Raw genomic sequence first — 123,697 nt, 5'->3', positions numbered from 1 at the left:
TATTATCGGCGATCAAAAGCAGGAAAGGACTTCGTGAGAGGCCTGCGCGCGAGGTGCAGCTGTGCACTGCCGCAATTGCCGTCGCTGTTTGACATTCATGGTGTATTGACATCTCTCACATTTCACATCATCAGGCCGATCATAGTATTCGCGATTCCGGTGCTGCCAAGTTATAGCACGGCCTATAGCGAATAGAGTGTATAGTTCCACCCGTGTACCGCCCCTGATACACGGGTGTGAATATACACCAATGGTAAACGAAACCGGAACCTACTCCAGACCTACACCGCGGTATAAACAGAGTAAAACATTTAATCCAAATTATGCATGCAACTATGAACATAGGAAGGTATGAACGTAGGTTCGTAGGATTCATGACCGCGATGTAATACACCGCTTATGCGGATCAGATGGCGATGGTCGGAGATGCCTATAGCTAGATTTATTATTATTAATAATAATGTGGAGTTTTAAGTGGCGCGTGGCGCCGTTTCCGGCCTTGTGCACCGCGGACAAGATATGTTGTCAAGGATAGAATTTTCGTGCTCTGGGACATAGGTTTATAATAACTTTCAAACTATATATACAAGCTACATGAAATAATAAACTCGGCAACCGGGGTAAATAATTGCGGCATAGTAAGTAAATTGGATAAAGTAAGCGGTACATTGAGCGTGGTACATGCGTCGGCAAGAAATATTCTGTGAAAGTCATATTTTTCGCAATGCAACAGTGTGTGGTCAACCGTGTCGGGGACGAAACACACATTACAAAGGGGGGAGTCGACGCAACCTATTTTGAACAGGTGTGCCGCCAGGCGACAGTGACCGGTTTGGAGGCGAAACAGAAGTCTTTCAAATAGGCGATTTGGGCAGGAATCTGGCGCCACTGTTGATATAGATGGTCGCAACATCCGATAGTCACATTCTCCTCACTCCTCTGCAGTAAACTCGGCCTGCCATTGGTCTATGCAGAGCTGACGGGTGACCGCTTTTGCCTCTGATAATGTTACGGTGGGGATATCGACACCGGGTTCCAGCGATTGATTTGATGCAGCCCGAGCTAGTTGGTCAGCCTTCTCGTTGCCGTCTATTCCGGTGTGACCTGGCATCCAGGCAAATGTTACCATGCCACCCGTGGTCTTTATCCGTGAAAGAATTCTGCATCAGTTCGACTCCCAGCCGAAGTGTTGGGAACAAGTCATTGCCTTTGCGTCACAAGTCATATCGAGTCACTGCACATTTTGACTAGAGTCAAGTCAAGTCAAGTCACTTGATCTTTGAAAGGGACTTCATGTCAAGTCAAGTCATATTTTCCAAGTAAAAAACCTGTTAAAAATAATGAAACCGGCGAATGTTATTCGAGTCATTACATTTTGAAAGTTTATCAAAGTATGCAGATTCAGTTGCTATCTATTGTGAATCGCGTAACGTTTAGCTTATGATTTGAAAAGGGCGTTATATGGCTCACACATACATTTAACTGCTGAACTAACTTGGCCACTGACCTCCAAAAGTCTATACCAGGGGTGATCAACCTTTTTGCCATTCACGACCGCATTTCGACTACTCATCCAGCCTACGGCCGCATTCCAGGGCGTAGTTGTAATAAACTAGCTGGATGCCAAATACCCATGTTAGAGTGTCTAGTCCAGTGGTTCTTAACCTTTTTTCCTCCAGCGCCCCCTTTCAAAGATTATCGTGCTCCAGCGCCCACCAACCTCATATTGTAAGGAATGTAACAAATACAATGAGTAAGAGGAAAGGCCGTAACAGCACTTCGCCCGTCAACTCCCCTAAAAACGATTGCCTTGCGCACCCATAGCGTGATAAACCAAACTTCTGAGGGCTTCGCCCTCAAGAACCCCGTAGCGTGATTTCGATGGTCAGCAAAGTTTGTGTGGCCTGGTCGCCCTAGGTGCCAAAATTTTCTCTAATGCATGAATGAATAGGTGGTAATTACATGTATATGTCGCTATAAACTTTTTATCCTCTCAGCCCACGTAATCAGATTTACCAGTAGCGCTGAGTGAGCTGTTGTATTGGAAAATAAAGGGCACGTAATTAATAATTAAACATATTCAGGCGTGCCCGTAGGTACAATTAATTCGTTAGCAGGGCCGTGACAGCACTTCGTCAGCCCTCCATAAAACGTTGGTCTTGGGCCCCCCGTAGGGTGATAAACCAAACTTTCAGGGGGCTTCGCCCCAGACCCCCCTTCGGCTATCCGCTATTTGCTGATACTGGTCATCTACATAGGGTGTCCATTTACTGAGCCAGCTATTCTCACCTAGACGCGCGAAGCGCGAAAAATTTCAATAATTATTGATTGAATTGGTCAATATGATCGGGAACTGCATATATATTGATATCAATTTTTATCCTCTCTCTGCTCACGTAAACAGATTTACCGGTAGAGCTGAGTGATGTGTGATTGAAAAGGTAGGACTCCTCAACAACAATTATACATCTTCGAGCGTATACCCGTTGGCAGGAACGAAACGACACTTCTTTAGGCCCGCCGAAAAGACTTGGGTCTTGGGCTCCCATAGGGTGATAAACCGACCGCCCCCATCACGTTGTTCGCTTTTGCCACGAAATCAGCTGTACTGTTTAGCGAGCCAGTGCGAAGCGCGAAAATGTTCGACAATTCATGATAAAATCGGTCAATAAGATCGGGAATTGCATATATATTGCTATCAATTTCTTGTCCTCTCTGCTCACGTTACCAGATTTACCGGTAGAGCTGAGTGAGGTGCAATATTCCCTCTAAGCTGCGCACGTGCGCCGTGCTGACACGGTCTCTGCACACAGAAAATCTACGTTGCGCACAACAAATCCGAAGTTATGACCTATTTTTAGTCGTTACGCACTGTTGTCCAAGGGTCTGCGCAGTGAGTTTGTGAGTGTGCGCACACTCGTCAAAACGTAGAGGGAACATTGTGAGGGATCTTGGAAACTGTAGGGCCCGTAACTAATAATTAAACATAGTCGGGCTGGCGGAACTGTTGGTATGACTTCGTTGCATAATGTTATTTCGTGACCTCCTGTCTGCTATATCAAAAAATATAGAATCGCCCAACAGGGATATCTAGTTCTATATATCCCTGTCGCCCAATCGTACTAAACTAAAAGACGCACACGATTTCAAATTGGTATTTCTTCACTGGCATATAATTTTTCCCTGCCAGATGGAATTCGTCTTCTGAGGTTCAGATTGCCAAGACAGGAACATTCGGTGACAGTCATTTAGGCGCCTATGGACAATTAAACCTATATGTCTTTTGTAGGCTATATATAACGGAGTTTTCGGTGTTAATTCGCTCTGAATACTCATTAAGAATATGTCCTACTACCACATCATCTACTGCGAAGCCATTTTTCTCCAGCGCCCCCCATACCGCCCCCCTGAGCCCAGCGCCCCCCATACCGCCCCCCTGAGCCCAGCGCCCCCCAAATCGCCCCCTGAGCGTTTCTGCCCCCTTCAAAATCAATCAATCAATCAAAATCAAGGCTAAGAACCACTGGTCTAGTCTATGTTCATTTCTGGTGAACTCTGGACTAATCTATGGAATCATATAGGCTTGGTTTACGCACCTAAATCGCGAGTGGTAACTGGTCATGTTCTGGGACTGGACATTGTCGCGCTAAATGCGAAAATGTTTTCAGATTTACTGATGAATTAATTTCGTGATTAATATTAGTTTTCCATAATACTATCAAACATTTATCCTTTCTCAGCCCATGGATGTGATCAGAGTAGATTCACCGGTGGAGTTGATGGAGGGAATGTTTTCGACAATTTAGGCCATGCTCTAAATGATGATGCATCTTCGGGTGGGTCAATTATTATAAGTCGCTGTTATTTTTGACCTGCCATCAGGATTGTCGGTATAGTGAGGAGTACACGATTACGAGTTGGTATTCCTATATAGGGTGCATCATTTTCCTCTGCTGTTCGAATATGTAATGTGGGGCTCCAATTGCAAAGGGCCCTACTATATTAAAATCGAAAAATGAAGTCAAATTGAATCGCGTACAGCGCGAACAAAATTTCAAGATTCAATAAAATCTATCAAAAAATCGGGAGACAACTCGTAAATTCAAGCCAACACATACTAATTGAATTACATGTCCACGGCCGCACCCTTCTACGGTCGCAGGTTGGCCACCCCTGGTCTCTACAGTCCATAACTATCAGCCAGATATAGTATAGATAGAATATGAAACCAACCAACAAAAAATGACATGATGCAATACACAAACCACTTACACACAATAGATACAATTTAAACATGTTCCAATTGTTGACGAGCAATACATTCGTTGAAGAACGACAGCTTTTATCGCTTCTTTTGTGGTCAATTTATTTGTGATAAAACCAATGGAAGCTCAGTAAAACCAGACTTCACAATCGGTGAATGACTATCGGTTATTCTCACAGGTCGCACCAGCGTATAATTTGTATAACTTTGTATAAATTGCACCTGGACATTGCGCTGCTCAGGTACAGTGATTTAGTCGACATCGATTAGTCATATGAACTTCAAATTTGCCTCGAATATTTCGCTTCGAGTGACTAGTCGATCCACATTTGTAAAACGCCAAGTCAAGTCAAGCCATGACTCCATGGTCATCCTAACTATGCTCGAGAGTTGCACGTTTCGAAGTGCCGAAGGTTTGTCTTGGTTCCTCCGCCCTTACGTCTCAGTTCCCACGGAGTCTTCAAAAAGAATAAAGATCCGGTGAATGGCGAATGAAAACAGCAAGGAAAATCGTCTGTAAAGAAAAGGCACAGCGCATTGTGTCTTATGAATCTCATTGTACACTGTGTATCTTGAGAAGATACAAACATAGTGGTTCCCAAAACTTTTTAGCTCGTTGTAGGCCTACACCAGAAAAAAATAAAATGCCCATGACACATTTGCAAGGAAAGAAAAGTTGATAGATTTGAAATGAATATTTTGAAATGATAATGCGATAAATATATTTGTTTACTTTATACGAACGTTGAACATGTATTACCGAAGAGAGGTTGCATTGACAAACATAGATCTATCCGCATTTCGTCGGTAATATACCAAGCATCACCGCCTATTCGTTACAGTGAAACATAAAAGCCTGTTGAAATAGCGATGAAGATGCAGGGGGCGATATAATTTCGATTGCTTTTGCATCGATTGATATGGACGGACAATTTTCTTATTACAAAAATCTAGATACTGGTGCTTACGGATATCAATGATCCGTTCATTTACTTCTGTAGTTGCTCCCAAACGGAATAACCATCGATCTGAATTTCCAATTTCCAAAAGATTCGCGGTACATCTAAAACCTATAGCGACGCATGAGTATGACTGAAAGACAATAACAGAATCGCCACACTTCCAAGCAGTCCAAGACTCGATCGCGGTCGGACTCGAACCCGCGACCTAATGGCGTTGCAACGATTGAACTTACCGCTACGCTACTTGTCACCATTTTATCGTGAATGTTTGCACTTTAAAATCCCTCATTAACACTCGGGGAACCCGTGTGTACTTTTATCGAATATCGAGTTCACTCCTTTATGTAGTAACTTGTAAATTTATCGAGTATAGTATTTCAGCAGAAAGTAATTTATTTATAGCTTTACGAATTCGTGAAAAACATTTCGTTCATATTTGTCGCTATGATCATATTCATCCTGTACACGAGCCTACGGCATTAAAACCGCTGCTCTCGACAAGATACGATCAGTCGTCTAACGGCCCGCAACGCCGCCCGGTAGCTTTCAACTAGATTCGTCGCGATAAAAGACCTCGCTTGTCATCGATTCGTCGAGCGGCCGAATTCGTAATATTGTAAACTGCGATGATGTTTACGCGATACAGACGGATTAGGCCGCTAATGAGATGCGATAAATGCGCGAATGTCTTTTTACGACATGCGTTCGGAAATTAGTAGCAAACATCCGCCGAGTATGGTTGTGATAGAGACATGTCTAATGGACCAGAAATTCACAAAATCGGAAGAGCTGGAGTAATATCAAAGTTGATACTCGTATTGTCTCCGATGACTCATAAGTCAATTACCTTTGTCGCAAGAAATACATCAACAAAATCGCGGTTGGATAACGCAAGACGATCCCATCTCAGTCTGTGTATATTGAGTCCCTCCAAACAGCTGTTTTACTGATCCGTGCATATTATGCGGCGAAACACAATACCTACAAACGCCGAATAGTGCAATTGCGAAATTCTTCTCGACCAATTTGATCTTATCCGTCTTAATAATTCGAGATTCGAATCTGGATAAAGTTATGATTGTAAACTGTAATAATGAATGCCGATGACATCTTCTTAAACTACTCATTTTTTGTGATATACGTCAAGTCATTTTTATATTTATAGTAATATTTGCTACCGACTCATGTAGAATGTGGTCGAAAGGAGGAAATGTAGGCTACGCCAAAACCTACAGCACAAATGATAACCTATACACCTAAACACTTGTAAAATTTGTAGCTCCCATTTGTAATGCAAAATGATTGTTGCAGATTGCCCAGCCCACGCACATGCTGCGTAAAGATCGATTCATGTTTATATTGGGAACAGCGATAAATTTGAGACTTTCATGTTCGTAATACCTATAGTATATTCAACTTAACTTCTGCAGTTTCGAGATGATGGACGAAGTTCGAAACCCCCTGTTTTGAAGTACAGAAACTATAGTCTTGAATTCACATGACAAACAATACAAATCGACTGAATAATTTAGTTCCAGTACCTGAAATAACATACCTTAATGCTCGAGGTAATTTACGCTTTTGTTCAGTTCGTACACAATCTTTGCAGCTGCAATATTTATTAGAGTTTTAAGGGGCGCTTTGCAAAAAAAAATGGCAGCGCCCGATTCAATATTGATGCCATTCCTGCGCCTGCAGTAATCATGTAATATCGTTTAAAAGCGAAATCGACACTTCGCATGTTCTTAATTTACTGTTGTCCATTATGCAAGTGAGATGTAACATAAATAAAGCTTGCATATTTTGCATATTAAGCGCTTCTTCCCAGGTCATCAAGAGAATGCCGACACTAGATCTCAGAAAAATAATGCAATGGATATACCCTCGATATTATATTACATAATGGTAATACTACAATATTGCACCCAAGCTACACAAGCGTCATGTAGCCGAATGCATCAATACATTAATTTTACATCGATTTGCATGAACATGACAAAATAGTTGATGACGACACTAATACGTTTGCAACAATCAAGTGAAAAATCGTGACGGAAATGGTCGCAACGTGTAGTCTGAAAATATATTTTCGTGTGGGGTTGAAGTTAGAGTATTGGCACGATTCTGTACACCTAAATATTGTGACACGAAATTGTTACATTCAAGTTCATACATGCGCAATTGACACCTTCAAATTTCTACATAGATTAATGGATGTTGCCGTAAAAAAGCTAAATAAATCTCGAGACATTGTAACTACAGCAAGTTCATACGCGCTGGGTACACGGCAGTTAGGACTACATTCCGCGCAATTGTAATATACCTGGGCCAGCACATTGGAATCTTCGTACACCCGAATGAGTTATCTCCCATAAAATATTCTACCTTATACTGCATTGGTGCATACCAATCTGTATAGCAGTGACTCTTCATAACCGACGGGATTTTTTTTAAACATATGAAATGATTGAAGAGTTTAGTAGACTGCATCTGATTATTCCAGCAAAAATATATTTATTTGGCGAAATATATTCTATAGCTCGAGATTTTGTCGGATTTTCATCAGAAGGGTGCGTCAATATAAATGTGAAAAGTTGTTCGAAATGTTAAAAGAATATAGTCGTTGCGACGTAATGATAGAAATACCAACTCGCGAATGGCATGAATGGCGACTGCTCGCTTGTTATTTGAGGTATTTACAAATATTGAAGGAATTTTCGAATAACTTTGGAAATTCGCCATACAATACCTCGAAACCGTCAGAACAGTAGCCCTATATAATATTCCAAGCGACATGCTCATATGTCTCGTATGTCGCTTAATTGCCTCTATATCATTGACAAAATGTTTGTGCTTAATATACAGAACTATTAAATAAATCAGGATACAGTATACGGTACTATACTGTCATAAGAGTCGTAATAGGTACATTGCGACGAAGTCATTTAATATGACATGACTTTACCGAGATCCAAAATAGGAACGACAGGAGCAGGAACAACGAGCATGAGCAATGGCCACCTTTCGCCGTTCTGATATAACGACGAAAGTACAACTGTTGGAATATCTCGCGTTGGAGTTAATTTCATTGACATTGGGTTTTGCCGCTTGAAAAAATGTCGGGCTATGAGTAATATTCGTCCAGTGCGCAAAATCTACTCGATATATTCCCTAGCTTTTTAAGTTCCAGCATTCGCAACTTAAGATATGTAGCCTACATATAGCATTGTGCTTTTTATACATTGCCTAGTTTTATTAATTTGGCTGCGCACAATGATTTGAGTACTTCCGAATCGAGTATTAATCGTTATGATTCAAATCAAGCGATGAGAGACGATTTTACAGTTTCGAAGTTTTTTCCTAATGTTGAAGCCGTGAAACCTCAACAACTGATAGCCGTATCACAGCTCCCAAATCATATAGTACAAAGCGACAATGTTGCGTAGTGGTGAACAATTTACAGCATTGTCACAAACTGCAATGAAATAGGTGTGGTTGAAAAAATACTTTAAGTATCTGTGGCATAGAACTGGCATTATATTATTTGTGGTCACATAAAAGGTAGGCTACATATTTGAACTTTCCACATCATCCGTACTCACAATGAGTTATCCTCGATTGCTTGACGACTCGAAACCTAGTATTCATGTCGGAACCGAATCACTGACGTACACGATTTCGTTTTTCCCTAGTTATTAGGATCCATACCCAGTCGTACTTAATATTTATATATCGATCAAAGAGTAGCGTTAATGTGCGCTTCTTTCAAATCGCCCAATATGGAAGTGCGTACCCAATCAAACAATTATATTTTCTATCACTAGAAATCATGATTGAATCATAGACTGACTTGAAATACGACTGACATCATTATCTATTAGAATGTTCCAATGAAATTTTAAGTATACAAGGTTTGTCAAAAGTAAATATCATCAGATCCAATTAGGCGTAATACAATACCCTGTTTTCTATTCGAGCTGTTCAATCGCCAACTGCCCTTTGCGCCATACGTCACCCACGAAATTACACTTGATCCCACGCCGCGCGTGCTAACCAGACCTTGGTCATTGATGTCGTTTCTTTTGAGAGGCGAATGTTTCGAGAAATTTAATTTGGAATAAAACATCAATTTCACGCCATTAGTTGATCTTATCGCTGAATACAATTGCTACAAATGGCATCAAATTGTTACAAACGTAACTGATATAGCCAATTTGTTTTGATCAAAGGTAAGGGTCATCCATTGCCAACGAAATTTAGGATTCAATGACTTTGCGATTTCGATCGCATCAAATATTTAACCAGTCATCAATTCATAGAAAATATTCGAATTTAGACCGTGCGTATCAGTGACTTTTGCCTTAACTTTGAAGATATTGAGGTCCTGTCTAAAGTACGGTAATAGGACCTTGCGAAAAACGGTGTTTTACCAATTTGTATCATTTCCATGTTGTAATGTGATATCGCTATTGCTAAGATACAGAGAAAAATTGATTCAAAGATTGCACGTTTCGCGCGGAAATTGTCTTGAACGCCGGTGGAGCGAAAGTAGTTGCTTTAATCATGGATAAACTCATGATAAAAATGAAGATCTGATCTACAAGGACGGATGCGGCGGTCTCTGGCCAAGCAGAGGTCTAAACGGGTCGTATATATTGTGGTGAAAACTCGACCGAACCCGACAGGTTTGAGCTCAAACCCGAAGGCTACAATGACAGTCTGATTGTAGTCCGAAAACGATAGCACAAATTTTATATCATTGATTAAGTGGCGCAATATAAGCTTGGAATATTTTACAAAGTAAAGGGACTAACCCTTCCTAGTCCGACAACGAAGAGCACTGGCCCGACTACAAAGTTTGCTAACTCTGCAAATTTCAAAAGTCTGCTGTTACATTTTGAACCTCAATCTTCTATCGTGGTTCCTTAACGAACAAGTGAATACCCTATTCAAGGAATATTGATTCAGCGACAATGTTGCTTGAAATAACATAACGGTCTATAAATTGTACAGTACAGGCGGTCATAGCATTGTATGGGGCATGTGCGAAGTGATTTAAAACTGAATTAAACGTTCAGCTTGAAAATTCTGCATTCAACAAGATTGCTGGCATGTGCGATAGCGTCAAATTTACAACATAACTAACCATTTCATACCATCGCATCAGATAGCAACTAGAAAACCAGTGACAAACCAGTGACAAATATCACACACTGCGATAGCCTCGTGGCGATATCTAGCGGAATATAAAGATGACAGCTGCGAGGGCATGTAGTTTGCTATATAGACCACTTTTCCAATTGCCGACACCAGTTCACGCAAATGTAGGCTACGTTGCGATACATTGAGTTATTGCTGTCAATCAATCAAGTATCAGTGTTATTAGTATGTAGGAATACAGGACAAATCACCACATGCGGCAAGAAACGAAGTATTGTGTAATTTATCGGGGAGCCTGCTCAAGAAAGTTTTTCCTACTTTCACTAGGAATGGGAATGGGAAGTTGTATATCGTCCTTGATGTTTTTGCGGAATATACACCGACTCATAATATACAGACACACGATCTGTGCACTGCATATATGCACACCATGACTGCATGATGTGCAATTGTGTATATGCCGGTGGACAACGAAGGTGTAGAAATTGCCTTGTACGGCCTTTTAAGTCTTGCACCACCTCTCCATACTATCCTGATAATGCTGAGCGCCAAGCGGAGAAGCCAAATATACCTGTATTTCTAATCAGTATAGGACGATTTTTTGTGACTTGAAAATCGGAAGATTTTGACCAAAAAAAATTAATTTTGACATGTTTTGACCTGAAAAAAATTAAATTTGACCATATTTTGACCTCATGTGTATAAATTAGGTGTTTTCGCACATAATGTCAGAATTGTACTATTTATCTTCATTTCTGGTTGGAAATGGCGGCCAACTTCTCCAGTCGGCGGGCCGAATATGGGTAAATGAATAGAAGACTTGACGGGCCGGACTCCTGAATCGATACAATAATCGCGTATTTATCCACCTATATATAAGAATGGGATGATCGTATTTATTGCTAATTTTAAGCATAAAGCATATAGAGACCCAAAACAGTATCTCATTTACTTATGCCTACACCGTATTGAAGTTATAGTTGCTATGCATTGTAATATCCGCTCACCCCATTTATCTCCTGTTTTGATTGTATTTATTTCTTCTGGTTCTTAATTAATTTGCCTGTTAATCTGTTGATGTTCCAACACACCACTGTTCAGCCTGTTTTCATTTTTTTTCAAATTTGTTCATGACGCGAGACTCGAACTGAAAAATGCTCAATTAGTACTCCATCAAATGCAGCTGAATGGATGATCCGCGGGAACCCCTACGGATCGCATCGTTGCAACATGTATTTTATTTTTATTCCAATTTCGTCTAATAAAACTTTCTCTCTAGTCCAGTGGTTCTCAACCGGGAGTCCGCGAAGCATTTTCAGGGGGTCCGCGACGCCTCTAAATTTGCAATATGATATTATTACCTAATTTTCTAAGCTAGAGAGATCATAGGGCAGTTTGGCTTCATAACTGCTAAAACGTCAGGACTTAGGCTACATGAACAGAATGGCCGTCTTAGATGAAATCCCATACCAGTGGTTCTTAACCGGGGGTCTGCGAGACTTCTAAATTTGCAAAATGACTGGTTACCAATTTGTAACTTTTTTGTTGTATGAGGGAAATCACGAGGCAGTTTCGCTTCAAAACTGCTAAAGCTTCAGGGCTTACATCAATAGAATGGCCGTATGAAATGAAATATCCGATCATGCAAACTAGGCCTAACTTTATTTGCCAATAGCATACTAATACAAACATATTGCTGTTTAGAGATCTTTTGTTGAGGTTTGTTGAACATTGTTTTTTCCAAAAAAGGTATTAAACCAACGTCACGGAATCCATTTCCTCCTGTGATATACATGTGGCAGCCTTGCTCTATATTACTGTCCCTTTATAATACATCAGTTGTATTATAGTTGCGTCGTGCTTTCCCTTGCTTTTTTTTGTATCCAGCCGCTTCGGCGCTCGGATACTTGATAAAGTTTCTGCAGCAGTTGCTGAATCGTGAGTGATCATATCCACTATATTCCATAATATCTTGAAAATGAGCTGCTAGACAAAAGCGACTAGTCTGGACGTGATAACTTCATTGAAATCTGTTTCTCAATTTTGGTGGCAAATATGTTTCCATTACACACAAAAGGGTCGTCAGAAACGCCAGGCGGTAATGTTACATTCGCCGCCACCTATACCATTTTGGAAATGGATTCTCGGCACTCGTTCATATCAAAACGAAATGCGTGAATTTTCAAGACACGACCACACCATTTTAGAACTGCAACTGCAGAATTCGCTTCAAATATATAAAAGTCCGGTCACTTTGTCGCAGTTTATCACATGCGTATAGTTGATATTTGCACAAGACAGATGCCGGCGGTTGCACGATAATTGAGTCAAATTTGAAATAAAATTCGGGGGGGGGGTCCGCGATGGTTCAAAAGGGGTTCACGAAGACAAAAAGTTCGAGAACCACTGCTCTAGTCAATGAATTTATTAAGGTAATGTACTTCAATAGCTGTTGAAGTCAATGAGACATCTGTGGTCGATCAAAGTTGTCAACAAGTTGTTCGAACTCTGACTGCATGTTGGATGTACAAACCCTCATCAAATACCGCATGTGAACATAAGTTAGATTGGAACGTCGCATTGTCTTGTTGATGTTTATGGTCGAAAACGTTTGCACGCAAGTGCATGTAGATTAGGGCCGCTGGTCACATCATCTTGTAAAATTTGAAGCAGTCTGCGGGCCGCTCACAATCCCGTCACGGGCCGTATGTTGTCCGCCCCTGGTGTAGGCCAAGGTTGGTGTCTGATTAAAAGACTACTGGAAGTCGTTTCGGCACCCTCCTATCTTTTCATTATATCGCAATCTTGCGGTGGATGAAAATTTAATAAAATGATGATGATGTAGCAATCAAGTAGTGTGCTCTACTAATTTTTGTCTACTTAATATTATCAAGTGAAAGATGAACGTATTCAGGAACAAGTTGAATTCGCGTAATAAACACAACATAACATGGTTGGGTTATATTTTTATCTGAACAAGTCACACACAATGTACAATGCGATAAGACACAATGCGATGTCATGAACAGATAGGAGGATGTAGAACGACACGCATCAGTAGCGATCCTTTACTCTAACATCATAGTGTCCTATATGGTGTCGACACAAGCAAATCGCACGGTTCAATGAAATTGTATCACGTCACAGTTTCCATTTGGCTACAGGCAATTTGACGGTGATTTTTGACCGGCTTGCCGAGCATTAAATTTGATGAATCGGGTATCAATCGAAAGCTGACTCTGCACTGATTACGAAAATATAAATTTTATTCCGCTCGCGGCCCTGGAACCCCCACAATCAGCCCCCAATTATTCATTGTCGAGTAGATTGGCAGTGTGACGCAACAATGATGTCTGGCGAAACGAGAGACTCGCTCAAGAGCAAGGATGCGGCCGAGCGGCGAGAGTGGGATCAGCTGACGTCGCGGCAATAGCGATGTGCAAACGCGCCACAGAGAAACGCTGCGCTGTTGATACTTTTTCTATGCGTTTCGGTACAAGCGAGCACACACCAGCCTTTCCTTGACTTGTAAGGGTAGAACTGGGTCCACAGAATGTATCAGGGCCCTACCAATTTTCGCGCAATATCCTTCAGCTGATAAAGATATGTAGGCTACGTCTAAGTAGTCTACATTGGATATGTCAGATTATTATGATATCGATTGCCTTAGCCCGCTTGTTGCGTAGGGCTCCAGAGACACGTCGCGCTGTTGATGGCGGGTGTCGATACTTTCTATAGTCGCTTTTATGGTTAAGTGTGAGCAGGGAGCATTGAGCATGAGCATACATTACAAGCTTTTATTTGATCCGTATGGGTAGGACTTGGTCCGCAAATGCAGCAGGTAAAATGTTAATTGTTGAATATAGTTTAACAGCAGGAGTGTCGAATTAAACTGGTATCTCTGTCCGGATTCAATCCGTTACTAGAAAGCTTGCGGGCCATACCTGCCAAATGATTCCAAAATGTTACCACCAAATTCATACCTTTGTTTTTCACTGGAATATATCTGATATCACTATAAACGTTGACGTTGGAAGTTGGTTTAGCATTTTTCAATCACCAAATAGTTTTTTTGAATGCCGGGGACCTTTTGCGTCAAAAGTAATACAGTGGTATCATATATATTTGAATTATATTCATTCTGTAGCCTGTATGTATATTCCTAATGTAACTTACGTAATACGGATTTGCAGTATTTTTTTCGCATCTGTGAATAACTGAATGTCCATTGTCCATTCGGCCCTACAGAGTTTGCACTTTTTTGCCTTCTCGGAATTTGGCAAGGTCACCGACGTGGTGCTTATGGGGACTAGAGTGAAAACTCAACACTGTAGTTGTATTACTACAATATGATATATTTACATTATCTAAATTTGCCGTCTTGAGTGAATCTTATTACTTGAAAGTATATTTTTCTTACTAGAAATATCTCTAACAGCTGAAGGATTGCGCGAAAATTGGTAGGGACCAAATACATTCTGTGGACCCAGTTCTACCATTACAAGTCAAGGAAAGGCTGGTGTGTGCTCGCTTTTAGCGAAGCGCATAGAAAAAGTATCAACAGCGCCACGCATCTCTGGAGCCCTACGCAACAAGCGGGCTAAAGCAATCGATATCATAATAATCTGACATATCCAATGTAGACTACTTAGACGTAGCCTACATATCTCTATCAGCTGAAGGATATTGCGCGAAAATTGGTAGGGCCCTAATACATTCCGTGGACCCAGTTCTACCCTTACAAGTCAAGGAAAGGCTGGTGTGTGCTCGCTTGTACCGAAACGCATAGAAAAAGTATCAACAGCGCAGCGTTTCTCTGTGGCGCGTTTGCACATCGCTATTGCCGCGACGTCAGCTGATCCCACTCTCGCCGCTCGGCCGCATCCTTGCTCTTGAGCGAGTCTCTCGTTTCGCCAGACATCATTGTTGCGTCACACTGCCAATCTACTCGACAATGAATAATTGGGGGCTGATTGTGGGGGTTCCAGGGCCGCGAGCGGAATAAAATTTATATTTTCGTAATCAGTGCAGAGTCAGCTTTCGATTGATACCCGATTCATCAAATTTAATGCTCGGCAAGCCGGTCAAAAATCACCGTCAAATTGCCTGTAGCCAAATGGAAACTGTGACGTGATACAATTTCATTGAACCGTGCGATTTGCTTGTGTCGACACCATATAGGACACTATGCTAACATCCACCTCGACCTAGAGTGCCCGATGTCACAGTTCTTTTTCGATGTTGATCTCTTTGAAGCCGCGGCCCTTTCTACTAGTTCTTTTCCATTCATTGTGAGTGCTTTCTTTCGTCGGGTCTTTTTCTGGGCTTTTTTTGTCGCCGTAAGAGCGGCAACGGCAGGGGAAGAGGAGCCCAGATAAACCTCCGACGGGAATCGAACGCGGGTCGCCTGCGTGCTGGGCGCTTATCGTAACCACTACACTAGATAGTTGGCCCAACTTCGGATCTCAAATTTCTTGTTCACAGAGAGTAATATTGATAGTCAGCTACACCAAACAACAAATTCTATTCGGTCGGTGTGGCCTATTGCTCAAACTTTTTTCATCAAGCTACTCAAGTACAATTACAGTAGTGGTGAGAGGTCAGACATTTCTTTTAGCTAAAATTCTAAGCTAAGCTAAGCTAAGATACGATATTCTCTCAGAATTATGGCTACTTGTCAAATATCATATATACGATACTCAAAATACCGAATACAGCTAACTTTTGCACTGGAACTCAGGATACCCCATGGGGATATTTAACAGCTATTGTGGCGGTCTCTGGGGTTTAGGATGACTAGATCTAGCAGTATTTATTGAACATAATTTACGCTCAAAATATCATCATTTTGACACTGAAAAAATGCAAACACTGCACATCAATTTCACAGTCGGCTTCAGAATTTCAACGTACGGGCAAGCTTTTGCAACAGATCACTGTATAAAGTTTTGGTAAAATTGCAATATAAGTCAATAGAAAAGTAACATTTCACTGAATTGACTCAGATGAATAGATAGAGAAATATGGATAAAAATAGTCATGGTATACTGAGGAATACTTCATTTCTGACACATAACACTTTTCAAAGGATGTGTAGGATACCACGATCGTTGGTGTTTTAGACAACTGCATGAGACAGTTGATCAATTAGACACGTCAGGAAGAGGTATCGTGTCGGTAAAATACTTGATAGTTTTGTTTCGAGTGAAACTTTCAATGCTCTCGATATTTTTGTAGCCCGCCATTTTCATCAACGATTCGCACACGCTCTCAACCAGTCGCACTGCCGAAAAAGGCAAGTCCCGGACCCATCTTTGAACGGTCTTTGACGAATCGCGAGAAGTGCCTAGAAACAAAATGAGATAACCACTTGAAATTATTTTGAAAGGTTTCTTGGAGGTACAGAACTTCAATATAAAATTTAATTTGGATTGAAATCAACCAGAATATTTTCAGCTGACACTTGTGAGGGTTAATCGTCAGCTACTAGAAGAAATTTCAAAAGAATTTCATATATCAACAGTGGCATCACCAGATATGACGTCAACAGCACAAAATATTCCAATAATCGAGGCGAACAGTTGCCGGTGACGTTATACTTGGCAATATACTGCAGTTGGGGTAGTTACTACTTACCATAGGGATCTTCACGGCCTCTGTGGAGTCTGAAATACAAGGAAAAAAACATCATCGAATCTGAATTTACACACTGCGCGACACAAAAAGTAACTCCACGGGGATCAGTAGATTAAAAGATTACAAAATCATTGCCCAAATTCGCGTAGGTATAAACGCACCATATGTTCTCTTCGAAGTCAATTGCATTGCAAATTTCACAACAAATCATTACCCGACATAAAGTGAATTAGCATCCAGTCAAAACCTAATATGTTATGATTAGGGCAAGTTTTTGTTGCAGCGAAATCGGCGGAAAGTTGCGCTTATTTTTCACGAAAGTTGCACTGAAAAGTTGCATTTATGGACAAGTTCCTTGAAATTATTATGGTACGAGATCCTCGAATCGATCCGTATGCAAGCACTGTAGCAAAACTCAGTGTTGGCGACTTCAACAAAATCAATAGCCTTGAAAAATTTACCCAGTGAAAATATAATTTTCGGCGGTCTAGCCTGAATGTACGTCAAATCAAACCATTGAAAAGTTAGTTGCATGGAAAATCGAAAAAACTTGCATAAAACATGGAGAAAAGTTGCAATATAAGATTCCTCCAAATAGCTTAACAAAAAACATACTACATAACTTCTGAGTATTTAGGAAGCTGCATTACAAAGATACAAAAACTTGCCCTAGCGATGATCCACAGTATTTAAGCAACTCTGGTGAATTCCAACAACAGGATATTGGATGAAATCGGAATCATCGCTATCAGGGATGAGTAACCAACTCGCCGCCACGGCCTGCTTTTTTTAGGCAGATATTCCACATCCCACTTCTGCCCCAAACATTTTCCTGGCATCTTTGCGATGCAAGATTGAGTGTCAGAAAGACCCAAGAATGCCCCACGAAATATGAATCAGGGATATGGGCATCTTCACCAACTGGTTTACGATTGCATTGTATCCGAATCGGTACACCTTACTGTTAACAGTTTGTCATCGTATCCAGTTCTCGAGACATGACTGCAGTCATTGTCAACGACAAAAATATTTTGTTCTATTACAAACATGGTTTATCGCAGTTACTCTCGAAGACGCAGTGAAATAAATTAGAATGCCACTAACGAATGGAGAAGTGTAGGCCTACAATTTTCAAGATAGTGTCTTGCTCAAAATGCTCCTTTGGCGCACCAGTGGGCTGTGACCGTACTCCGTCTAAGTCAGGATTCTAACCTGACACTCAAACATTAGGACCATACTAAATCCATCCATTCGGCAAAAGGCCTTGTTGGGATGGAAACGGGAATATATATTGTCATTGATGTCATATCAATATCATCACTATCTTCATTGAGTCATAGAAACAACAGAAAACACACCTTGCCATGTTTTCTTTCTGTGCCAACGAATGAAGAACACTGTCCGTTTCAAGACTTTGTGAATCAAACGTATCATTGGTTTCAGTGACGCTTGAATCCGTTTTGCTGTGGAACAATCCAAATTAAATACTTTTCTACAAATACTGAAGTAATATATTCAAAATAAACCTCAAGCGGAGGCAGAAACTAGTAGTTCCAGTCCAGAATATGTATATTTTAATTAGGAAAACCAGAATTTTTAGTGTTTTAACCCAGAAGTGAACTCCTATGTTCATCCTAAATCAATTCAACAGTTGTAAGAGTGATGATGTCATTAAACAGGTTGACAAATACCAACCGGAATTGGACCAATACCTATATTTCGATACAGAAAGATAATAGTCGATCTCTATACAAAAGATAACCGCCGATAAACGACCAAGTTCACGGGTTTACATGCCAATTCAGAATGCCAAACGTCAAACGCCACTGAAATCATGTAAAATTTTACGGTACATATAGATATGCGAATCTCACATTTCCTCTGGCAATGGAATAGGAATCTGGGTGTTGTTATAAATCCATTGCTTCATCATGACGGGAAAGTCCAATCCGACAAATTTGTACACGTCATGCGCCACCCGGTACGGATGCAGTGCAGTATCTTCATAACGAACCGCCTGATGAATAAAAAATATCAATATCAGTCTGTCTAAAACGTGTACTGATCCCCATTGATACATCTCTAACTTAATATCGTCTGGCATCGTGGTGTGGTAGGCTATGGCATATGCTACCATGCGATATTACAATGTGATGCAACAAACCTGACTCTCGGGTCAAGGCAAGCTGATACTTCGTTAAATTACAATCCAGCAGGGTTGTAATGACTCAATTCATCAGTTGACACGAGTCCTACTCGAGTCGCGATTTTTAGGATACGGAAATGACTCGATTTGACTAGAGTCTGCGTATTGACTCGACCACACTATTGGTATATCTTCTACTAGTACTGGTACTTGAAAATGCGACCAGAAACTGTTAAAAGTGAGGAAACTTATTATATCATGAATGTGAGGCATTCGACAATATCGACATCACCAAGCAGAGTTGTAAAAATTATATTTAACAAGACTGAAACTGAACAGTCAACACAGTGACTTGGACTCGGGCTGGAGTCATAACACTATGATTCGAACTCGACCCTCTGCTCGAAGACTTGGACGCGGGCTTGACTTGAAAATGACTCGACTTAACTCGAGTCAAAACCATAAAAGTCACATTGACTTGTGACTTGGTTACAACCCTGCAATTCAGTTTTGGAGAAACATTTTCCCTAGACAACGATAGCGTTTGACATAGATGGAGACGTATGTGTCGCTTTACCTAACTTGATCCTTGGATTATTCAAGTTTCAATCGAAACTACCAAAATGAAGTCAGCACTGTTGGACCAACAAGCAAACTGAATGATTTCAATACTTCCTCCTACTACCATTGATATGGGGCCAAACATTATTTGAGTTTGGGAGTTATTCCGCTGTGATTTTTAAGGGAAAATCTTCATTCCATTTATTTGTATTGGAGTCAACGATCATTAATTTAAGCCGTACAGAGTTATCTCAACAACAGTTTTAAAATATTTCATTGATATGTAGGCCTACTGCTATACATCTGTTAAATGTCTCTAGTTGTGTTGTATATTTTTATTTCTCACTTGAGTTTCTTGTTATGACTGTCATATAGTTGCCGGTACAGATGACTTCGTCTAGCGTTACTTTAAAAATTACATTGGTAAGTCATACTTTGTCAAATTGGTTTTCATTTGAATCTGTTTATATCCTTGTCATTGCGCCGTTAACTCTTGATAAGGGGCACACGAACAGTAGGGCTGTTCAAAAATAACTTTTTTTCCCAGATTCCAGCCATTCACTGATTAAATTGTCAGGTTACACGAAAAAGCGCTGCACACCAAATTTGGTTCGATTCTAACAAGTATCGGACTCCTCAGATCCAATTAAAATTTTTAATTTATTATGGAAATTTGAAAAAAAAAAATTTCAAAATTTTTCTGCCAACCCCATGAAATTGTTGAGCTGTCTTCAAAGACGTTGCAAAACAAATTTGAGTCAATTCCGACCAGTAGAAGCGGAGTTATGTGGGTTTTTCGATGATAAATCGCGGATTATCCACCAATCAAGGATAATCCGAGGATTATCATCGAAAAACCCACATAACTCCGCTTCTACTGGTCGGAATTGACTCAAATTTGTTTTGCAACGTCTTTGAAGACAGCTCAACAATTTCATGGGGTTGGCAGAAAAATTTGAAAAATTATTTTTTTCAATTTTCCATAATAAATTAAAAATTTTAATTGGATCTGCGGAGTCGTATACTTGATAGAATCGAACCAAATTTGGTGTGCAGCGCTTTTTAGGGTAACCTGACAATTTAATCAGTGAATGGCTGGAATCCGGGAAAAAAAGTTATTTTTGAACAGCCCTAACGAACAGTCTTCGAGTAAATAAATTATAACGAACACAAAGGCACATATCAAAACTACCATGTATCTCTCCTTCATCCACACCGGCCTGTTGAAGGTGCCTGTCATGAAGTTATTTGCCTGTCTCCGGCAAGTGCCGAGTAGGGATTCCCGCAAGTCGACTTTTCCCGTAAGACGTCTCCGAGAAGCTGCAATGCCTCGAGGATCGCGCAATAGATGCAAAACCTAAAAAATAGCGATATTTATATGGTCGCATAGCCGGGGTCAACCCTGATTTTGAAGTGCAAGCCCAAACAGGGTGAGTGGGGTAACATGAAATGTACCAGAAAGGCAAAAAAAGGCCAATAGTAATATTGTGTAGTAGTAGTATCATGATAATTAAAATGTCAGATACACAACGACCAGCTTGGTCAGGATGACTAAATAACTGATCGTGACTAGAATTTCGAAATCATCATTAAGGCAACTTAGCCAACTCCTTTTTACAGCTTCCCGGCTGCTTCCTAAATACTCAGAAGTTATGTAGTATAGTGTTTAAAGCTGTTTGGAGAAATCGTATATCGAAACTTTTTGTAACTTTTCTCCATATTTTCATGCAACTTTTTGCAACTTTTTCAATTTTTCACGAAATTTTTTGCAACTTTTTTCGATTTCTCATACATCTTTATGCAATTTTTTTTCGATTTTCTATGCAAGTAACTTTTTACTGGAAATATTTGGCACTATATGTAAATAGATCGCTTGATTATTTCACTATCGTTTAAATTTGAGATCCATTCTGATTCGACGTACATTCAGGCCAGACCGCCGAAAAATTATATTTTCACCGGGTCGATTTTTTCAGGCTATTGATTTTGTTGAAGTCACAAACACTGAGTTCTGCTACAGTGCCTTGGATGCGGATTGATTCCAGTATCTCATACCCTAATAATTTCAAGGAAATGCAAGTTTTTGGTGCAACTTTTGTGAAAACTAAATGCAACTTTTGTGTAAAATAAGGTGCAACTTTTCACGGATTCGACTGCAATAAAAACTTGCCCTAATCATCATTATCGGTGGTTCGTGAGCATTATTAAGATGATGGTATGGCATCGCGATGTCTGCTTCAAAGCGAATAGCCCGATTAGCACAAGAAAATTTTATCGATATGATAGCAATATCTTAAAAGATATGCTAGTTAAACCATTTATAAGGCTTACGATACCACACATCGACACCAGTCAGTGCCAAGTAAGCATACACACGTATCTAGTACACTACCCAATTCTTGACCAGAAGTAGCCTACTTCATTTTTCTTGTGGACGGAAATAATAATCAATCCAAGAAAATGCACAGTAAACTCATTCCAGTTCAACAACTGCAATGATGCCATTGGATTCCAGATGATATTGCAATGCAAACTAACCAAAGTATGGCTGAATTTGGTTTGTCTCAAATTCAAAATTATCCATTCAGTATGAACACTGCACAGACATCAGTGATTTTATAACAGAATATGAGACGCCATTTTGTGCACTCAGCCCCCCACATAGACCAATTCCCAAACATGATCTCGAAAAATTAATTAGGCTACCTCATAAGAAAGGAAAACGATGACGCCACGCTCGCCATGAGAAATACAGATAAAAAGTGCCTGGTGGTTAAAAATCTCGTATTTGTGTGGAATATATATGTGTTGTTCCGGAATACTACCCAAATTAGAAATTACAATAGGTCGACGAGGTCTTGGGGAGGGTAAACAACAAAGTCAGTGTGGGTCCGTGTCTATATTTACGAGACGGGCCATTCTAACCCCGTCAATTGAGGAAAATACGCAGCAGCATACACCAGCAACCTTCTGGAGTCCGATCACATAAGAAAAACAATCTTAAAAAACCTTTGTGCCGTGCTATAGATTGTGAGAGTGACTTGTCATCCCATGTTTTTATTACACAAGTCCTACACAAACCATTGACGAGCTCATGGCGGATATGAATACATAAATATCACCTTGATATCGACAGGCAATTCCCAGGTAATCGTCTCGATATCGTTGACGTCACATAGCCTTATGATTTTCAGCGCGACCAACGATTTTCTCCGACAAACGTTCTCAACAAGCATCCGATTTATAGTCCCGCAATCCTCGTAACAAGACTTGATACTTGAATAAAAAAGCAACAAATGTACTCTACAATCAAAGAAATGATAACAATTATCGAACACTATGTTTTCACTGTATTTCAAGAGTAGTATTGAGTCGTTGCAGCCAATGGGCTATATATATATACATGATGAAGTCATGAGTTAAGCATGAGTGATACTAATGAATTACTAGGCAGGTGTCTGAGAAATACAATTTTACAAAACTACAAAATGATTTCACTAAATTCTTGCGTCCCAAGCCTGTTGTGAGCAAATAATTTCATGGAAATGCCATGTATGCTATTCAATTTTCAATGATAAACATTAGTGTTTTTTGAAGAGTAGAAAAGGTTGCCGGCCCGTTGACATCAGATAAGTGTTCGTGATCTCGTATTTGTTTGAAATATACATGCACCATTCTAAAATAATGCAGATAACTTGGAATTTGCAATTCGTTCAATAAACGCATCAAGTCGAGGGGACAGATACATCGATTAGTATTCCAGTTTACCAGACCGTTCACGTACGTCAAGACTGGTCAATCTAGGAAGCCCGCAGCAGCGTACACAAAAGCAAAGCAACCTTCTGGAATTAGATCATATAAAGAAGATAATACACATAAAAAAAACTTTGCGGTGCAATAAAGCCTATCCTCTGCTGTAAAAGCATTATGGAAGTACCTGGAATCTGAGGATCGAGGACAATGTATGTCTTCGCACAATTCCTTTGTGTTCATCCGGAAACAAATTCCTTTAGTGATACACTTCCTCATGTTGTGATTCCCGGTTATCTGCTCCTTGGCGGGGATCCCTGAAATTCCGGTGGCATATTAAGGTCTGAATACCGACGGTTGCCATCAATAGGCCTACACTCCAAGACTCACGAAGTCAGCGGCAAAAAGCTCTTTACCCCCTCCCTTTTAACATCGACATTGTACCATAAGAGGTATTCACTATGTAACGGCTATAAGTGACGTCACCCCGTTTTAATTTTTTTGTTTCAAGAAGTTTCAACGGACAAATTTCCACCTTGGCTATGCCTATGGACACTTCTTGGGTCGGGTCAAATAAGCTATCGCTTAAAGAAGGATCAGTGGTGAAATCTGACCCTTTCTGTTGGAACGAGTTGAGAAATACAATATCTTAGAATTGAAAATTAGATGTGCATAATTTTAAATCAAAATATGTGGCATAGCACTCGGATACACAGACAGAGGCAGAAACTGAGTGGGAACATCAACTGGATGGAGAGAGAACATCAGCCCACATATATATAGTTAATAAATTAGGCTGAGCAGTAGATCCAAGTATGCTATCATAGTATCGTGTAGAAAGAGGATGGCTATTATTATAGCTTCAACAGTGAATATTTTAATAATAAGGTGGAAGCGCTCAAGTAGTCAATTGTAGCATGCTTGATGTAACATCAGGTATACATGCAGATATACAGTGTGCCAGATATTCCCCCCTTTTTTCAGAAGTCTGGAAACATCAAGCTCCGTTGCAGAAACAATACAGAATCAAACTCAGGGCATGACAGAGGCTCATGTTTGCTATTCAATTTTGTTGAGGTTAAGTAGAGAATTTGCTATAGATCTTGGGACTTTTAACAGGAATAAACCAATGACGTCCAACGTCCACAAAAGATGATAAACAATTGAAATTGAAATCTAGAATACATTTTGCATGATAATCTAAAACAATTTATTACGGTGTAGTGCAATTGACAGCTACAGCTACATTATTCATGCACGCTAATTGATCACTTAAAAATCACAACCAAATTAGTGGCAATTTTTCACACGCTACGTTCTTTTTTTACTCACCCCGCTGTACCAGCAAAGGAACTTCTTTGCAATACCAAAATGATGGAATTTTCTGTTTCAAAAACACAACCGTGGTATGACGGATGGCAAATGTCATTTTGAAATATTATAGAAATTGCAATAGCGACATAGAATATTAATTTTACGATACCAAACTTCGACAGGCTTGATAAACTGGATCATACCGCAAAATATATTCATTTCCAGACTACACATATTCGCTAATTAGTAGGATATCAGGCAATATATAGGTTTGTATAAGAAATGCTATTGTCGCTTTCTGCTATGCATCCACTAACAAGCATCAATGCAATGGGAGGTAGCGCAATATTACCTTCATACACCTTCAACCAATCCGGCAAAGTGCACTGAACGAGGCTCTTCAGCGTCCGGATTTTCAATTCTCTATGCAGCGCGCAATGCGACGAATTCGACAGAGGAAATAGGGGTTCGAACATGTAAAACGCGTCTGGATGTTGGTTGAACAACTCTCCGAAAAACGACGAGCCTAGCAGATAATTTGAATTAAAAAGATATTGGAATACAAGTATAAATAATGAGAAAATTAAACTAAACACAAAAACGACATGGTACTCCATTATGTTCACTGATCACATCCTGAGTTAATATATAAATCAGGGACAGGTAAGATATGGCCTGCGACGTGATTTTGAGCAGCCCGCAGACAGTGTACGGTCTAACATGATAATATCGCCTGCGGTCACAGTATGCCGCAATTTTTCACTACTTGCTTACTACGTCAAATTATATATCCTTACGTTTTTTCGGACACATATAGTCTATTAGTGATTTTCAATTATTCTTTTGTTTGTACAGCTTCTTGGAGGTACATAATTCCAATATACAATTGAATAGTATATTCACATTGAAATAAACCCGAATATTTTCAGCTGACACTCGTCAGGGGTAATCGTCAGCAACTAGTTTGTTTGTTTCTTTTGAATTCTCCACTAGTTGCTGACGATTACCCCTGACGAGTGTCAGTCGAAAATAATTGGGTTCATTTTAATATGAATATAACATTCGATTCTGTTGTTTGTGTCCGTCATGCAGCCAAAGTTCAAAGAACCTGTACACAACTATGATCGACCACAGATGTCTCATTGACATGAACACTGTTCATTGAACAGCTATTGAAGTACGTTACGTTAATAAATTCATTGACTACTGCTTTGGTATCAATGCTTCAAACTCAAAGTTTACATTAAATACGATTAATTCTTGTATAGGTGGATAAAAAATCGTTTGAATGTATATATTCAGGAATCCGGCCCGCTAAGTGCTTCATTTTTCAATATCCGGCCCGCCGACCGGAGAAGTTGCCCACCCCTGATTTAAATGAACGTGTGCATAAAGATAGGCTTCAACTTGCTTCCTGATAAGAACCTATATAGAAGACTATGTCTGATGGGACTCGTCTAAAATAAAACTAGGATAACATATACCGGATCTAATCTATGCTACAGGCCAATTGGATCATTACTCAAATAACAGTAATCACAGTATTGCTGTAAACCGTATTGCTGCTTTGTGCATAAAGTTTGTAGTGCAATATCTACACAGTTAGGATTTTTACATCCTGCTATATGTCATATCCTGTCACGAACATAACACAACCATAACGTATACCGACAGAATTAAAATACAGCACTCACTAGCTACCCAACGTGTACTGATTCAAAGTTTTCACACATTCATACTTAGCTGCCTGCTAGTGCTATCCAATGTTTAAATTTGCGATCGGAAGAAGCATTATTCCTTACCTGATCTATGATTCGTTAATATAATCACGGCGCGTCTCTGCTTTGGCAAAGGTGCTTCTGTCTTCGCAAAATATTCCATATACCTTGCATAACCATGTGGGTCATTTTCGTACCACTTGGGTATGTGAGATGGGGTCCGTTTTAACTGTGAAATAGGTAATGGACTAATGTTCGACAGCAATGATGGATACTTCATATGAAAATTTCTCCTTACCTTGGTTACATCAGGAGTTGATTTCGTAGACGAGCTACGGTCAATGCCAGAGGTGTTGCCGATGTGTACTTTGTTACTAAGTGCTTCAAGATGACTATCAGCCAAAGTTAGTGATCGAGGAACATTCTGTGATACACAAGTTCATATATTTACGACTTCATAAAATCTAAGATTTACTATAGGCCTAATGGAGGAGGCTCTAATCCAGAGGTCTCAAACACGCGGCCCGTGAGAGCATTTTGTGCGGCCCGCGACGGCATTTGGGAATTTCAAGTATTTGACAATATATTCCAGTGCCACATATCTACTTTAGATATAAGAACTTGAAGTTCACCCTAAAACTACTATAAAAACACTGAAATCTCAACAAACTACACCATCACATCATTTTTAAAAGCTACCATGCAGTAGAAGATCAGCTATTACGTCACATTTCTAGTTCATGATGATAAAACATGACCCGTTGATGATTCGTGAATGAAAATTGTGAATTGGTTTTGTGCGATCTTTCGTAAAATTACTCGATTTCGGATTGACTAGGTGATCAATAAAAATGACTCGAGTTAAGTCGAGTCAAACGTTAAAATCAGAGAAGGACTTGCGACTCGGAACGGTGACTTGGCAATCCTACGGATGCAACAATCCATGAAACTGTCATGGAGAATAGTAATACCGGTATATCTAAAGGTCGTAGCTTGCGTTGAGTAGGGTATATATAGCTATCTAATCGAGTCAGTATGGGCCATACTGTATGGCAACCATCGGCATTACCCCCGTGACCAATGTTTCCTCTAAGCTGCGAACGTACGCAAATGCGCAGTGCTGACACGGTCTCTGCGCACAGAAAATCGAAGCTGCGGACAAAATATCCGAAGCGATGACCTTTTTTTTGTCGTCACGCACTGTTTTCCAAGGGTCTGCGCATTGAGTTCGTGAGTGTGCGCAGTCTCGTCAAAAATTACAGGGAACATTGCCCGTGACGTATAATTGGTTACATGATAGGTGTTGTCTGATCTCTTTATCCATGTTATTATCGGTGGGGAGTAAGGTAGTAGTACGCTCAACAGCTGTAACACCAATGAATTCATCGGCGACTGGACATTTCTATTCCAGGGGTTCTTAACCAGGGCCCGTAGAACCCTTCGGGGTACGGAGCCCCACATCATGGGGTACGAGATGCATTGTGGAATTAGGCCTATATGCTGTGGAATATTTTCTTGACCAATTTATTCATCTGAAAAATGGTCTGCACGCCGCGCGCGATTTTACGTGTATGGGCTTTCTATAATTTAAATATAGGTACAATAAGAAATTGTGTTGAAAATGAACAGGGACTACGAGAAATCTTATTGGTAGCACGGGGGATACGATCGCCAAGGTTAAGAAACAAATGCTATTACTATGGCTCAATAATGATTATATTCAAGTTGTTATTAACATGTTCCAATAATATTCGAAGGCAAAATCTGACGCTGATTTAATTTTACTTTGGCAATGACATAGTAACAATAGCCTACTTATCACGACTATATCATAACCCGGATTAGGCTACACCGCTCAAATGCTCTGATATCAGATCAATCTTCAGTAGATTTTAAAATATTCTACATAAAATTATGGCAGTCAAAGGTCCACTAGCTGCAATAATATAACCCGACAGTTTGACGATGTCATGACTCATGATGTATCCTCTCGCATGATGTCTATAACTCATTATTTGAAAAAATATTGCCCGACATAAAAACAATTTTATTAAAATATTTGGAAATATGATTTTTTCAGTGTCAAGCGTGAATAGTACAATAGTAAATTACATTTTCATGATGTTTTTGGAATGCCTGTCTTACAGCTTCCGTCAAATAAGGTCTACTTGGAATTTCTGCTTTGAACATCCCATATTATTGGTGGTGCGGCCCGCGGCGTAATCAAAACTAAGAAATTGGCCCGCGAGCACATTTGAGTTTGAGACCTCTGCTCTAATCCATGAAAAATTTGATTCCAATGCACCGTTGCCTCATAGGATACCAGACTCTTCCGCCCAAGACGTCTCAGACGACAAATTGTATTTTAATAATTCACTTATACACATACAAAGAGCGAATACTATCTAACACACTCGCGAATCAATTTTTCTAAGTACAGCATTACTAATATACTTGCTCGTGTTGCCAATCTAAAATCACACTAGGGGTCTGAATTAAGACATTCAAGTTTCCCTTTTTTTGTGATGTTTACCACTTGAAACCTTTCAAAATGCATGGGTCGGGCTATCGCGCCATCAATAAAATACTATCGTAAGAAGATAGCTTATCATTATTATGTTAAAATATATTAGGAAAAAGTGTAATCAAGCAGTCACACTAATTTGATTTTTAGTACCGGAACGCATTTTATAAATATTTTTACGTTTCTTGAGGCTTTCGCGGGCCGCACAAAACGGTGTTGCTGGCCGCATGCAACCCACGGGCTGTAGTTTACCCGCCCCTGAGTGTTTCCAATGACACAGTATTATGCAGCATATATAACCTACGATTGGCAAGTTGCAGCTCGCCCTCACAGGCTGCATGTATTTTTTAAGTAGGCCTAATGAATTTCCTATATAACTGTAGACTCTGAAAACTTACCTTCACAGTTGCTGCAAGACTTTTAGCAGCGGCGACTGGCTGATCGTGATGATTGTTGACGAGATTTTTCGATAAAGACAAGCTGTTATGCGGATACGTTGAAAAATGGCTAACGCTCCAAATGAAACAGCCAAACGCTGAGAGTAGAACTATGGCACTGACGGCTCGCACTTTTTTGCGTGCATACGTTAAGAAACGCATTGCACTTGGCCATTTGAGCGGAGACAACGCCGACACCAACTGTTTTCAGCAAACTGCAGCTGAGAGCATTAGTAAAGGGACTAGCAATAATAATACTCCGAACGATCTCGCACCGACACTCCGACAGACGTAAATAAATAACAAATTGATGGGATAAAACACTGTGTGGCCTGTCAATCATTCACAGTTGAGTAACAACAGATGGAAGTTAGTCGCGGGATGGCGCAAAATTTAGCTAGTTATTCGGAAAGTTTCGGTTGTTCTATAGATAACTAACCTACGGAGATTAGTTATCAATAGTTGTTCCAATGGGCTGTTCTCTGCGATGGTCCGGCTGTTATCCGACCTGTTGCTGTGATACTTTCGCCGTAATGTCACTAACGAAAGTCGAAAATAATTTCGATTGTGTAATAACTGGAAGTAATTCGGCAGGGTCATTTATGTCGTATGCCGTTCAAAACGGTGAGCAGTATTTGAAGTAGATTTAAGTTACGTCGGTCATATTATTGTAACAAAAAATAGCCATAATTGCAATTTCTTGTGGATTATCATCTTCCTGTGAAACTGGAAGTAGGCTATACGGCACCATCGCAAGGAATCGTAATGGATTGAGGCATTAGCGCAGCGCATTAATCTTTCGAGTTGGTCTAAAAATACCCTGCGTTGAAATCAGTCTACGTATGTAAGAGTCGCATGAATTGATTGTATCACTGGATTGAATGTTCCGATATCGCAACTTGAGTAGTTACAAAGACATACGCACAGCTTGCATAATAGAAGTTCTTTCTGCACTTCTATGTAGTATTTTCATTCAATAGGGTCCATCAAACACTAGGTGTCGCCAGACTTTGGGTGTTAACCGCCGTTGTTCCGAAGTTTTAATTCATCCTTCAACGAGCTCACGGTCCAAGTAGAGCACGTTGTAGCCATTATTTACATTCGGGAAAGCAGCCTACAGGTTTCTGACAACGGTATCGCGTACGTAACAACTGCGGTTACCACCCAAAGTCTGGCGACACCTAGGGGTTTGATGGACCCTATTGAATAGCATGTTCATTGTTCATATTGAAATGAATCCGAATATTTTCGGCTGACACTCGTCAGGGGTAATCGTCAGCAACTAGTAGACTAAGTATAGAATTCAAATGAACATCGTATATCAACAATCGTAGCACAAAATATGACGTCACCAGCATGAAATGTCGAATACGAGAGCGTTCGTTCAATGTACTATTTTTAGATGATGCACGAACTCTTTTTGTTGGCACAGCCTTGGCTGGAGTATTTTGATAAAAGTCGACTCCAAGGCACACAAATGAAAGTGTGAACGACCCTTTCCGACCATGCGAAATCTGTCGTCTCGATACTTTTTCGCACAGGCGGGATTATCCAACAAGTGTTTGCCCATTGCAGAATTTATGGCTTTTGATTGTTCCGCATCAATCTTGAGCGGATGAGTTCAGCGAAATCAAGTTCGTGGATGCGGGAATTAGGCTAGATCATTCTTTCGCGGCGTGCGTGGAACAGCGGGCGGACATAATGTAGGCTATGTGTTGGGATCAAGTCATTACCTTCGAGTCACGAGTCATTTCGAGTCATTGCACATTTTGACTCGAGTCAAGTCAAGTCAACCGATTTTCAAAGGTGACTCGAGTCAAGTCAAGTCACTCGATTTTTGGAGATGACTCGAGTCAAGTCGAGTCAAGTCAAGTCAAGTCAAGTCAAGTCAAGTCAAGTCAAGTCAAGTCAAGTCAAGTCACTAGTCAAGTCACATTTCAAGTCAAGTTGCCTTTTCGAAGTAGGCTATGTATATGAGGCATGATTACGTCATTGCAGTTTGCTAGCTGTCTGAAATACAGTTTGAGTGGTCATTGATTCCGAACCGATGATCGAATATAGAGGTAAATATACACGCAAGAAGGCGCTGTATCGCTCACATATAGGCTATACGTAGAACTGTTAAACGACGTAGTTGCATAGCCTCAGTTTATAGTTACCAGCCAAAATAGAGAATAGAGAAACGAACTGATAAGATGCAATATATTACCCGTATACAAATAGATATGATACCATTCGAGCCTGCGCCAATGGTCGAGGACAATATAAACTACATTCGACTTTAATTTCAATAAAACAAGAGATTTGGTTAAGGTAAGAACAGAGAACAGAAATAGACATTTTGCTATTCTATTACTTTACTACTAGGTCAATTTATTTGTGAGAGAACAATCGAGGCTCAGTGAAACGCACGGTAAATGAATGATTGGTCGCTCTCACGGGTTACACCAGCGTTTCGCGAACAATCCGAACATATGCAAGGTACAGTGTTTTTATCGAAACCGATTTCTTGATGACTGGAAATTGACTCGTGAATTTTGCTCCGAGTCACGAGTCAATCCACATTTCTGATACGCCGAGTCAAGTCAAGTCAAGTCATTTTAGCAAAGTGACTCGAGTCAAGTCAAGTCATGCGAAAAAGGTGACTCGAGTCTGACTCGAGTCAAGTCATGACTCGAGTCATCCCAACACTGGGCTATACAAGACTTACACGGGCTTTTGAGAGTGAGAGCCCTTTGTGCAAGATGCTTTGAAACTTTTTGGTCAAATGAGTATAACTAAATATATTTGAGAGCTACAAAATTAAATCTTCAGAATATTTCTTCATCGTATCATAGAGGATAATACCGTTTAGTGTTTTGAGCCGCAACCTCGCATGAACGTTATGTAGCCTACTATATGACTTTGCTTAAGCAAATTTGTTTGGAATAGGCTACATTCATGTTAAAGTTAACAACTGGGTACTAAATTCAATGTGAGAAAATATCTCTACCACTAAGACAGTTGATTTACTAGTCACAGAAAGCAATAAAACTATATATCCAATATAATTAAAATCCCCGTATTGACGGTCGCAGAGGTGAATTCGGGATATGTACACCGGGATCGCCCAGATCGTATGAGCCCGTACCCGATGGTTAACAACCCTAATTTGATCCTATATAGCACATGTAATTAGGCCTATCATAGCGCTAATTAGTCGAGTGGTCCTCGGGTGTGATTCAAGCTATTTCCAATAGTGAAGTCCCAACCTATTTATTTTCGACCGGACTTTGAGTTCTTACCCCTTGTTTTTACTACCGTCCTTAAAATGTGGTGTATGGTAGGCGCCAGATCTAGGCAATTTTCGAACAGGGGCGTTGCAGGAAAAAAGGTTGAGAACCAATGGGTCATGGCCAAAAAAGGTTGAAAACCTCTAGCCTAGCCCCAGGCCCAGGTGGGTGTCTGCTTTTAAATACTTCAAGTCGTTTCGACACGTTCCCAGCTTTCATTTTATCGCAGTGTTGCGGTATTTTGATATTAATAATAAAATTTATAATGTGACTCATTTTTCTCACTTTTAAGAATTTTAATCAAACAGGTAAAAGAGCGTACATTCAAATATATCAGTTAAATCAGCGGTCATACCAACACGCGGACCGCGAGGTCATATTTTGCGGACGGCGACCGGAAATTTCGAAAGAACGCTTAGTAAAGCATTTTATAATGCTGAAATTGATTTTGATATTATTGTTGTTGTTCAAAGTAAGCTATTCTCTTGTGCCCAATATAACTATTCCTCACTAGCTGATATGCCTTCGGCGATGGTAATATCATTGCATGGAGGCAGAATTTTCTGATATAAATGGGCATATTGTCTTGACGTGCAATGACCCAACACTGCCAAGACCGAGACGCTTAGAAAACGACTTCGGGCTCCCCGAAAGACCAAGCTTTACGAGGAGATAGTTTTCCAGCAAGTAACGTGTCTAGCTAACCCAAATGTCGATTCTTTAGTCCAGGGGCGGCCAATCTGCGGCAGTTGTTGTTGTTTTTATTAACTCATATAATTGGCGCTTGCAACTCGTGGTTATTTGCGCCCACACAGTAAATTTCATACATTTCATAATGGCATGTCTTCTTGAACTTGAGTCTTTTTTTGCTGCCTCCTTTCAAGAGTTCGGCTCTCTCTTCTTCTGAGCTTTTCAACGCGCTGTATTTACAGCGGGTTCAGCGATGAGGAGCCCAGATAAACCTCCGACACATAGAAACATGGCAGAGCCGAGACTCGAACCACCAACCATTGGTGTCGTGGCTGCAGTGTTTAACCAACTGCGCCACTCGCTTCCCCAATCTGCGGCAGTAGAATAAAAATTATGCGGCCGTTGACACTTATTTCGATTAGGATGTGTTGGCAGCCGTCAATATGCAAATTGCATTTACGAATTAACTCCTTAAATAATTAGAGGTTTGCAATATTCTTGAAGTTTTCTTCGCGCATCGCGCGGTTCAATGGGAGTTGGTTTTCGACTACAATATAGTAGTGTCCTTTGTAATCTGAGCCCCACAGTACAGATACGAACAGCAGAGGAAAATGATGCGATCCATAAAGAAATACCAATTTGCAATCGTGTTCTTCTCACCACGAAGGAAATTTGTTTCTGGTAGGTCTACGATTGCGCGAATCCAATATCTTTCCACTATACCGACAATTCTTATGGGGTGTCAAGAAGTAACGGCGTGCAACAAAGGGGATTATAACAATTGGCCCACCCAAAGATGCAGCACAGCATTAATAACTTTCCTAAATTTTCGAAGAAACCCCCTGCATCAACAATTCCTGTGAATGTGATCACATGGGTCGAGATCGAATCAAATGTCTCGAGTCATATGACTTGATTGGGTCATTCGTAATGACTCGAGCTGGAGTACAAGTCGAAAAGTCGAGCCAATTAACAAAGCAGCTCAAGTTCAGTCGAGTTATTTTTCATGAAAATGACACTTATTTTATCAAGTCGAGTCACCAAAATATTGCGACTTAGTCATTACAACCCTGATCGCCGGTATTTGAAAATTGCACGATGCAGTGTTGGGATGACTCGAGTCATGACTTGACTCAAGTCAGACTCGAGTCACGTTTTTCGTATGACTTGACTTGACTCGAGTCACTTTGCTAAAATGACTTGACTTGACTTGAATCGGCACATCAGAAATGTGGGTTGACTCGGAGTAAAATTCACCAGTCAATTTCAAGTCATCAAGTGATCGGTGTCGATAAAAATCTCTGTATTTTGCATATGTGTGGATTGTTCGCGAAACGCTGGTGTAACCCGTGAGAGCGACCAATCATTCAATGATTGTGCGTTTGACCAAGCCTCCATTGTTCTCTCACAAATAAATTGACCATAAACGAAGTGATCGAAGCTTGCAGCTTACGTTGTCGTAAACTAGTAGTAAAGTAATTTAATAGCAAAATATCTATTTCTGTTATATGTTGTTAACTTTACCAACCTCTTGTTTTATTGAAATTGAATATAGTTTATATTCTCGTCAACCATTGGCGCAGGCTCGAATTGTATAACATCAATATGTATAAATGGGTAATGTATTGCATCTTACCAATTCGTTTGTGTATTCTCTATTTCGGGTGGTAACTATTAACTGAAGCTATGCAATTACTTACGTAGTTTAACAACGAATATGTGAGCGATACAGCGCCTTCTTGCGTGTATATTTAACTCTATATTCGTTCATAGGTTCAGAATCAATGACCATTCAATCTGTATTTCAGACAGCTGGAAAAATACAATGACGTAATCATGGCTCCTACTTCGAAAAGGATACTTGACTTGAATTGTAACTTGACTCGTGACTTGACTTGACTTGACTCGACTTGACTCGAGTCACCTCCAAAAATCGAGTGACTTGACTTGACTCGAGTCCCATTCGAAAATCGATTGACTTGACTTGACTCGAGTCAAAATGTGCAATGACTCGAAATGATTCGTGACTCGAAGGTAGTGACTTGATACCAACACTGGTACGATGCCGAAATACATCTGTCGGTTTTATATCCACGAGCGAATTGGTGGTCAAGATCAGCATGCCGTGCCCTTGGCCACAAAGAGAGAAAGACAGCATTTAGCTTAGGGTTGCCATACGTCCGGAATTTCCCGGACATGTCCGGAATTTCACTGTCCAGACTAGCGTCCGGGAGGAATTTCCAAAATATGCCAAATGTGCGGAATTTTGACGTAGGCTGATAATTTTTTTCTTAAATCAGCATAAAAACAATATTGTTTGGGAATATTTATGTTGATGTATTATATTTTTCTTCGCGCTGCGCGCGATTTACTATCACATTTATTGATTTTATTATAGAGACTACCACCCTCGCAAAAACTGCCATAAAATATAAACAAAAACGACCTTCATTTACATTTACTGGAATAAGCCAAATTTTAATCGCAATTATAGGAGAACGGTATATTTCTAGGGATCGTTAAGGCCTTTTAAATGCTTTATTCAAAGATAGGGGTTCCAAACGGGTGAGGGGTCGTCGTTTGCCTTTATTCTGGGGTTTGCAAATATGTTTAACGTAATCAACTTCCAAAATAGCCCGTGAGTAAGTCTGGGCAAAGGCGCTGACTTCTTTTAGTGATCAGCTAGTAAAATTTTAATCCGGGCCACGGAAATTTTAAAATTGGAGATAGAGTCGCGACCATAAAAGGATGGAAACCACTGGATGTGGGGTGTTTATAAAGCTCCGTCGTGCGCACCGGCATAAGGCTGATTAACAAGCTTATCGGTAGGACATGAACATAACTTAACGATGTGCAATTACGCTTCCAGTATTTTCGAACTCATCATCCTCCGCCAGCACTACCGCTAACTCTGATCATGTGGGCGGAGAGTAGCATCTATATAGTAATACATGGAACGACAAATATTATTGACGAAATTCATTCAAATAATTTAACGACCAGATGCTTATATACACCAGATTCATATATAGCAAGCACCCCACTTAAGAAGTTGCATCGAATACCGTATAGTGTGGGCTCAAAATCATTGTTTATTTGGGGGAAAGGGGGCTGAAAACATGTGCTTTCGGTCCCGGTTACACAACACACAGTCACATACTCCTGAACCGGACCGTGACCACCTCTGGTCTATGAGCAAAGCTTTGCTGGTGTGACGTCATAACTCATTTTGAAATCCACCAGTGGGCGCTAAAGAGTGTCCGGAATTTGGGTTGCTGAAATATGGTAACCCTAATTTAGCTGCATTTTATAACTTTCAATTCACCGTAAACCAGTTGCAACCGAGTAAAATGTGGACTGCTGGGCTTCGTCTCCTAAACCTCTGGTCCAGCTTAGCGAAAAGTAACTGAGCATATGTATGTAATTATGTATGTGTGTATATGTTAGTAGGCTATGTACTTGCTGAAGGCAGTAATACAAATGCTAGCTGTTAGGTTGGTGTGGACGTGAGGTTAACGTTCGCGTTCTGTATGTGAACCTCAGAAACTTAGAGGTTCACGTTCACAAATGAAGCTTGGTCTAGGTTCTGCACTGTGAACCTTTTTCATATATAACAATTTTCCACGTCATTAGAACATCTTTGGTTGAGATTCTTTGCATTTCAGCTTCGAACCACTCTAAACATGGCGCTGGCAGCATAAAAAAATCAAAACTCGAAACTTGCCTAAGTTTGTAACAAAAGTTTGCTCGAAATATTCGGCTTTCTGTTTGTGAATATTTAGTGACTCTATTCAGTGAGCTTGACCCGCAACCACACAACATCAAGAACGAAATACACTACATTTACGTATAGTCAACGAATGGTGCTTATTCAATAAATCAATGAAATTGACATAAAGAATACATCGTTATCTAATGTGAAATCTAGCAGGCGTAAGGAATCCATCTTGATTTGATAATTCTATGGGAATATTATAGCATTTGATTGCTATACCCCACATTTGGCTACATTTAAAAAGAAAGCATGTAACGTCAGGATTGTGGCATACAGTGGCCTGAGTCGTCACTATGTATCGCGTACATTCATATATCACTTCACTGAAATGAAGGGTTAGAATTAGTAATATGACATCACGTGACGTGATAGGTTCACGTTCGGGTTCACAGTCTTCACACAGAATCTTTCAAAAAGGTTCGCGTTCACACGAACCTGAAACTTTCAGGGGTTCGCACCATCCCGACACGCGGGCATGTGGAATATATAACCGAGATATAATTCTGTGTTACTTCCTGTTTTTATGCACCACCTTTTGGGCGTGAATACACTCTTTCGCTGTGATTTTTGGTTGATGCTTTCCGCAAGTAGCAATTGGTAATCCGCCTCTCTACGCGACGAACAGATGTTCTATCATGGTAGACTGACTTTTCTTATACTGATATTGCTCTATACTACTCTAACTGAAATGCCCCTCGTAAGCTGTGTTCTTGCATTGGAACACTTCATTCCTTGCAAACTGATAAACCCATGCATATATGCAGACACACTTGTTTAATCTTATGCTGACATTTAACAAGTATATCTATCCATTGTCATCTTGTAACATTGATTCCAGCATAGAACTTTGAATCACATCCCTTTACTTTCCCCCTTGCACCTGATAGCAATCCCACAGACTTGACTGACGCGGTTGACGTGACTGTAATGGAGTGAGAATGAGAAATATTTTCAGTTGTGATGACGCCCACTTCCGTTATGTAGTAAAAGGTTAGAAATAGGCCAGACACCGACAGCCACGTCGTATCACTGATAATATATGTTAGTCTAATACAGTTCAATATATTTCCAGGCAAGAATGGATAAAAAAATCATTTTAAAATGATTGGACCGGAAACTGATTCTACCGCTTATCAGTTTTCAGACCATTCAAGTTATAACCGCGGTGGTATCATACGGTGATATCATATTGTCGAAGATGTAGGTCTCTATTATGTAACAAATTATTTCGTATCATTAATACATGTAACATATACTCACAATATCGGATGCCATGCAATAAGATACAGAACCCAAGTTTTTGCTCTTGAAGGAACAGCAATAGTTTGGTGCGACACAGTCGATCCGTCGTCCTGTTCTGTCATCAACGTAGTTGCAGGTCTGCTCGTAGAAGCTGCCGGTAATAGCGGCGCCGGCGCTGTCGGCACTAGAAAATAGCAGAGCCCTTGTAATACATCATGGTAGATTGTGCTATATGGTATAGTTGTTGTTTTTCTTAGTTTTCATGATTGGTCTAGAACTCTAGATCTACAGCTCTGGTCATTAACACTAAGGCCGATATTCACATATGATCCCTGAACTACCAATTTGTTGCACGGCGCACTTTCAATAGTCTATTTGCAAGACACCGCTTTAGTGAATCAGATAGCGATGCTATATGCTCTTTTCACTAACCCGTGACTGTCAGCGCGGGATAGTTTATTAGGTACGATCGTCCGATCGATTGTTTCAATGAAATTATCAATCTCGATCAGCGCTTCCCAACCGGTATAGGTCATATAGTCAGTTGATGGGTCACGGGATCATCGTGATGTTGCCCACAGAGCCATTTTGAAAAATAATATTGTTACAGAAAAGTGTGTAGCTTGTTTCGTGTGATTATTGCAGCAAAAATACATCCATCGTTCCAAATTTATTCTATACTTCAAGGCATTCAATGGCCCGCAGGTTAGGAAAGCGTGACATAGACGTTCTAAAATTCGCCTATGAAACAATGGATAACCCGAAACCAACACAACAGCAATGAAATAGTCCATGAGGTATGTTTAATCATCCATATTACGTCACGATTACAATAATATTTCCATATTACAACGAGGACTTTGATAGGTGGGCCTTGGGATAATTTCAAAACAGAAAGTATGCCACTGCTGCAGAAAGATGAAAACCACTGATCTATAGATAAATACGGGCCCATTAATAAAGCCTTGATGGTGAGCTTTTTACCGGAAGGTCACGGTCAGCTATGATGTCGTTTGGAAACAATAACATACATTCAAACAGCTTAACGTCGTAGTCGATTTGCAAGTGGAATATTACGCCTAAAACACTCACCATGAAATGACCGCAATGATGGCGAGGGTAGCGATGATGAAAGTCTTCATGTTGTAGCTTTATTCGATATCTGATAGCTGGATAATGCTGAGATCAGAAACGAACAAGTCCGTTTTATATACGGAAATACGGACAACAACGTGATCTCATAGTGCGTGTTGTATATTCAGGAGTAAGACTTTCCATATTGTTATACACACAACCGAGTCCGCGTTTCCGACCTATTGATAATCACAAAACAACCGTGCGAGTTTTTGAGATTTACAAAACCTTCTGATATGCGTGTCCCATCCGAATTCACATGACAAGCAGTGGCCAGTGGTACTTCACCTTTTTAACAAGTGCCGCTTGGCCACGGTAAAAAATCGCGCCCCTTATCGCCACATCAAAATGCATTGAAATGAGTAAAGGAGGTATTCGTAATAAAACGTATTATGTGTCAAAAGTAAAGATCGAGTCTGTAGCCAATGACGCGCAGCCCAGACACGATGTGGATATGTGCTTGATTTACAAACGGCCATTATTAATTATAATTGTTACGTGAAGTCGTACATAGAACGTAATTGAAAAGTCCCGCCCTTGCAACTACTAGAAAGTTAACTTAATAATTATGTGTGACCCGTGGTGAAAATACGTTACTGCAATATGATCCTGAGTCAACAAGGCTACATTGCACACTCCACAGTGCACAGGGCCTGACAGGGCAGCTCTTTGTCATGCCCTCTATGAAATTATGGTCTTAGGTGACCAATCAAACTTCAGGGGAGCTTCGCTCCCAGACTCTATTTTCTACTACGGGTAATTTCATCGATACTCTTATACCAAAAAATGTCACACGCCTAGTCCGTAAAGAACTAATTACAATATATAATTACGCAATTCACGAACGAGTCGAAATAGGAAACAGTGAACAACTAGACCTACCTATCGATTTCTCTCGCCTTTTACTACGCACCAAAATCACGAGTACTAATGTTCTGAAAAGTTAGTGTGCAATTGTGCATTTTATCCACAGTAGTTTGGTATAGTCGAATATATCATTAATAAAATATAATAAAAATAACAATTATTACTATAATTACAAGAAATTTAATATAATATAATACAGTACAATACATTGGTTCTTGACCTTTTCCCTTCAGGGCCCTTTTTCAAAATTCGCTTTGGTCTGACGCCCCCCACATCTTAAGGGTTGCGGTAAAAACAATGGCTAAGAGGTCGAATTCTGGTCGGTCTTCTCGGGTTGGGACTTTACTAATGGAATCGCGCGCGAGGACCATTCGTCCAATCAACGATATAATAACCAGATATCCCGAATTCCCCTGCGCGATTGGCAATACGGGTAAGTTCATTGTATTGGCCTTGCTTTGTGTGACTATATAGTAAATCATCTGAGAATGGCAGATATCTTTGTTCACATTGAATTTACTACTGCACCCTGTTATTAACATTAACATTAATGTATACTCCAGACAAAGTAACCCATAATATATATAACGTTCAAGTGAGGTTGTGGGTCACAACACTAAACAGTATCATCGTTTATGATATAACGAAGAAATATTCTGACAATTTAATTTTGTAGCTCTCAAACACAAGTGTATTTAATTAATCATTTTGGCCAATTAAAGCATCTTTAATCAACGGGCTCGCACACTCAAAAGTGCGGTATCGCGCCTCTTTCGTCGATGTTGACACGCTGTTTGCTGCAGGATATAATACCTATAGTTGAAAATATTTTGAGGAAAATACCCCGAGCTAGCGTGACGGGTGTGTTGTAACGGGAAATTGGCGATCTAAAAGTACTCGCAATTCATTTTACATTAATTAAAATAAACCACTGCATTTATGGGAACATGTCACAAACATCATCGGTATATATTTCGCGCGAAGCCCAACGAAACATTTCGAGATTTGACAGCTTTTGTCGAATGTTAATTTGAAATTAGAACTCAGGGATATATAGAACTCTTGGTCTACTATATGATCATATGTCGCTACTACACCATGCATCTACCGCGACGCCATTTTTCTTCTGCGCCCCCATATCGACCCCTGAGCGTTTCCGCCCCCTGGGGGCGCTGAAGCCAAGGTTAAGAACCACTGGCGTAAAATATTGTAAAATGTAAGATAACATATCAGAATTATAATTATAATTATAGAAATAATACGGTTTGATCCACGTTCCACCCACGTGATCAGATTTACCGGTAGGCGTGGTTCAGGGGCACCTATACAAAACGAAGAGATCTAGCTACGCGAGGCGCTAAAAATACTCAAGTTGAATAAATATGTTCAAAATACTCTTCTCTGTGTTTTTTTTACGAAATAACTTGGTGTCACTAAATCGTAAATATTGCAACACTAGGTTATTACACTACATTTCACCACCAATAGGCGGACCAGACCTATGTTCTTCCATTAAAATGTGAGCTTGCAGCTCAGTGCTAGAAATGTTAGCGCGGACTTACACCAAATTACAAAATCGGGTGGTCGAATGACATGTGAGTAAATCTTTGCTGGCTCGATGAACGTCAATGAATATGAATTTGATTCAGCCCCTCCCATGTTCAGGCAGGTCATATCTTGTCGAATTATATTTTACTAGGCCGGAGGTCTCCAACTCAAATGTGCTCGCGGGCCAGTTTCCTAGTTTTTGATGATGCCGCTGGCCGCAGCATCAATAATAGGGGTATTCAATGTATTTTAAAGTATGCCTTATCTGACGGGACCTTCTATAGACTGCTGGCATTCAACAGTCTACAGCACTATCGTAATATTGACGCCTGACACGAAAAAAAATCACATTTATAAATATTTGAATAAAATTGTTGTTGTACTTGGCATAACTTGAGATACAGACATAATACAAGGGGACAAATGCATCATGACATCGTGAAAGCTATCGCGTTACAATTTTGAAGCTAGTGGATAGCAGTTAAATAACAACATAAAATTATTGTGTCATAGTAAACAGGGCTTTGGAGCAGCCGTAAATTCGCATTGCTCCAGCTCCGGCTCCGGAGCTTTCTTCTATCATACATTAGCTCCGGCTCCAGCTCCGGAGGCGCATTATTTTCACTGCTCCGGCTCCAGCTCCGGCTCTGAAAACTATCGAAGGTGTCTGTCTATATCATTGGTGGGCAACCCGCGGCCTGCGGGCCATATGTGGCCCGCGAGAAGGTTTTGATTAGCCCGCGAGCTAATTTCCCGTTATATTATCGAAATTCTGTTATATTATCGAAATTGAATCGCTCAGACTGTGAACTTGCAAGGCCAACCAAATATATGATTAGTCTGGCAGCGACACTTGGGATGCTGATGACTAAAATATCAGTTCCGACGCATTGACGGATCCTGGATCCAGTCACATTTCTAGTAAATCGTCGTACATTACAATAAACTAAAAAAGTAGTATAATTTTTCTTCACGCTTCGCGTGTTTAATTGTCACGCGATTTCTTGCTTTGTAGCCTACCCCCACCTGAAAATGAAAAAACGCCTGATTTAGCTGATTTAGTCTAACTAAATTCGCAATTACGAGAGAAAGTCTTTTCGTGTTTGCGCGCGCAGAAAGATCGTCGGCGATGAAATGTAGGCACAAAATGATTGTCGTATATTAGCGGAAACCTTCGATATCGATATGTCCAGATGCCGAATAGTCCTGTCCTTGCAAACTGAGCCCAGCGGGCGGTATACAGTCGACCCGCAATATACCCAAGTAATAGTAATATCAACTTTGAAAATTGTACGCGCCTGATGCGGCTAGTGGGCAGCGCCCTCGTTCGTCAATTTCATGTGGCCATTTAGCCGAGAAGGTTGGCCACCCCTGGTCTCTATAGATTACTAATTTACCCGTAGGCTGCTTATCTATAGTAATCTAGAGTCTGTCAGACGTCAGTAACATCGGATGCAGCAATGAAGACATAGGTGCCGCCGTACCGGTTTGTGACGTCATAATGAATACTTGTCAATTGTCGATAACATCATAGTTGCACTAGAACGCACTTTACTCCGTGCAATTGCTGTGTACAGCATTAAAATTCTGATGCCGCGTTTTAACACTGGCACTATAGTCGTCAACATTAAGCCATACAGCTCAATTCAATCTTGAATGTGTGATTATTATTCAACTGTAACTGTAGTAAGAGCAATATGGGCGGATATCACGACGTTATCAATAGAAATTCGATTTGTAGCCTACCAAATGGCCAATGATTTGACGTTCGATATTGGTACACTCGTTTCCAGTCCATCCGGTGTCGATCAAGTTTATCGGAATATAATATTTTCCCGTTGAAACGAATCGAATAATCGAATTGAACACTGTGCCATGCACATTGCGCCATGCGCATAACGAATTAAACTATGCAGTATGCATATTGCACATTTACAAGTCCCAGTGCATGAAAATCCGGAAATACTAGAGTATCAAGCAGACATCAAGAATGAATTTACGAAACAGATGATTACAAATTGGAAATCGCGTATCAAATCAGTAATTTGTCTCCAGCAAAAAATACCATGGGGTCCTGTCATCGCATTGAGTAGCTCGCACCGCGACAATTGTTTGCTGAGTGTAACGGCGTTTTGGGCTACTCTTTTGCCTTCCCCTAATTGCACTCGAAAATCCTTACTGGAGTGAATGACGATCATGCGCAGTAATGAATTCCAATTAGCATGAATAATTGCATACTCAATAACACTGTCTAATTTCGCGGCCCGAATAATGAACTATCACGAAAGAACGAGTATTTGCTCATCCGATTCATAGCAACGATGAGATGGAATTTCTCGGACCGTGCTCGTCATATCGACATGTGCAACGAAATCATGTTTTTATCCTCTCTCCCATTTCGCGTAATACATCGTGATCATCATTTTCGAACCGTACAATTGGCCAACAAGGTTGTGGTGATGGTGAAATTGCGGGTGGCCGAATACCCACAATATTCACATGCGCATTTTGCATACCGAGGTTTGGCACTCCATGTATGAAATTTGAACATTGAACATATGACTGCTCTGCTGTTAAATCCCCAGGAATATGGTTAGTCGGAAATGGTAGCGCCAAAGAGGAAAAGATTCTTAATTTCGCGAATGCCTGCTGTTGAATTATGTGAACTCATCAGATATGGTTGCTGCATATATAATAGCATATTATGAAATACGTCGGAGCCGGAGCTACCCCTTGAATAACTGGCTCCAGCTCCGGCTCCGGCTCCGACTGAATTTTATGTAGAGCTCCGGCTCCGGCTCCAGCTTCAGTAAAAATGCTCGGCTCCGGGGCTCCGGCTCCGGGCTCCGGCTCCGGCTCCAAAGCCCTGACAGTAAAGAATTGTCCTATCGCCTAACAATCCATTGGTGTTACAGCTGTCGAACATACTGCTTTGTTAATCCCCACATTTAATTGGCGATATTAACATGGATAGAGATCCAAGATGTAACTTACTATATATCAAGGAGACAACATAATGTCAATGTGGTTGTCATACCGACTTGCGTAGGGTTGCCACACGTCCGATATTTCCCGGACATGTCCGGAATTTCACTGTAAAAATTGCGTCCGGGAGGAAATTCCAAAATATGCCTAAATGTCTGGAATTATTTCCGACTCAACTCATGTCATTCTCGTCTTATATACCCCATATAGTCAGTCCGAGTACATGCAATTCTACGGAAGATCGCGGATTGGTTGAAATCACAATTTTCCGTCACAAATCATCAACGGGTTGTGTTTTATCATCATAAACAGGTAATGTGACATAATAGCTGGTCTGCCACTGCACGATGGCCTTTGAAAGGGTTGCAATATTGAAGTTTGACGAGTAGTTTAGGGTTTTTGGTCAGTTTGGAGTGACTTTCAAGCTCTCAAATCTAAAAAATATGTGTGGCGGTTAAATAATGTCGAATACTTGAAAATTCAAAATGCCCGCGCGGGCCTCACAAAATGGACTCGCGGGCCGCGTGCCGCGTGTTTGAGACCTCCGCACTAGGCTATATATGCCAGGGGTCTTAAAGTACGGGAGATCAATATTGAGAGATGAGTGATTTACGAAATGAAATCACTACGTCACTTACACACAGCGTCGTAACAAAGCGTCGAGGTAATGTCCCCTTTTTATGCCGGCCGGTCACTGGCCGTCACTGTTTTTCTTCTTAGAAATAAATACTACGAATTATATAATAAAGTACTATTATCAACCGAATGAAATGCGACATATTTTACCTAAATTAAACGAGTTCTGGTGCGCAATTAAGATCTACCATTTGAAATGGGCGAATCCGTAGTGTGAAAACTAATGACTTAAAGTAGCCACAGTTGAAGTATATTTTGTTGATGGACTCAAACGTTTTTGACCTGCAATTTCCAATGAACTGTGACGATGTGCTGTTACGGTCCTGATTGGAATCAAGTTGGAGAAATGAACTTTTTTGTAGTCAACTCACGAAAATTTAGCAGCAAAAGTGTATTTCCAGGTCGAGCCGACAGGTTGACCTTTTTTATTAGTCAACTCGTCGGTGATCCCAGTTTGTATAGGCCTACCCATTTTTCGGTACCCAATGTTTGGGGGGCGATGATCGGTGTGGAGCTTCAAAAAGGGGCGATGAGTCGAAAAAGGTTGGGAACCACTGGATTAGATGAAACGTAGATCACATATCCAGGGCGAAATTGATACTAATGCTTGGCGTCCAGTTCAAATAATCTCAGATGCGCGTGTTTTCTCGGCCACAACGCCATTATGACTTGAAAATAACACAAAGCAGGATTTATAAAAATGCTTAACCGCGAATCGTCAACCGTCTTGACAGCAAAGTAACTAAGAGAGAGGTACGCTTGCAAGTGAATATACACTGAGAACGAAAAATGCCGATTAATAATGATTTGATGGAGCTTTGCATTAAATGAAATTGGAAGACACAAAACAAGGAGATGCCGACGCAGTCGCTAACAAACATGGTGAAACAAGGAGTGGGGTCGCGGGACATTTGTAACGAAAATATGTTGTAGGAGTGGTCCCCGATCAGAAAAAAAGGATGGGAAACGCTGGTTTAGAGTAAAGTGTTATTTTGTGCTGGCGTGCATGGTTACGGGTAATAATCAATCATGCAATCGACGAGCGCATCATTCCACAACTAGGGAGTTTCACGCTATGAAACCTGTTGACACGATTAACTGTAGTTGTTGTGTGTTCATTTCCGTTGCCAGAACAGTAAATTACGTGTAGGTCCTGTTTATCAGAATGTTAGTATATGCGCTAATATACGGCTATATAGTGGTACAGTTGATGAAGGGTTGTCGATTGTTGATATACGATGTTCTTTCCGATTCTCTACTGGTTGCCGACGAGTACCCCTGACGAGTGTCAGCCGAAAATATTCGGGTTCATTTCAATATAGATATACTATTCAACAGTATATTTTGCGATTATGTTGTTTAGTCAGCTGTTTGGCATGTCAAGGTAGCTCAGACATACATTTCCGCAAGGTTAGTGAATTCTGAAAAATGCGCTGTCTTGTGATTCCGCATACGCACGACTGCATGATGGTAGATTTTCCGGATTAAAACTTCCCACTGTGGCGTAAACAAAACAAACATGCGTTTCATCTGAAATGTACGCTTGTTTGTGTGTATAAATATGGCGGGTGTTTAGTTCGAAATATATATATGTAAAACAATGATACGCACGCAGTCTGGCAATTGTTGTTACCCTTCATCCTGTAGAATTGTATAAAAATGATCGGTGCGTTGCTTAGCCCCGCATTCTCCAACTATCAGAAATCAAGTAAACTACAACATGAAGATTTTCATCATCGCTGCCCTCGCTATCATTGCTGCAATCTCTTGGTGAGTGTTCTAGGTGTAAAATTCTACTCGCAAGTTGATCAATTTAAATGTTTCTTCTAGTTTCCATACCACATCATTCTGCCATCAATGGTTTTATCGACGGTTCACATGATAGAGATTAGTAATCTTCATTGATGCAATTGATTGGACGCTCGTACTGATAAACTATCCCGTCCTGACAGTTACAGATTAATGAACATGACCCATCATAACCATCTGATACCAGAAATCGATGTCCTACAACAGACTTATCTCGTCAGATGCATTACAACAGTTCTTTCATTTCCCAGTGTTGATAGTACCGGCAGCGTCACCGGCGTTCTATACGACCAAGCCTGCGACTACGTTGACGACAAAACAGGAAAACGGATCGAATGTGTCGCACCAAACTATTGCTGTTCTACCAGGAGTAAATACTTAGGCGCTGTATCCTACTGCATGACCTCCGACATTGTGAGTATGCTTATCTGTATAAATGATGCGAAATCACTTCATTACCATAACATATATAAACTTACGTTTACGAATAGAACCGCTCCATTTATTGATTTAGCGCGCGGTGCTTCGTCTTCGTAAATGTGTTTTCGCAATATCATACCAGCGCGGTTATATTATGTGCGTGATTGAAAAGTTGTATACTCCCATGTTCTAATGTTTTAAACAACACTTTAAATTAAATGTCTCGTCTCACTTTCTAATCAGAACGCAGCCTTGTATTGTACATAAATTGATATGATGTCTGTTAGGTAAGGAAGTCATCACCAAGATAGATATCGTATGCTGACGTAAGGTTTTATGTGCTTGCACTGTGTGTGTCTGAGGATACCATCAGGGCAGGTTGTTGCAGTGCTAGGACTATAGTTACATGTGTATGGTTCCCGAAATGCTAAAAATAACACGGCCTGTACGTACAAGTCGTACCACGTACATAGATCATGACATTCGGTTTTGGATGGCCTTAACATTAGCTTTGTATGTCTCATCCACGTGACCCAACCGTCGATATACTGCGACATCGATACGGGGTAGGTTTATATTAGAGGCTACCGAATGAGCAATCAATTATTGTACAATAATATACATTCATGTCTGTACATACGAATATATTCACGCGGCTAACACGTATTACCAGCATCATGATAGGCTGTAGCTGTAGGCCTACTTCTGCAATTTTATTACGTAACCGAAGTGCGTGACAATTGACAAGATTTCTCATATAACCTCCTTTACAGTCTGGACAGTCGGGTGCATGGGATTGCTCTCAGGTGCAAGGAAAGAAATAGCAAAACGACGACTCAATTCAAATGCTGGGATCAGTACCACGTGACAAGAATAAAATATTATGCATATATATACTTGTTAAATGTCTGCCTAAAATTGAACAAGTGTGTGGAAAGGTATGTGCATGAGTTTCTGGTGCAGGAAAGCTCCAGAGCAGGAACACATATCCCGAGTTAGAACAGCCGTCATATCTCTAATTAGAACAGCCGTCACAGTCAGTTGAGTGACCCAGTACTTGAACAATCAAATGTTTTTGGTAGCTGCTCTATGGCGGCCCTATAATTGCTCGAAGACCGAGCAGAAAAAGGCACATGACTCTCTTATCAGCTCCTTTTTTGAAATTAAGCATTACATTGAAAACAAAAATAAATTTTAAACTAACACATAAAACACGGCCCTATTGTTTACGAAATGTTTTTGTGTACTTCAGCCATGACTTCCTAGAGAGGAAATACGGCTTCACTTGTTCATTTGTTGTCCATATGTAGTCTTTCTATTTATCTTCTAATCATTGATGAAACCGAATGAATTCACACTTCTCTCACACCCAGCGAAGTCCGAATTTTACAACGAATCTTTCCGTTACCGGCTATCATTCAGTTACCTCCTGCGTTGCTTGCGATTCCCAGATTTTCACGATTACTTTTCACGCAGTGGAACATGTCAAGCCGTCCGATACACATGTGATTATGGTTATTGAAGCCATCGTCTTACAGTCAAATCAAACGGTGAAATCAGTATCTTCTTATAGTAAGAAAACGTAAACAGGATACATACTGCATGGGTGATCAGCAGAATATCGTAGATCACCATGAATACCGGTACAGGAAGAAATTGCGGTATTCCAATACTCAGCGTAATAGTTAAGGCGGAGTCCGCAGCCACAGCCATGGTGTTGCGATAATCGATCATTTGATCAAGTCGTGTATGGCAAAATTCTTTCTCCTCGATCTATTTTCCGCAGTCAAATAATGGGGCATTTCCACTTCATTTTGAACACTAGGGGCGATAAAGATAACTCGACCCAAATCTGTTTTGTTGCTATATGCTTTACTATGGGACTGGACTAAACATGGACCTAATTTCGTCTCTTGAAGTGCAATGAGGATGGTGAAAGTATCCATCTCAATATAAATCATCCATGTGGGTATCCAATAGCTGTTAGCGACGAAAATAATGTTGTTTCGTGTCGTCTTGTCCTCGTGATGGAAGTGCTGAAATCATTATTCTATCCTTATCAGTTATCACCAACTGTAATGGTTTATATTCCCCATTCAGAACCCAAAACTACACCAGATGGACTGGATTCAACACAAACCCTTTCTAGATGTATTATGTCATTGGCCAAATAGCTGTCTGATTGAAAGACTTCATTTCATTTCAATATCTTTCTATCCTTTAATCTCATCACTATCTGTTGGTGTTCTCAAATGATAAAATACGAACAATACCAATTATATCTCATTCTCTCCGATGATTGACAATTGAAGGATGTACTAGTTGTATTGTTGCAGCTTGCAGTTATAATACTAATTAATACCAACTAGATCTCATCATCTCTGATTATTGACCATTAAACGATGTACCAGTTGTATTGTTGCAGTTATCTTGTTGAATAAAATGGAACGGTTATAGTCTATAAAGCAGAGGTTATCGAATATTTTTTAGCCCGACACAGGAAATAAATCGTATGATACGCACTTAAACTTTGGACTAAAAATTCGAAGCAACGTATTATTCAAGGTCATATTATTACACGGTTACATAATAATTCATAACTTTAATAAATGTTAACCCGCTATTTGAGAAACCCATGTATGGGGCTGCCCTAAGACATGGAGCAAAATACTACAGTGGAAACATAATTGATAGAAATAGCATCACCATATCCAAGAATAATCAACAAGAATGCTAATGTGAAACTTGCAGATTGTAAACCACAAAAATGAGCTCGCAAGCATTGGTCATTCTTGATCATCTAGTTTGTACTTGAAAATCCTAAAGGTTTTAGGAAAGTTTGTTGCGCTACCAACACAATGTGTAAGGTAGCATGTATCCGATACATATAATAAGAATCCGGGTATACCCAGCAAACCGACAATAATCAATAATCGTCAGATTATAGGCTACATACATCTGAACAAGACACACACAATGTACAATGCTATGCAATGAACTGATAGGAGGATACCACCTCGGCCTAGTGCCGGATGTCACATAGCTCCTTTTTTCGATGTTAGTCTCTATTCCGCAGCTCTTTTTTGCTCTTTACATTCTTGTGAGTGCGCTCTTTCCCGGGTCTCCTGTTTTGTCGATTTTATATGTGATGATCATTTGCTTCATCGTCTTACAGGTAAGCATAGTTTCGAAGTTTTTCAGTTTGCAGTACAAAAATGACACCATGCTTTCAATGTTGAAGTTTCATCAGCTTCATTGTAATACAAACGCATGATTTTTACAAGTTGTAGGACCTGGCAGCAGCAACTACACATTACACGATATTCCATAACGAACAGCACTCACGGGGGCACTGATTTACTGCAGAGGAAGCAGGATAATCCATATTGGTGAAATGATATTCTGCAGACTGCAGACAACTTTTCCAGGACAAGGCATCCATACCTCTTCTTTGTAAACGGAACCATCTTCCCGATAACTTTCTGTTTCTAATTGATGCTTCTCTTGAGATCAAATGACCGTCATCCTTACACAATGAGGAATATAACAACTACGATTCTAAAAAATTAACATCAATGTAAGCTGCCAGAGTGTCTATGTACATCACGAGACAAGACGCGAAGAAATAGCATCATTTTCGTCTCTAACAGCTATTTGATATCCATATGGATGATTTATATCAGTGGTTCTTAACCTTGCCTCCAGCGCCCCCCAGGGGGCGCTGGCGATTTTGAAAGGGGGCGAAAACGCTCAGGGGGCGATATGGGGGGCGCTGGGCTCAGGGGGGCGGTATGGGGGGCGCTGGAGAAAAATGGCTTCGCAGTAGATGATGTGGTGGTAGGACATATCCTTAATGAGCATTCAGAGAAAATGAACACCGAAAACTTCGTTATATATAGCCTACAAAAGACATATAGGTTTAATTGTCCATGGGCGCCTATATGACTGGCACCGAATATTCCTGTGTTGGCAATCTGAACCCCAGAAGACGAATTCCATCCGGCCGGGAAAAATTATATGCCAGTGAAGAAATACCAATTTGAAATCGTGTTCGTCTTTCAGTTTAGTACGATTGGGCAACAGGGATATCTAAAACTATAGATATTATTGTTGGGCGATATCCCTGTTGGGCGATTCTATATTTTTGATATAGCCGACAGGAGGTCACGAAATAACATCATGCAACGAAGTCATACCAACCGGTTCGCCCGCCCGAATATGTTTAATTGTTAGTTACGGGCCCTACAGTTTCCAAGACACCTCACATTGTTCGCTCCACGTTTTGATGAGTCTGCGCACACTCAATAAACTCACTGCGCAGACCCTTGGACAACAGTGCGTAACGACTAAAAAAGGGTCAAAACTTCGGATTAGTTGTGCGCAACGTAGATTTTCTGTGCACAGATAACATGTCAGCACTGCGCACGTGAGCAGCTTAGACGGAACATTGCACCTCACTCAGCTCTACCGATTAATCTGGTAACGTGAGCAGAGAGGACAAGAAATTAATAGCAATATATATGCAATTCCCGATCTTACTGACCGATTTTATCATGATTTATCGAAAGTTTTCGCACTTCGCACTGGCTCGCTAAACAGTACAGCTGATTTCGTGGCAAAACGAACAACGTGATAGGGGCGGTCGGTTTATCACCCTATGGGACCCCAAGACCCAAGTTTTTTCGGGGGGCCTGACGAAGTGCCGTTTCATTCCTGCCAACGGGTATACGCCCGAAGATGTGTAATTATTATTGAGGGGTCCTACCTTTTCAATCACACATCACTCAGCTCTACCGGTAAATTTGCTTACGTGAGCAGAGAGAGGATAAAATTTGATATGAATATACCTGCAATTCCCGATCATATTTACCAATTCAATCATTAATTAATGAAATTTTTAGCGCTTCGCGCGTCTAGGCGGGAATACCTGGCTCAGTAAATGGACACCCAATGTAGATGACTAGTATCAGCAAATAGTGGATAGCCGAAAGGGGGTCTGTGGGCGAAGCCCCCCGGAAGTTTGGTTTATCACCCGATGGGGGGGGGGTTAAGACCAACGTTTTGGGGGGGGGGCTGACGAAGTGCTGTTACGGCCCTGGTAACGAATTAATTGTACCTACGGGCACGCCCGAATATGTTTAATTATTAATTACGTGCCCTCCATCTTCCCATACAACAGCTCAATCAGCGCTACTGGTAACTCTGATTATACGTGGGCTGAGAGGATAAAAAGTTTATAGCGACTTATATATGTAATTACCACCTATTCATTCATGCATTATAGAAAATTTTGTCACCTAGGGCGACCATGCCACACAAATTTGCTGACCATCGAAATCACGCTACGGGGTTCTTGGGGGCGAAGCCCTCGGAAGTTTGGTTTATCACGCTATGGGTGCGCAAGGCAATCATTTTTAGGGTGGATGACGAAGTGCTGTTACGGCCCTCCCTCTTACTCATTGTCTTTATTACATTCCTTACAATATGCGGTTGGGGGGCGCTGGAGCACGATAATTTTTGAAAGGGGGCGCTGGAGGAAAAAAGGTTAAGAACCACTGATTTATATTGATATGGATACTTTCACCATCCTCGTTGTACTTCAAGAGACGAAATTAGGTCCATGTTTAGTCCAGTCCCATAGTAAAGCATATAGCAACAAGACAGTTTTGGGTCGAGTTATCTTTATCGCCTCTAGTGTTCAAAATGAAGTGGAAATGCCCCATTGATCGACACGCTAAGCTTTATTTCAACGGATTCGCTCCTCATACTGTCGTCTGGCAATCTTCTTGATTGAGAATTCCTCTTCAATTTACTTTTATAAATCGGTTATAAAAAGAGCGTAAGCAGCAAAAGATCGGTCATAATCATACCGAAACCGAAAATACTGTCCCGGAACCCCCTACTATACTCTTCCGCAAAGTTTGAAACATTTCCAAGATGTATATAAACACATCCAGCGGGCGTACCAATGCTGGATTCTGGACTTACGAATAAATAAACCATAAATGGGGTTGCCACAATGTATGCGACAAGAATAAAGTAACTACAACTCTTTGAATATTGTCCAGCACAACCCTGCACCGCAGGATGGGAGTTGATGGTATGTTGCCTGTACCATAAAAAATAGTAATTCGATATACTGCCGAGGACGTAAACTACTTTTGTTGTATCTACCAATTCCTCGCAGTGCTGCAGTCCGCCATGGATATTCTTGACTTCGAAAACGATTTGAGTCATGATAAATCTTGGCATGTCGGTAATAATGGCAATCACGCATCCCCAGTATATCTTTCTGCCATTTAGTTCATTGACTTAACTTCCTTTATGCGTTTGCAGCTTCCATATCCGATTGGCACCGGCTGCCATTTTCGAAAAATTTAACTTCATTTTTCAAAATCGAAAAATGGTACCGTTTTAGTGATGTTTATTCAAATATGTACATAAAATATCAAAAATTTCATAACTAGAAAATCCTTCCCCATCATCGGGCCATCTCGTCTAAGCCGTTGCCGAAGTCGGATTCGTATTCGCGGTCGTAGTAGACGCCGTCGTAAGCTGGCGCTCGTAGTCGCTCGGCTCATCTCATCGCAGCAGTCGATGACGATTCAAGGTCGCGGTCGTACTAGGAGCCGCCAGTACTTGGCGCTCGTTTGCGTGTGTTTTTCATATAAATTTGGTAGAGTGGTGGTGGGTGGGGTAGGAATAGGGTAGGGGGGGGGGGATAGGGTAGGTTGGGGGAGGGTTTAGTGGTTTAGGGGGGGGGGGGGGTAAAGTGGGATGGGATGTGAGGTTTGGGGGGTTGGGATAGGTTGTAGGTGGATTGGTTAGGTTTTGTGGGTCGATAAATACAATAAGATTTATCGCGCGAGCGTTTAATGGGCTCGCTTAAATTATTCGGTATATTTTACTTCTTATATTGTAGATGCGTTCGTCAATATTTTGGGCGTATTCATTTTGTATGTCGAGTGCATTTTTCCATTCCCACACAAGGGTTTCCACATTCATAAAAGCTTGCAATATAGTCGGAGCTTACGGTCCGTCGTAGACGTTGCGTATGATCTCGTCGGGTGTAGCGTCAATAGTCGTTTGCAGGTCGTTCTCGAGATCCTGTATTACAAGAGAGAACAGTTTTTTGTAAATTGCACATTCGGCGAAGGTGTGACGCAGAGTATCTTCGGCGTGTTGGCGGAATTTGCATTTGTTTTTCAAGTACGCGTCTTTTCTTCGTACCCAGCCTGCGTTGGTTTTTCAGGAGCCTGTAAAGCAGCTCTCTGTGTTAATGCGATACGAAATCTCACGTTTCTTGTTGTCAATGTGATCTTTGATATTGGGTTGGTATAGCCATATCTCTTTCCAGTCCGCCATGCGGCTTCCTCCTTGTTGCGTCTTCGTTTTAACAAGGATCTGGTACATGTCTTTCTGGCTTAGGTCTTGTATATCTTGTGATTGACTTTTAATTACGTCGAGGATTTCCTTTTCCTTCTTCCATTCCTCCGTCAATGTATTTCTGTGAGGGTAGAGGTTGTTGTATAAATTGCAATTTATATCGCTCACCTTCGTTGTCAGATTGTATATCGCTTCTGCATGCCAGATATCAATCGGGTTCTCAAGTTGACTCAGTTGTTGTAATCTTTTTGCTCTCTTTGCTTGTGTTGCAGATTCGATATCTGGCATATCAATTCCTCATTCTGGCTTAGGTCTGATCAGTTGCATTCTGCTTTTTTGCTCGAGTTTCTCAGGACTCCACAGTAGGCCGAAGACGAGGCGTTCGAGTTGCTTGAGCTTGTCGCCTGGAATTTGCTTGTTAGCATATGTATGAGTTATTTTGCTAATTATGTATGCCTTAATCGCCGTTATTTTACCAATCCAAGAAAGCCGTTTTGATTTAATATGCCTTACGCTTTTCTCGACTCTTTGCCAGAGTCTGTCGAAGTTCATTTGCAGTTCGCTTTCTCCGTAGTATAAGCCTAGTATCTTAATTACTGGCTTTAGCATATGTGTGTGCGCAGTTTTTTGCAGTCTGATACGTGATTTTTCGTTCAGCGGTAGGATTTCCGTCTTGTCTGTGTTGATATCTTGACCTGTCACTCTATGCAAGCTTTGATATTCGTTAAGGACTGTGGTAATAGAGTCAGTTGTTCTTAGATACAGTGTGACGTCATCAGCAAATTGGTCTAATTTATGCTCTATCCCGCCGATTCGGATACCTTTGATGTTGTCGTTAGTGCATAACTCGTGGGCTAGCGGGTCTGCGCTAATCGCGTATAGCGTCATACTCAAAGGACATCCTTGTCTAATGCCCCTTGTACAATTTACATTGGCTGCTTGGAGGCTGTTAACCTCGAGGGTCGCAATAGGATTATCATATATGGCTTTGATCACTTTAAGAGTTTCTCCCGTGACGGGCAGTTTGTCAAGCACTTTGAAGAGCATTTGGTGGTCCACCTTATCAAAGGCTTTCCTTGCGTCTATGGTCATTATATAACCTTCCAAAGGTTTTCTTGATGATAATTAACAATTGCACTCACATTGTTGTGTATCACGTCCATTTGTCTTCCGGGAATTCCCGCTTTTTGTGTCATGTTGATGTTGCTTGAAATTTCCTCAACCAGTCTGTTGTTGAGAATTTTCGCCATTATTTTGTAGTCCGTGTTTAGCAGCGAAATGGGTCGCCAGTTCGCTCAATCCTTTTTGTCCTTTCCTTTGTGAATCAGAATAATTTTAGCGCGTTTCCAGCTATGCGGTATGTTTCCGTATATTAGCGCGTTGTTTATGATTTCTGTTAATCTCGAACCAATGTTTTGCCACATAGCAAGGTAGAATTCCACTGTTAGGCCGTCGAAACCCGGTGACTTTTCCCTGTTCATTGCTTTCAGTATTTGTAATATTTCGCTAGATTGTATTACCGATGTTCGCTCATTGTCTCTCCCGTGCATGCGATCGTGCTGATACGATGATAGATATTCGTCTTGATCGTACGAATTAATGCCGTCGTGTCGGGTCCACAATTCTGTGTAAAATTGTTCAATCTGTTTAGCAATAATATTACGGTCAGTTGTTACCGTTCCATCTCTGAGCTGGAGTTCTTTAAGCTCGGTCTTGCGCCTTATTCTGGTCTTCAATTCTTGCCAAAATTGTCTCATCGTGTTAGGTTCACCTTCGCAATGGTCAATTTTGGTCAACATGCGCAATTTCCCCTTAACCCTCTGATACGTTATCTGGGAGCCATAGATTTTATATTAGTCTATTTCATATCTCTTGCTTACGTTGGCAATTCTATCTTTTAGTCTGTCCCACCATTGTTGAATTCCGTGGCAGTGTTGGATATTATTTTCTTCAAAGCTTATGAGATTAGATATTATATCTCGGTACACTTCATCTCGCAAAAGGTCATTATTACACTTCCAATTTTTTCTTCCCCATAGAGTGCTTGGCTCAATTGCAAGTGTTATTGTCGGACTTATGTGGTCAGCCACAAGGTTATTTTCATGTCCTGCATTCTGAACATGGCCCATGAGTTCACGGGTTGCGTAGAATCGATCTAGTCTCCTCGCGTTTTTTCCAGTGACGTAAGTGAATACTTCGGCAAGAGGATGTTTACTCCTAAACACGTCAATCAGTTCCGCGTCGTTAGTTAGCTTTTCAAAGTGTCTCTCGGCGCTTCTAACATGGAGGTTCTGTTTAATTCGAGTGTCTTTTTTGCCAATAATTAGGTTGAAGTCACCACCCATAATAACCGGGACTTCAAGTTCATGGATTCCTGATTCGAGTTGGATTAGGAAATTATCACGTAGTTTTCTCGCATCTGCGGATTGTCCAGACGGGGCATAAATATTTATTATAGCTATTGGGCATTTGTCAATTCGAATGCAGAGGCATTGGGCACGGTTTTCGATCATGCTATAGTGTCATAAAATTTTACCTTCGTGATGTTCTTTGATCATTATCGCAGTGCCAGAATATTGTCTCACTTCGTTCTTTGTGTTGAAGTAGATAATAAATCCGATATCGGCTGCCCAGTTACGTATATCCACATTATCGATCTTATGCGTTTCCTGAATCAATAATATATCCAAATTCGAACCCCGTCAACAAGGTATCGTTCGATTCAAAATGTCAACGCGCTGCCGATTGCGCCACTCAAATCAACACCGACGTCGTGTCTGATTACGTATTTCAAGATCAAGCCGAGAAAACGTTGGTTGGAAGCAGAAATGCTAAATTGCGGACCTTCTGAACCTTAGTATAGGTATTAGATGACGATAGAGTCTTATGTATTGTATAGGCACAGTATTCATCGTTCTAGAGTGCCTTGAGTCGACACTCTACGTCTAGCAGGCGATAATTTCTAATCAAAACAATACCGACAGTTTTAGTCAACTCGCGGCAGGCCGCCGAGAGAGTGAGTCATGGCGAGTGATGCGCGCGTATGGTAACTTCGAAGGCTTATAACTAGGGATGGTGTGAACGTGAGGTTCACGTTCGCGTTCTGTGTGTGAACCTTAAAAATTTAGAGGTTCACGTTCACAAACGAACCTCGGTAGGTTCTGCGCTTTTCACTTCATTATAACATTTTTGGTGAATATTTAGTGCATTTCAACTGCGTGCCACTCTATGCATGGTGCTGGCAACGTAAAAAAAAATCAACACTAAACGAGCATGTAATCTTGACAATCTCAAAAATCTTACTTGCTTTGTAACAAAAGTCTGCTCGAAATATCCAGTTTCCCGTTTGTGAATATTTAGTGACTCTCCGCTGTGAGCTTGAACCGTAATCGCACTTCATCAAGAGCGACATACACTATATGTCTATATAGTCAGCGAATGATGCTTATTCAACCAATCAATGAAATTCATATCGTTGTCTGATGTAAAAAATCTAGCAGGCGTATACGGGGTCAATCTTGACTTCAGATGATTATTGCATCATAAAAACAAAATATGTGCAATTGGAGTGTTGGCTACTGCTGTATGACTTGTTAATGGGGTAATATCGGTACCAAGTATGGAAACCCGTTTTACACTCTGCTCAATAACAACGTAACAGTGTTGGGATCAAGTCACTATCTTCGAGTCACGAGTCATCTCGAGTCATTGCACATCTTGACTCGAGTCAAGTCAAGTCAATCGATTTTCAAAGGTTACTCGAGTTAAGTCAAGTCACTCGTTTTTTGGAGGTGACTCGAGTCAAGTCAAGTCAAGTCAAGTCACGAATCAAGTCACAATTCAAGTCAAATTGAATTTTCGAAGTATGAGTGATCATTCGAATTCATTATATTTTACTAGCTGTGTTAAAGAGATCAATTGGTCTTTTATCTTGAATCAAATAACGAATATAAAGTTTAATATACATGCAAAAATGCGTTGTATCGCTCACGCACACGTGCTACTAAAATACGTCAGTAACTGAATAGCTACATCAGGGTGTCAAACATACGACCCGCCCAATGATTTCATTCGGCCCGCGGATAAATTCTGAGTATATGTTGAAAATTACGTGATTTTATCCAACACATTTCTCGAATTTGTAGTAAGAAATACTACTAATAAATATTCCTTCAAGATAGCAAATTTCGAGTATGTTCATAGGCCACATTATAACCACCCGACAGCGTTAGCGACAGTTGTGATTGTAGTCATCGTCAGGAGAAAATCGCTGACATTGACACTCAATTCCGAGAATGCGAAAAAGTGCATATATTGAGTTAAGAGTTAGTAAAATTTTGGAATCATTTGACTGGTGAGGCCCGCGAGTGATCTGAATATTTGAATTCGACCCGCGACGTCAGTTGAGTTTGACAACTCTGAGCTACGCTACATTCTCTTACTATCAGCCAAAATAGAGGATCGAATACGAAGCCTCGAGAAGATGAAAGAGATTGATATCGTACAATACACTAGCCATCTATACACATCCGTGAGGATATAAATGCATAAAATATATTTGTTCGATTTAAATCATACAAGTTGGTGAAGGTGAGCGTCGTGCAATGTAAGGACAGAGCCGTCCAATAAACAGCGATACGTTGCCATTAAATTAATCTGCTACTACGACAACGCAAGCTGTGATCATTTCGGTTGCGGTCAGTGTATTTGTGATGTACCAATGTAGGATCAGTGAAACGAACAATCAGTGAATGACTGGTTGCTCTCACAAGTTACAACGGCATATCGTGAATAATCCGAACATGCACAAAATACATTGATTTAGTCGACACCGTTTACTTGATGACTTGAAATTGACTCGTAAATTTTTCTCCGACTCACGAGTCAATCCACGTTTTTGAAGCGCCGAGTCAAGTCAAGTCAAGTCATTTTTGCAAAGTGACTCGAGTCAAGTCAAGTCATTCGAAAAAGTTGACTCGAGTCATCCCAACACTGCAACGTAGCAATACTCAGACGCCGAATAAATTGTCCGGTCTGGCCTAAACCGTTAAGGCGTAAGCTTATATTTACTAGCAAGTCGTCGCAATTGTTGGCGAAGCGACGAAAGATATTGATTTCATGAGATTATTATATCATTTCATTTGTCCCAGTTGATACATTTGGTGACGTTTAAAACGTCAATATGTACTGCAGCATTGTGGCATTATGTGGCCCGAGTCATCGCTAGGCATCGTGGACATTAATATAGGGTATCACTTCATTGAAATGTAGGGTTGGAATTAGCAGTATGACGTCACGTGACGTCAGGGGGTTAACGTTCGCGTTCACACAGAACCTTTCAAACAGGTTCACGTTCACACGAACCTGAACCTTTCAGAGGTTCACACCATCCCTACTTATAACTGAAACTGTTGTGAACCTAAATCAATCATTTTAGTATTCCTAAACGGATATTATACCGTCCTTACCACAATGATATACTGCAAATGCTTATCATTACTGCAACGTAAAGTTTATGATGTTATTTGGTAGCACTTCCGTCAAATATATACAACATTTTGCGGGTAATGCACACCGAGTAGTATTGCAGTTATTACGATATATACATGACTAATAACTATTGTCTGATGTAGATATAATCTTATGGGCATGCACCCTTCACAGAAACAATCTAAGAATGTCTATTTCAAACAGAATTCAGGACATATCACTTTATGTTATGAATATTCGTCCCTGCGTTTGACACTACCGTGGTAGTCTGCAGCAATTCTCTTCGCGATTTTCAGAAGCGGCCTTGGGGTGACTTAGGCATAACCAGGGTTGTAACCAAGTCACAAGGCACCGAGTCACAAGTCAATCTCAGTTTTATAGTTTTGACTCGAGTCAAGTCGAGTCACTTTCAATTCACCTCCGAGTCAAGTTCGAGTCCAAGTCAGCGAAAATAGGCTCGAGTCCGAGTCACGGTATTATGACTCGAGTCGAGTCCAAGTCATTGTGTTGACAGCTCAGATTCCTGTCAATGACTTGTTAATCCCACCCTTTATAACTCTGTTTGATGATATCGAATGGTTCGCATTTATAATATACTAATTTTCCTCACTTTTAGCAGTTCGTGGTCGCCATTTTCAAGTACCAGTACCAATAGTCGAGAACCCAATTGCGTGGTAACTTTACTATTCTTCGAAATTTCAATGAATTGTCGGTCTTCGAAGTCTGAGTCTCGAGTGATATGACTTGGTTCGAGTCATGCACAATGACTCGAGTCCAAGTCGAGTCAATACACAAATTGACTCGAGTCGAGTCGAGTCATTTCTGAATTTTGCGAAAATGACTCGAGTCAAGTCGAGTCATCAGAAAATCGTGACTCGAGTCGGACTCGAGTCGAGTCATGACTCGAGTCATTACAACCATGGGCATAACTAATGTTGTTTACTTTGGCCTTGTAGGTGGAGATTGACTAGTGTTATTGAAATAGACAAACCGCCAATGCTTATTATTACTACAACGTAAGATATATATCGATGTACGACAGCTCTTTGTATATCCAGACGCACGCTTTTGCGTAGGTATAATCGCTGAGCAATATTGTGCGTATTTCGAATTATACTTGACCATTAGCCGTTATTTAGAATCATATCGGCAACAACAACCCACAGACACAATCTATGAAGGTCTATGGCTATTAGAACACGATATATATCACGTTATGTGACGGGTATTCATCCATCTGCTTGAAGCTGGTACGGTAGTCTGCGAGAATTCGCTTCCTGATTTTCAAATGGAACCTTGAGCGGTGTGAAACTAACTAGTAGGCCTATAGTTGTTTTAGAAAAAAAAAGCTGACAATCCCTATTCATAGTAACAAACTACAGCTGGTTATGACGAATAAAACCAAATGTACGACAGTGTATATGACGGGTATGAGGAACGCGCGTCTGCGAAGTGATGCTTCGGCGGATATTGTTGTCACGTGGCCTATCACATAGCTTTTGAACAGCTTATATGTAACTAATATCAGATATGAAGATATGTGTGGACTTGTATGGAAACTAGCTTTTCACAGAAAGAAACAATTATGTTCTAATACGGCTAGAACAAAACATACAGTACGTTATGTGAGCGTGGTTAATGACGCGCGCGTTACCGAAACAGTGTATTTTGCAACATATTTATCTACGGTATTTGATATCCGATTTCGACGTCTTAGATATCATATATATCAAATATTATGGTATCAATGAACTTGCACACACAATATCTATCCGCAGAAATAAACAGCAACGACCTAGCATGATTAGAACGGGATATATAGTGGTTCTAATACAGTACGCTTTCCTCTAACGGCAATGGGTAAAAATACCCACGCCGGCGCCAAACGGATATACCGTAAATTACTGCGCTTATGAACAAATACAGGCAAGTAAAAATGATGAATATGTTAATAGCTTGAAATACTCGCGGCGTAGTTTGTAATCCGTGTGTGAGTTGACCGGGATCTTGTGTCATCTTTCTACAATATTATATCCTGACTCTGTAGAGACGAAATTCATCTTTTGACGCAATTATAACAATGCTGCATAGAAAACATATTGGAATACGCGCAAGAGGTATTTCAAAAATTATGTGGCAATACAGGATTTCTGACGACTAACTGTGTTCGATCTGTTCAATATTGCTAGCTGTTTTCTGCCAGAGCCTGTGTTGTTGTACAATCCCGACGGGGCATGCATTAATAATTGCTAGTTATGTCGCTACTTGAGCAGCATCTGAGTGTAAATAGGCCTTCTTACGCCATTCAGCGAACATTACTTGATTGCAGAAAATATCCAAACGCTGCAATGAGCCTGGGATTTTCCCACGCTGCCCACTTCTATCGATACGTCGGTCGTGTTGCTGATACACAAACAGTGTCAACAATTGAGCCGCGATAACGCGGTAATAATGAAGGTGTAAACGACCATAACTCAATTCACGAATACGTGTATCCGGATTCGCGTGATATGACCCAGAAAACGATTTTGTGTTAAACTCTGGACACTTATACACATCCTGTACCAATAGTTGAACTCTGTACGTACTAAATTACATCGTTCCGACATCGGCTTATTTGTTCATCACACCGCAGAGTGTCTTGCATATCGCATGTACAATTTCGTAACTTAAATTCTCGAAGTCATATGAATGAAGAAAATAGTCACATATAATAAAATACATACCAATATATCATTGTCAAAATTAACTTTGAAGAAATTGTACAAATGTGCGTCTTGAGCGAATAAAACTTCTAGAAACGCTGATTATCACTGGTAAAAACAATTTTTGTTGACTTTGATCAGACAGTTGATTACGATTGGCTTTTGGGCGCTGAATTCAAAAATGACTCCTGTTTGGTCTATCACGTCAAGTTTTTGGGGTAGGCACCCACCCCATTGTCTCATAACCCATATAAAAGTACTAGTTTTAATATTTTGTGTGCATTGTATAAAAAGTTTCAAAAACCGCAAGCAGTCGAAAATAAATCAATAGACTCCAAATAAACATATGCAGTGCTTTATTTGGTTGATTTAAACTGATATTGCTTCTGCAGGACAAATAAACTGCGAGTTTCAGGGTCCAAGTTTACGCTTATAACTAGGGCAAGTTTTTGCAACTTTTGCAACATTTTTTACAGCTTCAGACAGCAGGATATCGCTATGACGATTGGCTTTTTGGTGAAAAATTATTCCCGCATTGCGTAATTTTCTTGCTGTGTAACGGCAAAAAATGTAATTTTGAATGTCCATGAAATGGCAAAGTAACAAATTTGACAGCTCTGCAGGCACTAGGTTATACATCGGAACCGTTCGAGTACCTCATACCCTAATACTAATTTTACAATTTTTTTTTACTGCAACTTTTGTTTAAACTATACGTGCAACTTTCTCGCGATTTTAGTGCCACAAAATCTTGCCCTACTAATAATTCATAATTCTGCGGGTTGTCTCGTTTGATACTCAAGCAATATAGTCAGCTAACATATGTAAGCTCAAATCTACCTGAAATATTACCCCCATCATCTTCAGATATTGGGAGATGCTTTCTCCGTGCCCATCGCTGACTATGCCAAGGTTTTCCGGGATATTATTTAGATATTTTGCTTTTATGATTATCTGCTGTCCGACATAAGTATATGGCAGTGGTACATGTGTATAAGGGCTAAATGTGCATTCTTATTGTCTGACCACTAAGAAAACACAATATTTCAAAGCTGACACATATGATCCAGTCAGTGGCGGCTCGTCCTATAGGGCAACTGGGGCATTGCCCCACCTAAAATTCTGTTCAATAACAATTTAACCATTTATAGACGCACAGCAATCAGTATATACCGAGATCACGGCGAAACCCGCATTATTCTTGTGCTTTCGCTAACAAATGCCCATAATACATAGCGAAGTCTCTGCGAAAATCGAATTCTCTTCTGTGTTTTCGCTTTGTGAATGCCTAGCCGGGGCTTGCCCCGGTAGCGCTCATAACAAGCTTTCACTATCTATTCTCTCAAAGCCGCGCACAATAAAGAAACGGTGATTTACTCTCTCCTATTCGTAAAATGGCCGAGCAAGTGGGGCAACTATGCCTGTCGCCCTTAAGGTGTGATGTAACAATCGTATCTATATCTGAACTCGGTTACCGTGATATGCGTTGACTCGACCTTTGCTGGTATATGTCGATTTTGACGGTGTTTCGCACCATGATAATTCTTGAAACTTGGTACGATATGTCGTGAAGGTAGTATTTAGCACTGCTCCAAGTTTCAGACTTGCTACTCAAAGATAAGGGTGGTAATTTCGTTTCCGAAGTTCAGTGTGTGCTGATCTATCATGTACATTGTACAGCAAACAGATTTTACTCAAAAGCCGGTATTGGTCTCCATTGATTTTGACGATGTTCCATACCGAGATCGGTCATGATATTTGGCACAGTAAGTCTTAATGTTAGTATCGACCGCTGTAATAAGTTTTAAGTTTGTCACTGAACTATGTGGGTGGTAATTTCGTTTCCAAAGTCGAGTGAGAGCTGACTTTTCATTTATCGCTAACAGATTTACGCAAAAGCCGTTATTGGTCTCTATTGATTTTAACGATGTTCCATACCTAGATCTGTCATGAGCTTTTGCACGGTATGTCTTGATTTTAGTATCGAACGCGGTGCCAAGTCGTAAAGTTGACGCTCAATGATTGAGGTAGTTATTTCGTTTTCGAGGTCGAGTATGGTAGAGATGCGCGCTGATCTGATACTTAGCCTACCTACATCATTGCGGATCTCACGGAAAAGCCGGTGTCTGTCTGTGCTAATCTAGTCTGCGTTCCATAACGAGATCGGTGATGATATTTCCAATGGTATATCTCGATGATCGCATGAAACAGCTAACTAAGATTCTCGGTTTGCATTCAAATATTCACATAATTTTATGTTCGCCAATGTGCATTTCACTGTGAAATTGTGGCCTTCAAACCATTTGCTTACCATCCCCTGTCAAATGCGATAGCTATTTCATTTTCGATGTCGGCTAACAGCTGATCATTCGATCAGCCTATTCCTCGATCTATTTTACTCAAAGTTCGGTGTTCGTCTGTTTGTATTGATTTTGACAGTGTACCATGCCGGAAGAGATTGCGATATAAGATTGCGAATGCTACTTCTCGATGATTTCATGTAACAGTATGCTAAGTTTACGGCTTTCATTCATGTATTTATTGATTAAAATATTTTCCAACGGCGATTTGGCAGCAGACAGTAAGCCGTATGTGTTGCGTCACAATCTCCAGTTTCAAGGCCAAAATGTACTATGTTGTTCCGAGACCGAAGTTCCGAGGCTGCTGTCCTTAGTTCTTCAAAGACCATTCAAATTGATGTTCTGGATTCAATATGACAGGCCCAATCTATGAGATAACAATTGCGTATGTGTCCGAAGTCGTTGACCTTTGCAGTTAGGCTTAACGCAATCTCTCGACTTCTAGTCATTGGAATTAGTCTGGTCAAGTCAAGTGCGAACATGAATCGTATTGAATCTTTGCTCCGTACGTAGGCTAGTTTACGCAGTTGCCTTTAGAGCGAAAATTAAAGGTCTAGAAGACTACTCCTTGTCGCTTCGACATATTCCTGTCTTTTCATTGTATCGCATTTTTGTGGTGTATTGAACTGATAAAATTGCTAATAAACCAATGATGATGATGATAGAAATTGTCCAGTCCATTGATCCAATCGTACGCCGGGTACCTCCGCTTTGGTTGCCTATCACCTGGTCGTAACTCGTAACCACCAGCTCAGTGGTCGTAACACACCAGGATCGTGTACGAAACACTTTCGGACGGCCTATCGATTTGCGTAATCTCTAACTCTACCATGAAATCATAACGCATGCTACTAAGGATGACCTGATAATTGATTCGTGGCATAGGGACGATTCTTAGTTCACGTACATTATGTAAAATAATCCTTTGATTAAAAAAAAATGAATAAAACATTTGTTACCACACTTCAAGTCACGGCTCACCGGCAAACCTCTCGCGGCACCTACGTTAAAATCACTGTTGTCGGGAAATTCATGTGACCATCATATTAAAGTTACTTTTTTACGTTGGAAAACGCCATTGTGACGTCATGTTGATAAAAGTCGCTCGCAGCCCTTGCCCCACCATCCGATATTGTCACGAGCCGCCACTGGATCCAGTCCCAATCGTGCTTTTGATATTGCAACAATTCAATGTTTCGGTATTATTCACGAAGACTAACTGAGACGCCGTTTCTCATGATCGAAAGTGAGATATCTTCGCTCTCTTGTCAAGTAATATTTTCTCAATTCGCAAGGATGCTTAAAGTTCAGAACATTTCTCTTCCAAGTCCCAAAGCCTATGTCAGATCATTTAACTTGTGTCGATGGACTACTCTACGTTCTGAATCATCTTCGATTTCCAAATCTTCATCATTAGGCTTGTCATCCATAAGATCTTCATCTTGATGCAACTTATCGAGCTTATAGGAGTTTCAAGGTACACTGGATAAGCTGAATGGGGCATCGGAACTATAGCTGATAGTAAATGTAATGTTTATTTTTCTTGCCATATCCTGCAGCTTCCATTATATATGTGTCTGAAATATCCTCGGATGATTGCATCCTCCAACCAAATTTTGGTAAAAGCATCGGCCTAGACCAGTGGTTCTTAACCTTGCCTCCAGCGCCCCCCAGGGGGCGCTGGCGATTTTGAAAGGGGGCGAAAACGCTCAGGGGGCGATATGGGGGGCGCTGGGCTCAGGGGGGCGGTATGGGGGGCGCTGGAGAAAAATGGCTTCGCAGTAGATGATGTGGTGGTAGGACATATCCTTAATGAGCATTCAGAGAAAATGAACACCGAAAACTTCGTTATATATAGCCTACAAAAGACATATAGGTTTAATTGTCCATGGGCGCCTATATGACTGGCACCGAATATTCCTGTGTTGGCAATCTGAACCCCAGAAGACGAATTCCATCCGGCCGGGAAAAATTATATGCCAGTGAAGAAATACCAATTTGAAATCGTGTTCGTCTTTCAGTTTAGTACGATTGGGCAACAGGGATATCTAAAACTATAGATATTATTGTTGGGCGATATCCCTGTTGGGCGATTCTATATTTTTGATATAGCCGACAGGAGGTCACGAAATAACATCATGCAACGAAGTCATACCAACCGGTTCGCCCGCCCGAATATGTTTAATTGTTAGTTACGGGCCCTACAGTTTCCAAGACACCTCACATTGTTCGCTCCACGTTTTGATGAGTCTGCGCACACTCAATAAACTCACTGCGCAGACCCTTGGACAACAGTGCGTAACGACTAAAAAAGGGTCAAAACTTCGGATTAGTTGTGCGCAACGTAGATTTTCTGTGCACAGATAACATGTCAGCACTGCGCACGTGAGCAGCTTAGACGGAACATTGCACCTCACTCAGCTCTACCGATTAATCTGGTAACGTGAGCAGAGAGGACAAGAAATTAATAGCAATATATATGCAATTCCCGATCTTACTGACCGATTTTATCATGATTTATCGAAAGTTTTCGCACTTCGCACTGGCTCGCTAAACAGTACAGCTGATTTCGTGGCAAAACGAACAACGTGATAGGGGCGGTCGGTTTATCACCCTATGGGACCCCAAGACCCAAGTTTTTTCGGGGGGCCTGACGAAGTGCCGTTTCATTCCTGCCAACGGGTATACGCCCGAAGATGTGTAATTATTATTGAGGGGTCCTACCTTTTCAATCACACATCACTCAGCTCTACCGGTAAATTTGCTTACGTGAGCAGAGAGAGGATAAAATTTGATATGAATATACCTGCAATTCCCGATCATATTTACCAATTCAATCATTAATTAATGAAATTTTTAGCGCTTCGCGCGTCTAGGCGGGAATACCTGGCTCAGTAAATGGACACCCAATGTAGATGACTAGTATCAGCAAATAGTGGATAGCCGAAAGGGGGTCTGTGGGCGAAGCCCCCCGGAAGTTTGGTTTATCACCCGATGGGGGGGGGGGGTTAAGACCAACGTTTTGGGGGGGGGCTGACGAAGTGCTGTTACGGCCCTGGTAACGAATTAATTGTACCTACGGGCACGCCCGAATATGTTTAATTATTAATTACGTGCCCTCCATCTTCCCATACAACAGCTCAATCAGCGCTACTGGTAACTCTGATTATACGTGGGCTGAGAGGATAAAAAGTTTATAGCGACTTATATATGTAATTACCACCTATTCATTCATGCATTATAGAAAATTTTGTCACCTAGGGCGACCATGCCACACAAATTTGCTGACCATCGAAATCACGCTACGGGGTTCTTGGGGGCGAAGCCCTCGGAAGTTTGGTTTATCACGCTATGGGTGCGCAAGGCAATCATTTTTAGGGTGGATGACGAAGTGCTGTTACGGCCCTCCCTCTTACTCATTGTCTTTATTACATTCCTTACAATATGCGGTTGGGGGGCGCTGGAGCACGATAATTTTTGAAAGGGGGCGCTGGAGGAAAAAAGGTTAAGAACCACTGGCCTAGACCGATACCAGTACCTTTTTTCCCAATAATTCAATTGACCCCTTGGCTATATAACTTATTATATGATAAAAGTGTGGATTTCTATATGGTATGGAATAACAATATGGGTAAATTCGTGAAAATTTGCATATTTTAGGCATATGTCGTAAAGAAAAAACTTGACGTGATTGAAGAAAACCAGCGGCATTTTTGGAATCAGCATACTAAAATTAGCCTGAATCAAGTGCAAAATCAAAGTCAACATATTTTTCGTTTAAAATTGTTGCCCAGTGTCACGATAATCATGATTAGACTATGATACAAACTAGGGTTGCATTTAAAACAATTGGTGTTTTAAAACACTTGGCTTCGAACATTGTTAAAACCATGTTTAAAAAATGCCATTTAAAAAGATATATTTTCTTTTTCCAAAAGTTGTGCAATTCTGCCATAAATTGAGTATATACTTTCGAAAAAACATGTATAGTATGAGCACATGGACGATTTGCACCCGATATAGCATTTGTCTGGTCATGATCTCATATATCCACGAAATTGACGCTAGCCATGATTTCGCAAACACTGCGCATTGAATGACTGAACATGACTGAAATCGGACCTTCTGTGTGCCGCCTGTTCTGACATCCAGTACTAGAGCTTATTCTAGAAAGTTAATATCAGACAGATCAGAGGCTGTCGAACACCAGACTTGTACAATCGGAAACATTCCAGCGTTTCCGAATTAGATTAGAATTAGAATTACAGCTGCACCGTTATTTCAAAATTGGAGTAAAATTAGAATTATAGCTACAGAGGGTTTTTTTTAATTAAAATGAAATTAGAATTACTGAGTTCGGTAAAACTTGGACATTTAATGAAGTTTTGTTAATATCAAATCATAGTTCAGTTTTATGCAAGGATGAGAAAATCAAATGTCTGTACAGCAAGCTTGTCTCGTTTCGCACTACACATTTCTCCTGTAGCACTTACAGCAAAACCATAAATTAGATTAGAAATAAAACTGGAGCAAAGAAAGATTTCAAAAATTAGATTAGGATTAAATTACCTGCATTTTGACGATTTAGAGACCCTTTTCGCAATCAAAACTTGGCATGCTCCATTGCGTGAATATTTGTTTGTTAAATACCAGTATTTTCCAGTAATTTTAGCACCGAAGATGAAAATTCCTCGGATTTCAACTGTGTGACGATGGCAGCATATGACTTGGGCACAGAATCGGAAGGAGCCTAGTGATTTACGAGAATTATGGATTATACTAAGTTTTTAAGATTTCGTTTGACATAATCATGTTATTCAATTGTGAATTGATAATGAAACGACACGATTCTGTCACTGATTGACCTATTCCAGTGCATTGAGTTATGTATGGCGGATGAGACGGTAATGGTATGTGCTTATATTAGCATTGTGACTTCACTTGTCGTCATATGTTCGTTTTAACGTCACAGAGAACCTTGATAAAAGTTTCATTCGTTCATCGAATAACTGCATAATGAAAAATATGGAAACCAACGAACATAATGACCATCATGATAAAAAAGGACACGGATGAAGATGATGGAAACAGCCGCACCATGACGCACATTAGAGTGTCAGTACAAATTGCATTTTTTTCCATCAAACGATTATATAGCCTTTCCGCAGAGGCAACACCGTATTATCAATTACTTCCTCTCCTAACAACTACGAGCATGACGAATAACAGTCATATCCAATGACTGTTTCCTATTAGCTTGAATGCAGCCAGTGCAGATGATGCAACATGATGATGAACCTTCCTCTCCTAACAACTACGAGCATGACGAATAACAGTCATATCCAATGAATATTTCCTATTAGCTTGAATGCAGCCAGTGCAGATGATTCAACATTCGTTATTAATGTATAGACCTTTGTACAGAGTTCCAAGGTCTATTGCTCCGTCAAATCGAGCATAGGAGTAAATAATTTTGAAGGAGCGTCATGTCGATTCAGTCCTCCGTAGAGGTGCAAGAAATGACCGGAAAGGTTATCATTACAACAGCGGTCCAGAAAGCAGTACAAAGCAATACCTGTACAGTCAACACCACCAGGACCGTAACTGCCGCACCCAAACCCCCAGATAGGGGGGAGAGCTCGAAGGTGGCACAAATTTATTTTGTGAATTAACATAAATTATAGAGCATTTTTTTGAAAATATTTGCAACTTTTTCAAAAATATTGATTATTGGGTACCCTGCCCCAAGAAAAAATACGCGTGATTTATAGAAATGACCATTTCGGCGCAGGCCTTTACCGCGCCATGTAACCGCCCAGTTTTGGGCCATGTAACATTCGACTCCGAGAAGTGTGCCAGCACAATTGGCAGCAGGAAAGCCTTGGCCGAAAAGGACTGCCCTTATACTGACCGAAAACTTCGATATATTTCCACATATGTTTAATTGTCCATAGGCGTTAAATAACTGGAGCCGAATGTTCCTGTCCTGGCAATTTGAACCCCACAACACAATAAATGCCATCCGGAAGGGAAAAATTATTTGCCAGGGAAGAAGTACTGAACTAAAAGACGCACACGATTTCAAATTGGTAGTTGGTGATTGGTATACGTTTCGGCAATTTCAATATCTTTCATCATAGCATATATGAGGTCACAAAATAACATCATGTAACGAAGTCATTACCAACGGGACGCCGGAAGCTTTTTAATTAATGTGTACAGCCCATACATTTTCCAAGGCACCTCACTCAGCTTTACCGATAAATCTGATTACGTGAGCAGAGAAAAGATGAAAAATTGATAGCAATATATATGTATTTCCCGATCATATTGACCGATTAAATCATGAATTATAGAAATTTTTCGCGCCTAGCGCGTCTAGGCCATAACAACCGACTCAATAAACAGTACAAGAGATCTTACTGATAAGCAGTGGCAAAATTGTGCAGCCTGATGGGGTATGGGGGTCAGTGGTGAAGATCTAGCAAGTGTAGCCTTCGGGATCCATTGTGATTTGATAAAAATGAAATCCCTGCGATTGGGGTGTTGGCTACTTTATAACTTGTTAATGGGGGAATAGACTATAGAAAGTATGGAAACCCGTTTTGCACTCTGCCCAATGTCAATGTAGCTATAGTTAGACGCCGATTACCTTGTCCGGCCGGGCCTAGGCCGTTAAGGCGTAAGCTTTATATTCGGTTGTAATTCAGCATGTACTTTAGCAATCTGGAATAATGAGGCCTGAGTCGTCGCTATAGCGTATACCAGTACCTGTACATTAATACATCACTACACTGAAATGATGGTAATGATAGTAATGAAGGAACCTACGCTCAATGATGCATTAACGCTGACGAGGAGGACGTAGTATATTTTCGTCCTTGATATTTTTGCGGCATATATACACCGACTCATGATATACATACACACGATCTGCGTATATGCATACCATGAGTGCACGATGTGCATATGCAGCTGGACAAGGAAGGTGCAGAAATAGCCTTTTACAGCTTTCTAAGTCTTGCGCCACCCTCCATGCTATCCCATTTATGCATGGGCGCGAAGCAGGGAAGTCCTAGATACCAGTGTTACTAATCAGGACTTTGGTCTGACCCAGCCGGGGATCGAACCCACGACCTGCCGATCAAGAAGTGGGACGCTTCACCTATACGCTATATTGTCGGTTGATGTGACTGGGATTAGCGATAAGACGTCAAATGACGTCATAAGTTCACGTTCGCGTTCACACAGAACCTTTCAAAAAGGTTCGCATTCACACGAGCCTGAACCTTTCAGAGGTTCACCCCATCCGTAGTTTCTACTTCCACTTGAAGTATGTTGACATGTCGTAGAAATCATCACTTCTACTTGTGAGCGGCATCACGCAATCACTTCTACTTCTATGTTAGAGCCAATGCTGAGTAGGCCTACTCTGATTATTTCTACATATAGCTGGTCTTCCATATCCCGAAAATCACTTGGATTCAACAAATACTAAATTCCCGATTACGAGTCCGTTTGCTTTTTATTCAGAATATCTACGATCCAGAGAGAAAATGAGTAGCTGTATAAAACGGCAGCAAAGACACGAAAGTGGAGATTACGAGAGATAATGATAGGGATAATGCATGAACAATAGAAGAGCATGTGTTCTCAAATACTTCCAGACACATAGTCGTTACAGTGCCAATGTCGTGGCCCATGGGCCAAAACATCATTCGATATATGCATCTACAAGATTCGTGTGTGGTGTAGGCTACTACACTCTGTCAACGAATGCAGCCATCTAGGGCATAGACAATTGTAGTGGAAGTTGCGAACAAAATATCGCGTTAAAATCTCCACAACAAATCATATTCAACAACAACAACAACAACAACGTGCAATCCCGCACAATGACGTAGGCAAAGAATCTACAGCACACTGGGATATATCTACATCTGAATTGGTGTAATCGACTCATTTCCACCGGATGGAATGGGCGTGAAAGCAAAATAATGTCAACGAAAGTGTCGATTACCTGACTTGCGCCATACCCCATGCTGAAAATCGGCGGAATGTACATTTTCTGTACATTGAATATCATAAAAATATGATAGATGACTGTTATTTATTTGGGATAACTGAATCTGGTTGGTTACCAAGTCTCATTAACTGCTTCACCGGGTTCGTTTCTTTGTTGTCCGTCCAGATATGGGCGTTTCTGTTGATTTCTGTACCCAATATTGAAGTTGAATCTTCTTAACATCTTCTCTCACATACAGCCAATCCGGAATTCTACAATGAATCCTCCCAAAACGACGCTGATTCCGCTGCCTTGTGCGGTGTTTACAGTTTTTGTATTTCCCCAGAACTTTTCCCTTTGTAGGAATTGCCAAACTGTCTCGTGCTCGTGCACGTGTCATTCTCGTTAACGACCCGTCGTCTTACAGCCAAATCGTATAGCACAATCAGTATCTTTTTATAGTAGGAAAATGTAAAGAGGATACATACTGAGTGGATAATAATTAGAAGATTGTAGATCACGATGAATGGTGTTACAGCATGCAAACCATGCATTCCGACATGTATCGTTATCGGTAGCGCTGCGTCCGCGGCGACAGTGATGGTGGTTGCGATAATAGACCGTTTGATGACGTCGTGTATGGCGAAATTGGTCTTCCGCGGCCTATTTTCCCTATCCGCGTAATTGATTGAGACACTATCCTTTGTTGCAACGGTTAGGCTCCTCATACTAACGTCTGGTAATCTTCTTATTTGCGAGTTCCTCTTCAATTTACTTTTGTAAAGCGGATATAAAAAGAGTGTGAGCAGTATAATATCGTCTATAATCATTGCAATAGCGAATATAGTGTCCGGGTTCATTATAGTGAACTCTTCCTCCGAACTTGTACCATTTCCAACAGACATAAAAACACATCCAGTCGGTCCACCGGTGCTGTATTCTGGGCTTACGTTTAAGTAGACACTGAATGGAGTTAACACAATGTATGCGACAAGGATAAAGTAACTGCAACTCTTCGAATATTTTCCAGCACAACCGTGTATACCAGGATGAGAGTTTATGGTATATGTTGCCTGTACCATAAGAAAAAGTGTTTTGAAATAATACACAGCACGTACAGTAGAGCTGTCGCATCGAACAACTCCTCGCAGTGCTCCAATCCTCCCCGGATATTCTTGACATTGAATACGGCTTGAGTTGTTATCAATCTTGGCAAGTCAGCAATGATGGCAATCACGCAACATACGTATATTTTTCTACCATTTGGTTCATGAGCGGGTCTTCCTCTGTTGATTTGCAGTTTCCATACACCGTAAGCTACTACGCTTGCCGACAAATATAAGGTGATACCAATAATGAAGGCGTTGACAGCTTGAAATATCGTCAGCTTAGTTTGTAATCCGAGTGCTGGTTGACTGGGATCCTGTGTCATATCTCGACGATATGATATCTCTGTACTGGAGATATTCATAACCATACTCATATATAACAATGCAAAATTTCAGACTTCTATACGAACAAGGATATTTTAAATTTTATCTTCAAAGTATACCTACTGAATTCCACCCATTAGAGTATCTTAGGGTCAATATTTAAGATGTTTTCTACAAGATCTTGTGTTGCCGTGCAAACCAGACGGGCCATCTGGGCCAACAAGTAGGTTTTGTTAAGTTGTATTCATTTTTCAATTGGTTGTATATTCGGGCGACTTCTAATATAACTGCTTTCGGCGAAGTGACATCCTGTAGCCTACTTATAAATTGTGCCACACGGAAAGGTACCCACGTATTAGATAATTGCCTATTATTCTGCTATTCGAATAGCATTGGACTATTCTTTGACCACATCGGGTAAACATCCTTTAATTATAGAGAATATGGAAACGCTGCAACAACGTTGGGATTTTGCTAAAGTCTGGTGGCGTATCGAAAGCTGCTTCACATAAATTTACAAAGTGCATTAAAGTGCCACATTGTCTGATTTCCAAAAGTAGCTATGTACGCTACTGAATCAGAAGTAGACGTAACAAAAAGATCTTCTACTCAAGTACTATTAGAAGTAGTGCTTTTAGAACAGGGATGGGCAAACTTTTGAGCTCGCGGGCCGGATTTAACATCTGAATCCATTTGCGGGCCGCACTATATAAAATTGGCATTATAAACAAAAACGCAATATTGATATTCGATTATATAGTGAGGACATGGAGATAATAGATGTGCTTATTTAAAACAAGCCAAACATTGCTTTGATGATATCGTACACGCGTCAGAAACATATAGTGGCGAGATTTCATAGGCTGGGGGACCTCAATAACCAATTAGTCAAAACTATAGAGATGAGAGTCGGTTGGCCCGATTCTTAGAGCAAGATTGAAATTCAAATCTGTGAGCAGCGATCTGTTCATATATTTACTAATTCCACTTTTGGTTCAGTTCCAGGACACACAATGATGACAGCATCATCATCATATTAGCTTTGAACACGTTTCTACTAATATAAATACCCCCATTGTACGCATACTGACAACGAATCTACCTAAGACGCGCCCGAATCGTTTTTTATAAGCACATCACTGAAATAATTAAAAATGGAGTGGCCAATCTGAAATCCCTCTGGTGACTCAAATTATGTCAATCTCGTTGCAGCTATCCCGCTGTGAATTGGATGTAAATCGCGCCATGGGCGCGAAAAAGTTTTTCATTTGAGCTCAGCTTCGCGTCCCATCCTTCAGATGCTTTCACGCCCTCAAGGTGGGCGCACCCACCAGTTTGAGAACCACTGTCTTAGAATTATCATGATGAAATATAACAAGAAAAAGTTAATCAAGTCCCTGCATTAATTCGATTTTTAGTACGCATTTTATTAATATTTTTAAAAAGTTTCTTTAGACTCTGGTGGGCCCCACAGAACGGTGTTGCGGGCCGTAGTTTGCCCACCCTGTTTTAGAAGCAGCCTAAAATTACTTCAAGTACAATTAGAATTTGCTCGCTTTGAAAACTACGCAAGTATTAAGTATTGTGAAAAGGCCGTCATAAATACGCTCATGTGGGCTGTTAAAAGTTGAAAACCGGTACATGCGGACGATTTTAACATCAACATGCACGCGCTCCAAATAAAGAACTCAAATTAATTAGTAGAATTGAAAGTAACTATGCGCCGTGTGCTGAAAGAAATGATATTATTTTGCGTAAAATGTATTACTTAGGGTTACCATATTTTGGAATCGGGAAAGGAGGACACTTTTTCAGAATTTTCAGACTTACAATTCTTGAGTAAAATCAGGAAAAAATGGTAAATTTCCCACCACATGACGGACTAAAAAAATGGTCAACTTTGCGGCTCAACTCACGAAATACAGTCTTTCTTTCACATTTTCCGTTGGTTGACTAAAAGACTGACTTCGCTTTCGTCCGAACCACGAATTTCCTATTTAGCGTCATTTATGCCCATTTTCATTCGGATCTGTACATTATCGTGGCTCTAAAAGCTGTAAAGGGGGACGAATTGCAAAAAAGGAGGAAATTTAGGCGTCCTCGGGGGACATTTTTAAAAACCTGGAAAAGGAGGACAAATCCTCCTATAAGAAGGCGTATGGTAACCCTATATTACTTAACTATTATGAAAATTAAACTTCGTCACACTCCCAGTATCTCTCTCTCTCTCCCATTGGAGAAATATAATACTTTTTAATGACCAACTGCAAATAGCGAAAAGTCACAAACTATGACTAAGTAGAAAAATATGTAGGGGGAAATTAGATATACTTGAGCAAGTACTGCAAGTAGAGGAAAACTACGAAGTGCTTCGCTAAGGACCACGGCTGCTGATTTCATCTCGACCAGATTTATTTCGCTATACGTTGGTCTTATAGGCCTTTATATAAGCATCGTCAACAATGGGCAGCGATCAAAGCATAATTGAACTTTTTAGTGCTGGCTAACTCAACTCACGAATACAAGCAGCCGGATTCACCTAAAATGACGCAGAAAACGAATCGATGTCAACCTCTTTAGCCAGCATTCGGGAATATACGACTCGATCGGGATAAAGCTGCATTTGAAACAAAAATGAATGGAAAAGAAATATGTGTAAATCATGTATCTTTTTCATTTCTTTTATGTTTTCTTCTAGTCATGATTTCCGAATTTTCGAAGTCATACCAGACCGCAAGCTGAAAAGACGCAGGCCACTATACGGGACTACACAAGACGTAAGTCGTAAAGCAAATGACACCAAAATAAATGCATTCATCGTAGAGGCTGTGTATTTACACATCTTTTGACGTCACGGATTGAACTAAATCCTACATTGCACGTGGAACGTAAACGTAATGTCATTTCAATAAACATAATCATATAATCAGTCACTGAAGAGCGCAACCTTCCTGGTCATTTTCTTCCTCTACGGATAAATTTCGCACGTAATCCGACGCCTGCCGATACGCATTACTGAGCTCTCTAGCGGTCGCGCCGATAAGGTCGCTCATCGGGTCTGCTACATCGGCGTGGTTTACTACCTGACTTCGCTCAGTCTGCACCTTGCTTACGGTGTGTTTTTGGTCACCGCCGGTCGAGTTTGAGCTTGTGGGAAGGAATTTTGAATCGCGATAGCTTTCATCAGTGTTAGTGCTCGTGCTCGAAGGCGTCGTCTCACTGGTGTGGCTGCTTTCTGGGGATAGACCTTCTTTGTATTGGTGATGGGGACCACCTGCCTTGTATTTGAGCTTATCCACCGCTTGTAGGAGAGCGTCTTTAGCTTCACCTGAGGGAAGGTTGGCAAGGTAGCTCGCAGGGCTTATTTCGGCAACCCTAAATAAACAGATGAGAGAGATTTGTAGTCATTTAATAACAGATGGAGTCGAAGGAGTCAGGCTTGTTTCCCCAGTAGAAGTGCAAGTAAACCGGTTAATTTGTACTCATATGCAAGTAGAAGTAGAAAATGCAAAGGTTCGAAAACTGTTCAAGTAGTTTAAAATGGTAGATATTGTGGGCGGTTCTTATAATTTTATTAGTTAATCGGACCTGGCTACTTGCGAAATTACAAGGCGTATCTTCACGACTGATGTAAACCAACCAATCACGCCAATTACACTGCAAATAGGTACAATCCTCGAAAGTATATTCAGTTAATTTAATACAGGGGCCATTTCAAGTGATATTTAGGACAATTATAGTCCCAAAAGTAAAACAAACTCACCACAAAAGTACTTTCTAATTTTGAAATATAAATTGTAAAAGAAAGCAGTTTTGCATAATAACGGTCAATATACAAAAGGGGCGGGCAACATACGGCCCAGGGGCCGGAGCAGGCCCGCAAAGGGATTTGTGCGGCACGCAGAGAGTGTCTAACCTAAACGTTCTAATTCTGATCTGAAAGTATTGACAAATTTTATGCATCACAGAATGAATCCTAGTTTGTCAACCTGGGAAAGATGGCCATGAAACTACTGTGAGCAAACATTTTCGACCCTGAACATTAACAAGACAAGGCTGCGTTCCAATCTGACGTTCACGGGCAGTCTTTAGTAAGGGTTTCTAAAACCGACATGCAGCCAGAGTTCAAAGAACTTGTTGACAACTTTGATCGACCACAGATGTCTGATTGACTTCAGCAGCTATTGAAGTACATAGATAGGTTGATATATTCATTAAATACTGTTTTTGGCCTCTATGCATCAAACCTAAAGTTTACATTAAATACGATTCACTTCTTTTATAGGTGGATAAATACGCGATTAATGTATCGATTCTGTAATCCGGCCCGGCAAGTAGGCCTACTTCATTTCCCATGTCAGGCCCGCCGACCGGAGAAGTTGTCCACCCCTGGTCTACAAGTAGAGACAGTCATCCAAAAACAAAACCATTTGAGTAGAGTCAGTACGTAAAATCAACCGCCGTATTCCGTAAAATAGAGGTATATTTTGACAGACCACTTCCGTTAAATCTGGAGTTCGGATATACGACACAATATTCAGTATTCCATCACGGTAGATGCACATCGCACTTACATTTCAGCGGGGATTGAAGTTACCGTTACGATGCTGTTTGTATCCGACAGGACGAAATCATGATAAAGAACCCAGTCGGGATATCCACGGAGAGAGGTTGTCTTGGACAGCCGCGAAACCTGCCGGTCTCGAATCAGCAAGTAATTGCCACCACCGTCAACGTCTTTGGCGACCTGAAGCATATAGAGTCAATCAGAGGAGTAAAAGGCCCCTCCTCTCCATCCGTGTAAGCGGTGTCTTACAATGCCTAGAAGTGGGTCGTGCTACAAGTCGGCAGATACGGGAACGTCATAAAGAATATCGGCCTGGAGTAAATGACCATAGTAATCGAAAACACCATGAATACCACACAACCGAACTTCCACTGTAAATAAATGAAATCTATAGGATATAGTTCTCTAATTACTGCCACTAATTCGAAAATCTGTTTGAAACTATCGAATATTGATATTGCCAGAAGATATCGGCTTTATTGACAAAATAGAATATAATATCGCTGGGTTCTCGTAACCCATGGTTTCCCGAATCAATCACCGCGGCACACGATATCTATTGTGGCCTACTGACTTGCATGAAAAATCCTGCGAGAAGCGCCTTCTTCACACTGGCCAACAGAAGATCTTCATTCTTGATCGCGGGGCTCAACGGCAGCTCAAGCCGCTCCATAACCGCGGCAAGCTCCTGTCTTATTTTGCAAGCGAACTTCAACGCCTCGTAGTCGAAACCGTTTTCTTTACACCAGTGTTCGGAATGTTTGCCTGGTGACAAAAGTGGGCAGATTTTCATGGTGTCGTGTTGTTTTCCGATCGAAATATCTAACGACTAAATATAGGAAATTTATTGTCATTCGCTCATCAGCAGAGCTGGTCAAAGTAGTCTGTGTCTGTGTTGTCCTTTCCTTGCTACTAAAGTAGAAGTAGTAGTAACGCCGTAAATTTCTACAGCATGACAAGTATAGACGTAAGATTTTCCAATATACCGGTTACCGTAAATACATACATAGCCTATACTTCTTGGATGCCGTATATAGTGGTATCTCATAACGTATTGTAATGTAATAATGAATAAAAGGCGTAGAATATGATTTAAATATCCCGAAATTCAAATTATTAATTGGCTAAGAACTCAAAAACCTTTAGGGATGCGGCTGGGTCCCCCTCTTATATACCATTGCTGACAGATGCAATTGCGTGTGCGCGACCAAATCTTGAAGTAGGCCTACGCATCTCATGTCGAAAGTCACAATCATACACGTTGACACGATGAACTTTTTGTTTATTGATTGATATATTGAAATGTGCATCGATTGATTGGGTATTCAAGTAGCCTGTCAACCAATATCACACGCAATCAGTACAAGTGTGATTAGTTGCATAGCAAAATTCGTTACAAGAACACCAAGGAAGGATATCCCCGTCCGATCCGTATAAGCGCTGGCTTATGAAAGCCTATAAGAGGGCTACTCAACTGGCGGACCGATGCCCAAATACTGGCCTTTATACAGTATATGTTAAATCTGAATCTTATGTCTCTAATATTTTCGTATTAGTTAAAAAAAAAAACGATATGCATTATCGTAGATTTGCGAAGTTAAGTGTGCAAATTCTCGCTATGTTTGGATCTACTTAAAGCTACGAGTCGGTGTTTTCCAACATGAACTTTATAAACAACTGATTTCGCTTCTGTATGACCAGTGAAAGCCTTCACCACACACTTCGACTCATTCTCATCTCTTTAGAACTAGAATTTAAAGAAGTAACAAGTAATGATAAATGCCACTTCTCCCACTAGCTGTGACCAACAGAACAATAAATGCATTTTGCTTATGGCTTACCGCTTTACCGGATTTTTTTATAGTTATTCCTAATTATGGTTATATAAGGGATTTCTAGAACTTGTAGAGAATTGGAATGAGCATTGCATACCCACAATCGTAGATGACTGTAAATTACTTCATGAGAGTTATAACGGACCTAAGCAAATTTTCAACTTTTTTAACTGGAGCTTTGCTAAAAATAGATCAGTATCCCTGGCATATAACGAGAGTGGACAATGTTATAAGTCGGCAGCTCAGAAATAATAATAGGAATATCGGCCTAATGTGAAATGACCATGACCATGTAGTTCGACTCTCGAAACACCATGAATGCTAAACAACAGCATAAACTTTGAACAATCATGAACTTCGCCAATAAAGTATTCGACTTACTTGCAGCGAAGGCGGCGTATATGCGCAAAAGTGTGAAGTGATCTCCAGCAGGATGATTCAGTACCCTTCTCTTCGACGATATGGATGACGAGGAATCGTTGTTATGAACGAAACAAGGCGGCGCCGCGAGCATCGCAGCAATAGCAAGCATCTCCTTCACATAAGAGTCATGATAAAGTGTCAGACTATAGTTCATTACTATCACGTTACAGCTATATTGACTTCGGTCATCCGTTCATTCATACACGTAACAGGGATGTATAGCCATAATCGAAGTTTAAAAGTAGCAAAAACTATAACCACTGAGCCACAGAAAACACAGTGGCATATCAAATTATAGAACTTGACCACACAATCTAAACTCGGCATTTGATGTGTGCGTTACGCCTTTTGACCCACTCGGCTCTACTGACAGATAGTCACCACTGCTTAGATCGGGAGGGATGGTTTGCACAGCCTTATTCTGTTCTATGCAAAAAGTATTCAGCCACAATCGGACTGCAGTTTTTCCCCCATATCTCCCCATACAGGCAGGTTCAAGATTCTACATTCAAAATCAAGATTCAAAAGGCCCACATGCATAACCACATCTCCAACGCCGATAGAAGCCCAAACACCCCATGTACTCCTTGGTCTGGTGTTTTGCCGGAATTCACCCACTAGAAGGGTATATTTTAGTATGTCCCCCTCCGTCCAGCTAAGTCCTATACAAAATCCACAAAATGTCGGCAGCTTTTCTACTATATCATTACAACGGCACACAGAATAACGAATAAACAACACACGCTTAACGCATATATAAATTGAAAGATATAGTGGTTTATCACAATTTCACAGAATTCACTGTAGACAGAAAATCGTGTGCTTTGCCGATTTTCACCATAGCGTAGGCTGTGAATCAGGTAAAGGACACTTTTAGGTACAAAATTACGCGTTCGCATCCTTCCAATAGATGGAAATCAGTCAAATAACCCAACCCCTATCATGATATATCCCATATAGGTGCGGTGGATTTTATTTCTCTACCTCCATGATATCGCTACATTATGGTACTTCTAAACAGAGCCCACTAAATCCCTATGGGATATATTTCCACAAGGATGACTGTACTTGAGTCATTTTCACCCATTGGAATCGGCGTGAAAGCACAATTTGGTACTTACCTCAAACTTACACCAAGGTATAAATCAAACGCAACATTTCAATCCAAATAACGACAAAATTAAATATAATTCCGAGTTAGGTTCTGTTTTCGTTTACCGCCTTTTCGGCGCGAATACATATTCTATTCTCTAAGAGTGTACGTTCAGTCTACCGACCTCGGTGCATTGCTCCCCACAACTGGCTATGATCGATTTGGCGATTGGTAGGGTGACTGGAAATTCGCTCATGACAGCTCCCAAATCAGACAGATCGCCGCTTTCGTCCAAAGCCCCGTGATAGTCGAGATCTTCTAATGCTTGCATATATTCATCCGGCGCTGAACAGTGTACAATATTGACCTTTAGGAAAATGCACTACAGGCATAATTTACTTAGTTTATATAACTCATTCAATTCCATAAACAAAAGCTTGTATAACCGCGGTTTAAAATAAATCTAGGCAGCCCTACCGGGAGGATCGATCGTCTGACAGCTTGAGAATCTTTCGTCGAGTTGCTGCAGCAATCTTTTCATCAACAGAACATCAGTCGACAATTCGCTGCGCGTCACCGCCGGTGGTAATGCGTCTCGAAATCTCTGAATGTCCATTGGTTTTGTTTTTATATTTGTGGTGTTTCGACATCAATGGTCATTTTACAGGTCGAATGTTTTTTCGTAATCAAAGATATCTGATGACGATGAGTCACCAGAAATTAGGGTTACCATACGTCCTCCTTTAGGAGGATTTGTCCTCCTTTTACAGGTTTTCAAAAATGTTCTCCAAGGACGCCTAAATATCCTCCTTTTCGGCAATTCGACGTCCTTTAGACCTTTTAGAGCTAAGATGATGGATAGATTCAAGTGAAAATGGGCATGAATGAAGCTAAACGGGATATCCGTGGTTCGAACGTAAGCGACCTTTTTTATTTTTTATTTAGTCAACCAACACAATTTCGTGGCAAATTTACCATTTTCCAGATGTTACTCCAGTATTGTGAGTCTGAAAATTTTGAAACAGTGTCCCCCTTTCCCGATCCCAAAATATGGTAACCCTACCAGAAGTAGCGGAGGTTCAAATCATCTTATGATTGAGATCCTGGTGAATGGACGAGAATGGAATGGACCATCATCAGTCACCATGGACAGTAAAATGTGTGCAATGAGTGATGCATCCAAAATTTAACTATCGAATATGGGCTAGTAAATAAAGGTGAAAGGCATGTGTTGGACTATTGGTGTATATAAACTGAGTAAATCTGGGGGTTCGAACCCGTGGCCATGTGGTATTTTTCGGAATGACTTATATTAGCAACTTAGTCGCCAACGCAACTTATGGCGAACTTGCGATTGGAGAAACTGGCATTTATTGTTTGCTTTCTTTGTTTATTACTCTACTTCAGTCGTTTTCCAGCTGGGTCTCTACTCCTCTAGTCTCTACTGCAGCGGTGCACAATAGTTCAAGCTAATTTTGTTGCATCACAATGTACATTGTTAGGACCAAAATATTTCGTACTCATGCTCCCCAGTCAGTGAGCCAGTAATATTTCTTGCTTGATTGAAGCACATATGATATCAGGGACTAGCGCATGCACGCATATTTCTAAGATTCCAATTTTGGTGTGATGGTTTTGATTATAAATTAAACGACAGCCATTTCCTAGAATACAATTTGGCATTAAACACTCAAGTGGTCCATGCAACATTTGACCCAAACTGAAGGTCACCCCTAATATAAATTGGAGTTGAAATTTGCTAATCCTACTACATCGACCTGTAAGCAATGTGCATAATATTACTTGATAATCCGCCTTCGAGTATAGCCTGTAAACGTGTCCGTCTTCCTTGCATCGCTTGTATCTCAATTCCGCGTTTCGTTTCGTAGTGTAGCAGAGGATGTCGGAACGTGAACGCGTCCGACAATTGTACGCCTGCAAAGTAAACATGACTCCTCGATATACAGGCGTGATTAAATACTGATCAGAGGCAGTAATGAGCCGCATATCTTGGGTGTGTGGGAAATGTCATGTTTATCATATGGAGTATAAATACTTCATAGAAAACAAACAAACCATCGTATCTCATTCAAGTGAAGTATATGTGCTCTGTATTGTCATCTAACCACAAGAAGACCCTTGATAATACGATATCCAATCTGCATTTGCCAAATGCGAGTCTGCTGGTATACCACTGTGAATTATTTCATCAACGATATCACAGTTTCGATGTTTTTCCGAACGTGATAGCCTTGAAACCAGGATTGCTGGTATCACAGCGTCCGAAACATTCAGTAATAAACTACGAAAGTTCACGGAATTGGCATTTTTATACAGTCGTGATCAACCAACGATAATATATCAAAGTGCAAAGAAATAGCACGACATTATTTGAACCTTCTCCAGCCTACATACTCCTATCGCGTGATATTAAGTGATAATAATCGAAGATTCGATTCGACACATTGTACACGATTTTCAGCCGAATCACTCGTATCACTTATGATCGAGGGATCACGTTGAATACTGACTTTTTTCCAAACGACAATTTGGCGAGCTGATTGCCACAACAATAAGTAGTAAGTGTTTACTTTCGACATTTCCCTCCCGGTGTCCACCACAAACGCGACATCTTCAATCGTAAACGAGGATTCTGCCATCTTGTCGCAAACAATCACTCTCCGGCAGTGCAGGCCACTCTCCGAAGTCAAATTCTTGGAAGTATTTTCGTACGCAGCCTGTACATAGTTTTATATACATGCGAATTTTTATTATTACCGCGTGGAAAATACGGGATTATACCTGCTGAGAGCCATAAGGAAGCGAAGCGAACAGCGGAGCTGTCGCCAAGTCGCCCGCTTCTCCACGAAGAACCCTCATCGCGGCACCCCTCGCCACCCGCTCGCATACTTCGAGAATGTCCTACGTGCAGAAGATTATTATGTTCATATTATTTCGCATAGACAGAACGATATGTGAGATCCCGGTAGAATACGAATATACTGTAATGATTACGTAGTCGCTCTCCAAATCGAGTATATGTGAATGTATGTGTTCTTACCAAGGCCGTGGAGTCGGAGTCACCATGATTGAATGGGTGAAATAAATTTTATAATAATAGGGTCTCAAATATGAAATTACATCAAACCAGCTGCAATCAGAAGTAGAGTCAGACCGACACCTGTCTCCATTGAACCATCCGTCTGTTCGATGACATCATTACTGCTACACTGGTGGCAGGTGACAGTGTCTGCAGTGGGCCGATGTTGGATCGATTTATATGGAGCATAGGGTTACACTACTAGGCCAAAACAGTGAAAAGAGGATGTTTTCTGGACTACAAGTACGCTTGTTGAACTGAAAGTACTATAGCTTTACAATGAGCTGGAGTTTTAATGTAAAAAGGTTAATACGGAACGTATTTGTGAAATTATGGCTGTTAGTTAAAAGCACTGTTTGAAATAGGTCATATTTTGATACCGGCAGTTACCCTGTGAATAGATGGGTTGTAATACGTGTACTCATCAGAACAGATGTGAAGGCAAAGTTTAGTACCAGAATGTGCCGTCTACCCCATTTGCACCCTGCGATTAGGAGGAAATCTGTAAAATACACTATCTTTGTTTACAGTGTATACATCGTCTTTATCGGCATAAATATATGCTATATCAGTGGTATCGGGTATCAAAATTTTGATATCGGTCAGTCTCAAATTGAAAGTGCTCATAACACGCATTCTTGAATCTTAAACCGGTTATACCTGAGGGCCTGGCATAAAAGCAAGGATATTGCCTCCAAGCGATTGATCGCAGTGACACTTTAATATCGTTTCTGCCGCGTCCCAAATGTAGTCACAGTGAAGTTCATTCGATCTCTTGAAGTGCAATCTTGGATTTCTTTTTGATTTCGACGACTCGGGAGAAGCCTGCGCCTGCAAAAGCATCTATTTATACAGCGTGGAGTTTTAAGCTTTTCGTGCAGGAATTTTATATTGCAACTTTTTTCAACATTTTTCTATTTTCATGCAAGTTTTTACTACAACTTTTCATCAAGTACTGCGAGAAATGTAAAGGAGTGATATAAAAAACAGGCTATAAAACTTTCTAGTATACTATGATTTTATTCTCTTTGATTTGCATATAACATAGAGCTATGTGACGAATTAGCTGCATCTCAATGTTATCTATGACGCAACGGCTTACAACCTAGGAGTTCACCAACCCCAGCCGATTTATCAATCGCTTGATCTATTCCCTGTCGATTAAATTTGATGTCGTTTCCCATTTCACGGACGCCCGGGCCAGACCGCGGAAAATGCCTTTGTAGAACTAGGGAGTTTGGGGTGTGTTATTCGATTTGTTTTGAAGGTGGATGGTTTGCCGCTTTGCTCTTTGGCGTTTGGCGGAAAATTACTTCCGCATTGCGCTATTTTCTTGCTGCGTGCTGGCAAAAATTTAACTTTCGGCGTTCTCGCCAGGCCGCCTGTGAAATGGAAAAGTACCAAATTTGACAGCTCTGCAGGAAGTGGCAGCGAGATACTGCCATATAGGTTTCAAACCTAAGTACAAAAAGTGTATGCATGATCAATTGAATTGCGAAAGAGACAAACAAGCAGATACCCTGCAAATCGTAAACTGTTGGGTTATGCAACGAAACCTTTCCAGTATCTCATATGCTAATAATGAAAAAATATATGCAAAAGAACCTTTTTACTGCGACTTCTTTTTAATTACGTGCAACTTTCCCACTATTTTAGTGCAACAAAAACTTGCCCAAGTGATTACGTACCAGTGTTTCGTTGTTTCCGTCCTGGTTATCCTCAACGTAACTCAAATCCACGACGGGCACCCCTTCGAAATACTCCTCCAATTTCGGCATTTCGTGAGGCAGACTGATCACCACGATTTTTAAGTTGTTCCTGCGACTGGAAATCATTCTGCAGAATCAAATGTCACGGGTTACGAGTTAAACAATAGCCATCGTGAATTCAGAGTCATATGACAAAGGTATGCTGCACGTTCAATTTATACGGCAACATCAACAATTTTACATGGTACAGTAACAAATCACTGACAATCCGTTATCGTCGCATAAAATGCACATTGCACGGACATTATTGGTGTAAAAGTACCGGGCGGGTCGGATGTTGCAGGAATAAGCCCAGCTGCAGCTGGTGGTCAACAACGAAATACTTTTAGGTTTTCAGAGTACTGAACAGTGTTGTACCCAAGTCACAAAGTCACAAGTCAATCTCACTTTTAAAGTAGAGAATGGAATAGAATGGCTCCCATTCATAATATCTCAATTTTCCTCAGTCCTAACAGTTTCTGGCCCTATTTTTCCAAGTGTCAGGACTGATAGACGAAATATCAATAATGTGGTGACTTCACTATTATTCGAAGTTTCAAGGAAATGTCTGTCTTGGCCGTCCTGGTCCCGAGTCACCATAACCCTGGCATTCAATTTGATTGCGCCTATGCTTGCACTACTTACTAGGGATGGTGTGAACCTCTGTAAGGTTCAGGTTCGTGTGAACGCGAACCTTTTTGAAAGGTTCTGTGTGAACGCAATCGTGAACCTCGTAACGTCAGGTGGCGTCATACTGTTGATTCCAAATCTACATTTCACTGAAGTGATGGCCTATATTAATATACAATTGTACACGATACCTGGCGACGACTCGGGCCACATCATGTCGCAATGCTGAAGTAGGCCTACATATTAACGTTTTAAACGTCGTCAAATGTATCAACTGGGGCAATCAAATGATATAACAATCCCAGAAAATCAATATCTTCCGTCGCTGTGCCAACAATTTTGACGAGGATTTGCAAGGAATATAAGCTTACGCCTTAACGGTCTAGGCCAGACCCGACAATGTATTCAGCGTCTTAGTATTGCTACGTTGATATTGAGCAGAGTGTGAAACGCGGTTCTATACTCGCTACCGATATTACCCCAATAACAAGCTATATAGTATACAGCCGTAACCAACACCCCATTCGCACGGATTTGGTTTTATGATACAATAAACATATGAAATCAAGATTGGCCCGTACGCCTGCTAGATTCTTCACATCAGACAAGGGTATCAATTTTATTGACTGGGTAGTGTAGTGTAGTGCAGTGCTCTTCAACCGGGGTGGTCGTACACCCTAGGGTGTACCAGAATTTGCAAAGGGTGTACCACTCGGATGGGGTGTACAGGGGTGTACCAGATCCGAGTAACAATGAGCCGATGGCTAGCTATTACAAATGCAGGTTTATAGGTCAGTACAGACGGGTTGACGCACAGGTTAACGAGCAATATGGTACAATGTTATCTCAAGTGTAATACTGTACACCGCTTGATTGTGATGTCATAAGCAAATATTTCTTCTATTCATTTAGCCGTCGGCAACATGTGTTCAGCTAGTCATTTGTATTTTAGTGATTTTTGAGGAAACCGCCGCGATAGCTCTGACTTTTTGAATCTGTGCTTCCTACCCGACGCTAATAAATACCGCAATGCACATAAATGACGTGACGTAGCCAGCCAGGGTCGAAACAGCTTCCATATTGAAATCGAAACCCTTTTGTTTTAAAATGCCGATTGTATGTCCAATCTTTCGCCATACATTTGCCATTTAGTATTTTGTTATAAGTGATGTAAATTAGCGACAATAGACTGTGTATAGCGGCATACGATCTGAGGTTACTGACATCTCTTGCAGCCCATGTGCTACTATCGACTCTGTGTGGTGTGTGGCAGGCCTGATGCGCAGTAGGCTGGTGCGCCTGCTATCATCGCTGATCTGAACTACCGCTTCTGCAGCACTAGCTTTACCTACTCTCCCCCCAATACTGTTACATTTAGGTTGATTATCGTTCGTTATATCATGCTGTTTTTGCTCATACACGAAATAAATTCCAATTTGCGTAGGGTTACCATACGTCCTCTTTTAAGAGGATTTGTCCTCTTTGACTTTTTTGAAAGTGTCCTCGGAGGACGCCCTTTTGTCCTCTTTTTTTGAGATTTTGTCCTCTTTTTTGAAAATTTAGGTCAGATTTAGTGCAAATTGCGAGTGATATGCCGTAAATCAGCACAGAAGTGACGCTCCGGCGGGTATTTCGGAGTGAAAAACTGTGATTTTAGCTCTGAGTAAAAAGTTGACCTTATTTTAGTCATGCACCTAGCAATGCGGAGAGAAAAACGGTATTTTGAGCTCTGAGCGGAAAGACGACCTTTTTTTTAGTCAACCGATCACCAAGTGGGAAAAATTCACCGGTTTTTTAGAATTCTTCTCCGGTTTTGCAAGTCTCAAATTTCTGAAAAAGTGTCCTCTTTTTAGATTTCCCAAATATGGTAAGCCTAAATTTACATGGCGGGCTGCCTAACTGGCTGCGAATAGACTCTGTGACCAAATACTATTTTATTCAAATCCAATTTTTTTGACGGCGGTAACTCCGCTTCTACTGGTCGGAATTGAACCAAATTTGAAGAACATAGTTTTTATTGACAACCTAATACTTTCATGGGGTGAACAGAAAAATTTCAAATTTTTCGTTATTGATTTTTGTATAGTAAATAGAAACTTTCCTCTCCCGTAGCAAGGCGGCTACTAGTTGGAATTGAACCAAATTTGGTGTGTAGGCTTAAGTTAGGTAACCTAACAATTTTATCAAGTAGCCAGTACGATTTGAGGAAAATAGTCATGTTTGAAGACCCCTAATGAATAGGGGTGTACGAGTTTTGAGCAAACGTTAAAAGGGTGTACCACGTCGAAAAAGGTTGAAGAGCACTGATGTAGTGTATTTCGCTCTTGGTGTTGTGTGATTGCGGGTCAAGCTCAAAGCAGAGGGTTGTTAAATATTCGAGCAAACTTATGTAACGAAGCAGGTAGAAATTTTTAGATTGTCAATGTGCAAGTAAAGTGCATGCTATAGTTTAGTGTTGATTCTTTAAGCTGTCGGCGCCATGTATATAGTTGCCTGCAATTGAAATGCAATAAATTCCAACCAAAGATGTTAAAATGAAGTAAAATTGCAATATATCAAAAAGGTTCACAATGCAGAACCTACCAAGGTTTGTTTGTGAACGTGAACCTCTAAATTTCCCAGGTTCACGCACAGAACGCGAACGCGAACCTCACGTTCCCACCATCCCTATTACTTACTCAAGCGGTTATGTTTTAGCCTACATCCGCTTTCATTTAAATAGTCTGTGAGAACAACAACTACTTTCCTTCAACATATTGGGTTTTGAAAAACAGAAAATGTTTTTTGTGATAAGTTTTCAACCCTTTAAGAGTGAAATTATCACAAGAACAACATGAAATAATCTCTGCACTCTGAGCAAAAAGAATGTGTATTTCCACCCGTGTACCACCCCTGATATACTGGTGTAAATATACACCCATGGTACACGAAACCAGAACCTACCTCAGACTTATACCGCGGTATAAATCGAGTAAAACATTTTTATCCAAATTATGCTTGCACGTAGGAACGTATGGGAAGGTATGTACGAATAGGATTTATGACCGCAGTATAATTCTGAGTTAGGTTCTGTTTCCGTGTACCACCGCTTTCGGCCCTTTGAGTTGTTGTTGCATGTGGAGTTAATGGTGCTTGACTATTATGGTTTTGTGCACCGGACCGCTTCGCAAATAATTTATCCACACAAATTGGATTGATAATATAATAACAAGTCCTTTCGGCGTGAATATTTGTGCTTCATTCTTTCATTCGCCTCGGAAATTATGTTTATTGCGAAACGGTCGAATGTATTCTGTTGACAATGATATTTGAATTATTTGAAGCCAAGAATGACCCTGTCATACAAACTATCAACGGCTGAGTCACTAATTAGAATATTATTTTAGACACAACAACATTAACAACAACTCGATCCGTACTCGTAAGCTTCTCAATGTACAATGACGCTTAAATTACAGATTCACAGCCGTATTCAATCGCCTGTATATTCTGCCATTGATGCCATAAGTGAAGAATAAAACAGTATGGCGCGGCTTCCCGATACGGTGATTGCAACCGTAGACAGAGCGGATGTATACTTCTTGAGATAATTTTACACTTCGCAACTTAACAAGAGATAGTCGGTTAGTACGCCTATTATGCACTGCTTCTATATTCGGATTTTGTTTTTCCGGCCAACTTATCTATCACCGACAATGCATAGCCTACTGCGCAAAAACAAAAAATGGAATGGAATATAACCCGGATAATACGGTACTGTATATGAAACTCGAATACAGCCATGATCTACTCTCGCACGAAGGATTACATTAATAAAAACCAGAGGTGGCCAGTAACGAAGTACTTCTACTTTTTCGAAGTACTCAAGTAGTTTTCCTCTACTTCTGGTACTTACTCAAATAGATCTGATTTCCGCTACTTCTACTTTTACTTCGTAATATTTTGCGATCTACTTACTTACTTTTCGCTATTTTCAGTTTGTCAAGTAGAAGTAGTTCAATCTTCCAATCAGGAAGATAGCCCGAAGAATTTCAGGGCTGTCTTCACGGAGTATCAACATTTAATTTTCATAAAAGTTGAGTAAGGCCCAGGGTTTTCGTCGCGCTTCGCGCGCAGTGGATGCGGATTGACCAGTATGATTTCACGAAAGTATCGATGAATATAATTTAGGTAGCGGGTTGGCATGGTTCCGTTCACACAGGAATATCTAGAACTAGATATCTAGATATCCCTGCGCTCACACCACATTGTCTCCCTATTCGCCGATATGAAATAATTCATCACAGTATATATGGCTTATCATAACGTTTGAAACTGATGCTTCGCAATCTAGCATTTACTTGTCCTTAATCTAGCATGTCCATGGCGTGTCCTAACCTGGAAAAGTGGACTCCGACTTTTTTTGTTAGTTTTAGAGCTGATTTAGCTTACCACCTTTGAAACTTTCTGGACTAAAGGAATGAAAAACATGTTCCGCTTTTAGAAGTGGTATTTATGTGTAACTTTCAATTCCCAGTATCATATACTTTGAGTTATAATTAATATCAGTTCTTTTGACTGGATAACATACATGTTGAAGTATAAAAGCAAGTGTAGTAATGACTTTAATTTCCGGAAATAAAGCTACACAATATGACATTTTTACGGTCCACCATATTTTTATGAGCGTTTACTAATCGCGCAAAGTGTTTACACCGTATCCGATACAACTTCTCCGTATTGCTTTCCGACTTAACTACGGGCCTTATAATATGGGGCATGGCGCCATACCATGCTATTTTCTAAAACGTGCTGTTCGAGAAAACAGAGGATTAGTATCGCATTTCCATATCAATACTATCATTTTCATCCCCTGATATGGACGAATGCTTATGCTATCAAAAATTGGATACCTGCTGGTCTGGTACCTTTCGCATAGCTCAATTTGCATCTTCTTACAATCCATGTGAACGAATTAGGATCGTTTTCACAACTACTTACTTACTTGAGTACTTTTAAAGTCAGTCAATTCTACTTCTACTTCAAGTAGTTTTAGGTTGCTTATGGAAGAAGTACTTCTACTCGTACTTGAGTAGATTTTTTTCGTCGCTACATCTACTTCTACTTGAGTAGCTTTCTTGACTACTTTGACCACCTCTGACAAAAACCAACGGCGGACATCGCGATACGTCCTTCATGTGGTGGCTAAATATTTTCAGCAACGTAAATAACGTCACATCCCCCCCGTTGGGCATGACTTCGCACTAGTCAAATAGCAAATTTATACAGGTAAATCGCGTCGCAATAGCACACCTGGCTACGCAAACGCTAAAAGTTGCTGTTCACAGCGGCAAAATATAGTTAGTATATATAGCATATGTTCTTGCACCGGGGTCCATGAAGTAGTTAAGGCATGACAATGAAGAAGCAATGCTGAAATACATCATCAAGAAACTACAAAACCGTATTATTCTTTGAATATGACGCCACAAGTGGGATTGCGACTGCTTTGTCTAGTCTAGTCATGACGTAGCTTATTTTAAGCATGGAATAGCCTATAAATTGAGTTGAGCTTGGTGTGATGAAATTTTTCCTTTTTATTCATCAGGTAGCTTTTTAGACATCAAATAGCCTAAATCGCGATTCGGCAAATATGTGAATACCTTATTTTAATCACCGGCTTCTGAAATTTTGCGACTAGAGGCAACTGCCTATAAAACTTGTAGGGGTCGGCTATCAAAAAAGTTCAAGAACCACTGGTATATATAGGATCGCAAATGTTGGAAGTACACCTGATCGCGTACGGTTACAATATTTAGTGTCCCTTTGCCGTCGAGAAAACTCAAATACACTAATTTCATCCGCGGGATATTCAGCCAAATTAAATTCAGTTTTCGGAAAATTGCAGTGTCTTACTTCAGTAACGATAGGAGTACGTCAGTAGACACTGTTCTCTCCTGAACCTCGTCCACTACCACTATTCCGTAACGTTCTAATAAAGGATCCTCGGCCATCTCACGCAGAAGTTCCGTATCCTTGCAGAATCTGGAGAGGAAATAAAAGCTATATGTGTCGAACAGAGCTGATACCAATTACCAGCTATGGTGAAAGGCTACTACACTCCTTCCTATCTTTTCATATTACCACAATCTTATGGTGTTTAAAACGATGAGATATTGATAGTAATCTAATGATTATGACGGATATGGCAGGTATGCAATAATAATATTAATATAAATTTGAGACGGGATATCTGTCAATAAATGCAAAAATTATAATGCCAACACGACATTCAATATACCGATGAATTCAATATATTACGTTGAGAAAGATAACAGCCATTTTGCTCCTGCAAAATTATACAGGATCCGTACTGAATAACGCAGTACACATGAGTACCCAGTACGTTATGAAATGATTGCAGTCGACAGATGCTTAATAATTACATTGCAAACCACTACCCTACTTATTTACTTTAGAGTGGTGCACAGTCAAAAACGCAAATAGCTCTGTTGCTCAAGAAAAATTATAATGGATCATTTATCAACAAGGATAATGCTTAACGCAGTACACATACCCACCCAGTGCCCCGTGTAATACTTACACGGAACAATATGTTCATATTGTTAATTTAGTCCCTAAAAGGTTTCGACTGACTCTTATCATAATTGGCGAACGTCAGGATACGGTTAATCAAATTAGAAATTTAGGAAATATGATAATATAATAAAAACCAAACGTACGGTAATAATTTACCAAAAACAAAAATGTAAATCAATTCCTAGAGCAGTGGTTCTCAACCTTTTTGTCTTCGCGGACCCCTTTTGGAGCGTCAAGGACCCCCGCAGACCCCCAAAAATTTAGTTCAAGTTAAGCTCTATCACCGTGGAACCGGCATCTGTCCTGTGCAAATATCAGCTGTGTGCTAGTGATAAACAGCAACAAAATGACCATTCTGGAAAATAACATCATAGGCTGTCATTCATATCATTCATTCTATCATTCATAGCCTACTATTAATATAGATATTTGGAAGACTTTTATCATTTCAAAGCTATTTCTGCAGCTAAAGTTCTCGAAATACGCGGTCGCGTCTGGGAAATACGCGTCGCCTATTAGATATGAACGAGTGCCGAAAATCCATTTCCACAGAGATACGTGGAGGCGAATGTAATACCAACACGCAACGCTTCCGACGACACCTTTGGGTATGATCGCAACCTATATGACATCAAAATTGAGATACAGATTTTTGGTGAACATACAACGTACACCATTGTCATTTCTATCTAGCAGTTCCTCTTACTGTTATTCTGGAACAGCGGTTAGGAATATCACAGGTGAAATAGATTTTTACAGACAAATTTTATCCAAAACCCCAACAAAACATCTCTAAACAGCAATATGTTTGTATTGGCAGGCTATTGGCAATTAGGAAATTAAAAGGAGTTTGTACAGTAGAATATATCTCAGACGGCCATTCTGATCATACGAGTTATGAGATTTTAGCGGTTGTGATTGTGAAGCTGTCTCGTGATTTAAAAAATACAAATTAAGTTGTCAATCATTTTGCAAATTTGGAAGCTTCGCGGACCCCCTGAAAATGCGTCGCGGACCCCCGGTTGAGAACCACTGTCCTAGAGTGTAGACTCAGAGGCGTTCCTTCTATAGTGAATGAGAATCGGTTTTCGCAACTTTATGATCGGTTACGTAAAACGGAATATGTACTAGTTTGTATTCACCGTTACTACCGTACCACACTATCTGCTAGACGTTTATTTTGTTATCATGACGTCGCACAGACAAACATATCCAAAATTTGGAATTTGATTCATCGTATTACTATCGAATGTTAACATTCGATAGTATAACTGACGTTCGCTACTGATGAGAGTCAGTCGGAAAGCTTTTAGGTAAATAATTAACAATATGAACACATTGTCCCGTGTCATTGTCAAGTTCTGTACCGCGATTGCAACGATAGGCTTCAAATGTCTGCGTTTCAAGCATCCATCCACTCACTCACTTTAGAATAGTGTCCTGTGATGTCAAGTCAGAGAACGGTATTGTATATCCGACTTCGTTGCCGATGCCCGTGGTAAGATCCATTTCTTTCGATACTTGCAAAGCCAGAGAAGCCGCGGCCAGAGAATGCGGTTGTGTACAGACGACCGCGCCGTGCTCGAAATTCAGTTCCTTCGCGTAATGTGCGCACCATTGCGGAATCTGTTTAGTTGTACAAAGGCATGGTCAGATTAGTCTGCGTTTGTACTCAGGTACAAGTGTGGTACTGGGGCCGTGCCTTTACTCAATTACAACTAGGAGCAGCGATTCCTAATACATGTCTAAAGTACTACAAGCATCAGTATAGAATGAAGTTATGACAAGTTTTAAACTCAGCAGTTTCAAAAAGTATCGGTAGATTTGACCTAGGGATCAATCAATCAATCAGTTTTATTAATATTTTCATCGCTTCAAAACATCACAAAACTGCGATACAATGAAAAGATAGGATGGTGTCGAAACAACTTGGAGTAGTCTTTAAGATTAGACACCCACCTTGGCCAAGACGAAGTACCTACAGACGATAAAATCGGACTAGTGACACTCCAAATTCGTGCAATTTTCAAAATAATAATATATTACTCAGTTGCCGTGATACTGGGGATATTTTGCTAAGTCCTTGTGACAATTTCACCCATAGCGATTTCCAAGACAAGTCAAAAGTATTTGAAGTGGAAAAAGAGAACAACAAAGGAACAGAGCGTGCCGAAATAAGTAGTTTCGAAATGAATATTTGGTCAAGCGGCGGCATACTTTTAGGAGTTAATCTTGAGTGGCTACTTTCGAAATTGCATAGCTAATAACCAAGATAACGTATAGTGGTGAAGATAAGTGCCCACCGCCCAGGCGTCATGGGGTCGATTCCGCGTCGGAGGTTATTCTGGGCTCGTCTTCTCCCGCGTCCGCTGTGTTCACGGCAACAAAAAGCCCAGAAGAAGACCTGATGAAAGAGCGCACTTACAAGCAATGGGAAGAGCAAGAAAGAGTATAGCGGAAAAGAGATTAACATCGAAAAGGGAACTCTGAAATCGGGCACAAGGCCGAGGTGGACGCCAGTTTAAGAGACCGCTACTGCAACCGCAACTGGTCGTTCGGCATCCTCCTATCTGTTCATTGCATCGCATTGTACGTTGTGTGTGTCTTGTTCGGATTGAAATATAATCTGACGAATATTGAAAATATTGAATAACTAATGACGCGACAAATGCAGGCGCGATTTCCGAAAGTATATTGAGCTACCGCAATGCACGGGCCGAGAACAGATCCCAAGACTAGTCATAGGTAGCTGTGATTAAAACTGGAAGGAGAAGTGGAAGAAGTCTAAAAAACAACCAATTGAGTAAGTAGTTCTAATAGTGAAAATCCGAAGCGCAAAAAGTCCAACTACAGGCGGATGTAGTCTTAACACAAAATCACTCAAGAAGTGCGAGTAGTTTACAGAGTAAAGTAGAGTGAGTCATGGCCTACTACTACTAGGCCATGAGTGAGTACAATGTAAACATATAACATTACTGACCCGAGATGCATAATTGTCACAGTACCTGCGTGCTTTTACCAGTTCCGGCTCGTCCAGTCACGAGTATAATCGGACTTTCGTCTAAGCTCAAGATGAAGTCATCCTTCGTTTGCCAGACAGGTAGTTTCTCCCGAACGGCGAGAAGGTCGTAGTATTGCGAGGAATATGGGAGACCATCCCACGGGTTCATATCGAGATCCGGGATGTCGGGGATTGTATCAGGTGCTACCGAAAGAGAAGCTTGACGTCATTAATCACATTCGTGGCCGCGTTTGATTGTTTAAGTCGTGAAACCTCCGTAAACTACCAAGAGGAGTTTTAAAATCAATGACTCCCTGAATGTATAGCAGTTACATGAATATAAATACCAATTTGTTGAACTTGGAAGTCATGTCCTGCGCTTTGCTCGGATGATAATCACGCAACAACTATTTGACATAAGCATCATTGTAATTCAAAATTATGTAGCCTGTTTCGGGGCGATATTACGCCGTTATCTCTGAATAAAGAGGGGAATCGGAGATTTGATCTGCTGTCCCAAAGTCCCAAATGATAGTAGCGATGTAAAATTGTATTCTAAGATATACTCTAATGCGACAATAATTTTGTTTTATGTAATTTTGTCGATGGCTTCTCCATAATTCTGCTAGCAGTGCGCTGCCACACTAGTTTTACGTTCCTTACATCTTTTGTTGTGATTCCCAAATAATCCCATATGTAATTTACGTTCCGTCTTCGATGATTAGGCAACCTAAATCGCTGGCATATGACACATAGAAATTAGGGACCGAATTGTTGCACCAGGGTTGTTTAAATGGATGATTTGATCCAAAATAATTCTAATACAAACGGCGGAAAATTTCCACGCATCAAAATGGAGTATTATCTGAGAGGTTGGGCAGCTGCGAAAGTATGAAACAGCATCAAATAGGGTAAGGAAGAATGGTATGGAAAATTGTAAGTATGGTATGTTACGATTGAGGCGAGTATGGATATGGAAATTGACCATTCCATACCATAACATGCTTATGATTCGAGTGTGTGTGTTGACCTCCACCTAACCCCCAAAACTGGCTCAGCGTGGGAACCGGGGTTAATAACCATTGTATTATATATTTTGATGCATAATATAGGCCAGGCATCGCTTGATCATAACATCAAATGTGACATTTGAGTTTGGATGTAGCAAACGGGAGTCCTACCTAATAGATCGGACTCGTCGGTGAAACCAAAACTGTCAATTCCTCCCGGGATTTCGGCGACTGCTGAACTATCGTCGGACAGTTCCAAATATTCTGTGGCATTTCCGTACACGCCGGCGGTTGTATCGAACGGTGAAGTATGTATGGGGTCTTTGATATCTGCATAGAAGTAATTACGTAACGTGAACAGTTCAAGAAATATCACATTCTCGGATAAATTACCAACATACCTTCATATCATAATCGACTTATTTTGCCACAGTGCAGGAACAGTAGAGTAAGAATTGAAAAATTGAATTACTGACACAGGAAGACATAGAAGACCATGGGTATAGTCACATATTGTCTTTTTCTCACTAACTAAAAATGTCGAAAATTTCAGCCTATATTTCAACGAATCTTGAACTACGCTATGACTGGTGGCGACTATGATCGCATATTGATGAATGAGTGTATGTATAAGCCTACTTGTTCCACTTATTCGCTCATCGTCGCCGTCAATAAGCAGTCGACTAGAGCCCTTGTGGCTATGCTCATTGCTCACCCCTTCGTTTACGTTGGAGTTGATATGTATTGCGAACATAATGTATATGGTATTGGCCAGACCTACCACTAAATACGTACTTCGATATAGCCCATATAACAGTGGTTCACATTGTCGTTTGATATTATCCACATTCATTGGCTTTATACCGGAGTATACTGGGGTGTTTAGATGGAAAATATCTATCTAACAATCCATGATGAAATCGTGGATTATGTTGACCGGCAAAAGTACTCATGGCGCCTCATTTAATCGGTTTCGGAAAACCAAGAATGTTTCACATCTGAGTTAGGGCATTCCCTGAAAAGTCTTCTAGTAAATTGTATTTTTTACCATTTCTGTCTGGCGTCTCTTCATCCTCTAAAGACCAGTCATCAAGTCTTTTCAACACTGCTTCGTCATCCATGTCTTTATTGCTCGTATCCGCTGTTCATACCACACTGTTTCAAATTCATACGATGTATACACGGCTGATAGTTCTACATGCCACTCCAATTTCGTGAGCAATACTATCTATGGGGTTAAAAACGGGTAGGCTTTATAACCTGACGAGGAACACAAGCATCACATTTGATAACTGCAATGAAGCGAGAGCTTATTAAACTGAGGAGCATTGCGTGTATCTAATCTCGAAGCACCCATCTCACTCACATGTTACTACGACACCTACAAAAAACCTTATGATTACAACAGTGACCAACGAAGTAATTGATCTGTAGAGGATATGCTTAAAGGGGCACATGTCGTAAGCTGCTACCGCTGTATTATTTATTCCACTCTGAAGTGGCAGCAGCTCTACCGACCCTATCACACAGCCTATAAAATAAATCGACGACGGCATCTTATCATATGACGCAGGGATTTTGAGAATGGAATACCCTTCCTGTTGCATTTTCACTTAATTGACATTGATCTGAAGGAGATACATAATTATCCGCCAAGTTTCTGCTCGCATAATTATGCAGAAGCAGGCCCGCAACTATCCGTGCTCAGAGGTAACCTACAAATCACTCGAAAACAGCAAAATTTGCACGAGATCAGCATACTGACTGGCTATAGCTATCCCTGTTGGTCCCAGTCAAATAGCGATTTTGATACACGCGATTCGAATAAACGGCGATGTTCTCAACAAAACAAACATTGTATACGTCAGGATTGGCTGTCCTTTGTCTCCGCAATTGGTACTGAACGCAGATGTCTCGATTGTATAATTGTAGAACTACTGACACCTAACGAATCATTTACGGCCAGCATATTTTCAGAATTGTCTCAACTCTCACATATATCCTATCTGCGGGGACCATACTCGTCAGCTGCGTTCATGACAAGGACGATTTATTCACCTATAGTCTGCATACACGGGAGCGTAATGGTTAAGCGTCCGGCTTCTTGATCGGTAGGTCGTGGGTTCGATTCCCGGCCGGGTCAGACCAAAGACCTGATTAGTAACACTGGTATCCATGGCTTCCCTGCTTGGCGCTCATGCATTACTGGGATAGCATGGAGGGGTGGTGCATGACTTAAAAAGTCGTAAAGGCTATATCTGCACTTCCTTGTCCAGCGGCATATGCACATCATGCACTCATGGTATGCATATGCGCAGATCGTGTGTATGTATATCATGAGTCGGTGTATATGCCGCAAAAACATCAAGGACAAAAATAAACTACGTCCTTTCCTTTCAATATAATCCATCGCCCTCGGTGGGGGCGTGATAACCCATGCTTCCGTAGTAGCACGTTTCGAGGTTTTTCTGGGCTTCTCCACCCTTGCCTCGCTGATCTTAGGGCGTCTTCATAAAAAAAGAACAGAGAAAGGCTCGGTGATGTACGCGTGAAATGCCAATGTAATGAGCACGTAGAGCACCGAACCCGTTCTTGGTCGTTTGAACTTGCTCCTATCTGTTCATTTTGTGGTGTTGTACATTGCGTGTCTTGAGTTGAGGAGATAAAAATAAAAGAACCGCTCAGTAGATCCGCTTTTGATCTACTTCCACTTCTGCGACGGTTGTTAGAGCAGAACTACTTACTTTGAGCAATTAGGACTTTGTAAAGTGCAAATAGTCCTCGGGCAAGTCCGTATCACTTTTGAGGGAGGGATGGCCATGGCTACCTAACGAAATAGCTCCGGCTACTTGGGAACTATGTAGATTTGCGAGAGTCCGCATTGTCATTTTCTGGTAGTTTCCTGGGTAGCCTATATCTTCCAATTCAAGAGTAGTCACATCCGATAGACTACTAGAAGATACAGTTAATGGACCAAATCCGTTATTCAAAAGTTTCTTAAGTAGTAGTTGTGAAAAATCGATATTTCTACTTGTGTGGAAATTTATAGTAATACTTCTACTTTTCTCGAGTAACAATGCTGACTATCAGACCACATTTATATATCAGAGAAGAACCCTGGAATCATTGCATATCCTGTGATTGTTCGATTCGTAGAATAGTTGCAAAAGATATAAAATAACTAGAAATTCATCGTCTAAATCCAAATCCGGTAAGTCTTTAAATCTGTTCCTTTCACTGATCCATGTCCATTTCTGCTGCACATCTAACAATGATGCTACATCACTTCAGCGATGGCACTAACCTGAGATAATATACTGACACAGACACACGATCAATATTGCAAGTATTAAATATTGTATAAACAGATTGGCCAGCTTTATATGCCACAATCACAACATCAAAAAGTCTATAGGGAATAACATGCACTGAAAAAGTATCCATGAACTCAATAGTATAGATACAGTATCTGCATAGCCGCCGGTAAGTTTTTTACTTCCATTTCAAATGGTTCCTCCACACACTATTAAGCATTCATTTACCGATGTTATTCTGATATATGATGGAGCTTATTCCTTACATTCAACAGTTATATGCTTGGAAATCTCCATATTAGATTACTTTTAGGCTACCAAAGATCAAAGCCAAATTGAGAATTTCTAATAGAATGGGCTGAATAAAGTGAATGACTGTTGACTAACAATAGAAAAGGGTTTATGAAGATGCAACAGTCTCCTTGATAGACATATTGCTGGGAGAAATGTTATTTAACAATAAATATAAAGTCAAATGCAATAAAAAAGTTTTAAATCCTGAAGATCCCAGTGCATTGTATGGATTCGTATCATCAGGCATGCCGACATTCATTTGAAAAGTGGCAAGACATTTTCATCCCAATTCTCTCTCCAAGTGTGTTTTCTGAAGATCTCTAAATTCTGCCGCATTTTGTCCAAATCACCTTGTCTTTGAGGAAAACCGTCTAGCAAAGTCACTAAATGTCTGTGCAAGCCTTCCTCGTTTTGAAATATCATCCCATTCACACCGTGCTGTATAAGTTCGTCAAGGCAATTGAAGTCTACCGCGAGCACAGGCACGCCACAACCGAACATGTCAACAACTTTCATTGGAAGATCAAGGCCGCTGGACGATGTGTGGAGACACACACCGACATCAGCGCTGCCAATTAGCAATGGGTAATCTTCAGAAGTAAGCCACGGCGTTATAATCGAAACATGATTCCATCGATGCTTCTTGATTTCTCGCATGTAATAGTCTTTCATGGGACCCTTTCCTGTTATGGCACAGATCAAATTTGGAAGGTCAGGATATTCATTTGACGATTTAGTATTCTCATACATTTTCAACGCACTCAACAGGATAGAAAAATCTTCATCTTCAGTCCAGCTTGTGCTGCTAATAAGAAGTGCCGGGCGCGTATCGAGATTTTTCACAGCACCATCAGTCATGGTCGAGCAAAAAGTGGAGTTCACATTCTCACCACAAAATACGTTGTAGTCTTCCTTCAGTCTTGCAAACAAATCGTGCTTTTCGCACAGTTCCAAAGGCTTGAAGCTATCATAAGGTCTATCGTACAGCACAGTGGGATGAATATGCCAATTATCCATCAAATCTCTCTGCATCGCTTTCGTGACGCAAATTTCACTGGACGCTAATTGACCAAAAGTTTTCTCATATGCCCGTGCTATTTTAATGAGTTTGTGATTCCTTCCAACGGCAAGCGACAGAATGGTGTATCCATAATTATGCCAATCGATGACCAATTCTGAACCATTAAATACGCAAAATAGCCAGCAAACAAACATAGCCGGAATGCACGGAGGGTTTTGCATCATAATGAATTCAGATGCTTGAACTTTAAACAGGAGTTTATAACTTAATATCAAAGTCTGCATGATGAATTTCATAGCATATGCGATTATAGAAGGAAATTGCTTTGAAAAATGTTCTCTCGATAATCCATGAAGAGATATTTTGTCGTTCGAAAGAACCGCATCTTTCGGCGTGCTATCAGTGTATCCAACGATATCCACAGTGAACCCATGTTCAGCCAGTGATAAAGCATGGTACTGCATGCGTGGGCTCCTACCAATGTCTCCAAGAACCACAACCGTAACACGTCTTTTCTTTTTGCCCTTGACCAGAAATCTTCTCAGTAAAAATACTACGATGAGAAATAGCAATATGCGACATAATATCGTTAAAGGAATTAGAATTAACTGGTTTAAATAGTTCAAAGGAGCCATGCTCCGTTTCATCATCTAGAAAAGTAGAGAAGTTGATACATAAAAATTATAAACTTAGATCCTTTCAAAATTGGAGCCACACACGTCAACCTCAACCATGAAATACACAGGGCAATATTAATTATTAATAATAACCAAGCTTCAAGCAAGTTATGAAATAGGATAAATTTTTATAATTATCATACTGACAATAAATGGTATGACGGCGAGACCATATATGACTGAAGTATTCAAGGTTGGACACTCACATTGTGTGAGTCTTGAGCAGATGAAATAATGATCTGACAATTATAACGGAATGGAATTAGTGGCAACGTCACGCAGGATTTTCTGTTTATTTGCCTAATTATTCTATACAGAAAAGCTCTCATCACCATCACGCCAGAGTGGAATCGGTGGCAACGGCACGCGCATGGTCACGCGAGCATTTATATCTGATCACGTCGATTAATTAATGAATTATGCTGACGTCACAAAGCGATATCAGAGTCCAGATGCAGAATAAGACGCTTGCGCTTTACAATGAACGCAAGCAACCGTGGCATTTGCGCAACAGCGAATATACGGTGTAACCCTAGTCCGGTGTATACCAGGTCTATTTCAGCACACATTGTCGTTTAAAAGTAATTCAGTATCGCGCGGATGAAATTTTTCAATCACGCGAGAAATGTGTCTGTCACGCACAACATGTTGTCGAAAACAACCACCGATTCCAGTCTGGCCATCACGCAGGATTTATTTCAAAAAATGAACCGAGATTCCATAGACTTTGATTGTGGCATGGAGAATATATTATATTATAGCATAGCATAGATATTTTACCGAAAAATTAACATCATATTGCAGATGCACCTGTAGCATTTTATATCTATCTACTGTACCGTACCTTGCTTGTGGCAATCTTTACCTGTTTACCGCTGCCAACTCACCACTCATTCATTTGTGTTTATCTATAGATAACTAACCTACGGAGGTTAGTTATCTATAGTTTATCTGTGCTCGTTACCGAAGCATGACCTGCCAATCAGTCACGGATGGATAGTAAGCTCTGTATGGCTCGGTTTATTAACAATTTTATTTTCAGTTCAATACACCACACAAATTGCGATACAATGAAAAGATGGGAAGGTTTCGAAACGACTTGGAGTAGTCTTTGAAATCAGGCACCCACTTTGGCACCGTAAAAGCCGCCGCGTTATAATCAATGTTCATTTCAGTTGTTCAGTTCATTGTAATGATCATATTCTTTTCATAAAGTCGACGTCGAAAACAATAAAGAACAATATCAATGCAACTGTTAGGTCGGGGAGTAATGTGATACCATAATGCCAGGGTCAGGGTTGTAATCAGTACTCAATAATCGTCCGATTATATTTTCATCTGAATAAGACACACACAATGTACAAGGCAATAAGACACAATGGCATTCACCTCGGCCCAGTGCTCGATGTCACGTTGTTTTTTGCATTTTAGTTTCTATTCCGCGGCTCCATCTTGCTCTTTCCATTCCCTGAAAGTGTTCTAATTGATCACGACTTTTTTCTAGGCTTTTTTGTCCGTGAGAACAGCTATATGCTATCTCCCCCGTACTTGACTGATGGACTGCAATTAGACATTTAGGCACTGATTGCAGTGTACCATGTTTTGCATACCGCATTGTAGGCTACATTGTAACATGCATGTCCCTCGAACAAGATAAAACAGAACACTTGTATATTGGGGAAAATGATGATGAGTTGTATCAAAAGCAATGATTTTAACTCTAATCATTGAGCCCAACGATATTGATAACATAATTCAGTTGAGGCATTCTTCAATACCCCAGTCTTACTTACTTAATTCGCTCTTGTATGTAGTCAAAATGAAAAGTCCGTTTGCAATGAGAGCCAGCACGGTTACCGCGGTTATATATCCGCATAGCAACACGCACGCGAAACGTGGCACAGGCTCGATCTGAAGTTAAGACCAATTCATCGGTCAAGCGAGATTCGTAGCGTTGCCTGTCGACGCCAAATCGTAATTCATGTTTCCTCGTAGTTTGATGGCACTTCCTGGCCACCGAGAACTTTCCTGTGCAATTGATGTCTCAGACGTACACGCTGTATGTCTCTGTCGAAGCGGAAATTATGGTAGCCTACGTGAGTTCAAGGTAATGATCGGCCTCACGATTTCATCGGAGTGATGTCGGAAACTTGTCGATTCGAATTTTATAATTATTGCATAACGCATTTACAAAACAATCTATTCAAATTGATGTGTAATTGTGGAACTATATTTCGCCGGATTGACAGATACAAATCAGCTGAACAGTGAACATACCTGCTGGCAATGTCCCCTCTAGGCTGTGCACTGCTGGTAAAGTCGCCGCACACAAAAAATCTGTGCCGCACACAAAAAATATGTGCCGCGCACAAAAATGTCAAAGTGATGACCTTTTGTTTAGTCGCTACTGACTGTTGTCCAAGAGACTGCGCAGTGGCATGGTGAGTGCGCGCAGACTCATGAAAAATTAGAGGGAACATTGCGTGCCGGTACACGATGTAATCAATAAAACGTTGTTTTTTTTAATTTCCAAGGGGGATAAGAATTCTTACTGAAGTAGTCAACCATGGTACTCAAGTAGACGTAGAATTACCGTCTACAATTTCTACTCGAGGTAAAGTAGAAGTAGCGAGCTCCAAGTAAGTAAGGATGAAGTATGTATTCTAGGCAAAGTTTTGCCTACAAAACTTATAACTGTTAATTAGAAGTAGTTTAAATCACAACAGCGGTGGGTAGTTCAAAGAGGGGAAATTATATGGAGTAGGCCCTACTTCGATCAGTAGAAGGACTTCGTTTCTGGACACCTCTGACTCAGTGTGGGGATGACTCGAGTCATGACTTGACTTGACCAAACCTCTTGTGTGATTTAAATCGAACGAATATATATCGTGCGTTTATATTCTCACGGATGTGTGTAGATGTGTGTAGGCTATTGTACCATATCAATTTGTTTTAACTTCCCGAAGCCTCTTATTAGGTCCTATAATTTGGCTGATAAGCACTGGCTGTAGTAGGTAGCTGTGCAGTTACTCACGTACTTTATTAGCAGTTCTACGTGTGCGTGAGGGTTACAACGTCTTTTTGCTTGTATATTTAACTAGATATTCGTTATTTGATTTAGATAAATGATCATTTAATCTGTCTTTCACACAGCTAGCAAAATGTAATGACTTTGAATTATCACTCTTACTTCGAAAATTCAACTTGACTTGAATTGTGACTTGACTCGTGACTTGAGTTGACTTGACTTGACTGGACTTGACTCGAGTCACCTCCAAAAAATGAGTGACTTGACTTGACTCGAGTCACCTTTGAAAATCTATTGACTTGACTTGACTCGAGTCAAAATCTGCAATGACTCGAGATGACTCGTGACTCGAAGGTAGTGACTTGATCCCAACACTGCTCTGACTGTAGAAGTAGCGAGCTCCAAGTAAGTAAGGATGAAGTAGGCTATGTAGGCTATTCGAGGAAAAGTTTTACCTACAAAACTTAAAACTGTTAAGTAGAAGTAGTTTAAATCACAACAGCGGCGGGTAGTTCAAGGAGGGAAAATTACATGGAGTAGGCCCTACTTCGACTAGTAGAAGGACTTCGCTTCTGGTCACCTCTGACTATATCCATATAGCAGTGGTTCTGAAACTTTTTAGACCGCGACCCAGTGGCATCTCGCGACTCAAGCCTCCCACACCAAAAAGAATGCATTTATAATATTAGTATGCTACGACCGTAGGGGCGTGTATGTCATAGAGAACGCTTATCAAAAAGTTGTAGGCTATGCAACGCATCTCTACTCTGCATGTCTAACGGACGCGGTTGCAAATTAGGTACATTATTTCCCTTTGCGCCTCGCATTTGCGCTAGATTTATGCTACTGTCTATTCAGATTGCAAGGACGGGACTATTTAGTGCTGACTAATTCGGCGACCACACATATCAATATCGAAGGGTTTGGCCAACAAGCGATGGTGCAATCATCGTCGCCGGTCTTTTTGGCACTGCACTTTGTCTAGCCGTATCTTGACCGAAACTTCTTATATTCATGTGTCCCGGCGTGGATGGGGTTGGCCTCGAAATAACCATGTCTCATGGCCCGGCAACGGCTCACTGCACACCCCTACGCTAAAGCGCCCCAGGTCTTCGACGGTGTTTTCCAGAGAAACCAATATTGGACAAATCTTGTCATGAATTCAAACCAATTTGTTTAATACAAAGATCGGCACATTTTCATTATCAAGTCATGATGTGGTAACAACTTTTTTGCGTGTCTCTCTTTTGACTACATAGGCCTACCCGACCAAGTGACGTCGGACATGTATAAACTATATCCACAGTAAATCGCGCGAAGAATTTTTTGTCGCAATAAGTTAAACAAATGTTACATACATAATGAGAGATCGCTCTGGTGCCGTCACGACCCGAAATTATACCCTTCGTGACCCATACTTTGGGAATCCCTGCCCTATAGAGTAAACTGAGCCCTTCTATATGATGTTTGGATCTAGATTACTGACGCTAATTGATCGGTGGCGGTAGAGCTTTGCTTATGAAATCTGCATGGTAGTAACCGACATCTATATAATTGGTAATAACCTTCCTGTACTTCATCGAAGACGACAACTCTGAATGAGGTGGTAGCCTACTTCCAATCTTCGAGGCTCATAATGTAACCAAACGACGCAAATGACCTTGCAGCTTAACCTTATTCCTCACATATTAGATTCATAGATTTGTCTACAATGGACGATAGATAGTCGATCGGTATCGATTGATAAATGTCACGTAGGCCTACTTATCAATTTATCAATTTATTCTCATAGGATCGCCAAGCTTTTATTCTGTCAGATTATAATCGGCTCTGACTCTTTCAACAGCGAAGAGCTCGACACAATCAATCTCCAAACCAAAATTACTGCATTGAAAGCGTAGGGTGAAACATGAATGAATACGTTCGGAACTCTTGCTCTGCTACTGAATCAGACCAATACCTCAAGCGTTTGACGAAAATTTCTGAAATAATCTTACGGCACCGCAGACCCACAAACCTTATTTAACTTATATTTCTCATGCCTCATGTGGGCAACCCACGGCACGCGTGCCATTTGTGCCGCAAGTATAAAATGAGAACCGCCGAGGAAGATAATGAGCCCCATATCGAAATGCGAATTTGCAATCGTGTTTGTCTCACGAAATGAGATATTCTTAAAGTTTCTTCTGGTACATGTAAGCGATTGTGATATATTTGAAGCATCGACAACCTTTACCGCAACCTCTGGAGCTTTTCAGACAAATCCAATGCCAGACCAACCTTCCTGTGACATCAGCCCGACTTGTGTGATACAAGGGTGGGCTCATTTTTCATCATAAGGCCATATCTTCGTAACAACATTGATGAACCCAGCACTTATTGGATATGGTGCCGAACACAGTGGAATTGGGAACGACCAAAGCAACCGCAGAAGATCGATCATGGCGCGACTAAAAATATATAATCAAATATTCCGTAGATTGAGCGACAGGCCTAGTGCGGTAGCGACTAAAACGTATACCCTCCGCGACCAATACTTCAAGTATCACTATCGTAACCGATGGCGTTGCCAGCTGCAGATAAGTGGTGAGTGGGATTCCGTGAAACAGTAGATATGGCAAAATAAAAAATGTTTGTCACGGAAGTTGGTAATATTTTGACATTTTGGCACGCTGCTTACGAAAGGTTGCCGTACCCCGATGTAGCCTATCTCTTGTCCATCTCCTCAGGAAATTCAGAAAGACTCGCGATTATTATCAGCTTATCGACACCTTCGTAGCTATTTGTTTAATTGTCAGGTGACATAATGAATTAATGATTTCATTTTAAAAGCTTCGCAGTGGCGGCTCGTCCTATAGGGCAACTGGGGCATTTCCCCACCCAAAATTCGGTTCAATAACAATAATTTATCATTTATAGATGCACAGCAATCAATATATACCGACATTCCAACGCAAATCGCGTCCAATTGTAGGTCCATTTTGACGGTGTTTCACACCATGATAATTCTTGAAACTTGGCGTGTTCTGTTGTGATGGTGGTATTTAACACTTCCCCAAGTTTCAGGGTTGGTACTTACAGATTAGGGCAGTAATTCCGTTTCCGAAATTGAGTGTGTGCTGATCCGTCATGTATCGCAAACAGATTTTACTCATAAGCCGGTATTGGTGTCCATTGATTTTGACGATGTTCCACACCGAGATCGGTAATGACATTTGGCACGGTAAGTCTTAATGTTAGTATCGAACGCTGTACCAAGTTTTAAGTTTGTCACTGAACTGTGTTAGTGGTAATTTCGTTTCCTAAGACGAGTGAGAGATGACTCGTCATTTATCGCTGACAGATTTTACGCAAAGCCGGTATTGGTCTTTATTGATTTTAACGATACTCCTTAGGCTACCTAGATCCGTCATAAGCTTTTGCACGGTATGTCTTGATTTTATTATCGAACGCTGCTTCAAGTCTCAAGGTTGACACTCAATGATTAGGGCAATAATTTCGTTATCGAGGTCGAGTATGGTAGAGATGTGCGCCGATCTGACACCTATCGCATTGCGGATTTCACGCAAAAGCCGGTAACGTTAACTGTGTTCCATACTGAGATAGGTGTTGAGACGATGATATCATGAAACAGTTTACTAACATTCTCGTTTTGCATTCAAATACTTACTTTTATTTTATATTCTCCAATGTCAATTTCACTGTGAAATTGTGGACTTCAAGCCATTTGCTTACAACCCCCTGTCATGCGCGAAAGCTATTTCGTTTTGATGACGGCTAACAGCTGATCTGATCACTTGATCACTGGTCACTTGATCAGCCTTTTCCTCAGCAAATTTTACGCAAAATTCGGTGTTGGTCTGTTCCGAACAGGCTGTTCGTATTAATTTTGACAGTACCATACCGAAAAGGGTCATGCGGCTACTTCTCGATGATGTAACAGTGTACTAAGTTTACAGCTTTCATTCACGTATTTATTCGGTAATATATTTTCCAATGCCGATTTAGCAGCAGGCTTCTAGAGAGTAAGCCATTTGTGTTAGCCTATGTCACAGTCTCCAGTTTCAAGGCCAAAATCTCCTATGTTGTTCCGAGACCGAAATTCCGAGGCTGCTTTCGTCTTACTTCTTCAAATTTAAAATGATGTGTTGGATTCAATATGGCAGGTCTAATCTATAAGATAACAATGGCGTTTGTGTTTGAACTCGTTGACCTTTGCGGTTAGGCGATATAGGTTATAGCAGTGGTCGGGAACCTTTTTTGTCCGAAGAGCCATATTGACCAAATATTTTCTATCTTAACTTCCAAAGAGCCATACGTTTTAATTAACTAATACGTCACAATTGAAAAATCGTGACGTCATTGTAGCGCAAATTCGTCGACTTTCGGCAGTTATACGAGATCAGGTTCGTCTTGACGATATTCTTAAATGCGAGGACCCATGGGGACATAGTAGGCGGAGCCAAAACATGATGGTCAATACACAGCAGCATGCATACCCACTGTAATGTGTGATGCGTCAGTGACGTGGTTTCAGGGGAGGCACGTGAGACAGTGCCTTACCTGTCTACTAGATTTTGAACATTTTTACTACGAAAAACACGCAACTTGCTTGTTTATTGTTCGAAAATATAGCTTGAAAAGGGAAGTAAGGCATAGGTGAGGCACGGCCGGGATTAGCATAGCGCAATTCATCGTAAATATCATAGAATTTATAATAACTGATAACACTGGTCAACACATATTTTTAGGCATACAAAGTAAGAGTGGGTATGGTGGTTCTGAAGGGCGCTGATTCCGAAAAAAATGGCCTTAGTTTTTTCAAATCGGCTCTTGTTTTGGAGATAATCCATGGGGGCGACATGAGGGTTCTTCATAGTCAATTATTATCTATTGAAGTGCAGTATAAAATTAGAAAAAACTACGACTTTCTTCTTGCCAAGTGAAATATTCAATGGTAAATACAGTTATTTTGGACTTTTTTTAGGGGTACAAGAGCCAATCTCTTATCACTAATGTGATATTCGTAATCAGCAACCTCGAAAACCCCAGAAACGGCTCTTAGATGTTCTGCCCAATTTTTTGTTCGTTTTGTTGACCAGTGTAATAATTGAATGTAATTGCCGCACCGATTCCGATTCGATTTCTCAATTCTCAAAGTATTCGGCGATAACACAACGTTATACCACACGCCTACATTTGAACAGCGACTACAAAGCTACGTTCTTAATCAAGAACGTGGATCACTATGGCGTTGTTTGTAATTTGAATTTGTAATTGATGTGAATGACATTTCCACGCAGTGTTGGGATGGCTCGAGTCATGACTTGACTCGAGTCAGACTCGAGTCAACTTTTTCGTATGACTTGACTTGACTCGAGTCACTTCGCAAAATTGACTTGACTTGACTTGACTCGGCGCTTCAAAATTGTCAATTTACTTGTGACTCGAAGTAAAATTTACGAGTCAATTTCAAGTCATCAAGTAAACGATGTCGATTAAATCTCCCTATCTTATGTATGTTCGGATTGTTTGCGGTACGCCGATGTCACTTGTGAGGGCAACCAGTCATCACTAATTGTAAATTGATCGCAAACGAAACGATCACAGCTTACGTTTTCGTAGTAGTAGCAGTAGTAGTACAATATTCTAATAGGAACGTATCAGTGCTTACATTACGCAGTGCTCACCTTTACCAACCCTCTTGTATAATTTAAATCGAACGAACATAGTTTATAGGTGTTTATATATTCTCGCGGATGTGTAGATACTATGTGTAATGTACCATATCAATTTGTTTCGACGTCTCAAGGCTTCGTATTCAACCCTCTATTTTGGTTGATAATAACAGACTGTAGCATGTAGCTACACGCAGTAACTCACGCATTTTACTAGCAATTCTAAGTGTGCGTGAGCGATACAACGCCTTTTTGCATGTATATTTAACTTTATATTCGTTATTTGATTCAAAAGAAATGGCGTATTAATCTGTCTTTCACCCAGTTAGCAAAAGGTAATGTCTTATTTCTATCACTACTCATACATCGAAAATTCAATTTGACACGAATCATGACTTGACTCGTGACTTGACTTGACTTGACTCGACTTGACTCGAGTCACTTCCAAAAAACGAGTGACTTGACTTGACTCGAGTCACCTTCGAAAATCGTTTGACTTGACTAGACTCGAGTCAAAATGTGCAATGACTCGAGAAGACTCGTGACTCGAAGGTAGTGACTTGATCCTAACACTGCTTCCACGGAGTTCATTTCTCGCCGTAGATCAGGAAGACAATGTGTATTTGAAAACTGCATTGTCATACAGCCGTCGCCTTGTCTGCTATTCTCATTGAGCAATCAACGAATCGTGCAATTCGAGATTTCGTGGCGCAGGCGAGACAGCAACTTAGATTTGAGGATTTTGAAACGGGGTCCGAGCCCCTAACCCTGCATACGCCACTGTATTCACCTCTCAAAGACATGTTTATACTGCCACAAGAATAATTATACTGGTCGTTCTGAAGATTTAATAACAAGTTGCTACAATATTGATAAATTATGCACAAAATTATAATTTTCGCAAAGAGCCATACTTTAGGCCCAAAAGAGCCATATATGGCTCGCGAGCCATAGGTTCTCGACTACTGATATACTGCGTCAAAGAAATACCGTTATTTTCATTGAAATTGGCTACATCGTACTTTCGGGTTGGTAGCACGACCAATCCAATCAGATTCTATAAGGCAAGTATTTGGTCGGTATAGGGGAGACCGGGGACAAATGTAACTAGGGGCAAATGTACCAATTCATCTCACCGCTAGTCGGGTGGAGAAATCGCCTTGATATTTTGAGTGCGCATGCGGTAGTCTTCTAACATACCTGAAGTTACGTTGAGCTACGACGCGAAACCCTGGAATAATTTGAAAAAAATACGAAATTTTGGACACTTGAGTAAATATTTTCTGGTCTTGAATAATTTGTTCGGAAGAATGATAGCTCAAGTGGTTACAACGTAATATGCGCTGGAACAACGTTACCATACTCTTCGGTGATGATAGGAAAACTAGGACTTGGATCGCCGAAAAGGTACCACACTGAGTCAGTGAGCGTGTCAGGGGCAATTGTAACACTCCTTTACTTTTGCCACGTTTCAATATATTTATTCGTATGTTGGTATAACAGTTTATTTACTGCAGATGAATCATGTAACAGCCAGAAGTTCAATACCAGAATAGATACTACCTTGCCATATCAATTCCGACAAGATCATCTGTCGGAACAGCCATACAGAAGTGATGATATGATTCTTAGGGTTCGGTTATTTCCGTTATTCTATCACCCTTTTAAATGTTGATCGACTTTCGGTGTGTCGACCTTCATTGGTTAGGCTAGTTACGAACCTACCCATGACTGAATCATCATCCCCTGACTTTGAACATGGCACACTTACATTTTATCATGTGGTGTTAACAATTTATTTTAATTTTGTACAGAACAGAAGAAAGCCATTAGCTTTGATGCCACACAATGTTGTGTCCTCGTTTTGCTACACCATCATCGGCCCATTCAACCAAAATAGTTAGCCAGGTCGGTTTCGCATCTTCGCAGGTGACCGAATGCCCAACCCATTATGCATGCTGAACAACAGCACCTTGGTAGAAGATGCCGAATAGGTATAGGGAAATGATGGAATGAATGTGTTTATTGAACACCTTTAGCTCATGAAGAAGGCACGAAGGATGATACTGTATTCAGATGCTAAAATGCGACGGGGCGTAGCCCGGAAGGATTCAAACTTCTCTTTATTTAGTTTAATGCAATAATACAATTTGTGCTTCCGCTTTCGTTGTTCATTTCGTTTTTTTATTTATTTTAGCTATAATTTAATTAACTCAGTTATAATTGCCCCGCATGGGCGGTACAATTCTCCCTGGGTAAGGGGCGATTGTAACATTTGAGCGGCGATTTTCGCGACCCACAATTTCCATGATTGATTGTTGATTGGGTTCCATTTTAGTTTTTATATCAACTATCGAGAAATTGGCTTCTTTATATAAAACTTTGGATATGAAATTTATATGAGAAAAATACCTGTCTCCGGTGTCCCACTAATTTAGTAATCGGTCGGTATATGAATTGCGTTGCATGTCTCTAAAATTCGGCTTAGCCTAGAGCAGTGGTTCCCAACCTTTTTCGACTCATCGGCCCCTTTTCAAGCTCCACACCGATCATCGCCCCCCAAATTTTGTGAACCGAATAATGAGCATACAAACTGTAATCACCGGCTGGTTGACTAAAAAAAGGTCAACTTCTCGCCTCGATGTCGAACTTTTACACTTTTGCAGCTAAATTTTCGTGGGTTGACTAAACAAAAAGGTCCTTTCTCCGACTTGGCTCCTAATTAGCCGTTTTAACGCGCCATAGCCCCCCTATCGCCCCCTTCGCTATTTTCGCCCCTGTCGCCCCCTTTGTCCATTTTCGCCCCCCTATCGCCCCCTTCGTCATTTTCGCCCCCTGGACCGCCAAATCACCCCCTGGGGGGCGCCCACGTTGGGAACCACTGGCCAAGAGAAAATAATAGCATGCAATTTCTTTTCCGATAGTCGATCTCAATACCTCCTCGATACCATCTGTTTTCAATAACGATCAGTAGATGCTCTTTATAGAAAGGGACGGTCCGTCGCTAGGCTTCATGACAATGTTGACGAATTCGAATCTGACTGATTATGCCCAAGTTCGGAGAGGTCATGGTAGTCTATAACGTCTATTTATGATTGCCGCTCACCGCTTATATCAGTGGTTCCCAAACGTTTTTTTTTTTGGTGTCGAGGCCGCATGTCGAACTTCACAATACGTATGGAGCAGCATTAATATAGTCAAGTACTCACAACAAACATTTTAAATCATGCGCATAGATTTTTATGGATTCTGTATAAGTTTTGATATGTGCAGATTGGCGATTGCTATTTAAAAAATCTAAAGTTTGACGCTTTTTTGACCTTAAAGAACCTCATTTTGACGAAACTTTGAACTCACATGTGTTAGAATTGTACTACTAATCTTGATATCTGTTGGGAACTGTCTGTCCTTACGATGTAGTTTGGCCTGAAAATACTTTATTTTACCGAAATTTGGCGCAATGAAGAATGCCAGTAGTTACATCAGGTATTACGTTGGAAAAAATTAAAATTTGTTGTAGTAGAACGAAAGATACTTTCCTTCATTCTCGGGTAGAACGTGTCTGTCCTTACTAATTTGCTTGCAAAGACTGGAGAAAGAACGTTGAACAGCAGCAGTTGTTGGCTGCCAACACTGACACACCGTGGTGCTTCATTCTGACAATGTTGCATGCATCACAATTTTTCATCATGCCCTTCTTGATATAAGAAAGGGATGGTGTGAACGTGAGGTTGACGTTCGCGTTCTGTGTGTTAACCCCGAATATTTAGAGGTTCGCGTTCACAACAGAACCTTGGTAGGCTCTGCACTGTGGACCTTTTCATATTTTACAATATTCACTTCATGATAACATCTTTGATTCAAATTTATTGCGTTTCAACTGCGGGCCACTCTATGCATGGCGCTGGCAGCATAAAAAATCAACACTAAATGAGCATGCACCTTGACAATCTCAAAAATTTTACTTGATTTGTTACAGAAGTTTGCACGAAATATTTAGCTTTCCGTTTCTGAATATTTAGTGACTCTCTGCTGTGAGCTTGATCCGCAATCACACAACATTAAAGATAGCGAAATACGCTACACGTGGCTAGTCAGCGTATGATGCTTATTCAACCAAACAATGAGATTGGTATCCCGCAATCACACAACGTCAAGAGATAAATATGCTACATGTAGTCAGCGAATGATGCTTATTCAATCAATAAATGAAATTGATATCGAGGTATGATGTAAAAAATCTAGAACGCGTACGGGGTCAATCTTGACTTCATATGTTCACTGTATCATAAAAACCAAATCCGTGCGATTGGGGAGTTGGCTACTGCATAATAACTTGTTAATGGGGTAATATCGGTAGTAAGTATAGAAACCCGTTTTACACTCTGCTCAATATCAATGTAGCAATACTAGGACGCCGAATACATTGTCCGGTCTGGCCTAGACCGTTAGGGCGTAAGCTTATGTTCCCTTGCAAGTCCTCGTCGAAATTATTGGCAAAGCGATAGAAGATATTGATTTGATGGGAATAATATATCATTTGATTGCCCCAGTTGATACATTTAGCGACGTTTGAAACGTTAATATGTATACTACAGCATTGTGGCAATGTGTGGCTCGAGTCGTCGTTAGGTGGTATCATGTACAATAATATTGGCTATCACTTCATTGAAATATAGGGTTGGAATTAGCAATATGACGTGACGCGGGGCCTACGATATTCATCAGGAATATCACGTAGATTGAATTTCTAAACTTTATAGTACGACTGAGCCGATTTTATATCTAGTCATTACCGCGAAAATTGGAGATTTTGGTCAAAAAGCCCCATGGGTTATCTCCACAACAAGAGCCAATTTGAAAACAACTAAGGTCATATTCGGTATCAGTGCCCCTCAGAACCACCAAAACCATTCTTACCTTGTCTGCCTAAAACTATGTGTTGACCAGTGTAATCTTTTGGGTGAGTGTGTCAAAATTCACTGCGTATAAAAGCGCGCCATAGAACGATCTGGCAACTGTGCCCAAGTTCATTGCGGTTAAAATTACGCCGAAATAAGTGTGCTCAATGCGGATGTGTCAAAGTACGATTTAGTAAGTGTGTCGAAGGTCACACTCAAATTGGTGTAGCCACGTTGATGTAGAACAGGGGTTCTCAGCCCTTTCTTGGCCGTGGCCCATTTTCCGGTCTAAAAATGTGATGTGGCCCACCTGATATCTTAGAGTCATAATCCTGTTTAATGTGTGATCATGGACAGCGGAGATATGCCTATTTCTCTAAAATATGTACTTTTTTCTCTAACTGATGATATTTAAATCTGGATCTCCCGGGATATTATTATTATTATTATTGGATACGACAGTGGTGCTTTTAGCCAGGTTAAGGCCTTGTGCTCCACGACATTGCAATTACACGGACAGTACACAATGAATTTCATTTTTTCGGGTCTCTGACGTTCTTCCACTCTCGCTTTATCGTCATATCTTTGCTTCACTTTTTCATTCTTCTTGCACTCTCACAGTCTCTTTCACGCACACTTCATCAGTTGATAATCGTCTCTGTTGCTACCGAATTATAGCTCGGCTCACTGTAGCTGGGCTTTTAATGTCACTGACTAGCAGTGAGGTCGGCGATGAGGAGCCCATAGAACCTCCGACACATAGTAATTAGTCCGAACCGGGATTCGAACCACCACCATTGGTGTCGTGACGCAGGCGCTTAACCCACTGCGCCACTCGCTTCCATCTCCCGGGATATGAAATCACGCGAAGCGCGAAAAAAAAATTTAAGTGGAATAAATATCCTCCAACAAACGACCAACGAAATAATCTTGGGCCCCTTCGAGCTCCCCCAATTGGGGGTGAGGGTACGGCAGTTACGGCGCTGGTAGATCTTAAGCTAAAACTCATAAGTAGATTATTTTCGTCAGCTGCTCCATTCGCGTCGCGAAACACAATGATCAGATCCCCGCACTGTGTGATTGGGACTTTAGTGATACTATTGTGGGGAATATTATAATCATTCTGGGCCAGCATCGAACAATTCATTGGTGAATGGGGGACTACAGAGAAGTGAAGAAAGATTTTTCAATATGCATGATGTACTTCGTATGTCTTGTACCAAAACATCTGAAGTTGCGATGTCAGAATATTCAATCCAATGATAGGCCTACAATCAATTCCTATAACTCTTTCATTCTGAACAATGATTTGCAGGCCGGACATTTTAAACCGACTCCAAAGATTAATGCGCTCCGATAAATCCTTAATCCATTAAGATTCGTTGCGGTGGTGCAGTATACCTCCGCCAGAAGTTGCTAATAATTTGCAATTATGTCTATTTTTAGCTTACAATATTACGGCCTGCCGAAGTACACTAAATCTGTACATCAATTGCACTTCATTGCGAGTTCATTGCATACCCCTTTCAACGGCATACGACATATGACCCTGCTGGAATACTTGGTCACTTCAGCATTATCTTCCAGTTATTATACGCTTGAAATTATTTTAGTTGCTGTCAGCCGTAGGTTGTCATGGCCAGTAGAAAAAGCCCCCGTTTCTCCCTAACGTTTTCGATTTGTATATGCTGACTTCATACGTGCCACTACGTCTAATCAGAGTCGTAAGAAAAGCATTATGCAGCCTACGTATAATTTGATAATACGAATATATTTGTAGCGAATAACATAAGAAATATACCTAAACTTACATTAATTCTGAAATTTTCTAAATAGCTCTGTGGCCCACCTAAAAATGCTCTGTGGCCCACCCTTTGAGAACCCCTGATGTAGAAGGATTGATGCGCGACGAAGTGCGGAAGTGCTCAGGTAAATAATGCCAGCGAAAATAGGTTTGGAGCAATGCGCACAGAGTATATAGCTATCGCTATAGACCTGCAATAGCATAAATCCTTTCTTATATTACATAGTTTAAATTATAATTTAACTTCGCGATGTAGGAAAACTATCTTTACAAACTATAGTTGAGATAATGTAAATTATAGACGTGTAATGAACAATGGAATATTATGCAAAGTTTATTTCCGATTTAGAATACGGAGACTAACATACGTAACATCCCAGCTTGGTTTATCTGCATGCAGCCGATTTCGGACACCATCTATATATTGTATAGCTCAGTGGTTCTTAACCTGGGGGTAATTACCCCCAAAGGGGTAATTTGCCAATTTTTTGGGGGTAATTCAAATTGACGTTTTTTATATACTTATAACGGTGCACTGAAGTATTTTCAAACGTAAATATGAATGTAGGCTATCATATATTTTTGAGAGCTTGTATGTATTTCGTTTCACTTTCCACACCATCCCTGCTGTGATATGATAGTAACCATAGTGATTATGAATAACAGGGCCCGGTGTAGTTTAGTATAGTGCTAGGTAAGTCCAAGTTATTTTGCAGTAATGCAGATCATATATTGTTGCGCATGCGGGCAAATTAAAAGGCAAAAAGGGGCGTCTAAGTTTAACTTTAAACCTATAATGTAGTAACAATATCGTATAATTATAGTTGTTAGTATTTAAAGTGTGGTGGTCTAGTGTAGTCTGTAAAATTAATTCTGAAATTATCAAAGTGTCTTTTCGGTTCGCCTTCAAATGGAATAACCAATCTTTGCCATGATGGCATTGAAATTCTGATTGAATTTCCCTCCAACTTATTGCTGTGAAGTAGAATTTATGCAATGGCATCTATCAGAGCGATATGAGTTTGCGATTGGCGATTACATGAGATGCTGTCTATTACCCTACCCTTCGATTCGACCAGTGGATAACACCAAAACAGCAGCCTTCCAACTGACATCTTTTTAATAGGCATTTTCGTGCACATTATGACGTCATCTTTGTGCTGTTTTACAATTAATTGATTGCAAGCTGTGATTTGTTATTTTTTGAAAAGGGGTAATCGCATCCTGTCATTTTCTTGTTGGGGGCAATGATAGGAAAAAGGTTAAGAACCGCTGGTATAGCTTATTGTAGAAAATCTAACTAAAAAATATGACAATTATGTTGTTGCATATGTTGAGCGTAAGGTTGCATTTGAAAGAAGAAAAAAAATAGTGAAAATATACATTTTGAAAACAATACCCTATTTAAAACAAACATGTTTAAAACGTGGATCTTGTTTAAAACGTGTATTTTATTGTTTATTTCAGCCTTCGCCGTGGTGTAGTCCATACTCAAGATTACCGGACCACGACTGACCTATCGATCCACCCAAGGTAGGTGTCTGATTCCATAGACTACTCCAAGTCGCTTCGACACCTTCCTGTCTCTTAATTGTATCGCATTTTGTGGTTTATTGAACTAATAAAAATTGCTAATAAACCAATGTTGATAATTAAGATTTCTATATGGCTTCTTGAGGACATCAATTAATATTGCTAGTTTAACGAAAAAGGTTTCCGACCTATGTCTTAAAAGGATTAAAGAATATCTTTTACGGGGCTGCATCGTCATGCAGCATGTTTAAGGTCGGCGATCGTCATCATCATAACATTCACGCCGGTCCAGTGATAGATGCGTGCCATAACTGTTGAGCGGACGACGATATCGAGGGTTCTAACCATTCCATATTACATACGTCGAAGGCGCAATGAGAATTTGCGTGCACTGCACAGTACAGTATAGCGAATAAAGTATAATGACAAATCGTGATTGCGTATTTGGCCACGCTGGGGCGCTAAAAAAACAACGAGATCAGCTGAGGACTCAGTCAATAGTGAATCTCTTGCGATGAAGTCACATAAAGGTCAACTGCACCCAAATCCCGCATAGCTCGCATTGATTAGAGAGAATAGCTAATACATAACGGAGATTAGACGTGTAGCGACGACTGCGTTCATTGCGACACCCTCGCAAAAGGTACGAGTTGGCTGTAGTAACCACTTGATAATGCTTTTCGAAATTTTGCTTAGCCCTACGGAAAGCTATACTATAGTATGCTGATGAGGTGTGATGCAAACTGCGTAAGTAGAATACCATGTGACAGCGAGGAGAATTAGGGGTGATGCTTATCGGCGTTGAGCTGATTATAGCAGGTATAATCCTGTAAACCAGTGATTCCCGAACTCCGTGCCGCGGCACACTATAGGTGTACCATGAGTCTTTTCGGGATTGTGGAAGAACACTGTATAATATAGAAGACAGGGAATGCGACGCAAAAGCGGTATAAATTTTTCAACAGGCCGATAAATAGCTCAGGGCATTGCCAATGAATGGAGTAATGTCTACATCATAATTGGGCTGCTCTGCTTGGATAAAATACCTTTATTCGTTTCATGAAATCAACACAGAAACAAGGAACCGTGCCGTTAATCCTGAGCACATTGTCTGGAATTCAACATACATTTCAACAATACTTCCCAGGATTGTAAACAGATATAGGTGGGTGGTCAATCCATTTGAAAGTCGTAAATCAAGCAATGATCTTGTAGGAGGACAGCTCCGTTTTTTGAAACACTATTTTCACGGAAAATTTTGGGTGTCTCCTTCCATTTCCTATTCCGTGATAAGTGTTATAGTTGGTCATGGTGCAATCAAAATTTTGTTGTCATTTGCACTTTAATGGATGGATGTATGTGAACATGTATTCGTTTGTCTTTACTGTAATTAAAATCCTTAACCTAGACACACTGCTTGAAAAACGACGAAATGCGGTTATGTTTGTCAACTATTTAACGTCGTATCAGTCGTATTTATGTTTGTATAAACTAGCATAGTCATAGCATTAACACGAGGATAGATTTATAAGTAAAATCCTTGTAGGTGTGCCGCGCGCTTTTTATAATTTTTCGAGTGTGCCAAAAGCTGAAAAAGTCAGGGAAACACTGCTGTAAATAGATCTGCGTGATTTACTGACAAGACCCATGGTCTCAGCGGGTTATATTTGTAAAGGTCATTCAGTGTGAATGGGCTGGAGAACTGACATTGCATGAAACGGGTGCTGAGCTCTAAATATGATGTGGTCTCAAATTGAAGGTAAAAGTTTGCCTAAATTATGACAGCAGCCATTTTCCTCAGAGAGCCACCAACCATATTCGAACTGCGGTTAAAAGATTTACACCAGTATTCCTATTGCACTTCATTAATCTCCGACCTATCGATTTCAGTCGTCATTGATTTTTAAATATTTTGCGCATTTGCTGAATAATAACTGCTGACTGTTATTTGAAATTCCTTCATTCCAACAGTGTATATTATACGATCACTTGTCATAGTTATATCAAAATATCGTGTTCCATTCACGATGTTCTATTTGGAAACTACTTTGCTTCTAATGACCGTGGCCATTCTAATATGGTACCAGTTGAGACGTAAGTGGTCGGTTTTAAGGAGATGGTCTATACCCCACGATCCCCCGTCCATTGTCGGGCTTGGAAATCTACGGCGTATTTTCGGCACGTCGGACTCGAGTGGATACTACAATCAGTGCAAAAAGAAATACGGAAAGG

General features: G+C 40.6%; 3 protein-coding genes, 3 long non-coding RNA genes and 1 pseudogene across 6 annotated transcripts; 2 read left to right on the top strand and 5 right to left on the bottom strand.

Annotated features, from left to right (window-relative positions):
• Positions 1 to 13,332: 13,332 nt before the first annotated feature.
• LOC145453830 (uncharacterized) lies at positions 13,333 to 15,834 on the bottom strand. Its single transcript, XR_013919931.1, has 2 exons — positions 15,588 to 15,834; positions 13,333 to 13,457 (listed from the first exon to the last, which is right to left on the bottom strand). It is a non-coding gene; the product is annotated as an uncharacterized LOC145453830 (long non-coding RNA).
• A 333-nt stretch (positions 15,835 to 16,167) lies between these two features.
• Positions 16,168 to 29,783, bottom strand: LOC145453813 (carbohydrate sulfotransferase 1-like). The gene is made up of 11 exons (XM_080331799.1): positions 29,434 to 29,783; positions 26,810 to 26,935; positions 26,596 to 26,740; positions 25,146 to 25,319; positions 23,667 to 23,796; positions 22,852 to 23,005; positions 20,922 to 21,086; positions 18,897 to 19,039; positions 18,381 to 18,485; positions 17,023 to 17,051; positions 16,168 to 16,732 (listed from the first exon to the last, which is right to left on the bottom strand). The coding sequence occupies exons 1-11, from the start codon at positions 29,632 to 29,634 to the stop codon at positions 16,530 to 16,532; spliced, it is 1,575 nt and encodes a 524-aa protein (XP_080187925.1). The 5' UTR covers positions 29,635 to 29,783; the 3' UTR covers positions 16,168 to 16,529.
• An 8,183-nt stretch (positions 29,784 to 37,966) lies between these two features.
• LOC145453282 (uncharacterized) lies at positions 37,967 to 39,658 on the bottom strand. Its single transcript, XR_013919693.1, has 3 exons — positions 39,544 to 39,658; positions 38,470 to 38,635; positions 37,967 to 38,131 (listed from the first exon to the last, which is right to left on the bottom strand). It is a non-coding gene; the product is annotated as an uncharacterized LOC145453282 (long non-coding RNA).
• Positions 39,659 to 47,230: 7,572 nt separating this feature from the next.
• On the top strand, positions 47,231 to 48,742 carry LOC145454573 (uncharacterized). The gene is made up of 3 exons (XR_013920172.1): positions 47,231 to 47,391; positions 47,682 to 47,844; positions 48,624 to 48,742. It is a non-coding gene; the product is annotated as an uncharacterized LOC145454573 (long non-coding RNA).
• Positions 48,743 to 78,034: 29,292 nt separating this feature from the next.
• LOC145453810 (putative pre-mRNA-splicing factor ATP-dependent RNA helicase DHX32) lies at positions 78,035 to 101,006 on the bottom strand. The gene is made up of 16 exons (XM_080331795.1): positions 100,264 to 101,006; positions 99,387 to 99,545; positions 98,210 to 98,409; positions 96,631 to 96,830; positions 94,521 to 94,649; positions 87,936 to 88,083; positions 86,908 to 87,078; positions 85,950 to 86,069; positions 85,739 to 85,885; positions 84,951 to 85,082; positions 83,625 to 83,751; positions 83,332 to 83,492; positions 82,013 to 82,166; positions 80,371 to 80,561; positions 79,804 to 79,976; positions 78,035 to 78,604 (listed from the first exon to the last, which is right to left on the bottom strand). The coding sequence occupies exons 1-16, from the start codon at positions 100,334 to 100,336 to the stop codon at positions 78,160 to 78,162; spliced, it is 2,730 nt and encodes a 909-aa protein (XP_080187921.1). The 5' UTR covers positions 100,337 to 101,006; the 3' UTR covers positions 78,035 to 78,159.
• A 1,543-nt stretch (positions 101,007 to 102,549) lies between these two features.
• On the bottom strand, positions 102,550 to 104,844 carry LOC145453816 (chitobiosyldiphosphodolichol beta-mannosyltransferase-like). The gene has a single exon (XM_080331803.1). It carries the CDS (start codon positions 104,492 to 104,494, stop codon positions 103,079 to 103,081), a length of 1,416 nt encoding a protein of 471 aa, XP_080187929.1. The 5' UTR covers positions 104,495 to 104,844; the 3' UTR covers positions 102,550 to 103,078.
• An 18,596-nt stretch (positions 104,845 to 123,440) lies between these two features.
• Positions 123,441 to 123,697, top strand: part of LOC145453529 (cytochrome P450 3A24-like) — a 2,157-nt pseudogene continuing 1,900 nt past the window's right edge.

The sequence above is a fragment of the Botryllus schlosseri genome, chromosome 13, assembly GCF_051294905.1.
Source record: "Botryllus schlosseri isolate E-star chromosome 13, Bs_hap1, whole genome shotgun sequence".
NCBI classification, from domain to species: domain Eukaryota; kingdom Metazoa; phylum Chordata; class Ascidiacea; order Stolidobranchia; family Styelidae; genus Botryllus; species Botryllus schlosseri.
Note: the sequence above shows the minus strand (reverse complement) of the source record. Positions and strands in the feature narration are given on the sequence as shown.

Bases quoted from the DNA above. Each gene is read 5' to 3' on its own strand.
- LOC145453810 (XM_080331795.1), bottom strand. From the start codon at position 100,336: ATGGATGACGAAGCAGTGTTGAAAAGACTTGATGACTGGTCTTTAGAG. The intron at 86,070-86,907 runs GTATAACCGGTT...TTCTGCACGTAG, and splicing joins CTTTTATGCCAGGCCCTCAG to GACATTCTCGAAGTATGCGA. The intron at 78,605-79,803 runs GTAAGTGCGATG...CTGTTTATTTAG, and splicing joins ACTTCAATCCCCGCTGAAAT to GGTTGCCGAAATAAGCCCTG.
- LOC145453813 (XM_080331799.1), bottom strand. From the start codon at position 29,634: ATGCGTTTCTTAACGTATGCACGCAAAAAAGTGCGAGCCGTCAGTGCC. The intron at 26,936-29,433 runs GTAAGTTTTCAG...TGTGTATCACAG, and splicing joins GTCTTGCAGCAACTGTGAAG to AATGTTCCTCGATCACTAAC. The intron at 18,486-18,896 runs GTGAGATTCGCA...ATTGTTCCACAG, and splicing joins ATTCCATTGCCAGAGGAAAT to CAAAACGGATTCAAGCGTCA.
- LOC145453816 (XM_080331803.1), bottom strand. From the start codon at position 104,494: ATGATGAAACGGAGCATGGCTCCTTTGAACTATTTAAACCAGTTAATT.